At 35.8% G+C, this 144,179-nt stretch overlaps 5 protein-coding genes and 2 long non-coding RNA genes across 9 annotated transcripts; 4 read left to right on the top strand and 3 right to left on the bottom strand.

The window, feature by feature from the left end:
• Window positions 1-11,086: 11,086 nt before the first annotated feature.
• On the bottom strand, window positions 11,087-22,174 carry LOC127879680 (uncharacterized). The gene is made up of 3 exons (XM_052426674.1): window positions 21,854-22,174; window positions 12,149-12,667; window positions 11,087-11,334 (listed from the first exon to the last, which is right to left on the bottom strand). The coding sequence occupies exons 1-3, from the start codon at window positions 22,078-22,080 to the stop codon at window positions 11,130-11,132; spliced, it is 951 nt and encodes a 316-aa protein (XP_052282634.1). The 5' UTR covers window positions 22,081-22,174; the 3' UTR covers window positions 11,087-11,129.
• Window positions 22,175-25,019: 2,845 nt separating this feature from the next.
• LOC127880056 (uncharacterized) lies at window positions 25,020-34,180 on the bottom strand. Its single transcript, XR_008049396.1, has 6 exons — window positions 33,948-34,180; window positions 33,431-33,496; window positions 32,969-33,054; window positions 27,610-27,745; window positions 27,152-27,370; window positions 25,020-26,766 (listed from the first exon to the last, which is right to left on the bottom strand). It is a non-coding gene; the product is annotated as an uncharacterized LOC127880056 (long non-coding RNA).
• Window positions 34,181-65,685: 31,505 nt separating this feature from the next.
• LOC127876624 (uncharacterized) lies at window positions 65,686-123,591 on the top strand. The gene is made up of 13 exons (XM_052421967.1): window positions 65,686-65,815; window positions 106,162-106,266; window positions 107,171-107,287; window positions 108,462-108,582; window positions 112,314-112,440; window positions 114,079-114,207; window positions 117,488-117,626; window positions 118,010-118,117; window positions 119,022-120,338; window positions 120,774-120,866; window positions 121,246-122,721; window positions 122,928-123,013; window positions 123,458-123,591. The coding sequence occupies exons 2-12, from the start codon at window positions 106,200-106,202 to the stop codon at window positions 122,951-122,953; spliced, it is 3,720 nt and encodes a 1,239-aa protein (XP_052277927.1). The 5' UTR covers window positions 65,686-65,815; window positions 106,162-106,199; the 3' UTR covers window positions 122,954-123,013; window positions 123,458-123,591.
• LOC127876627 (uncharacterized) lies at window positions 67,520-70,244 on the bottom strand. 3 transcript variants are annotated; one of them, XR_008047977.1, is made up of 3 exons: window positions 70,207-70,244; window positions 68,058-68,183; window positions 67,520-67,679 (listed from the first exon to the last, which is right to left on the bottom strand). It is a non-coding gene; the product is annotated as an uncharacterized LOC127876627 (long non-coding RNA). The 3 variants fall into 3 exon arrangements; XR_008047978.1 differs by lacking the exon at window positions 70,207-70,244 and adding an exon at window positions 68,625-68,662; XR_008047979.1 differs by lacking the exon at window positions 70,207-70,244 and adding an exon at window positions 68,310-68,347.
• Window positions 77,398-79,209, top strand: LOC127876626 (ATP-dependent DNA helicase RecQ-like). The gene is made up of 2 exons (XM_052421969.1): window positions 77,398-77,626; window positions 78,111-79,209. Exons 1-2 carry the CDS (start codon window positions 77,502-77,504, stop codon window positions 79,015-79,017), a joined length of 1,032 nt encoding a protein of 343 aa, XP_052277929.1. The 5' UTR covers window positions 77,398-77,501; the 3' UTR covers window positions 79,018-79,209.
• Window positions 94,114-95,328, top strand: LOC127878293 (uncharacterized). Its single transcript, XM_052424812.1, has one exon. The coding sequence runs from the start codon at window positions 94,114-94,116 to the stop codon at window positions 95,326-95,328; it is 1,215 nt and encodes a 404-aa protein (XP_052280772.1).
• A 781-nt stretch (window positions 123,592-124,372) lies between the features above and the next one.
• On the top strand, window positions 124,373-143,824 carry LOC127876623 (uncharacterized). The gene is made up of 22 exons (XM_052421966.1): window positions 124,373-124,791; window positions 125,052-125,125; window positions 126,993-127,094; window positions 127,869-128,822; window positions 129,087-129,299; window positions 129,616-129,754; window positions 129,881-130,047; window positions 130,163-130,485; window positions 130,664-130,882; window positions 132,978-133,279; window positions 133,577-133,697; window positions 133,956-134,147; window positions 134,284-135,204; window positions 135,440-135,607; window positions 136,705-136,963; window positions 137,286-137,452; window positions 137,577-137,698; window positions 138,034-138,180; window positions 139,163-139,332; window positions 139,562-139,752; window positions 140,736-140,943; window positions 141,053-143,824. The coding sequence occupies exons 1-22, from the start codon at window positions 124,373-124,375 to the stop codon at window positions 143,065-143,067; spliced, it is 7,593 nt and encodes a 2,530-aa protein (XP_052277926.1). The 3' UTR covers window positions 143,068-143,824.
• The last annotated feature ends 355 nt before the right edge of the window (window positions 143,825-144,179 follow it).

The raw sequence follows: 144,179 nt of genomic DNA, 5'->3' as shown, positions 1-144,179 counted from the left end.
TACAGTTTGATGATCATCCAAATGAAGGTTTTACACGACAAGGCTGGCATATTAATCTTACAATATTATAAAAAAAATCTTTGGCGAGATGATGAAAATATTAGCGTTTAATTGTAACAAGATATTGCTAAAACATATTAAATTGTTTGTGCGTGATTGTGTATGTCGATGTATACGAGGTCCTTCAGAGCCTTGACGCATTATGCTCGGAGTGAGTCCCAGTACTCATACCTACATGCATTTGCTTAGTAGACACACGAAAGTTGGGACACATTTTGAATAAAGCTGTACTTTACAGTTATTTAGTCATAACTGAAAGATCTTCACATTTGAGAGGGTATATTATTGTGGGATGAAACCCAAATTAAACCCGGGTTGCATAGGTTAGAAGCGAGTGTACCAATCACTGCGCTTACCGCAGAGTCGAACAGAACAAAAAAAATCTGAATCGAACCTTAAAATAGTTTTGTGTGATCTGTCGCGCCACGTAAAATAGTCGTCAACAATTCAACGAAAAAGCAGAGTAACAAGACAAAATATCCACATATGCCGCGATTTGAATTAAATCAGCATTCCAAGTGTTACACACTCAAGTAGAACACAGAGAGATTTGTTAACTTACCTTAAATATAACTTAAATTATTGTATCATGATTGAAAACAAAAGACCAATTCAAAAATGGATGCCATTTTAACTTACAAAATGTGTACCCCTACGTCAAACGTGATGCGGTATGTATCCCGTCGATATTGTTGATTTTAGTGTATGTCAACTCTTCGTTTGACTCACCTTTTTACTAACTGGCATACATGTATAATACATGCAAACCTCTTCTGAAGTCGCATTGATGTAGTGGATTTGGTGTCCGCCTAGCAACCGGGAGGTCACGGATTCGATTCCCACTAAGAGCGCTCCTTCGATCTACCCCAAAGAGATCAAGAACTGGTTATGATTCCAGGAAACGGACTCGAGAGCGTTAAAATAAGTATAAGGCTTCCGATGCAATTTAGCTTAAATTAATAGGTTTAATCTAAACTAAACCTCTACTTGGTAATGTAACTCACAAAATGCTTATATGGATACATATCATGTTTATTTTCGTCTAGTTATGTCTGCTTCCATGATGAGTTTAAAATCTACACGCGGTAAACACGATACATTTGTTCATCTTCATATCCCTTTTCCATTTCAAAACAGATGACTTAAGCAGGCAAATCCTTTGCAGATAGACATAATTCGATGAACTAACAAAGGAACGACATATTAATCAAAGAAAATTGCATTTAAATTCTACGGAAATTTCCGTCGAAACTTAAATGCACCAATATGACAAGATTTAACACTCATGTTATTCAAGTACATTCTACATTCTGAATCAAATCGGAAATGCAATCTAACCGGGTTCATTCGATTCATGTATTTTATCACTTTAGTTCACCTGAGCACAATGTGCTCATGGTGAGCTTTTGTGATCGCCTTTTGTCCGCTGTGCGTTGTGAATTGTGCGGCGTCAACAGTTGCCTTGTTAACTCTATAGAGGGCACATTTATTGTCCAATCTTCATGAAATTTGGTCAGAAGATTGGTCTCAATGATATCTTGGATGAGTACGAAAATGGTTACGTTTGCTTGAAAAACATGGCTGCCAAGGGACGAGGCATTTTTCCTTACATGGCTAAAGTAAAATCTTGTTAACACTCAAGAGGCCACATTTATTGTCAGATCTTCATGAAACTTGGTCAGAAGATTCATCCCAATAATATCTTGGATGAATTCGAAAATGATGCTGGTTGGTTGAAAAACATGGCCGCCAGGGGGCGGGGCATTTTTCCTTATATTGCAATAGTAAAACCTTGTTAACACTCTAGAGGCCACATTTATTTTCCGATCTTCATGAAACTTTCTCAGAAGATTTGTCCCAATGATATCTTGGATGAGTTCAAAAATGGTAACCTTTGCTTGAAAACATGGCTGCCAAGGGGCGGGGCATTTTTCCTTATATGGCTATATATGGCTATAGTAAAATCTTGTTAACACTCTAGAGGCCACATTTATTGTCCAATCTGCATGAAACTTGGTCAGAAGAATCATCCCAATAATATCTTGGACGAGTTCGAAAATGATGCCGGTTGGTTAAAAAACATGGCCGCCAGGGAGCGAGGCAGTTTTCCTTATATGGCTATAGTTAAACCTTGTTAACACTCTAGAGGCCACATTTATTGTCCAATCTTCATGATATTTGGTCAGAAGATTTGTCTTATTTATATTTTGGATGAGTTCGAAAATGGGTATGTTTGATTGAAAAACATGGCTGCCAAGGGGCGGGGCATTTTTCCTTATATGGCTATATATGGCTATAGTAAAATCTTGTTAGAGGCCACATTTATAGTCCGATCTTCAAGAAACTCGGTCAGAAGATTCATCCTAATCATATCTTGGACGAGTTCAAAAATGATGCTGGTTGGTTGAAAAACATGGCCACCACGGGGCGGGGCATTTTTCCTTATATGGCTATAGTAAAACCTTGTTAACACTCTAGAGGTCACATTTATTTTCCGATCATCATAAAACTTGGTCAGAAGATTTGTCCCAATGCTATCTTGGATGAGTTCGAAAATGGTTTTGGTTGCTTTAAAAACATGGCCACCAGGGGGCGGGGCATTTTTCTTATATGGCTATAGTAAAACCTTGTTAACACTCTAGAGGCCACATTTATTGTCCAGTCTTTGTGAAATTTGGTCAGAAGATTGGTCTCAATGATATCTTGGATGAGTTTGAAAATAATTATGTTTGCTTGAAAAACATGGCTTCCAAGGGGCGGGTCAATTTTCCTTATATGGCTATAGTCAAACCTTGTTAACACTCTAGAGGCCACATTTATTTTCCAATCTTCATGAAACTTGGTCAGAAGATTTTTCCCAATAATATCTTGTTATCTCAGGTGAGCGACATTGGGCCTTTCAGTCCCTCTTGTTGAAACAATTTATTATAACAGTGCATCATTAACACACAAATACATAATATTTCAATGCAACTGATGGAAGTGATATTCGCCAGTACATGCTTGCTGCTAAGTTACAATTGCATTTTGCTTTGTGGCATCTTTTCCAATCAAAGTACGGAAAGTACTGGTGTGACGATGCTTTTGAGAGGATGGATATAAAAGCATCCAGTTAAGTTTATCTACATCACCACAATCACCACAATTGTGTATGTTGGTACGAAAAAAAAATTTGGTACAAAAAATTTGGAAAAAAAATGTGGGTATGAAAACAAATTTGTGTACGAAAAAATATTTGGGAACAAAAAAATTGGGGCCGAAACAAATTTGGGTATGAACAAAAAATTGGGTACAAAATTTTAAGTTACGGAAAAAAAATTGGGGAACGGGAAAGTAGTACCTGTGGGGACCCACACTCGCACATTTTCGGCCCTTTCCGTCAAACATCAGATAAGTTCCTCGAAGGCAATAGTATGAATACACATTTCGGAAGCGGTAATGCGGTCCTACCTACGCGCGTCAAAATGTAAACGAAATATGTACACAAGTCTGTCAGGAATGATTGTATTAACGAAGAAAATCGTGTATTGATGTAAGTTTTTTTGAAGAAATGTGCAGAAAATATATTAAACAAGAGCTGTGTTTGTGAAACACAATGCCCCCTGCTGCGCAGCTTTGAAGCCATATATTTTACCTTTGACCTTGACCTTTCACCACTCTAAATGGGCAGCTCCATGACATACACATGCATGCCGAATATGGAGTTGCTATCTTCAATATTGCAAAATTTGACCTTTGACCTTGACATTAGAGGATGACCTTGACCTTTCACCAAACAATATGTGCAGCTCTATGAGATACGCATGCACACCAATATTGAAAAAGTTATGGCCAATGTTAAAGTTTTTGGACAGACAGACAGACGCTTTATATTTGACATTTGACCTTGAAGGATGACCTTCACCTTCACCTTTCACAACTGAAAATGTGCAGCTCCATGAGATGCACATGTATGCCAAATATCAAGTTGCTATGTTCAATATTAAAAAAGTTATGGCCATTAAAGTTTTCGGACGGACGGACAGACTGACACACTGACTGACTGACTGACAGTTCAACTGATATAGGCCACCCTACTGGGGGCATAAAAAGCAATGGCGATATTTTTCTCAGCCACATTATTGTTAATAGTTTGATATCACAAAATGAAAGTGAAAGTAGAACTGTCAAAAATGACAACCTGTCAACGTGTTGTTTATGCTGGCACGAGAGGGCGATTACACTCAATGTGTTCACATATTGACCATAGGCTTTGTCAATGACCTTTATAGTATGGGTAGCTTTGATATTATTTATTGCTATCATGTAACTGCATGATTGTGTATATGTTTACAATTCACAAAGCATAAATAATGATATAAATATACTGATTGAGCTTATAATAATCTGAGAACTATAGCCAGGTCAATTAAGGACTTAAAATACAATTTTGTGTCCTGATTTCATGAAGAAATGACCATGCATGTCCTAGATTTCAAATTCAAGGCCCTGGTGTGACACATTGGTAGCATTACCTTTAAACTGTTACCCTGCTTATGAGATTAGTTTTTATTGAACTATCTAAGGAAATTTAAATCAGGCACTGATTTTTCTTGTTTTAATACAGTCATAGATCAGTTGTGGCCTCTGGGTAATGACCAATTTTTGCTTACTTGTCACACCCTTAAAACTTTCCACACGTCTATAATAGCAAATCTGGATTTAGGTGATCTTCAATGGTACATTTAAACTTTAGCTCTGTTACAAGAGTGCTGGTAAAGTCCAGTCACATATTTAAAACTAGGCCATGTCAAAATCAAAGTGTCAAAGACAAATGAAAGATGCGTTCATTAATTATTGTCCAGTTCTTTACTACTGCTGTAAGTTTTTATTCACATTATCATTGAATATCAGGTTTAGCAGCCTTTTAGATAACAAAGTATGCTAGTTTTAATGTTGCTTCTGGGGATCAAACCCGTAGGGCTTTTAGGAAGATTCTGAAATTTCCGATCCCTCCAGAGCAACCAAACCAAAAATTAAGTCAAATATTGCCGACTCGGTTTTTTGAGTCGGTTCATGAGGGATAATGGAGCTCGATTGGACATTGTCGGCTCTGGTACTACTTACATGTACCCCGGGTACTCTTAAGTATACTTACATGTACCCTGGGTACTCTAAGTATACTAACATGTACCCCAGGTATGGTAAATAAACGTAATTGTACTCGGTCCATATTAGACTGTACCCGAGTTGTATTAGCGCCCAAAATCCGATGTCGTAAAACGCGCAACCGATTATCTTAAACACACTTCTCTTCAAAAAACACTGCATCAACATGCTTTTTGAGTATGTGTTCCGATAATATAGAGGCCATTCTACAGAAAATTGACATAAATGTGCAGGGCTTAACACTTAGGCACGTTCGAACGACATTCACTGCCCGTACCTTGGTCCGGGCTAGCCAATGTCCCAGGAACATGCCCGACCGGTCGTGTGTATTTTGGGCGGGATTATATGTTCTATATCAATAAACCGCGTTTTAAATAAGCTTTTCAAAGATGCAAAAATCTTAATACAGTACGATCAGATGACAATTAAATCCCAGAGTGAGTTCAGAGACAACAAACGGATCGTATCTCGAAATAGATTCGGAACCCCCTGATTGCAATCAAAAAGAGGCCGACAATTCAAAAAATCCCCGGCGGTTTAAAACACGTCAGTACCTATTTTTAAACGAAATGCCGCTAGACACGGTTTTTGATTGGTTTCCTCGAAGTGGCGTGTTTTCTCAATAAAAATACGGTTGAAACTAAAAGCCGGGATCGCCCAGGATCGTCCGGAATGATGAAGGTATAAAACTCGACATTAACACAAAGTAACTATAAAATTAATAGTTATTTATCAATTTTAAATAATTTTAATTTGTTGTCATTATGGAAAAGTTATTCCATCCTTTACACGATTAATAAATCCATTTACAGGAAGATAGAGACTTTATTTAGATTAGAAGTGTTTTGACAATATTTTTTACGCAATTCAATTAGCAAAACTAATATTAATGGTCAATCTCGGCTTTTAGTAGAGAGTTAACCCTGTACAATTGTTACAACTACCGTAACACGTTATTTTGCTAAGATTCACATACCATTTCTTGTAAGACGGTAACCCGGCAATCTATGTAAAAAAGGTTTTAACGTTCATGCCGTTGTTAAAGTTTGGCTTTACTGGTGGGGATGGGGGTTCCTCGGATACGAAAAGAAAAGGGAAGGAGGAAAGTAAGAGAAAGTATGAGGAAATAAACAAAAACAAGAAAATTTCTCCAGAAATGGCGTGAAGATTACAAATAGATGTCTTAAATAGATGAATATTGAATTCAATAGCATTAGTAAGGCAAGCTAATAAGAATGATTTAATCATAATTGCGCATCTCCAAGCACAAGAAAATACAAGTTGAATGATAAATATAAAGGTTTTAATAATACTTGGGTCAGGGCACATGAAAGATTGGTCAGGGCTAGTAGGTTCTGCATTTACTAGCCCGAACGGAATAGTTGAAAAAAAGTTAGTGCTAAGCCCTGATGTGTATATATAATTATTACAAAAAAATAGTCGACAACGACGGATTTAGGGCTAAATTTCCCGGGTACATTTTAGTATATTTACCGTACCCGGGATACATGTAAGTACACTTAAGAGTACCCGGGGTACATGTACGTAGTACCCGAGCCGACAATGAACAATCGAGCGATACTGGAAGTTTCAACATCTCTCACGCCCCCTAGCATCGCCTTTAGCAGTATTCAATTCTCAACAGGAAAGTGCTGGAGTCATTGATCCCGAGGGACAAGAAAAACAATTGATTAATGTTTGAAATACATAATTTGATTAATGACAATTCTATTATTTGAGCCAGGTCACAGGAAAAGCGCAGTCAAATCAGTATCCAATTAAATTATTTGTTATTGTCAGAAAAACGCTTTTAAGCAAACAGCTTTCAAGCGACTGCGAGCTGATCTAGATCCAAACTGGCCACACTCGCCTTAATGTCTCTTTTACTGTGACACAGTTCATTTAACTTTAAAATGATAAAAAGTACTAACACTAAGAAAGAGTATACAAACCAGTAAAGAGTTTGAAATCAATGTTGAATTTCAGGACAGCTTGGTGATCTGCAAATCCCCGATGAAATGTTGATATCGGGTATCATAGTCATTCAATAAGTCGCAAAATGCTCGAATACAATTTATAAAGCACAATGTGACTTATATTGATAACTAAAAATACCAGTAATGCAGTATGCCAGTTTTGCCGTGTCAAGCTGTTACGATCTAGAAAGTCCTTCATTCACATCGAGTATATGTCCTTCGAATTCCAACTATTGTTGTCATAAGCGGAGAATTTAGTGAATAAATAATTCATATATCCTAAATGACAGCTTCTAAATAGCGAAACAAGCCAATTTATGCAGTAAGAAAGTTTTGAATCGAGACTCTCATGGTGGCGGCCATTGTTGAATGTTGAAACACGAACGACAACTCTGCTAGGAGATATTATCAATGACGAGCAATCTCCTACGCAGTGGCGAATGCAAAAGGGAAGTAACTGAAAAATCGAGTTATCTCAATCGGACTTGCTCGGTCTTTTACATAGGTCGCCATTGTGAAAAAAATTTCTACGGTTATGATACCTTGGACGATGCTGTTCGCATCGTCAAAAATTGCTTCTTCCTCTCGGATTTAGGTCTTTTTAGCAGTTTGATCAATATTGCTTGAATAGTTCGTTAAGATGATTGATCTATGTATATGGTAATAATATATTCTTGCGAATAAATGACAAATGCATAATTTCTGTTTTTTCTGTTCATATGGCTTTCTTCTTGTTTCTTTATTAATCTTTCTATGCACAAACTGTTTTAGTATATAACAGCTAGGGAACCAATACGACTTTGGCTCTCTAGCGCAAATTACAGGGAGACAACGGTGGTAAGAGAACGATGATTTCCTGGGTGTAGTCTACTTTTGTCGAAACAGTAATATTTGCTTCGAAGCACGTTTTGCTGAGATATAACCCTCCGTTAAGAGATATATTCGTGCAGAATAAATGATACGATTAATTTATTTGCAATTTGCAAAACATTGGGACACTTTGACTACAAACATGTGGTAAGTGCGCGATACTCGCATGTGTACAATTGTGCGTGCGCGTGTATGTCTGCGTTTATATTTGTGTGCGCGAGTGCGCGGTGTTACCGGTAGTTGTTGTGTGTTATGGGCGTTCGTCATGAAAATTTATTGCATCTTGAGAGTCGTTGGTGAGAAAAGCACCAGATCAGAAAGCGAACGGACTTATGTGTTTTTCTAGTTTATGAGGTACTTCAGCGCCCGAGGCTGCATTATGTGAGGATCCGGATTGTATCCCAGCAGGCCGTTTTTTACTAACTAGACTCCTGCAAGTAAAGGACGATATTGAATATAGCTCCTATTTTTATCAAAACATTTTACCGATTTTTTTATGTAGTCATGTTCTGTTTCTGTGTGGGGGGAGGAGTACCCGGAAGAAACCCCACCTTTTCGTGTACAAGCCACTGCGGACTATTAATGTTTCGATGAAAACTGTTTTGAAGAGCATATCCATGTTCATACTGTTGGGATCAAAAAGAGCTCTCTTTTTCGATAACCCCTGGGTTAATGTTTGCGTTGGTAAAGAAAGTTTGTGACTAACGTCCAATCGCATGATTCATTGTCACAGCTGCGGTCCGTTTGATATTCAAACGTTCGCATGCCTGCGGTGATTGAAGGTTATTTTCCAGTTAGTATCTTCAATTAATGCGCACACTGTCACGATGCAGTTATTTTCATTGTTAATAACTCTTAAAAATCATTCAACTGCAAATAGTCAACATAATATCAATTTGCGAGTCCAATGCTCATTTGTGTTAACAATGTACGTGCTTTGTGACTGACAAGTTAAGGCGGACAGACGAAAGTACTGACATATGCATCGATTTGCTTGTGCACACAAAACAATCCTGCTTCTGGCGTTTTACTGACCCGCAAACGTAGGGCCTAACGACAAAAATAGTCAGAGTTTTAATTGTCAAGAAATCACTTGGAGTTTGATAATCCCGACTTTTCTGGTTCCCCGTTTTATGTGAATCGGACATAACAACATGTCATGTCGCATTTTATTAACTTCAAGGTGCGTCATGCCTTTCAACATGCTTATTGCTTATCGCTTACGTTTTGTTGATTTGGTAGTGTAATTACAGTGCAATGCTGAATTATTTTTTATTTTTAAATTGTTATGTAATAACGATCAACCGATGTAAACTCCAATAAAGATGGTACTTAATGATGCATTTGCATTAATACGCAAGATAATATTTTATTTACAAGTTTAAAGAAACGACAGATGCAATGATGTTTCTTGTATATGCCACCAAGTGATGCTAAGAAGCACAAAGCGTACGGAAGTTGCAGTATGTTGGAAACAAGAAATATCTTTAAAAAAGTCATACGGCGTTGATTGTGGTCCGTGTTCATTAACGATCAAACGTTGTATCTATGAGATCAAAATAGCGAATGCCGTTTGTTTCAGCGCAGTTCTTAGCTGCATCACACGCCAATTACGAGGTGTTGCGCCAGATTTCTTGACTTATTTCGCTTTATTAGATATTAAAAATAAATGAAAGCATATAGGTCAGCCGGCAACACTCGAATCTTATTTGATTCCATTATTAATAGTATCGTGAATCATCGTGCTCATGCTTAATACATTAGTCTAAATTGATAAATATTTCTAATTACATTAATTAAAATGGGTCATTTTCATGCAATTAATGAAAACACATTAAAAATCTAGGATTGACATACCATAATATCGCCGTATATCTTTATTTTGTATCTTTCTGATCAAAATAAACTTCAAGTGCACATAGTTTACGCGATAGCGTTTATATAACGATTTCTGTAACTGACCTTGATACCTTGCGGGTTGGAATGCAATGCATTAAAGTGAGGTTACAATTCCACTGCTGAAACGACGGTTTGTTTAAAGCTTTAAACATTTACGGGTGTAACGGTCAATTTCAAAACCAATTTTAAATATTTTCGTCAAAGCGTATATCCGGTAACTGAACAAAATACTTAAATGATCTAAAATGTATGAGTGCACAGAATGCAATATCGTAGTAATTACCAAATACGATAACACAGCCTTTAAGAACAAACGCTCTGGCGCTGACATTCTTCTAAATATAAAGGGGCAACAAAAATGTATTGATGTCGAGAATTGAGTTTGAAACTGCTCTATCTCTCAAACCTTATCATTAGAGATGAAATTGCTCCAGCTGAATACGCAGTTGCTAAACGAACTGTAGTATCCCTTTTCATACCCTATACTTCCTAAAAATAGAAAGTCGATGGAATAACATATTAATGTTAATGTGAAATCTGTATGAAGATAGCACGAAAAGTTTCAGGCCTATCGCGGGAATTGTTATATTCAAATTGATTGGTCGCTTTCAAAGGTTAGGCTAAGGTGAAAAGCTGGGGTAGACAGCCACACCGAAAAAAATAGCAGTATGCAAAAAGCATTTGCCATATATATTAAAATGCAATTGAAATTTGTCAACATTCAGTTGTCATAAGCAATATAAATGGTCATTTAGCAATATGAAATTGTCATTAAGCAATATGAATGGACTGGCTTACATTCCCTTCCGTAGCAGTATGGCGATTTGTTTTGTATTCATTCAAATCAATACATAGAAACGAAAATCGTATATGGTACATTGATTAGAAGTTTATCCTATAGCTAAATGATATTATAGAAAGAAAATATAGGTGTCATTCAAAACTTGCTCTATACATGCAAACCTGCCGTTACATTACTACTTCATGTACATAGCGGGCTACTTTTTGGTCATAAGAGTGTCAACATCGTGAGTCATTTGTTCTTAAATTTTTGGTGCATGTATATGGAAAGACTAATGGATTGACACCTCAGTTGAAGCAAGACCCGAATGAGATAAACTCTGAACACCGCGCATTGTTCAATTTAATGTTTTATTGTAGAAGGACATTTAACAGCTATATGACCGTCTTATAGAGCGTTGCAAGCCATTTTGGAACTTCCAGAGCGCTCAATGCGTGGTCGATGCCACAACCCACGAGACTGTGCGCGTACGGCTTTGGGACATTTTTGCGTTGGCATGTGGTGTACAAGTCCTGGATCCAGTAGACAGATTGGCGGACATATTGCTCGGTGCTGAAACCGAAGTTCCGATTCACGGATCTGTAATGAGACGGACACAGACACAATGAACGTGTGAAGTGCTAATATGAAAATCAAACACTGTGCGATACCAGGGGATGAGTACAAAACAATTATTTTCTGCAGTTTTTGTTGTTTAACTGAAATTATGTTTATATTTATGCATTTTAAGTTTATTCCTCTTTATTGATGGGTCTTGTTAGTGAAGTCTACTTTCAAATGTTAAAGCGAATGAAAATGAATACGATTAAATCACTTTATATATTACAAACATTTAAAATCAAAATAGGAGCATCAGACTGTGCTTCATCTGTTGATGAAAATTGCGATGTACATATTGTACAAGCTTTGCGTTGACCGTTCCATGCGGTGACCACATTTCTAATCATTTTCATGTTTAACGTTGTGTTGTATATAAGAGTCGTGTTCTGAGGAAACTGGGCTTAATGCATGTGCGTAAAGTGTCGTCCCAGATTAGCCTGTGCAGTCCGCACAGGCTAATCAGGGACGAAACTTTCCGCTTTTTTGACATTTTTCGTTTAAATGAAGTCTCTTCTTAGTAAAAATCCAATTTAGGTGGAAAGTGTCGTCCCTGATTAGCCTGTGCGGACTCCACATGCTAATCTGGGACGACACTTTACGCACATGCATTATGCCCAGTTTTCTCAGCAGAACACGACTCGTACTGTCCTGTATTGTGTAGACAATTGGTCACTAACCTTAAATAAATACTAGCGAATGCAAACAATATTTTATCTCCAATAATAATAATAATTGCACTATTATATCATATTGTTTCTGGCAAGTCATAACTGCTAACTGTTAAATTTCTTACCTGCTGAATCGTTTGCACCAGCGCTGTACCGTCATCTCCCTTGGGGTACTGTGTGTGTTTGTGTTTTCTGCCGCTCCGTGCGCCAACATGTGTACACTGCTTTGATTATTATTCATCGTAAGTGTGTTTAAAAGCGACACACCTGAGCCAGGATTTTCGCCGCTGTCGCGTTTACCGGTATAAACTGGAAAGTCGTCGCACATGTCTGGGGTGTGATTGCGTAACAGCCGATCGCTTGACGGTATGACGTCATGACGTTTTCCGACAACTACTGACACAATCGGCCTCATGTGGAGATCGTTAATGTCGCGAGTGAGGTTACACTCGTGTAGTAAATGGTCGTCAACGTTAAATGCGAGGGCGATGTGAGAAGCGCCACAACTGATAACGGCACAACAGAGTTCCGGCGGGATCTGGTTCTGCTCGCAGCGCCGTTCCGCAAACTTTCTGATGTTGCATTTGTCGTGGGTAGCGTTGCTTCCCCCGGAATGTGATCTGAGAAGGTGGCTCTTCACGAATCTGTTAGGCGGAGAATTATTTGGTGATATGTGAAAAATACATGAATCATAACACCAAAAACATACGTGTCGTGCATTTAAAAAAAAACATTATTTGTCGGTTCACTTCTATTAAAATAAAATCATTCACCGATATCAAGAAGTATTGTTTCTTGTATTACATTAAATTAAAAAAAAGTTATTATTTAATATAAATAATGTCAATAGTGGTTAATCATAGGTGTTAAAAATGCGTCATTTCCTACTTACGTGTGCATATATATATATATATATATATATATATATATATATATATATATATATATATATATATATATATATATATATATATATATATATATATATAATATAGATATATATATTTTTTGAGCATCTTTCCCGAAGTTCATTTGTCAACCTAATTAAACATTTATTCATTCTCTTGCAATATCCCCACATTCCATTAAAGAGACCTGACCGTACAATGCCTGTTTGAGTTAGTGCGTCTCATGACAAGGTTAGAAATCAGTTTTCGATGATAAATATTTACGTTGTCTCAGAGTAATCTGATGTGGAACACTTAAGATCACGTACGGTCCATTTTGAACGCCATATAATACGGAAACATGATAAGGTTTTAGCCAATAAAGCATTGAAGTTGACAAAACTAAAAGGCCATATTTAATAAAAGATACAGGCGATACGGTTATTGAACATGACCGTGGGTATATGCCTCCGAAGATTATGCACCGATTTCCTATTTGAGTCTTGTAATGAGTTATGTTATGAACGGAGAGTTGAAAACAAAATCTTATGACGGTAGAAAATACTGTATGTTAAATCTACAACAGTAACCACACACACTCATAAGGGTAGGCAATTCACTGGATGTTCCATTTGCAACAGTAATTACACACATTCTGATAAGGGTAGGCAATTCACTGGATGTCCCATATTCTACAGTAACTACACACATTCTTATAAGGGTAGGCAATTCACTGGATGTTCCATCTACAACAGTAACTACAAACACTCTTATAAGGGTAGGCAATTCACTGGATGTTCCATCTACTTCAGTAACTACCCACAATCTCATAATGGTAGGCAATTCACGACGGGATGTTCCATCTACCGCAGTAACTACCCACACTCTTATAAGGGTAGGCAATTCACTGGATGTTCCATCTACTTCAGTAACTACCCACAGTCTCATAATTGAAGGCTTTTCACTGGATGTTCCATCTACTACAGTAACTACCCACACTCTTATAAGGGTAGGTAATTCACTGGATGTTCCATCTACTACAACAACTACCCACAATATCATAAGGGTAGGTAATTCACTAGATGTTGCATCTTCGGCAGTACTTTCCCACACTCTTATAAGGGTAGGTAATTCACTGGATGTTCCATCTACTACAACAACTACCCACACTCCTATAAGGGTAGGCATATCACTGGATGTTCCATTTTCTTCAGTAACTACCCACACTCTTATAATGGTAGGCAATTCACTGGATGTTCCATCTACTACAGTAACTATCCACACTCTTATAAGGATAGGCAATTCACTGGATGTTCCATTTTCTTCAGTAACTACTCACACTCTTATAATGGTAGGCAATTCACTAGATGTTCCATCTACTTCAGTAACTACCCACAATCTTATAATAGTAGGCAATTCACTAGCTGTTACATCTACTACAGAAACTACACACATCTCTAATAACGGTAGGCAATTCACTGGATGTTCCACCTACTACAGTAACAACCCACACTCTTATAAGGGTAAGCAATTCACTGGATGTTCCACCTACTGCAGTAACTACCCACACTATTATAAGGGTAGGCAATTCACTGGATGTTCCATCTACTACAGTATCTACCCACAATCTTATAAGGGTAGGCAATTCACTCGATGTTCCATCTACAACAGTAACTACCCACACTCTTATAAGGGTAGGCAATTCACCGGATGTTCCGTCTACTACAGTAACTACACACACTATTATAAGGGTAGGCAATTCACTGGATGTTCCACCTACTGCAGTAACTACCCACACTATTATAAGGGTAGGCAATTCACTGGATGTTCCATCTACTACAGTAACTACCCACAATCTTATAAGGGTAGGCAATTCACTCGATGTTCCATCTACAACAGTAACTACCCACACTCTTATAAGGGTAGGCAATTCACTGGATGTTCCGTCTACTACAGTAACTACCCACACTCTTATAAGGGTAGGTAATTCACTGGATGTTCCATCTACTACAGTAACTACACACACTCTTATAAGGGTAGGCAATTCACTGGATGTTCCATATACTACAGTAACTTCCCACAATCTCATAATGGTAGGCAATTCACTGGATGTTCCATCTACTACAGTAACTACCCACAATCTCATAATGGTAGGCAATTCACTGGATGTTCCGTCTACTGCAGTAACTACCCACAATCTCATAATGGTAGACAATTCACTGGATGTTCTATCTACTTCAGTAACTACCCACAATCTCATAATGGTAGGCAATTCACTGGATGTTCCATGTACTACAGTAACTACCCACAATCTCATAATGGTAGGCAATTCACTGGATGTTCCGTCTACTACAGTAACTACCCACACTCTTATAAGGGTAGGCAATTCACTAGATGTTACATCTACTTCAGTAACTACACACTCTCTTATAAGGGTAGGCAATTCACTGGATGTTCCATCTACTGCAGTAACTACCCACAATCTCATAAGGGTAGACAATTCACAGGAAGTTCCATCTACTGCAGTAACTACCCACAGTCTCATAATGGTAGGCAATTCACTGGATGTTCCATCTACCACAGTAACTACCCACACTCTTATAAGGGTAGGCAATTCACTGGATGTTCCATATACTGCAGTAACTACCCACAGTCTCATAATGGTAGGCAATTCACAGGAAGTTCCATCTACTGCAGTAACTACCCACAGTCTCATAATGGTAGGCAATTCACTAGCTGTTACATCTTCTACAGTTACTACCCACACTCTTATAAGGGTAGGTAATTCACTGGATGTTCCATCTACTTCAGTAACTACCCACACTCTTTTAATGGTAGGCAATTCACTGGATGTTCCATATACTACAGTAACTACACACTCTTATAAGGGTAGGCAATTCACTGGAAGTTCCATGTACTACAGTAACTACACACTCTCTAATAAGGGTAGGCAATTTACTGGATGTTCCATCTACTACAGTAACTACCCACAATCGCATAAGGGTAGGCAATTCACTGGATGTTCCATATACTACAGTAACTATCCACACTCTTATAAGGTTAGGTAATTCACTGGATGTTCCATATACTACAGTAACTACACACACTCTTATAAGGGTAGGCAATTTACTGGATGTTCCATCTACTACAGTAACTACACACACTCTTATAAGGGTAGGCAATTCACTGGATGTTCCATATACTACAGTAACTACCCACAATCTCATAAGGGTAGGCAATCCACTGGATGTTCCATATACATGTACTACAGTAACTACCCACACTCTTATAATGGTAGGCAATTCACTGGATGTTCCATCTACTACAGTAACTACCCACAATCTCATAATGGTAGGCAATTCACTGGATGTTCCGTCTACTACAGTAACTACCCACAATCTCATAATGGTAGGCAATTCACTGGATGTTCCATCTACTACAGTAACTACCCACAATCTCATAATGGTAGGCAATTCACTGGATGTTCCATATACTACAGTAACTACCCACAATCTCATAATGGTAGGCAATTCACTGGATGTTCCATATACTACAGTAACTACCCACACTCTTATAATGGTATGCAATTCACTGGATGTACCATATACTACAGTAACTACACACACTCTTATAAGGTTAGGCAATTCACTGGATGTTCCATCTACTTCAGTAACTACCCACAGTCTCATAATTGAAGGCTTTTCACTGGATGTTCCATCTACTACAGTAACTACCCACACTCTTATAAGGGTAGGTAATTCACTGGATGTTCCATCTACTACAACAACTACCCACAATATCATAAGGGTAGGTAATTCACTAGATGTTGCATCTTCGGCAGTACTTTCCCACACTCTTATAAGGGTAGGTAATTCACTGGATGTTCCATCTACTACAACAACTACCCACACTCATATAAGGGTAGGCATATCACTGGATGTTCCATTTTCTTCAGTAACTACCCACACTCTTATAATGGTAGGCAATTCACTGGATGTTCCATCTACTACAGTAACTATCCACACTCTTATATGGATAGGCAATTCACTGGATGTTCCATTTTCTTCAGTAACTACTCACACTCTTATAATGGTAGGCAATTCACTAGATGTTCCATCTACTTCAGTAACTACCCACAATCTTATAATAGTAGGCAATTCACTAGCTGTTACATCTACTACAGAAACTACACACATCTCTAATAACGGTAGGCAATTCACGGCAAGTTCAATTTACTACAGTAACAACCCACACTCTTATAAGGGTAAGCAATTCACTGGATGTTCCACCTACTGCAGTAACTACCCACACTATTATAAGGGTAGGCAATTCACTGGATGTTCCATCTACTACAGTAACTACCCACAATCTTATAAGGGTAGGCAATTCACTCGATGTTCCATCTACAACAGTAACTACCCACACTCTTATAAGGGTAGGCAATTCACTGGATGTTCCGTCTACTACAGTAACTACCCACACTATTATAAGGGTAGGCAATTCACTGGATGTTCCACCTACTGCAGTAACTACCCACACTATTATAAGGGTAGGCAATTCACTGGATGTTCCATCTACTACAGTAACTACCCACAATCTTATAAGGGTAGGCAATTCACTCGATGTTCCATCTACAACAGTAACTACCCACACTCTTATAAGGGTAGGCAATTCACTGGATGTTCCGTCTACTACAGTAACTACCCACACTCTTATAAGGGTAGGTAATTCACTGGATGTTCCATCTACTACAGTAACTACACACACTCTTATAAGGGTAGGCAATTCACTGGATGTTCCATATACTACAGTAACTTCCCACAATCTCATAATGGTAGGCAATTCACTGGATGTTCCATCTACTACAGTAACTACCCACAATCTCATAATGGTAGGCAATTCACTGGATGTTCCGTCTACTGCAGTAACTACCCACAATCTCATAATGGTAGACAATTCACTGGATGTTCTATCTACTTCAGTAACTACCCACAATCTCATAATGGTAGGCAATTCACTGGATGTTCCATGTACTACAGTAACTACCCACAATCTCATAATGGTAGGCAATTCACTGGATGTTCCGTCTACTACAGTAACTACCCACACTCTTATAAGGGTAGGCAATTCACTAGATGTTACATCGACTACAGTAACTACACACTCTCTTATAAGGGTAGGCAATTCACTGGATGTTCCATCTACTGCAGTAACTACCCACAATCTCATAAGGGTAGACAATTCACAGGAAGTTCCATCTACTGCAGTAACTACCCACAGTCTCATAATGGTAGGCAATTCACTGGATGTTCCATCTACCACAGTAACTACCCACACTCTTATAAGGGTAGGCAATTCACTGGATGTTCCATATACTGCAGTAACTACCCACAGTCTCATAATGGTAGGCAATTCACAGGAAGTTCCATCTACTGCAGTAACTACCCACAGTCTCATAATGGTAGGCAATTCACTAGCTGTTACATCTTCTACAGTTACTACCCACACTCTTATAAGGGTAGGTAATTCACTGGATGTTCCATCTACTTCAGTAACTACCCACACTCTTTTAATGGTAGGCAATTCACTGGATGTTCCATATACTACAGTAACTACACACTCTTATAAGGGTAGGCAATTCACTGGAAGTTCCATGTACTACAGTAACTACACACTCTCTAATAAGGGTAGGCAATTTACTGGATGTTCCATCTACTACAGTAACTACCCACAATCTCATAAGGGTAGGCAATTCACTGGATGTTCCATATACTACAGTAACTATCCACACTCTTATAAGGTTAGGTAATTCACTGGATGTTCCATATACTACAGTAACTACACACACTCTTATAAGGGTAGGCAATTTACTGGATGTTCCATCTACTACAGTAACTACACACACTCTTATAAGGGTAGGCAATTCACTGGATGTTCCATATACTACAGTAACTACCCACAATCTCATAAGGGTAGGCAATTCACTGGATGTTCCATATATTACAGTAACTACTCACACTCTTATAATGGTAGGCAATTCACTGGATGTTCCATCTACTACAGTAACTACCCACAATCTCATAATGGTAGGCAATTCACTGGATGTTCCGTCTACTACAGTAACTACCCACAATCTCATAATGGTTTTCAATTCACTGGATGTTCCATCTACTACAGTAACTACCCACAATCTCATAATGGTAGGCAATTCACTGGATGTTCCATATACTACAGTAACTAACCACAATCTCATAAGGGTAGGCAATTCACTGGATGTTCCATATACTACAGTAACTACCCACACTCTTATAATGGTATGCAATTCACTGGATGTACCATATACTACAGTAACTACACACACTCTTATAAGGTTAGGTAATTCACTGGATGTTCCATATACTTCAGTAACTACCCACACTCTCATAATTGTAGGCAATTCACTGGATGTTCCATCTACTTCAGTAACTATCCACACTCTTATAAGGGTAGGCAATTCACTGGATGTTCCATCTACTACAGTAACTACCCACAATCTCATAATGGTAGGCAATTCACTGGATGTTCCATCTACTACAGTAACTACCCACAATCTCATAATGGTAGGCAATTCACTGAATGTTCCATCTACTACAGTAACTACCCACAATCTCATCATGGTAGGCAATTCACTGGATGTTCCATCTACTTCAGTAACTATCCACACTCTTATAAGGGTAGGCAATTCACTGGATGTTCCATCGACTACAGTAACTACCCACACTCTTGTGATGGTAGGCATATCGCTAGATGTTCCATCTACTACAGTAACTACACACACTCTTATAAGGGTAGGCAATTTACCGGATGTTCCATCTACTTCAGTAACTACCCACACTCTTATAAGGGTAGGCAATTCACTGGATGTTCCATCTACTACAGTAACTACCCACAATCTCATAATGGTAGGCAATTCACTTGATGTTCCATCTACTTCAGTAACTATCCACACTCTTATAAGGGTAGGCAATTCACTGGATGTTCCATCTACTACAGTAACTACCCACGATCTCATAATGGTAGGCAATTCACTGGATGTTCCATCTACTTCAGTAACTATCCACACTCTTATAAGGGTAGGCAATTCACTGGATGTTCCATCTACTACAGTAACTACCCACAATCCCATAATGGTAGGCAATTCACTGGATGTTCCATCTACTTCAGTAACTATCCACACTCTAATAATGGTAGGCAATTCCATGGATATTCCATCTACTTCAGTAACTACCCACAATCTCATTATGGTAGGCAATTCACTAGCTGTTACATCTACTACAGTAACTACCCACACTCTTATAATGGTAGGCAATTCACTGGATGTTCCATATACACTCCAACACCGTTATTTCGAACACCGATAATCCGAAGTCACCGTTATTTCGAAGTATTTTTCGGGTCCCGATTTCGGTTCTTCTTTGTTTAATGTAAAATTTCATTGTTAATCCGAACTTCGTTAAACCGAAGAAATCGTTTATTCGAAGTGATTCTGTCGGTCCCAACTTCAATTCGCACCTAATTATCAATCTTTAATCCGAAGTCAAAACACTGAGCGTAATTTCACACCTTTGTCGTCTGAGCGTGGCCCGTCAAAAGCCGATAATTACACCTTTGTCGTATGCACGTAGCGTGTAAATTTGATAAGTTGTGCTATTCTTATATTTTATATGTTCTGTAATTAGAGGACAAAAAAAAGAAGAAAAATAATCGTTTTATTCCTCCGTTTGTTATAAGTAGAAATCTATTGCTATCTGACTAGTTTACGTTTTTAAATAAAACAATTATTCATAGTATCGTGTAACCGAACCATGCGAATTCCACAACGTTTTAGTTTTAAATAATCAATTAAAGAAGACTTCTGTCAAATGTTTATTTCGAATTATCGTTAATCCGAAGTTTTTTTAACGGTCCCGACGACTTCGAAATAACGGTGTTGGAGTGTACTACAGTAACTACACACACTCCTATAAGGGTAGGCGATTGCCATAACGTATGCGTAAATGATGATCTTATATTGTTTCCATTATTGACCTTTAAACATGTTTAAGTATTGAGTTTTACATAACCGTCTTTAAAGCAATACAGTGCAGTCGTGACCATTCTTGAAATATATTACATTCCATCTCGCACCGTATCAAGGTTAGTGTGCGCTCAGTCATTCTAGAAACCGCCATTTAAACGATTAATGAAATAAGATATTAATAATGCGTTCATAACAGATTATAAATGTGTTTAAAACAATAACATGATTGATACATTTTTATACATGTACTTACAATAAATCAACTAAGTTTACCAATATTTTAACATGATTCAAGATTATAAGCGAGTGAAAAAGCTGTCAGGTAAACCACTAAACAGGTATCTTCTAAATTACATAATTTTGCGTGATTTAAATTAACAGGACATTCTCTTTGGCGCATCGGCAGTGAATGCATTGCGTAAGAAACTACAGCAGTGTACTCACGATGTCACGAGTTTCAGCCAACTCAAGTATACATATTATAAATTGCATTCAGTTTGAGCTCGGTTGCCCGTAAAATATAATGGTACGGCCATGATCCTCCAAAACTGTTTATTCTCATTTTACCGCTATGTTTTCATCGATGTTTTCAGTTTATGTATTTTTGTTTACGTCTTAGCTAACATACTGTTTGGACTGTTTGGATGTTGTAACAATCGTTAAATAATGCTTGTTTAGTTGTATTTTTCTTTCTGGCCACCAAGACATGTCATGTATAACTATTCCTGTCATGTTTGTGTGTATTGTTGTTGATATACTTACTACAATAATATATGTTATCGTTTACGGCATTTTAAATAAATGCCAATTTAAACTTTATCTCGTTTCATTTATCATATCCATAATCTGACTCTAACACTCATAAACATACGAAGCCGTCTTACACTGCCGTGTAGTCGCACCCACGCTGTATCACGAATTTCATCATCGCCGACGACATAATTCTTTGGCTCGCAGTTAAATACGCGGGTTCGTTGTCATGAAACTTACTCCCTTGAGAAAAGGCATCGCTATCGTCAGCGTCGTCATTGCGGCCTGCTGCCGAAATGGTCATGTACACTAATACCGTCAAAATAGCATACCCAGTTCTGTAAACACAACGACCAGCCATATCATAATCCGAGTGTTTAACGACTACCAATGATTTCTTGTAGTTATTTACTATGCTTCCATGCTCTGTTTAGGTTTGTTCGACATGCTCCGCGATAAGGCCTGCAGGATTCTATATATGGAATGCCAGATAGGTGCTGTTCGTGATTGGTATCATTATCTCGTGACTACTGTAAAACATTGTTTGTTTAATTAAGTACCGCAATAGTTCGATTTCTTTAGGGAAGCGCACAACGACAACGAGCGAGGCATGGTATTGTAATGCGCATGGGGGGGGGGGTAGAGGGTTAGGGTAAGGGTTAGAGTTTGGGTTGGGGTTAGCCTTAACCCTAACCCTAACCCGACCCTTACCCAGGGTTATCTCCCCGATACCAGGCCTCGCTCGTTGTCGTTGTCCGCTTCTCGAATTTTTATGTGTAGCTGCAGAATAAAAAAGTACCTATTTAAATATATTCAATATTGTCCTATATCAGGCTTCAACGGCTTTTAGCAATAGAGCTATTTTTGTATAAGGGCGAAAGAAATTTACGATCTTTCTTACACCTAGTTTATTTTGGAAATTAATTACATTGCAAACTTGGTAGTTAAATGCTTCTAACAGACTTATCATACTTCTTTGTATATGTACATAAAACCAGCTGCATACACATTTTCGATAACGGGCAAGTGCTCCATTGGTCATTGTCGGCTCGGGTACTTCTTAAATGTACCCCGGGTACTCTTATGTATACTTAAATGTACCCCGGGTACCATAAATATACTGAAACATACCAGGGAATTCTAGCGCTAAATTGGTCGTTGTCGGCTAATTTGTTCAAATTAACGATGTTTATATTTATGTCAAAATTCTGTAAAAACCTCTATATTATTGAAAATCCAACTCAAAAATGCATGTCAAGGCAGTTTTGTTTAAAGAGAATTTTGTTACGTATTCCGTAGCGCGTTTAATGACATCGGATTTCGGGCGGGAATAAAACTCGGGAACAGTCTTAAATGGCCGGGTACGTGTTAATATATTTTCCGTATCAGGAGTTCATATAAGTATACGTAAGAGTACCCGGAGTACATTTAAGTAGTACCCGAGCCGACAATGACCAATCGAGCCGGACTAGTGAAGTAATTTTCCTTCAAAGAAGGTCATGTTTGAAAGCATGTGTTCGACTCCCACCAAAGGTGTGGGTGGATAAAAACATGTTGGCATTTTTATTGAAGATTTCATCAATATAAAATTGTTGATAGATATATATCTTCTTGAAAAGTGGGAATGTGTCATGTTTCAATATATATAAATATATGTTTGGAGATGTACTGTCGATACCCCTCTATAGTTCGATTGATTGTTTATATAATACATGACAATGCATGCATGCAAAACAACGAGTAACACGTTACTGATCAAAACTAGACTACAAAGCATTTTGGTGTTATAAACCGTTTGAAAAACGACCCTACCCCAGTGTTGAGGTTAGGTATGATTAGGATTCATGGGCATTATTTGACCATTGTTCTGAGAAAACTGGGCTTAATGCATGTGCGTAAAGTGTTATCCCAGATTAGCCTGTGCAGACCGCACAGGCTAATCAGGGACGACACTTTCCGCATAAACTTGATTTTCGTTAAGGATGGACTTCCTTGAAACTAAAAATACCATAAAAGCGGAAAGTGTCGTCCCTGATTAGCCTGTGCGGACTGCACAGGCTAATCTGGGACGACACTTTTCGCACATGCATTATGACAAGTTTTCTCAGAACACGACTCTTTTGATAGATACAGATACGATGGAGCGAGCTGCATGGAGGGTATGGATTCAACCTCGTATGAATTCTCCATTTGACTGAAATAAAAGACTTTCGGATACCAATATGTGTTGTCGTTTCTGTTTCTGTTTCCAATATTTCACTTTTTCTACACCAGTAGCACACCGATTGATCAGATATGTAATACTCTTTATTTTAAACCTTTACCACTTAGATACGTATTTTGAAGCATTTGTAGTTCCTTGGAAAGTTAAATTTAATTAAATGCTGCATTTCCAACCTTTAGATACTGGTTAGCAGCAAACAGCATAACACCTGAACAGACAGACTGCGAGTTACTCGCAGGCTGTTCTGGTTTTATGCTGTTTGCACAAATCAATTTTCACTTTGCTTCTAAGTAGGAAAGGGGTAAGACACTAAGACGCCGGTTATTATAATACACGACTCAAGAAGCCCTGTTGGTTGAGCTCGCAAGACTGTGCTAGAATGGAGACTAAGTTGGTTCCCTTTTCCTGGTTCATTTATCCTTATTCGAATAAGCAATACGGAACAGCCACTTATTCCTGATTTAAGCTAAACATATTTGATATAAGCTTTGAAGAAAGATAGTACATACAATTATTAAGTCAATCAAAACAAAATAACTAGAATACTGTTACTTTATCTATTTCGATACATGTCGTGTTTCTTATTTGCGCTTAAATATGATTTCTTTTGTTAAACGAACTGGCATTGCCTACTTTGTATACTGACTTTACAACAACCAAACATAAAACCTACAATTATTTTTGTATATGATATATAAATGCAATCAAGTACAATTCAACTATTTTTTGTGTAGGTTGGCTATTTCACATACATGTGTTTATTGAAATACATTTTGTCTTAGTTTTAGTTAATGATAACCTAGGTCCTTTTTCGCGATTGAATAACGAAATAATAAGGTTCCTTATTCCTTATTCAAACCTTACAATTATTCGTGTTTATCGTTGAACGATAATTTAATATCGAAATTCTTTTACAAAGCGTTTTTTTTTAAAACATTTTATTCGCGAAATAAAGCATTCCCTTCAAGCAAGAAACGGGGAAAAAGCAAAAAAGAAAGAAAGGCAGAAACAAGGAGGAGGAAAGCAGAGGGGAGGAGGGGAACACACACACACACACACACACACACACACACACACACACACACACACACACACACACACACACACACACACACACACACACACACACACACACACACACACACACACACACACACACACACACACACACACACACACACACACACACACACACACACACACACACACACACACACACACACACACACACACACAAACACACACACACACACACACACACACCCGCACACCCCGCACACACACACACACACACACACACACACACACACACACACACACACACACACACACACACACACACACACACACACACACACACACACACACACACACACACACACACACACACACACACACACACACACACACGTTTCATAATGGTATCCACAGAAGTTGCTAACATATTGGCAAAGGTTATTACATGCCATGAACACATGTAGCCGATATAAAGGGTTGCCAATGTGTCAAGTTTCATTTGACAGAATCCGTTCCATGAATAATGTAAATTGATTCTGAAAAATAAGCCGGATCATCCAAAAATGCGTCTTATTCCATATGCGGTCAGCGTTGCTAAAGAACAGTCTGCGCATTTGTGCTGTCTGGTAAGAGGCTTATCTGTCCGTTTATGAGACCACGAAACCTTGCCGACCAGACGGTGCGATTGAACAGGCTGTGCTGCAGTTTTGCAGGCCAAATATGACATATGACCCATGATCGCATGATGCGTGTCATATCAAATGTCATTACCTATACATGTACACTTAATAAATAACGTTGTTCAACTTTACATGTGTCTAATCCTCATAAATTGTCTTATGTTTAGCGTCAATGAAATAATCATGAAAATAACAGCAATACAGGTCTCCATTCATCGTCGGATTTCGAACCTCAATAAAACATTAAAAAAACAAACATGTATCCGTTCATTGTCGAATGTTTACCCTAAATTAAAACATCATAACAAATAACATCATCCATTAAGTGTCAAATGTTTAACCTACACAAAACACCATAAAAATAAAGCGATACATGTATCGAGGAATTGTCGAATGCTAAAACTCAATGAAAAAAATCATAAAACAACAGTAATACATGTATCCATACATGGTTGTTTGTTTAACCTCAATAAAAGTATCATAAAAACAACAGAAATACATCTGTCAATTAATTGTCACATTATTAACCCTTAAAACCATTATAAAATAAGAGTAATACATTTATTTAATTCATTGAATACTATTACCGTATATACATCTTTTTCGGCATTGAAACATCTATTAGAAAGCACAATATATTGAAAAAAGAAACGCTTTTGGTCTTGTGTTGGTTATTGTAAGTCTTTCAAATCAGCCGTTTAAACGGTTTTTGTAAGCCATTTATAGACAATATACAAAACGACCAAAATACCGATGAATACCACACGCTTCAGTTCTACATTCATATTTCTAAGTTCAATTAAAAGCATCCTTTGAGTTGTAAGCACAGGTATTTTATGAGACTCAACCTGATGTTTTCTTCGTCTCGGTTGAATCATCTGCTTCACAAACTTGAAAGCTGTGTTGTCGATGTGCGGATCGTCCAAACATCGGCCGTCCACGTAGCTCTGCCAACGAATGCTGCTGTGTTCCATAGCACCGCCTATTCTAAACTCTTTGGCAACTTCATTCTCCATCGCCTTAAACTTGTCGTGTTTAATCAAGTTCGAACCCGATGTCGTTAGAGACGTGTTGCATCCTTCAATCAGATCACATTTTGTGATGACTACGAACAGGTCAATATCGTCTGAAAAAAGTAATTGATTTTCATATTGTGAAATAAGCACATTTTTATTTCATTATATTTGAAACAGTTCAAAAGGTTGTTATCACATAATTATATAAGGTGCACATATATTCGTGTTTTGTAATTAAATACCTATTGTCAGGCATACCTCACGAGCTTTTATAAACATATCTAAATCAAGCTTGTTTAATATTTCTTTAGTGAGTTAGCTTACTAGATGATTTGTTGTTTTTTTCCTGTTGAATGAGAGAAACTAATCCGGTGTGCATTTAAACGTTGTGAGCGAACCCACGCTATATTGTCCTCTGTAATTTTCTTGATTTAGTTTCCTTGAATATCATGTTACAATTAAATAAACATTATGCTTTTTCTACAAACTACTTACATTTGAAATAACCTGTTGCCTCGTCGTGAGATTCTAATAAATTGTGGACGATATTGACTAATGCGCTCAGCAGAGATTGAGAGGCACTTTCAACAAACACAACTCTTGTTACCGTCCATTCCTTGCTATGTTTCGGGTACATTTTCTTAAGGCAGCCTACACCGTAGTCTTTCTGCAACTTTTGTAAGTACTTAACCGATGTTCCGGGAGGAATGAATCCTGCAAAATAACAGTCTTGTTTATCAAAATGATCACTAACTTAAGTTTCACATGCATTTACAAATCATCCGTGCAAGAAGCTAAACACGTGTTTAGAGTTGAATTAAATTACTTTGCTCATCGTTGTCATCACTTTGACGAATGACAAAAAGCTAGACATTTGGATCAAATGTTAGTCGTACAGACAGCCAATTATATTAATGATTGCTCAATATTGATATATAGATCATGTAGTGTACCTCCAAAAACTGCCTCGAGTAACTCGCCTATGTTCCGGGTACGTCTATAATGTTAGGCAACTTATGCAGAATATTGGAAAATGCTTCTTTCTGTAAACCATGCAGCTCGTACTTCTCAATTCCACAGTTTTCAAACCTATATATATCAATAATTGAATTTAAGTTATTGTACGATTAACCAAAACAATTTGTAAATGGCTTGAATTAATATACATGCTACAATCTATGCGTTTTACTTATGCATCATGAACATTTAATTTCTTATAAACTTAACCACTATAAGCATAAACTGGGTACACTTAAGGAAGATATCACTGATTGAGTTACTTCAATTGACTTGAGTGCATCTGTGGCACGAACTCAATAAACTAAATGTATAGTAAATATGACATTTGCCATTCAAATGCAAGCGTTTTTGATGACACATTCCCTTGGCCAGTTTTAGCTTTGTGGAAATATTTTCCCGTCATGGCTTTGATGATGGTGTTCACCATTGCACTTTTTCCTAAACCGATGCTTCCAAGAAGCAAAAGAACCTCTGGGTCTTTCCTGTCCGGTCTACAATCAGCAAAACTAATAAAGTATCCCTTACTAAACACTTTACAATTTTGTCTAAAATAATATTTTATTGAAATGCATTGTGATAGGAACATCTCTATTTTCCAAAACCATATACTTTTCATTATATATTGCTTACCATGTGATTATCCTCAGATTCAAGTTTCTCAAAAATATCTACAAATCAAAAGTTGCTTGTTTCCATTAATTTACTTGTTTTAAAGGGACCTTTTCACATTTTGGTAAATTGATCAACTTGAAAAACATTTTTCAGGTTTGCATATTTTTGTTGTAATTATGATATTTGCGAGGAAAAGTAACACTAAACATCTACCATGCTCTAAAATATCCAGTATATGCATCTTTTGACGATTTTAAAACTTGAGAATTATTAAGAGTTACAAACGAGAAACAATTGGATAAGCTTTGTTGTTATCGTTATATTGTGACTGATACTACGAGGATTCATACTTTTATAAACTACAAAATATAACACTCACTGTATGCGCATGGATGGCCAAGTGGTTTAAGTGATAGATTTTGTCCCCAATGGTTAGTGGTCCGAGCCCAGATGAGCATTACTTTTTTTTCTTTTTTTATTCTTGTCTTTTTATTTGAGCTATTTAGTTCCAATGTTTACATTTATGAAATTAAAACATTTAATGACAAATGTTAAGACATGCCAAAATCTGTGAAAAGGTCCCTTTAAAAATGTAACCATTTTCAAAATTATAATATCAACTATCAAATATACGTGAAACCAAATTAAAGGGATCATTCAAACGATCAAGAGCAAAATGGATAGATGAAGGTGAAAAACCAATAAAATATTTTTATAATTTTGAAAAACAACATTCATCTAGTAAAACTATACCTTATATTATAAACAATGATGGCAAAAAAGTATATGATCAAAAAGAAATTTTAACTGAAGCTGCTAAATATTACAAGACTTTATATACAGAAACAGTAACAAATGAAACCAATAGTAATTCTGACATATTTGATGAGCTAAAACAATATCAAATAGTCAAACAAAGTAATCATGAATCTTAGACAATAGAAGGCTTGCTGACAATTGAAGAAATCTCTGCTACACTAAAAAAATGAAAAATGAGAAAAGCCCATGCTCAGATGGCTTCACTACAGAGTTTTTTTTCAAAATTGTCTGGAAGGATCTTAAAGTTTTAAGTCTAAGAAGTCTAAGTTATGCCTTCATCTCATGATCTTTGTCAATTACTCAAAAACAGGGAATCATAACATGCATACCAAAATAAAACAAACCAAGACAATTCTTACAAAATCTTAGACCTTTAACACTTTTAAATGTTGTTTATAAGATAGCCTCAGGTATAATTGCAAATAGATTAAAAACTTATTTCTAACGACCAAACTGGCTTTATTAAAGGAAGATATATAGGAGAAAACACACTACTACTATACGATATTTTAAAATACACAGAAGATAACAAAATACCTGGACTTTTAATGACATTGGACTTTGAAAAGGCCTTCGATACACTCTCCTTTAATTTTATTTAAAAAACCTTACTGCATTTTAATTTTGGCACTATGCTCAGAAAATGGATCCGTCTCTTCTTATATAACACCATAACAACTATTCAGATCAATGGGTTTCATAAGAATTGAAAGAGGATGCCGTCAAGGTGACCCAATCAGCTCATATATCTTTATTTTAAGCGAAGAAATTTTGGCCATTCTAATTCGAAACTCAAAAAACATAAAAGGAATAAAGATAGAAAATGTTGAATATAAGATTTCTCAATTTGCAGATGACACCTCTCTTGTTAGATGGTTCTGATATCTCTCTTAATGCTGCTTTGCAGTAATTACATAGATTTGCTTTAGAGTCTGGATTGAAAATAAACTTTGACAAAACAAATCTGATATGGATAGGTACAAAAAAATATAGCACTTACTCAATTAAAACTAAGTACAAACTTCAGTTTGGCACAACAAATTTTAAAGTATAAGGCATCATATTTGATGTAGATTTAGAAAAAATGGCCGAGTTAAATTTTCAAAACAAAATATCAAGTTTACGAAGTGTAATACAATTTTGGAAAAGAAGATATATTACACCATTAGGAAAGATAATCATAGTTAAAACATTGTTACTTCCCCTTTTTACACACTAATTACTCTTCCTAGCCCAGGATACAATATTTTGAAACAAATACAACATTGTTTTAACAACTTCATATAGAATGGACCAATAAAAATTAAGCATAATATACAATCTTATGAAGATGGAGTGCTCAATATGATTGATGTTAACTCATTTGAAAAAAAGTATGAAGCTTAAATGGATAAAGAAATTAGTAACATGTAGAGGAAAATGTTTCCAACTTGTGTATTCACTGTTCAATGTTAAACAAATGATAAATATGGGAAATACGTATATCGACAAAATTGTTAAAATTCTTACTTTTTTTCTGTAAGGATGTGCTGATATATTATAGAATGTACATAAACAAAATCAAAATAATAAAACCTGATGATATACTTGACAATATTTAATAATATTGACTGGAAGTATGTGCACAGCTTTGTTTTTAAAATAACCAGAGATACTTACATACAATAGTTACATACTAGAATAATACATAGAATTTTAGGTACTAAATATCTGCTTTATAAAATGAAAATTGTTGATGATAATAAATGTACTTTTTGTAATAAATATGAGAAAACTTTAACTCTTCTTTTTTTTTTGGGGGGGGGGGGGCTGTGAGCACATCCAAATAATTGTTCAACATGTTTCGAACGTATTGAATATAAATAATGTCAATATGCCTACACTCTCTTGCCAGGACATGATTCTTGGAATTTGCACGGAAAAAAAAAGAATCCTATCAATAAAATGTATTGCTTCTTGAAATTAAAATGTATATCTTTATGTGTAAACAAACAAACAAAATCCCAAATGTTCCAGGACTTAAGAGAAGTCTACTTTTATCATGGGAAATCCAAAAGCAGACAACTCATCAAAATAATGAATTCCCTAATTGGCCAGTTGTAAGAATACTCATAGAATGAACCCAAGCCAATATAATTCAATATATGTATTTAATACATGTTAAAAATATTAACAACTAAACATATTTTAGTACACTGGTAACATGCCTTTTTTTCTTTACACTTTTGTTAAATTTGTGTATTTAATATATATTAATCTTTATTAAACTTCTAGATAGATAAAAATTATATGTGTTATTTGTGCATGTACTTTTATTATAATACTTGTATTATAATACACTGCATTCTTGTTGTATGATTTGTACAATGTTTATATATATATTTATACATATTAATTTTAAGCTACTAACACATACTATTTTGTAAGGTATGGAGCAGGATGGCCTCGACCTGCACATATCTATGGACGAGGTTAAAAAAGACTATATTAAAAAAAAGTAATAAAAAAAATAATATTTTAAAGCAAAAAAAAAATTAAAAAATTATAATATGGGATGCAATTATAAAATGGATATATTGTTTTATTCATTCAGTTGGTATTTCTTCAATATTAGTTGTTATATCCGCGTTAGAACACACATGAAACTTGCTGTCGTGGAGTTAGCAATAATCCGTGCTTAGGGCGGACATACACAAAAATATCCAAATGATAAAAAAGCAAACGAATTTCTTTATTCCTTATTTTTGTCTGTATGTTACTTTACATAAAGTTGCACTCCTTATTATATGTTTAGCTCTGTTAAGTTTAAAAGAATTGTTCACATATTTTGGCGTGTTTGAAATTTTTCACTACATGCTTTAACTTGATATCTGTACACATCGATATATGTTAGCATCGAGCTAAAGATTTCCAGTATAAATCAAGCATAAAATTTAACAAGGAAAAAAAGAAAAATCTTAATCTCACCTGGACTCGAGCCACTGACATATGGAGAAAAAGACTCGCGCCTTTACCCCTCGACCCTTCGTGCTGACATTATATTATCTTTATATTATACTTTATGTGAGCAAGCTATACATTATTACCAAATATAAAAATAAAAACAGAACTCACCAAAGAACAAAATGTTTCTCGTCTGTAACGCTTTATAAATATCAATTTCTGACAATGATTATTCGTAAGCGAAAACGTATTTTCAGTTTGGGCCTCCGTCTTTGGTGTTAGTTGGCTCACATATGAATTTTTTTCAGTTATATTTTGAGTATGTGACCAAAAATTGAAATTTCTCATTTTGAGAAACTGTGAACAAGTCCGTTGAAAAGAACAAATACACTGTAGAAACAAGCAATGTTTTATAGCTAAAGATGTTTTTCGGATTTTAATTGGATGGTTAATATCTGTAATCACCACAAATAACAGTTATGGACAGTAGTTAGCCATGACTAGTACATGGTTGGTGAGGTGAGAAATACACCTATTACAATTGAATTTTCTTTAACATATAATTCCATATTAATATTTATAGACTGTTTATTCCGTGGTGTATTGTAATAAAACCTTAGCAAAATGTAAATCGATAAAACAATTTAATAATCAAATATGAACACTCCTGTCTGTTTTATAAAGAAAAGCGAAATACAAAGCCCCGATGTAGTATCAACTTACCTCTGGTAATACAATATAGACATTCAGTACAATGCATTTTAAAATTCAAAATAACTTACATTTAAGGAATGGTTTCAATCTAAACTATATATATACCAGTAAGTATCTGAACGTTCTAACATAAACTATTAATGTTAATAGTGATAAATTTGTCAAGTTGGTGAACGTCAAGTGCAAGGAAAATATTCACTTTACCGATTACACAACTCGGCAATTTCACAGATCAGTCCAGCGTTTTCTTCCCGTTTGTTCAACTGCCTCTTCTCCTTTTCCCCATGCGCCTAAACACGTATTTATAACATTACGAATGAACGACAGTACAAAGGAATATATGTAAAAAGCATGCATGTTTCATTACCATATTCATATTCGACATATTACTGATTGTTTGATTTTCTCAATTAAGAATCTGCCTTTTACTAAAACATATCTGTAAAGTTAACAGTTTTTAATTGAGGCCTACTTACGGGGAGTTTCTAAAAAATCTAATCGACTGTTTATAAATTTAAATTAACGTAAAAGTCTGAGCGAGACAGGTATGCCTCAAGAAATAGAACTATTAAACCAAACTGGAAGTTAATATAGTGTAAATATGTTCGCCTTGACTGATGATAAATGTTTGGATATGTGCTAAAAGGAAAATAAAACATATTTAACCATGTCTGGTATACATGACATCCCGTATATTTCCGTGTTCTTGTCCATCGCTGCCGCTATTTATATCTGAAATCAACCACAATCGACCAAATACATGGAGGGAACAGCGGACAAGAGCAATTTGATAATGAATCACATATAAGAAAATTAATTCAAACTTAAAACATGCTTAAGTGAAGACTGTTGAAGAGATAGTGAGTAATCGATAATCCCGTCTTTATAGTCTATATACATTAGACTCACCAGTTGAATGTTCTATTTTTTGTGTTTCTCTTCTTAAATTAGGTATATTAAGGCACCCAAGATTAAAGCCTTAATTATCTGATATAATAACATTGAGCTTTTTGTTTACGTGTAACACGAGCCGGCCGACTTTCTGAGGCCGCCACCGAGCGCTATGTGCCAAAGCTCTCGAAAGGCCAATTACAAAATAACAATATAATTCAATCATTTTCTTCCAGCTCCCTGCCATTTGATTAGAAAATAAAAAAGTAATCAAGTCGTAACGAATACTTACAGTGCGACAAACAGGGAACCGTTGCATTCAATGAAGCTTTAGCTATTTGTCACCCCAAGGCCCTAGGTAAAACGTCCACCACCTTACACGACTTCCGTAGACACCAACCCTTTAAGCTTGCAACAGGGACTCTGCAGCCTGGGCAGCACCGTTTGAAGTCAACGTAATTACCCAAATGCTCCAGAGAAATGTTATTAAAAGTACCACGCCCTTTCTTCAGATGTTGTCCTGCTCTCATCCGCAAAAGTGACCAATTTGCATATTTGCGAGCCTTTATATACTGGCGAACCGAGCGCCACCTAGCCGACGGAAAGACACGATCCGGAAACCACCGACGTTACCGTACTTCCTTCGCTTTTGACGAAGCTAACCGATCGCCCTCCGAACTCAACGGAGATTACATACAATCCATTCCTTATCCATTGCCACAGAAACGAGCCGAATATATATGCAGGATTTTATTTACACACACTCTTAAAATATCAAATGCTCTATAAATTCTTAATAAATCATTTCCAATACGAAAACAGAAATTACTGTGTTATTTAAAGTGATATTATGGGCATTTTTCACTGTTGAATTGAGCTGGAAAGAATTAACAGGTCAAAAGAGTTAGTTAAAATGTGGTAACTGACCAATTAGTTGTTTATAAAAATATATATTATATTCGATAACAAATATAAGTGTATATGTAGTGAAAACACCAAAAATAAACGTGTTGCGATTGACACCTATACACATAGCATATACTGTTAGATGCCCATAATATCACTTTAATTAAATTACATCTCCATATTGTTAACTTGGTAATTGTAAAAGTAAGGGAGGTAATTATAATGTAACCGTGAAGACACGTGAATAAACTTATTCGAACCAAAAATCTTTTCGTCACATACGATACATAATTGCCAGGTGAAACACATTTAATTTGAAACGAATAGAATGCTAATTGATATTGCGCTGCGATCACATTTGCTACTGAGTTTAAATAAATGTGCTGAGTATATAACTGCAATTAAACCATATTCAATGGCTACGTGAAACATATTGCATATTTATCTACATCTTTTAACAACCTACAACATACTATTAAAACAAAACAAGACTATATTCAAAATCTGCAGTTTATTGCACTTACCTTGAATTTGAAATGTGTCTATGTAAAATGATTAATTGTAAAATACGGTGTAATGTGTTAGTTGCTTTCTTTATTCTTTGTATTAATCATCCGTTCTGGTGCGATCATTGCGTACAGAAGAATGAATGTAGTATCTCTATGATGTTTACACTGTTTCACAATAACTCAATGCACTGACTATTAAATCATTTGTTTATATGCGTCATTTGACGAAATAGATGTTTACCTTTAAGGTTACTTTAACTAAATGTATCTTTTGAAACGGTCATTACATTAAATACTCATTGCAACATCTTGCAGCTTCAAGCAAATGGAGCATTCGTAAGGAATATTATACCCGCATAACCTTATCCCAACACGTAAATAGGCGAGTCTGGTGGTAAGCCAGAGAATTAGCTTTACATTGCACTTGCCGGTTAAGAGGCATAACTGAATCAGTGTCTGCTGTCTGCTTTGTGAATCAAAGCGCTGAACGCACCGCAGTTGTTCGCTCTTTGAATGTATTTAATATTACAGTCAAAGGACATTAAGTTGGACTTTTTAACGTAGGTCAAACGAACGGCCACGAAAATTGCACACACCGATTGCATTGAATTTTAAATGTATACAGTGGTGAGATTTTGCAAAAACATTAAGGAGGAGAATATTGATATACAATCCCGCGCTGTATACAGGATTCACACAAACTATATTTATGAGATCCATATGTCGACTACGCTTCAAAGATAAAGCTTAGTTTAAACTAAAAATATTTTAGAAAATGATATCCGACGTATAATTTAGATTGGCGCTAAGGAAACAAAAGTCACGGCCGGTCTTAACACAACCAAACTCAAAACACAACTCGTTTTGCATTTGGCAAGACTTGCGATCAGTTTATTGGCACTATACATCCACGAATATGACATTTTCGTAATACAGTCGAAACTGACCTAACGGCCACCTGAAAATAACGGCCACCTGCACACAACGGTCAGTCTAGAATCCCCCCGACGAAAAACACTCTATATTACACTTGAAAATAACGGCCAGCGGCCACTATATTCCACTCCAAAACTGAAATCAACGGTCACGCGTCAGTCGTCTCGAGTCGCGAAAATTAAAAACACAGCACATGATTTGTTCGTCTATTTTGCGGTTAAAGCGTCTGATAGCTGTAATTGCCTTTGATATAATAACAGCGGCCCGCTGCGAGTAAACAAATAATAAGGTGTTGAGAAGGTTTGTTTTCCGGGGATAATTGTCGGGTAATCTTCAAAAGAAAATATGTCAGCGTTTGTGACACGTTCAAAGTATTTATCGCTAATTAAATGACCGCTAATAAGTACTCTGCACTTCCACCATCCAGCACCGTCTGTTCCGTCAGCAAAACGTGCCAGTACATCAATCACTTAAAGAACGTTGCTTTGTCAAAGAATAACCAGGTAATGCTTGACTCCATCATGAAATTTCATGACGAATTCTTTGCGCACCGGGTCAAGTGTTCTAGTATTCAAAAGAAGATAAGCGAGTTTTTTTTTAGCGTGGAGTGAATTGTTTTGCTTGTTGCGAGTGATAATGGTTGTGTGTGTGTTTTGAAGTTTTTTGCGGGATAAGTTATCTTGTTTTTTTGTGCATGATGTGCTATGTTTTTGTTATAAAGAAGGAATGAATGTTTGTATTTTGAATGAGGTTGTTGAATGAAAATGCTGTTTGTGTGATGTTTGCGAACGAATAAATTTTAACAAAATTGTTGCGTCTTTTTCTTTGAATGAGAACGGTATAATTATACCGTACTATCGGTTTATGACAGCGAATCCGCTGTTTAGACTTGGACGGACGTGACGTCAATGGCACGTGACAAGCTTTATTTACTAAATGAACGAGATGCATGAGTAAACAATTATACTAGCGTTGATAAAGTCATTACTCTAGTTTAACACTATTAAATTTAATCAATCTATAAGATATTATTCTGTATTATTCAATGTAAGTAAATTCTATAATTATGCTTAGTTAACGGCAATGAGCATTTGTTTTACACTGTATACAAACGACTGGGTGGGGTAACGACGTAGCAATACTACCAACTGACCAACCATCTTAAAATTGTGGTTCGAATTCAACGGTCACCTGTGGACAACGGTCACTTTGGTCATTTCCCTTGACTGACCGCTGAATTCAGGTTTGACTGTATATAGTAATCAAGTATAATCGTAGAATAACATGACAGTACCACTTTGATCTATAAATTTTATAACACAGTACAACTATGATTTTTATACATCACTTCTTTTCTTTATCCTTAAATGGTGTTTTCAAGGACAGGGTAAAATCCAGAGCTAAACAATTCATCTGAAGCCCACTGTCAACAAGAGCACCGCATTGCGGGTGCAGACCGCTCATCTATATTTCTTTTTAAAGGTGTAGGAACCTATCTCAATTTCAATCACAAAGGAGGGAGGGGTGGAGTGGAGAGGGGTGTATAGTGTTGGGATGTGGTCATTTATTACATTATCTTCCAAAAATGCAAAAAAAAATGCAATTTTTTTAAATATTTTTCTTGGGGGGGGGGGGGATTCTTGGGTGGGATGGTTGGACGGTATTTCAAAAATTAAATAATAAAAATTAATATTTGTGTTTTTTAACCATGTTTGAAAAAAACAAGAGATGTGTTTGTCAGAAACACAATGCCCCCTATTGCGCCGCTTTGAATTTTTTTTTACCTTTGACCTCGAAGGATGACCTTGACCTTGAACTTCCACCACTCAAAATGTGCAGCTTTATGAGAAGGCCGCTTTGCAATATTATTTTTTTACCTTTGACCTTGAAGGATGACCTTGACCTTGAAGAATGACCTTGACCTTGAACTTCCACCACTCGAAATGTGCAGCTTTATGATTACGCCGCTTTGAAGTTTTTTTTTTGACCTGTGACCTTGAAGGATGACCTTGACCTTGAATAATGACCTTGACCTTGAACTTCCACCAATCAAAATGTGCAGCTTCATGAGAACGCCGCTTTAAATTTTTATTTAAAATAATTGACCTTTGACTTTGAAGGATGACCTTGACCTTGAAGGATGACGTTGACCTTGAACTTCAACCTCTCAAAATGTGCAGCTTCATGAGAACGCCGCTTTGAATTAAAAAAAAAAATTTGACCTTGAAGGATGACTTTGATCTTGAACTTCCACCACTCAAAATGTGCAGCTTCATGATAACGCAGCTTTGAATTTTTATTTTATTTTGTTTGACCTTTGACCTTGAAGGATGACATTGACCTTGAAGGATGACCTTGACCTTGAACCTACACCACTCAAAATGTGCAGCTTCATGTTAACGCCGCTTTGAATATTTTTTAACATTTGACCTTGAAGGAAGACCTTGACCTTGAAAATGACCTTGACCTTGAACTTCCACCACTCAAAATGTGCAGCTTCATGATAATGCCGCTTTGAAATTGTTTATTTGTTTTTTTACCTTTGACCTTGAAGGATGGCCTTGACCTTGAAGGATGACCTTGAACTTCCACCACTCAAAATGTGCAGCTTTATGAGAACGCCTCTTTGATTTTTATTTTTTTTTACCTTGAAGGATGACCTTGACCTTGAACTGCCACCACTAAAAATGTGCAGCTTCATGATATACACATGCATGCCAAATATCAAGTTGATATCTTCAATATTAAAACAGTTTTTGCCAATGTTAAAGTTTTCGGACAGACAGACGCCATATATTTGACATTTGACCTTGAATGATGACCTTGATCTTCACCTTTTACCACTCAAAATGTTCAGCTCAATGAGATACACATGCACGCCAAATATCAAGTTGCTATCTTCAATATTGAAAAAGTTATGGCCAATGTAAAAGTTTTCGGACGAACAGACACCATAAATTTGACATTTGACATTGAAGGATGACCTTGACCTTGACCTTTCACCACTCAAAATGTGCAGCTCCATGAGATACACGTGCAAGCCAAATATCAAGTTGCTATCTTAAAAAGTGAAAAAGTTATGGCCAATGTTAATTTTTTTTTCGGACGGACAGACAGACTGATTGACACTGACGGACAATTCAACTGCTATATGCCACCCTATTGGGGAGCATAACAATTTTTGTTTTGGGGTGGGGGTGGGGGGTATAGTGTGAGGGTGTGGTGGTCATTTCTTAGATGATCTTTAATTAAAAAAATGGGAGGGGGGGTTCGGGGAGGGGGGATTCGGGGGGGGGAATTCGGGGGGGGGGATTCGGGGGGGGTGGGGGCGTGGGGAATGGTTTGGACGGAGTCAATTGCGGTATGTCAGGTAAGAGTTGTTTTGTCAAAGTATCAATCGAATCTAATCATAAATAAATAAATTATGGTAATTTTAGCAAAATTTAATAATTTGACCTTGAGAGTCAAGGTCATTCAAAGGTCAAGGTAAAATTCAACTTGCCAGGTACAGTACCCTCATGATAGCATGAAAGTATTTCAAGTTTAAAAGCAATAGCCTTGATACTTAAGAAGTAAAGTGGATCTAAACACAAAATGTAACCATATATTCAAAGGTACTCAGTCAAAAAAGGGCCATAATTCCATAAAAATGACAACCAGAGTTATGCAACTTGTCCTGTACTGTCCCCTTATGATAGTTTGCGAGTGTTCCAAGTATGAAAGCAATATCTATGACACTTTAGGGGTTAAGTGGACCAAAACACAAAACTTAACCAAATTTTCAAGTATAAAGGACACATAATTCCGTCAAAATGCCAGTCAGAGTTACATAACTTTGCCTGCACAGTCCCCTTACGAAAGTTAGTAAGTGTTGCAAGTATGAAAGAAATGGCTTTGATACTTTAGGAAAAAAGTGGACCTTAACACAAAACTTAACCAAATTTTCAATTTTCTGAGTATAAAAAGGGCACATAATTCTGTCAAAATGCCAATCATAGTTACATAACTTTGCCTGCACAGTCCCCTTATGATAGTTCGTAAGTGTTGCAAGTATGAAAGCAATAGCTTTGATACTTTAGGAGAAAAGTGGACCTAAACACAAAACTTAACCAAATTTTCAATTTTCTAAGTATAAAAAGGGCACATAATTCTGTCAAAATGCCAGTCATAGTTACATAAGTTTGCCTGCACAGTCCCCTTATGATAGTTAGTAAGTATTGCAAGTATGAAAGCAATAGCTTTGATACTTAAGGAATAAAATGGACCTAAACACAAAACTTAACCAAAATTTTCAATTTTCTAAGTATAAAAAGGGCACATAATTCTGTCAAAATGCAAGCCAGAGTTATCTGACTTTGCTTGCCCAGGCCCCTCATGATAGTAAGTAAGTGTACCAAGTTTGAATGCAAAAGCATTGATACTTTATGAGAAAAGTGTACCTAAACGCAAAACTTAACCGGACGCCGACACTGACGCCGACGCCAAGGTGATGACAATAGCTCATTTTTTTTTTCAAAAAAATAGATGAGCTAAAAAACTGTCGCCGAAAAGAACCAATATTAACATGTAACTGTGAACATTGTGTAACACAAGCATAACGTGTCATTTTAGCCAACTAATTAATGCGGTTCAAATTTAAAAAAATGAAAGTTTACTGATCGAAGTCTAGCGTAGAACTGACCAAACAATGAACACCCCGTGCACATTCCCGCCTATGTCCGACTGAGTGACCATCACTCACGCGACAACCATACGCATGAACGAACCACACATATACCTGTTTTGTGCGGTGCGTTATGTTTAGACATACGTTCCGTGCTATACTCCGTAACGCACAGAACTGAATATTAATCACGGGCGCCACCTCTTTTTTGAGATGCATTAATAAATGAGCCAATGCTACTTCCGAGGTGGCGCTAAGGACCGGATATTTTAAAATTTTACAGATAATGTTACAGGGTGAGTAGGTTTTATATGTTGTTTTTTTTTTCAACATATTTCGCATTATTTAAAAAATCGGCCAATTTAGTGCACTTCAGAGAAAATCAATGCATCAAAAATACAGAAACATGCAATCGCAGCCCATTTGGAAACGTTAGGACCTTTATAAGTTTTTGGATGGTAGAGTTTGTAAAATCCATGTATTTTGCTCGAGCACATTCCCAGCCGATTAAATAGCTTATTATATAAAACGATGGAGTTGAACGTGTACACATTTATGCATGCACAAACCATCGGCTTCTATCTGATCTAATAGATTATTTATCATTTGTCAAAAAGAGATGGAGAAAATGCCAAGGAGGTGGCGCTAAGAATAGGAGGTTGTGCCAATGTACATTAATAGCTACTTTAAAGTGACGTATTTTATGGTTTCTACAGGACTTATATTTGTATTTGTAAATTGACTGATTCAACACATTTGAGTAGCGTACATTTTTCATTAGAAAAAGAAGTTTTCTAATAATGCCTTGGTGGATTGAAACGTTAGTCTTTGTGAGATAAGACCATATAATTTGTATAAAAAAATCGTTAAAAGAAAAAGAACGAGCTATGTACATATTTTTTTTGATAGTGGGTAAATAAACATATATGTGCCTAATTAAGTTCGTTGACATTGGCTTTTTATTAAATTAAGCATTTGGATTAAGGGACAACAATCAGCGTTTCAAGCAGAAGTATCGTCTTATATTTATTTCGTGAATTAAAATCTATTTTATACAGTATAATTATTTCATTAAAAAAGTTGTAGATGAACTATTTTGAGAATTTTGACAATTAAATTATTGGTTTTATTAAGAAGTACATACTTTTGGTATACATCGTACAACCTGTTTTATTCAGGTTGCTGACCTCTAAATTGAGTTGATACATTATGTATTTAAAAATGTACATCTTATATGTTTCAATAATGTGTATAAATTCTATAACTAGCTGGGCCTACGTATTTACGTTCAAAAATAAAAAAGTAAATATAAAACTGTAATTTCTTCTAAATCTATCTGTGGTCAACGCTTACACCATCGACCGACGTCAATCACAAATGATAGTCGCCAGATAACTCCGCCCTCATATAAGCATTCCCGTACCCGATTGGACGGTGTACACAAAAATCTATAAATAAACATACATTAATATATATTTGGTGTACATCTCAGTTTGGCGACTTGAAATTTAACTGAGAATTTCTTGTGACGCACCTGTGTCGGCACACATATAACCCCATGGGGCGTTTATTGAGATTTTGCGAAGAAGTAGGCACCGAGTGCTCTTTTAAAGTAGGAAATTGATTTTTTTACGATCGCCCTTTTCTTCTACATTTTCAACTTAAATCGCTAGCTGAAAGATTTAATCGCCAATGGCGAGTTTGGCGATCGGAAATAAATCATAATATATCATGAGTTTGAAATAAAGTTAGAACAATTACGTTTATAAATAATTAAATTTAACAAGACTATTGCCAAGCAATAGAAGTACCCTACGGGTAGCTATTTTAGAGAGATTGTCTTAGTTAAATTTATTTGAAAGAATGTAGTTTACCTGTTAATTATTATAATTTCAACTGGACTATGATGGCATGGTGATCAGAGTAACACACTGGGGTATTGACAACTGTGCAAACATTTCTAGGTAGGTTGTGAAAGCAAGGTCTAACACTGCACCAAGTTCATGGGTAGGCTCATGTAAAAGTTGTTCAAGTCCAAATTATTGTGCACAAGAATCTCTGGCGCTTGTTGTTATCAAGGTTACAGTCACACAGAATAACACAATTGTTTTCACTGGATGGTTTTAGTTCTTGGAGAAGAGACTGAAAGTCCTTTTTCACTACTGTTAGTGATGTGGTAGGTGGGAAATAAACATACACAATTGTAACTGATTTCACTTTAAGTGCTATAGCCTCAATGCTTTCCAGTTTGGCTGCTATGATAATGTTTTGCCTCTCAAAAGATGTACTTGTAAATACAACACTTCCATGGCTATTATTCACTGAAATACACACCATTCTCTCAATTTCATACTTGTCGTAATTTGTCAGTTTTGTCTCGCACAGACATATAACTTGAGAATTGTTTACACATGTTTCTCTGAAGAGGTCCTCGTGATGTGCTTTTAATGACCGAATATTTAAGAATTTCGCATTCATGGTGTTTTCATCCTCTTGATCCAAGTCCATGTTGTCATTATTTTAATCCAAGTGAATACTTTCGTCTCATGTAAACATTTTATCACTTCCAAGATGGGGCATCTCTTCAAGAGCAGATTTGTTCACTAGTATCTTCGATATGTGAAATGAATTAAATTTTATTGCATCTATAGATTTTGCTCTACAAAGCATTGTGTATATCTGACCGGGCATTGTGGTTTTTTGTTGTTTGGTAAAAGTCATATCTGCTATCATCTCATGATATGCGCTGCCTTGTGACTTATCGATAGTAATTCCCCAAGCAAGAGTTCCTGGAAATTGGGTACGCTCTTCTTGAACATATGTGGATTTATCAGTAATGCTGAAAACAGCAGAAACAGCAGTGACAGTAACCAGTCCTTTATACTTGCTGGTAAGCGTCAAGTTCTTGCTAGTATTATTGCCATGAAAGTGTATGTACATAGTTCCTTTCAATGGGTATGAGGGTGGTATCTCAATCTGTTTTATGGTACCAGTTGCTCCATTCACAAGCCCTTCCGCAATGTCTGTAATCTTGGTATGCATATGGCTAGCATTTACAGCAACTTCAATTCCCGATGCAAGTCCACCAGTCTCGTGTTTATTAGTGCTTGTAACTCTGACTGGGATTATCCTTGTATTCAGATCTTTCTTGGAATCACCTGTTTTAATTGTACACACCTGTGATGATAGTCTCCTAATTTGCTGGTTGTTGTACTCATCTTTCAGAGCAATTGTAAGGAAAAACAGAAATGCAGCTATCTGTTACGTTAATACGTTGAAGACGTTCCAAGGGCTGGAGGTCTGCAATAGTATACTTGTCTTCTCTAATTCGCAACAGTAATTCTGCAAATTCTGGATCTCCTTTTTGACACAGGACTTCTGTTAGTTCATACAATAAAAATGAATTCCACATTCCTATTTTGTGATAACTTTCAAAATCATCTCGTCCGTAACCATTGGGCCTAGGTCTATCAAATTTGGTATGAAGAGACATCTAATAGTCCATTACCAAATTCTTCAAATTATGCCCCTGGGGTCAAATTTGACCCTGCCCCGGGGTCACAAAAGTGAGCATATGCTTATATAAGGCCTATTTTGTGAAAACTATCAAAATCTTCTCGTCCATAACCACTGGGCCTTGGGCTATCAAATTAGGTATGCAGAGACATCTTATAGTCCTCTACCAAATTTGTTCAAATTATGCCCCTGGGATTAAATTTGACCCTTCCCCGGGGGTCACAAAATTGAACATATGCTTATATAAGGCCTATTTTGTGAAAACTTTCAAAATCTACTCGTCCATAACCATTGGGCCTAGGGCTAATAAATTTAGTATGTAGAGACATCTTATAGTCCTCTACCAAATTTCTTCAAATTATGCCCCTGGGGTCAAATTTGACCCTGCCCCGGGGTCACAAAATTGAACATATGCTTATATAGGGTATATTGTGTGAAAACTTTTCAAATCTTTCTGTCAATAACCATTCAGCCTAGGGCTACCAAATTTGGTATGTAGTGACATCTTATAGTCTTCTACCAAGTTTTTTTCAAATTATGCCCCTGGGGTCAAGTTTGACCCAGCCCCGAGGGTCACAAAATTGAACATATGCTTTTATAAGGTCTATTTTGTGAAAACTTAAAAAATATTCTTGTCAGTAACTGTATGGCATAGGGCTACCAAATTTGGTATGTAGTGACATGTAATAGTTCTCTTCTTAGTTAGTTCAAATTATGTCCCTGGGGTCAAATTTGAAACTGCCATGGGGGTCACAAATTTGAATATACGCTTATAAAGGTCTTATTTTTTGAAAACTTTCAAAATCTTCTTGTCCATAAACATTGGGGGTAGGGCAATCAAAGTTGGTATGTAGTGTCATCTTATAGTCCTCTACCAAGTTTGTTCAAATTTTGCCCCTGGGGTCAAGTTTGACCCTGTCCCGGGGGTCACAAAATTGAACATATGCTTATATAAGGCCTATTGTGGGAAAACTTTCAAAAATCTTCTTGTCCATAGCTGTATGGTATAGGGCTACCAAATGTGGTATGTTGTGACATGTAATAGTTCTCTTCTTAGTTTGTTCAAATTATGCCCCTGGGGTCAAATTTGAAACTGCCCGGGGGTCACAAAATTGAATATATATTATAAAGGGCTTATTTTCTGAAAACTTTAAAAACGTCTTTTCCATAACCATTGGGGGTAGGGCTACCAAATTTGGTATGTAGTGACATCTTATAGTTCTTTACCAAGTTTGTTCAAATTATGCCCCTGGGGTCAAATTTGACCCTGCCCCGAGGGTCACAAAATTGAACATACGCTTATATAAGGCCTTTTTTGTGAAAACTTTAAAAATCTTCTTGTCCATAAACATTGGGCCTAGGGCTACCAAATTTGGTATGTAGTGAAATCTTATAGTTCTCTACCAAGTTTTTTTCAAATTATGCCCCTGGGGTCAAATTTGACCCTGCCTCGGGGGATCACAAAATTGAAATATGCTTATATAAGGCCTATTTTGTGAAAACTTCAAAAATCTTTCTTTCCATAACCATCCAGCCTAGTGCTATCAAATTTGGTATGTAGTGACATCTTATAGTCCTCTACCAAATTTGTTCAAATTTTATCCCTGGGGTCAAATTTGAACCTGCCCCGGAGGTCACAAAATTGAACATATGATTATATATTGCCTATTTTGTGAAAACTTAAAAAAATTCTTGTCCATAACCATTTGGCCTAGAGCTACACAATTTGGTATGTAGTGACATTGTATAGTCCTCCACTTAGTTTGTTCAAATTATGCCCCAGGAGTCAAATTTGACCCTGTCCTGGGGCCACAAAATCGATTATATGCTTATATAGTGCCTATTTTGTGAAAACTTAAAAAAATCTCTTGTCCTTAACCATAAGGCATAGGGCTACCAAATTTGGTATGTAGTGACATCTAACAGTTCTCTACCACGTTTGTTCAAATTATGCCCCTGGGGTCAAATTTGACCATCGCGGGGGGTCACAAAACTTAACATACGCTTATATGGGGCCTATATTGTGAAAACTTTAAAAATCTTCTTGTCCATAACCATTGGTCCTCGGGCTACCAAATTTGGTATGTAGTGACATCTAATAAATCTCTACCAAATTTGTTCAAATAATGAGTCTGAAGTCAACTTTGACCCTGCCCTGGGGGGTTCACTAAATTGAATAAACGCTTATAAAGCGCCTATTTTGTGAAATCATAAAAAAAATCTTCTCGTTGAAAACCATTCAGACTATGGCTACGAAATTTGGTATGCAGTAACATTTTATAGTCCTCTACCAAGTTTGTTCAAATTATGCCCTTTGGGTCAAATTTGACCCTGACCCGCGGGTCACAAAATTGAACATTATATACGATTATATTTTTTCTTATTTTGTGAAAACTTTAAAAATATTCTTGTCCTTAACTCTAGGACCTAGGGCTACCATATTTTGTATGTACATGTAGTGAGATATAGTAGTCCTCTACAAAGTTTGCTCAAATTATGCCCCTGGGGTTAAATTTGACCAAGGCCAGGGGGTAACAAAAGTGTACGTGTGCTTAAATAGGGCCTATATTTAAGTATTTGCACATGCAGAGAATATTTGAATAGCCTTTTTTCAACAGTGGAGCAATACAAGGCCATCATGGCCCTCTTGTTTTAGGTTATTTTACATTTACTTCTTCATTTCTACACTGATTTACTTCAAATTGATACTGAACATCTGTTATGACAATACGGTCAATCTCAACTATGCAACTGTGGGTCAAACATGCGGCGTGGGGATACGCGTCGGCCTCTGCCGCGCCATTTCTAGTTGTTAATTAATTTCAATTAGGTTCTTTATGTGTTTTATGGATATGTATACATGCACATGTGTGTATGTTTATGCAAGTCTGAAGTCATATATGTATAAATAGGTGTTTTGTGTATGTATATATAGAAATATGAACGCATATGTATATGTGTATGTATATAGGTATGCGTGTATGTATGTGTGAATGTGCTTGTATGCGTGTATGTATGTATGTGTGAAAATAGGCATGCATGCAGATAATTATAATGATATTTTAGTGTATGTAAACGAGTATGTGTGTACGATGAAGATCAGTTGTCATGCTTCACAGTTACGTTTGTCAAACTGCTCATTGTAGACCGAGACATCAAGAAGCCTTTCTGCTTTCGTTCTTTTCGTTTTAAGGCTCCTTTTTTCCAATTCAATAAACAGTGGCCTTGATACATCTTTAAACTTATAAAGGTGTATCACACAGGCTGTTCTTACTGTTAATAAATTTCAATTAGTTTCTTTGTGTGATTTATGGATATGTATAAATGCACATGTGTGTATGTGTTTTAAAAATCTGAATTCATGTATGTATATAGCTGTTTTGTATATGTGTATATAGAAATATGAACGCCTATGTGTAAGTGCATGTTGCAGTGCATTAAAAAAATACACCATATAGAGTATTATGGCACACTTTTATTTTTATACTTGCAAAACATGAGCTTCACATTACTTATGTTCGAGTTCTACACTAACGTAGCGATTACTTTAATGTCACTATCAAAATGCACTAAATAATATTAAATTAAATTGACCGTATTTCAAGTAGGCAAACATTAATTATTATTTTCTCATGTTGATTTGTTCATTTTTTTCTTTTCAACTTATTTCTTGGTGTTTAGTAGAAAATATCTTTGTTCATTTTTGTTCTCAACTTATTTCTTGGTGTATTGTAGAAAATATCTTTCATCTAGCATGTTTATTTTTTCACTTTTAGCGAGGCTGTTTTCGGAGAAAACCCGAGCTATTGTCATAACCAGCTCATCCGCCGTCCGCAGTCCGCCGTCCGACGTCCGCCGTCCGCCGTAGGCGTCGTGCTAAAACCTTAACATTGGCTCTAAAATCAAAGTGCTTCCACCTACAACTTTGAACTTCATATGAAGATGCACCTTGATGAGTTCTACACGCCACACCCATTTTTGGGTCACTAGGTCAAAGGTCAAGGTCACTGTGACCTCTAATATCAAACTTTAACATAGGCTCTAAAATCAAAGTGCTTCCACCTACAACTTTGAAACTTCATATTTAGTTGCACCTTGATGAGTTCTACATGCCACACCCATTTTTGGGTCACTAGGTCAAAGGTCTAGTTCACTGTGACCTCTAATATAAAACAAAAACCTCAACATTGCCTCTAAAATCAAAGTGCTTCCACCTTCAACTTTGAAACTTCATATGTAGATGCACCTTGATGAGTTCTACACGCCACACCCATTTTGGGTCACTAGGTCAAAGGTCAAGGTCACTGTGACCTCTAAAAAAAAATATTCTGACAAGCTTTCGCAGCCGATTGTGGCACCCGTTATGCGGTGCTCTTGTTTTTCTTTTCAACTTATTTCGTGGTGTATAGTAGAAAATAACTATACTGTAGATCATTTACAATAAATTTTTGCTTTTGTTTTTTACAAACAGCCAACTGGACTGGCGCACAAAATGATACCATGTACTTAACTATCATTTTGTATAAGTATTAACATATGTACTCTAAGTGTAAAAGGGCTTAATAACAAAGACAAACGCACTAAAATTTTCAAATGGTAAGACGAAAAAAAAAGTCTTTTACAGGAAAGTCACCTAACACTTACCTTAGCACAAACCTTAAAAAACGAATGGGACGGAGATATTTATCTTAGTAGACAACACACAAATAAACAGGGAATCGCTTTTTTATCAAAAATAATACAGGGATAACAGTAGATAACCTTAACGAAATAATAATTGGCAGACAAGCAAGTATAGATATAAAAATAAACGAAACACAATTAACATTAATAAACGTTTACGGCCCTACCATAGATGATACCACATTTTACGAAACACTGCAATCCCATATAATAAGTAACTAAGACAAAAACATTATAATCGGAGGTGATTTCAATATTGTTCTTAACCCATTATTAGATAAAAGAAATGGAAACCTTTATACTCACTCAAACAATACAAACAGTTTGAATAACATAAGTGAAAACTACAATTTAATAGACATCTGGCGTACAGTTAACCCGAATAAGATAAAATTCACCTGGCACCAAACACAAAACCAACAATAGTTTGCAGATTAGACTATTTTTTAATATCTGAGTCACTTTGCATTATCATTGACACATGCAACATAAAACCAGGTTTCATGACTGACCACTCGCTAGTTGAACTTAAACTACATAAAATACAATCTGAAAGAGGCACAGGTTACTTTAAAATTTAATAATAGCCTCCTATTAGATACACAATATCAAACACAAATTAAACAGGAAGTAACCAATACAGTTCAAATAACAAAAGTCCAAACACCTTATGGGAAATAATTCAAGGTAATATACGTAACACAACAATAAGATACACATCATTTAAACAAAAAGAAACACACACACTTGAAATTGAAACCATAAAAGACATTGAAACACTTGAAAAACAGTTGCAACAAACAAACACAAATGATACCACCGCCATTTAAAATGAAATTGCTTCAAAAAACAAATATTAGAAGGAATCTATAATACACACCTTAATGGCATAATACTTCGAGCGCGAGCACAACATGTTGAACATAATGAAAAAAAAATACAAAATACTTTGCAAACATTGAAAAACGTAGAAGCGAACAAAAAACTATACACAAACTAGTAGTCAATGGCAAATACATAACAGACAGAAAACAAATACAAGAAGAATAACGCCTATTTTTCGAAAACTTATACAAACGAAAGAATGTCGAAAATTACACCCTTTTTAAAAAATACACATCATGCTTTAAATGAAGAGGAAAAACAATTATGTAACGGATAACTGACTGAATATGAATGTGGACTAGCTCTTAAAGAACTGCAAAATAACAAAAGCCCGGGATCTGATGGCATCACAATCGAGTTTTATAAAATATTTTGGAACGATATTAAAACACATTTAACTAATTCACTAAATTATTCATTTAACAACGGAAGTTTAACCGCGCTTTAAAAACAAAGTATAATATCACTTATTCCAAAACCCGCAAAAAACTTAGAATCCTTGTCAAACTGGCGCCCGATAAGCTTACTGAACAATGATTATAAAATAGCAACTAAAAAAAGTTTATCAAACAGAATGAAAAAAATTGTACCATCAATCATTTCAAAATCTCAATCTGGTTTCATAAAAGGACGTTACATTGGTGAAAACTTTCGTCTTATACAAGAATGCATAAACTATTTCAACAATTCAAATAATTCTGGTCTAATATTATTTGCAGACTTTAAAAAGACATTCGATTCACTTCATCATTCATCGATGTTCTCTTGCTAAGAAAATATGACCTTTGGTCTCATTCCATGGGTCAAACTATTCTATACCGATATTAACAGCATAATCATTAACAATGGCTTCTTTTCAAACAGTTTTAACATCGAACGAGGGGTTCGACAAGTATGTCTACTCTAATCATCGATCTTTATCGTATGCATCGAGTATCTATTACATGACATCCAATCAAATATACATATAAATGGCATATCGTTAGAACCTGACGACGAAATTAAACAGTCCCTATTTGCTAACGATGCAGCTTATATCTTAAATGACAATAGTGACTCAATTTCATAACCTTATAGAGTCGCTAACCCTTTTCGGAATGACATCGGGTCTTAAACTAAACAAAAATAAATGTACGGTGCTACGAGTAGGTAAATTTAAACAAAGTAATGTCCATCATAAAAAAGAGATGAAATTCATTTGGACATCAGATGAAGCCACCACGTTAGGAATAACATTTACAATAAATGAAAATGAAACAGTTCTAAAAAACATACTGCCTAAAATACAGAAATTTAAAAACTGCTTAAAATCATGGCAACACCGTAAACTGACATTAATCGGAAAAAACACAGTGTTGAAAACGTTTGCACTCCCTAAATTAGTTTATGTACTAACATTTCTCCCAAATCCACCAAATGATATTATTAACGATATAATATCAGCAATATTTAATTTCATATGTGACGGTAAACCTGATAAAATTAAACAAACTCAGTTAATTCAATCTGTAGACAATGGAGGTATCCAATTAACGGACATCGACTCATACTTGAATGCAATCAAGTGCAGCTGGGTTCAAAGATTCCTAGATAATACCAATACGAGTAAATGGAAATTATTCTACCAGAAAATTCTAAAAATATGGTGACTCCTTACTTTTTGAATGTAACATCAGCAAGGAAATTTTGCATGAAATTGCAAACGAAAACATATTTATGCCCCCCTTCGAAGAAGAGGGGGTATATTGCTTTGCACATGTCGGTCGGTCTGTCGGTCTGTCGGTCGGTCTGTCGGTCGGTCCGTCCACCAGGTGGTTTCCGGATGATAACTCAAGAACGCTTGGGCCTAGGATCATGAAACTTCATAGGTACATTGATCATGACTCGCAGATGACTCCTATTGATTTTGAGGTCACTAGGTCAAAGGTCAAGGTCACGGTGACCCGAAATAGTAAAATGGTTTTTGGATGATAAGTCAAGAACGCATACGCGGCCAACAGGGCGAACTCTGAACAATATAACTGAAGCAACTTGTCTGTAATCCTAAATCTATAATTATCAGTCCAATGAAACATCATTATTTGAGTAAAATAAAGTGGATCAGTAAAAATATTATAATAATATGAGATTTTTTTTTGTATATTTTGTATATTTAATATTGTGTTAATGTTAAATTTTGTTGATTAATATAAATATAAGCAGGACAGGGGAGGTAATACACTATTATATGTTTCTTATATACAGGGGAAACAAATGCAATAAGTTTAAATTTCATGTTTAATAAATAGAGTTCATGTCAGTGTGAGATCATTTGTTATTTTTTATGATCACATTTTATTATTACTTTGACAAAACAACACTTACCTGAATACCACAGTGGATTCCATCCAAACAATACCCACGCCCCTACCAGAATCCCTCCCCCCCCCAACCTCATCCCCCCCCCAATTTTTTTTTAAACATCATCTAATTAATAACCCCACCCCACATTATACCCCCCTCTCACCCCCACCCCCTACCCCCCACCCCCCAATTTTTTTTAAACATCTAATAAATTACCAAACCCCACATTATACCCCCTCTCACTCCCCCTACCCCCCCCTACCCCCCACCCCCGATTTTTTTGATTTTTTTAAACATCTAATAAATTACCACACCCCACATTATACCCCCCCTCTCACTCCCCCTACCCCAATCCCCCTCAATTTTTTTAAACATCTAATAATAACCGCACCCCACATTATATCCCCCTCTCACCCCACCACCACCCCTACCCCCCAAACTCTCCCCCCCCAAAAAAAAAAAGATTTTTTTAAACATCTAATAAATTTCCACACCCCACATTATACCCCCTCTCACCCCCACCCCCTACCCCCCTACCCCCCCCACCCCCCATTTTTTTTGTTTAAAACAACTTATAAATTACCACACCCCACATTATACCCCCTCTCACTACCCCCTACCCCCCTACCCCCAACCCCCCCCCCCTAAAAAAAAATAAATAAATTGTTTTTAAACATCTTATAAATTACCACACCCCACATTATACCCCCTCTCACCCCCACGCCCCCCTAACGCCCCACCACCGCCCCCCACCCCAAAAGAAATAATACAATTATTTTTTTAAACATCTTATAAATTACCACTACCCACATTATACCCCCCTCTCACCCCCCTCTCACCCCCTACCCCCCCAACCCCCCCCCCCTTTTTTAAGCATCTTATAAATTACCACACCCCACATTATACCCCCCTCTCACTCCCTCCTACACCCCAACCCCCCCACCCCCCCTCATTTTTTTAAAACATCTAATAAATTACCACAAGCCATATTATACCCCCCTCTCACCCCACCCCCTCTACCCCCCACCCCCATTTTTTTAATTAATTTATTTATTTTAAACATCTAATAAATTACCACACCCCACATCACACAGGTCAAGGTCACAGTGACTCGAAATAGTACAATGGTTTCCGGATGATAACTTACATAAGTTCAAAGGACAAGGTCACAGTGACAAAAAACGTATTCGCACAATGGCTGCCACTACAACTGACAGCCCATATGGGGGGCATGCATGTTTTACAAACAGCCCTTGTTTTTATGCCCCCTTTTGAAGAAAAGGGTCAAGGTCACAGGGGTCAAAATGTGTGTGCGTATGGTAAAGCCTTGTCCATATACACATGCATACCAAATATGAAGGTATATCTCAAGGGACATAGAAGATATGAGCATTTTTCAAAACCTAAACGCAGATTTCGAAACCTAAAGGCGGACCCTAAGTTCAAGGTCAAGGTCACAGGGGTAAAAATTTGTGTGTTTATGGAAAGGCCTTGTCCATATACACATGCATACCAAATATGAAGGTTATATCTCAAGGGACATAGAAGGTTTTGAAACCTTAACGCGGACCCTAAGTTCAAGGTCAAGGTCACAGGGGTAAAAAACTGTGTGCGTATGGAAAGGCCTTGTCCATATACACATGCATACCAAATATGAAGGTTATATCTCAAGGGACATAGAAGTTATGAGCATTTTTCGAAACCTAAACGCAGATTTCGAAACCTAAAAGCTGACCCTAAGTTCAAGGTCACAGGGGTAAAAAAAATTGTGCGTATGGAAAGGCCTTGTCCATATACATGCATTACATCCCCTTATGACACTTTAGGCACATGCATTACATCCCCTTTAGGCATGATGCATTACATCCCCTTTAGGCACATGCATTACATCCCCTTTAGACACATGCATTACATCCCCTTTAGGAACATGCATTACATCCCCTTTAGACACATGCATTACATCCCTTTAGGAACATGCATTACATCCCCTTTAGGCACATGCATTACATCCCTTTTAGGCACATGCATTACATTCCCTATAGGCACATTCATTACATCCCCTTTAGGCACATGCATTACATCCCCTTTAGGCACATGCATTACATCCCCTTTAGGCACGTGCATTACATCCCCTTTAGGCACATGCATTACATCCCCTTTAGGCACATGCATTACATCCCCTTTAGGCACATGCATTACATCCCCTTTAGGCACATGCATTACATCCCTTTTAGGCACATGCATTACATCCCCTGCACACATCACATGCATTACATCCCCTGCACACATCACATGCATTACATCCCCTGCTCACATCACATGCATTACATCCCCTGCACACATCACATGCATTACATCCCCTGCACACATCACATGCATTACATCCCCTGCACACATCACATGCATTACATCCCCTGCACACATCACATGCATTACATCCCCTGCACACATCACATGCATTACATCCCCTGCACACAGAGCACGTTCCGTATATAACTTTATTTTCTCCAAATACATGAAGAGCTGAACAAATTATGAGACAAAAGGTTACAATAGATAACAAAATCATAATCATAATATGTATACGTAGTACAATATCTTACACTGCTTCAGCAATTAACACAGTTGATATACATTGACATTATAAACAGAGTAAATTTATATACACGTATGTTTGAACTATTATATTTAGGCATGGAATTGAATCAAATTAGTATTAATAAGGGAAATTAATCTCCTAGAGGTCAACAAAATAATTAAAACAGTACACACGTGGTACATTTGATATCATAGTGCACCAGCACATATGGGATTGAGTGAACTAACTGTGCACATCAACATGTATTTTCAAACCAATGCTGATCAGAACATCAGTGAACACAGTCTGGCATTCTAGGTATCATAACAAAATTGCAGAAAAATGTACCGGATCATTTAACTATAAGAAGCTACACCACTGTAAAATATGGATGTACTTGTAACTTAAGTGTTTATCATTTTACCTTCTGCATAATTTATGTAAATCCTGTTTTCATTCTGCATTGATTCTGTGTGTGTTAGATTACATTTGTAACTTTTTAACCCTGAATTTTGCATATCAAAGTGAACTTGATTTAAATTACTTTAAATTGTATGTATATGTTATTTGTAAGGGACAAAACTAACACTGTAAATTCAATTTCACTACACTTAAGCAAGAAATGATGTAGCACCTTCTAGATGTTTGTAATTTCACCCTTAGAAATTGGAAAAGGTTTGGAAATTGCCAAAAAATATCTCCTTTCACATTTCAATTTAATGTAATATAAACATGATTTTTATGAGTCTTCTCATTGCGGCCTTGTAATTGTTAAATCTTTCGCAGAACACAGTTTGCATATGAGAAGCATAATGGAAAAAGATCAGCCTGTGAACTCCGCATAGGCTTATCAGGTACAACTCTTACGGGCTAGACTGGATATTTGTTTCAAGAAACAAAAAATTCCATCAAAGTTGTCATCCCTTATTCCCCTGTGAGGACTGCACAAGCTTTTCAGTGGCTCATGACTCATGAATGAAACCTAGCTTTGCTCAGGCAGAAGCTCATAAAAATTAATGTTATTATCCCCCCCCCCCCAGTAGGGTGGCATATAGCAGTTGAACTGTCCGTCAGTCCGTCTGTCTGTCCGTCCATTCGAAAACTTTAACTTTTGCAATATTGAAGATAGAAACTTGATATTTGGCATGCATGTGTATCTCACGAAGCTGCACACATTGAGTTATAAAAGGTCAAGGTCATCCTTCAAGGTCTAAATTCGAAAAAATACAATTCAAGGGACGTAATAAGCTTTAAAAGGAAGATAATTTCTAAACCGGCCAAATGATATATTGAAATTTTATTTCAAAGCGGTACAATAGGGGGCATTGTGTTTCAGACAAACACATCTCTTGTTTTTTTTCTGTTTTGAAGCTGTGTGAAATGACATGTGTTTAGTTGTTAACCCTTTGCATGCTGGGAAATTTGTCGTCTTCTAAAATGTTATTTGCTGAATTTCTAAAATTAGCATTTTCTTCGAATTTTTTTCAAACAATACTATCAGAACAGCAAACAGTTTGGATCCTGATGAGACATCATGTTCTGTGGCGTCTCATCTGGATCCAAACTGTTTGCAAAGGCCTTTAAAATTCGGTTCCAGCGCTGAAATGGTAAACCATAAATTCTTAAGGCATTGTACAAATATAATAAAAGATAAATCTGTAACATAGGAAACACCTGATGCCACATATCACCAGTTGTTGAAAACCTGCATCTTAAATTGTATTGAGCTTTTGTAACGTTAGGTGGTTAATAATGCTCAAAGAAATGTAACAGTTTCCATGGAAATTTGAAAAAATTATGTATGCCGTTGCCAACGGTAGATTGTATTGAACTGTGTAAAATTACTTACCTATTGTTATTGTGGAATGACATATGAAACCGTTTTTTGTGAAACTATTGAAATCAGTATTAAATTGTCATGGTTGCTAAATTTTAGATAACATTAACATGCAGGTATTATACTTTTTTCCATAAAAACTTGTGTAAATGGAACATATTTGAGAAATACAATGCCAACATTTTTTTTCTAAAATGTTACAGTAGGATTTGAACTAACATCTACATGGCCTTATAATATACCATGTTAAATGACATGAACTAACATCTACATGGCCTTATAATATACCATGTTAAATGACATACATTTATCTTTATTTACCTGGACTATTTGTATTTTGGCTTACAGTTAAGAAAACAATAGTTTTATAATAGATATTACAATGAGATTAAACAGTTTGGTAACTTTAAGTGACCTAATCAAGAGTTTAATAAATGTGCATATAATTGACCTAACAGTAGGATCAACTGATTGCTTATAAATGACCTTACAATAGGATCAACTTTGTGCATATTAATGGCATTGCAATAGGATCAACTTTGTGCACATAAATGACATTACAATAGGATCAACTTTGTGCACATAAATGACCTTACAATAGGATCAACTTTGTGCTTATAATTGATCTTACAATAGAATCTACTTTGTGCTTATAAATGGCCTTACAATAGGATCAACTTAGTGCTTATAAATGGCCTTACAATAGGATCAACTTAGTGCTTATAAATGGCCTTACAATAGGATCAACTTTGTGCTTACAATTGATCTTACAATAGAATCTACTTTGTGCTTATAAATGGCCTTACAATAGGATCAATTTTGTGCTTATAAATGGCCTTACAATAGGATCAACTTAGTGCTTATAAATGGCCTTACAATAGGATCAACTTAGTGCTTATAAATGGCCTTACAATAGGATCAACTTAGTGCTTATAAATGGCCTTACAATAGGATCAACTTAGTGCTTATACATGACCTTACAATAGGATCAACTTAGTGCTTATACATGACCTTACAATAGGATCAACTTAGTGCTTATAAATGGCCTTACAATAGGATCAACTTAGTGCTTATAAATGGCCTTACAATAGGATCAACTTTGTGCTTATACATGACCTTACAATAGGATCAATTTTGTGCTTATACATGACCTTACGATGGGAACAACTTCAACCTCAGGTGAAGGGTTATTATAGAGAAAATTTATAAGTCCAAAGCAAATAAATTTGCCAAAACTGAATGGAAGGGACCGAAACTTACACTTTATTTCTAAGTCATGTAGGTAGACTCGCATATCAAAAAACAGCTAAATATCAGAAAAAGGTGCATAAAAATCCTCCAGAAAACAGAGTGCTGGACAGACGGACAGAAAGATGGATGAAAGTCCAACTGCGATATGCCACCCTACTGGGGGTGGGGGGGGATTAAAAACTTAATTTCAGAATCTTACTAACCAGCTTTTGTAACAGCTGACTAACTGCAATATTTACTTAAGCTTGACACACTATTTGCTGTACTTCATGCACAAGCAGGATAGAGAAATTTAGGTCAATAAAAAGTCACACCATCATCAATTTGCCAATAAACAAGAATTGTAGTTTGCACAAGGTATTGATAGTGCATTCACTCCACAGTTCCTAAGCGTATGACGTACCATTTGGGCCAAACGTCAACAAGACCTACAAGGTAAAAAGAGAAATGTACGTCGATGTACAATTTTTATCGACACTTGAGTTTAAGCCAATCAGAAGACCCCTTACAGCTGTTGTTTTAATCCGCATGTTAAACATTCTCGGCACTATTTTCAGCCTCTTTATACGATTTTTATTTCAAAATTTGATTCCATATTATTTGGTCTATGCTTTCTAAACAATCGTGATACCACAATAAAACAGCGGAAGTCTACACTGTGTATTAGCAACCTGCTGTGGTGATCCCTATCCCTTTGAGCGTCAAGTTATGACATAAATATCAGACATCGGCCGGCTGTCTTATAAAGTGTATAATATTTATTACTTAAACTGATTTTATAATAAATACCGTTTTTTTCAATTTTGATATTTTTATTCATTTTGTCCTCAATTAAAAAAGAGATTCTAAACATTTATTGTGAATAAATCTGAAGGAAAAGCGACTCAAGAGACGAGTGTTTTGATTTGCTGTTCAGAAAATTTGTACGTCGACGTACACAAATGTACTTCGACATACAAATATATATACGTCGAAGTGTATTTCATATTTGTACGTCGACGTACAATTTTTGTACGTCGACGTACATATTGTACGTCGACGTACATTTCTCTTTTTAGCTAGTAGGTCTTGTTGAGAATCAATGCCTTTTGCCTGTTCGACTAGCACATTCCTAGAAAATGAAATCGATCGTTACATTAAACGATTGCTTTGAATATGTTCAAGTTAATGAACGCACAAAATCATCAGCTTCTAGCTGATCTAATAGATAAATAAGCATTTTTTTCAAAATGAGATGGAGCCAATGCCAAGGAGGTGGCGCTAAGAATAGGAGGTGGTGCCAATTCACATTTATAGGTATTTTAAATTGACATATTTAATGTCATGGTTTCTATTATGTTTACAAGACTCACATTTATTTTTGTAAGTTGACTTCTTCAGCACATTTGAGTTGCATGCGTTTATAATTAGAAATAGTAGTTTTCTGATGTGTCTTGATGAATTTAAACGTTTGTCATTGTAATATAAGAACATGTAACATGCATTTTACAAAAAAGATAACCAAGAAAGACTGAACTATCTTATATTTATGAGCCTAATTAATGTAAGTTAAAAATTCGGCTAAAGGGACACAAAAAATCGTTTCAAGAAGAATTATCTTATATTTATTTCTTGAATTATCATACTGTATACAAAAGTAAATGTTGATGAACTATTTTGATAATGATTAGAATTTTGTTATTGGTTTTATTGAGTAATGCAATTTTTTTATATATATTACAATATGTTTTATACATGTTGGTGACTTCTTAATTAGGTTGATAACTTATATATTTAAAAAAACTACATCTTATGTATTATAGATGTGTTTATGTTCTGGATTTCGGCCTTCGTGTGTAAGTTGAAAAATAAAGTAAATATAAGAAATATCATTATCTAACATTATCTATCAAATGTACGTCATGTGATGATGTAATTGTGATACAACTGTTAAATTGATACATCCTGTATTGGCGCCACCTTCTTAGCATTGGCTCCACCTCCTTAGCATTGGCTCCATCTCTTTTGGAGTTAATGCAAAACTATCTATTACGTCGACAAGAAGCCAATATTTTTGTGCATGCAGCATTTAATATATGTTTTACGCAATTATTTAATGTCGTAAGCAATTTAATTGGATTGAAATTTGCTTGTCACACACAAAAATGCGTCATGCCGGGTCAAAAACGAGGTCACGAGGTCACAAGTGCATTTCAAGCATTTAGCATGGTGTCAGCTCTCTAATTGAAGTAGTTTTCATCTGATGTGCACCAAATTTAGTCAGATGTTACATCTTAATGATATCTAGGTCAAGTTCAAATATGGGTTATGCCGGGTAAATAACTACGTCTCGAGGTCACTTAGTGCATTTCAACTATTGAGCATGGTGTCTAAAACCTTCAAACGGGCGTATCTTGTGACAGTTTAGCACTCTTGTTTTCATTAATAATTATACCCCCACAAACGAAGTTTAGGGGGTATATAGGAGTGAACTTGTCTGTCGGTCGGTCGGTCTGTCTGTCGGTCCGTATTGAGTGTCCGCTCTCTAATTCAAGTAGTTTTCATCCAATCTTCACCAAACTTGGTCAGAAGTTGTATCTACATGATGTCTAGGCCAAGTTCGAACATGGGCCTTGCCGGGTCAGAAACTAGGTCACCGGGTCACATAGTGCGTTTTAAACATTCAGCATGTTGTCCGCTCTCTATTTCAAGTAGTTTTCATCCGATCTTCACCAAACTTGGTCAGAAGTTTTATCTAGATGATCTGAATGCCAAGTTCGAACATGGGCCATGCCAGATCAAAAACTAGGTCACAGGCTCTCTAATTCAAGTAGTTTCCATCTGATCTTTACCAAACGTGGTCAGAAGTTGTATCTAGATGATCTTAAGGCCAAGTTCGAACATGGGCCTTGCCTGGTCAAAAACTAGGTCATGGGGTCACTTCGTGCATTTTTTAACATTCAGCATGGTGTCCTCTCTCTTATTCAAGTAGTTTTCATCCGATCTTCACCAAACTTGGTCAGAAGTTTTATCTAGATGATCTGAATGCCAAGTTCGAACATGGGCCATGCCAGATCAAAAACTAGGTCACAGGGTCACTTAGAACGTTTTACACATTGAGCATGGTGTCCGCTCTCTTTTTCAAGTAGTTTTCATCCAATCTTCACCGCACTTGGTCAGAAGTTGTGACTAGATGATGTGTAGGTCAAGTTCGAACATGGGCCATGCGGGGTCAAAAACTAGGTCACGGGGTCACTTAGTGTGTTTTAAACCTCACCATGTTGTCCGCTCTCTAATTCAAGTAGTTTTTATCCAATCTTCACCAAAATTGGTCAGAAGTTGTATCTTGATAATGTTTAGGGCAAGTTTGAATATGGGCCATGCCGGGTCAAAATAAAAGGTCACGGGGTCACTTAGTGCGTTTTAAACATCACAATGTTGTCCGCTCTCTGATTCAAGTAGTTTTCATCCAATCTTCAACAAACTTGGTCAGAAGTTGTATCTAGATGATGTCTAGGTCAAGTTTGAATATGGGTCTTGCCGGATAAAAAACTAGGTCACGGGGTATCTTAGTGCGTGTTAAACCTCACCATGTTGTCCGCTCTCTAATTCAAGTAGTTTTCATCCAATCCTCACCAAACTTGGTCACAAGTTTTAGCTAAATGATCGCTAGGACAAGTTTGAACATGTGCCATTCCGGACCTAAAACTAGGTCACGGGGTCACTTAGTGCGTTTTTTAACATTCAGCATGGTGTCCGCTCTTTAATTCAAGTAGTTTACATCCGATCTTCACCAAACTTGGTCAGAAGATTTATGGAGATGATCTTAAGGCCAGGTTAGAACATGGGCCTTTCTGGGTCAAAAACTAGGTCAAGGGGTCACTTAGTGCGTTTTAAAAATTGAGCATGGTGTCCGCTGTTTTTTGTGAAGACGACATGCAAAATATTATGTGTCAATGCGGCATGTGGGGGTATTCGTCACGTTTGTGACAAAGCTCTAGCTACATTCAGAAATCTTATTGCTTACATTTACATGGAACTTACAAGTACAACCCATGTGATCGATCATATGTAATTAAAATAGTACAATGTGTAAAGGTGTCTATTAGAAATAGGTGGAAATGCTTTTTTCAAAGATATTTTAAGTCTTTATTTAAAGAATATTTAAATATGATTTGTTATTTTATCAGTCAAGAGACAGATTATCAATGCTTATAAATACAATTTTGAAAGCATTGTTTTTCTACCGTAACACAAAAAAAACTGGAAATTATAAAATTGCATTCAACAGGGTTTGTTACATAGTTTGTGAAACACTTTACCCAGTAGTAGTCAATTTTCCACAAAAAACACACAAACACCTTTTAAAAACATTTTCTAGTTAACCCATTTATGCCTAGTGTCGAGAAAAAAGGCCTTGGCAAACAGCGTAGACCCAGATGAGACGCCGCATGAAGTGGCGTCTCATCAGGGTCTACGCTGTTTGCTTAAAGGAATTTCTGTAAGAAATATTCTAAATAAAGAAATATATATATACAAGACATCCCTAATTTTGGAAAAAAAATGATTCAATTTAGAAGGATGGGAGAGTCCACTAGGCATAAATGTTAAAAATATGAAACCATGAAAGCCCCTACCTTACTGCAAGATTGTGGCAGAATGGCCAACTCTAATGAATGTTTAACCGGGCCATGCTTATTGGTTTGGATTCATATAGAAATACTTTTAACATTTTCGTGTCTAAAGTAATATTTATATTCAGGCTTACTTGGTCAAACAGCTTGTTTTAATGGCAAAGACAAGAAACAAAAGTATATTTTATTTTGCCTATGCAGGCACTCACATTTCCTGTAGTATGGCCTTTGTTTCTTGTGTGCTGGACCTTATACAGAATTAATCATATTCTCTACCCTTTTATACCTGAGCATGTAGAAACAATGTTAAACATGTCAAACATGTTGTGTGCTGTTGTTTTGCTTTCTCATTGTTGGTCAAGAAGCATATTCTGTGCAAGTTTTATTGTACATAAAATACTTGATGGTTGTTGTTGAAGTTAATTATTGTAAAAGCTTTTGTTAGCACCTTAACATTTGTAAATTAACATAAGGCTACTATTCCATCTGTCCATATCCGCATCCACATCCACATATCTGCATCCGCAAAAAAATAGAATCAGTTGAAATGCACTACGCTTATTCCATTCATCCGCATCCGCATATCCGCATGAGCAAAAGGCGTCCGCAAAAGAACGCTCAAGTGAGCATTCTAATGCAGATGCGGACAAGATACGGACAGCATTTAGCACGATGAGAGTAGCTGTCATCTGAAAAATCAATTGAAAAACTATCGAATTCTTGAAAAATTACCCGGAATTATACAGCAACCGCAGTTCTGCATATCGGGACTCTGATTTTACTTCAAATGTTTGGAAAGGCATAGCCTAGGCAATAAAAGATGTTTCAGGTATTTACCATTTGTATTCTTGTATAGGCAGAATGATGATTTGGACCTTATATCTACTTAAATTCACGCTTGTACTTCATAATAATTATCCCAATTATAATTTTTACTCAGTTTTGTATCCAGTGGGGATAAATATACATTTACACAGAACATAGACGCTATTTAGCGCCAGAAACACATAAATGTAAAATTCACTGTAACAGTAGAATAATGATAATGAAAATATAAATATTCCTATAATGAGATACTTAATCATAAACTTATTATTAAAACACAGATAATAATAGTAATTATAATAATGACCGAAAATAATAATAATACAAATGATAAATATAAATGATAAAAATGAGATCAATTATTGTATTAAAAATGTCATTAATATAGTATAATGACAAGTATCATTATTATAAAAACACATATATTTTACTATTTGCAAAAAAATTCAACAAATGATTACAGTAATTAAATTAATAAAAACTGCATTTATTTTAATAATAAATCAATTATCAAAATAATAACTATACTACTGCTTAAAATGATAATACATAGTTGTGTTATAATACTAATTATAACAGCTATTTCATTAAAAATAATTATAATAAAAATAATAATATACTAGTTATAATAACAATATTACCAAAACGTCATTATCATTAAACTTATCACCAGCATCATCATCAGCAGCAGCAGCAGCAGCAGCAATATAATTTTTAGTTTTATTCCTATACAAAAAAAGATACGTTCGACGTATGCGGATAAATGGAATACAGCGTCCTTATTATGATTTTGCGGATACGGATACGGATGTGGATAGATGAAATACTAGCCTAAGGCAATCATTTATATTGTTTTAATGAAGATAGATTAAAAGACACTTGAAAAAGTAGAAAAGATACATTACACAAATTACACCATTTAAAACAAATATTACGAATGATCATAGCCTCTAAACTAGACCTTTCAATCAACTTTAGAAACCTAATAACCCAGCAAGCCTTGCTCCTGCTCATGCTCTTGTTGGTCCCTATTAGCTCAACAGAAGCATGTAAAAAGTATGTATATAGATTTTAACCCGGTGTGCCCCAGTTAATTTTAATCTCCGGCTTGCATCGCATGTGCAGTTTCGAGTGTTTTAACTTCAATGTTGGCATGATTTCATACAATATTGGATAGCATACACCGCTTTATTGCCGAATGTATGTATTCCCTCTACCTTTTCTGTACTACCGACTGCACAGGCAAGCCTACAGTAGTAGAAGGAGTATAGATTATTCACTCAAGGGAAATATGTGCTGTATGTAAAATATTCGGTTGAAGAAGAAGAAGAAGAACTTTTATTTCGACAAATACATATACATATTTACACAGTTGAAATAGGCCGTTATGGTTTCTTGATCAACATATATCATAACATTCATATATTCATAATGCATGATGTTGCATAAAAAACGTTATGGTTGAATAAACGATAATGTTCTGATACAGATACTAAATATCGCATCCACTCGAGATTCAAAATCAATTTTTTTTAAGAGACATACAGTATTTACACAGCATATATTAATTTGATATTTCAATATTACTATTTGAAAAACATGGTCTATAAAAAGTGTTAATAAAAATAACAGATTCAAAATCAATATTTTTTTCTATTTTTTTTTAACAAACTGTATGTTCTTCACATATAATAATGTAATATTCACATAACATGATGTAATACTCATATCATATTACGTAAACATAAGTACAATAATTCTAATGTGACGAGACTTGACTATTCATATCATATTACGAAAACATAAGTACAATAATTCTTATGTGACGAGATTTGAATAGACATATATTAATGAAATATTCACATAACATGATGTAATATTCATATTATATTACGAAAATATAAGTACAGTAATTCTATGGTGATGAGACTTGAATAAACTATTTCATCAATGACCCCGTTATCATCTAAATATGGTGATTATTAGAAAAAACGAGTGCAGAAAGGAAAGCTAACTCTTCCAATCATTCTCACAAGGAACAGAAGAGTTTTCTCCCTTTACCAAATGATATTTTCAGTATACCTAAAACTGCTTGTCTTAGTTGATATGGTTTAAGATTCGAGATTCAAAATAAAATATTGAAAATCTTAATCACCGATTGTATCATTTTGTTGCAATATACAATATACTTTGCTGAAATAATTGATCTTGTTTCATCACTACATCCAATAATGGATCTGTCTTTTACATGCATACGATCCTACCCCACTAATATTATACAACATGAATACATCACCATGGGTTAAAAACGATTCTTATTTTATAAATCCCTGTGTGCATAGTTTAAAATTTATATGTAGTCATGTAATACACGTATGACGCTTAATACTTTGGCTTTATGATGTCTGATAAGTATTTCTGCATATTTTTGCAACGCAGAGACCCCAGTTACACCCACAACGATTGCAATTTTGATATACGGGCAAGTGAATCAGGTTGCATCTACAACTATGCTGCTCAATAGAAGAGCTAACATTTTGCAACTTGTTGTGTTAAGTGCTTAGTGCTGTTAAGAGAAACTATTTTTAGGAGTGGTTTAAACTGTTCTCTTTCAAGTAAGTGATTGGTAGTGTTTGTAGTGCATTTTATTCTGTTGATTAACATGCTGTGCTGTATTATAGAGTTGGTGTATCGCTATCAAGAATATTAAGATGTGAGTAATATTTCGTAGATCTATTGTAGTGTTGTTAAATTAGTTTTTGTTAAACAAAAGTTGACGAGTAAAAGTTATTAACATAAGTTGTTTATTAATTTTTTGGGATGTTTGATTTAGATCATTATTGTTGTTAACTTGTTTCTATGTATTGTACTGGTATAATTGGACATAACTTTTAGTTTGATATATGAAATTTAAAAAAGTGTGTGTTTGATAGGTACAACCAAAAGGGACTTATGTGTGAGTTTTAAAGGTACAAAGAAAGGGACCTAAGTTCAGTTTTTAAAGGTTTAACCATAAGGGACTTAATTAGTGAAAGTTTTAAAGTTCAAGCATTAGGGACTTAAGTGTTTGTTTTTAAGTTTCAACCATAATGGACTTAAGTGTGAGCTTCAAAGGTACAAAGTCAAGGTAAGGTTTAGTTTTAAAGGCTCAAGCATTAGGGACTTAAGTGTGAGTTTTCAAGGTTTAAACATTATGGACTTAAGTGTGAGGAAAACAGAAAGACATCATTATTACAAGTGTGAATTTGAAAGGTCCAACAATAAGCGAACCAAGTGTGAATATAATATGTACAACAATAAGAAACTTAATTATAAGCTTTAAAGACACACAAAACATCTTATGGCTGAATGCAATTTTAACGGTTAACCTATTAAGAACTTAAGTGTGAGTTTAAAAGGTGCAACAACAAGACAAATTTCAGTTTTTATGGTACAAAATGTGAAACTTAAATTGAGAGTTTTAAAAAGATAACAATAGAACACAAGTGTTAAAACATTGGTTTGAGTACAATGTGAAGCATTGTAAACCTTCAACTTTAACAATTGCTCTGACTTTATGAAAACTTTAAAAGTGCAAAATGATTACATAAGTATTAGTACAAATCATTTGGATCGGTGGAGATCTGTCTTAAGATTTGCAAAACAAGCTTTTGGATGATCCCTTTATCTGCATATAACCTGATATATATTCAGAGTCACATGGTCTTGAGTTTGTTTGTCACAATCTGTTGCGGTAACTCAAATACAACAAACTATTGAACTACATAAAGTACAAAATAATATGAAGCTGCATGTAATTTAATCAAGCAAGATAATTTTAAAACCACTATACGATTGTGCAGGCTGGACCTAGTGTTACTATACAGCATACACTGTACCCCTGACTAGGCTATATGATTGTGCAGGCTGGTCCTAGTGTTACTATACAGCATACACTGTACCCCTGACTAGGCTATACGATTGTGCAGGCTGGACCTAGTGTTACTATTCAGCATCCACTGTACCCCTGACTAGGCTATATGATTGTGCAGGCTGGACCTAGTGTTACTATACAGCATACACTGTACCCCTGACTAGGCTATACGATTGTGCAGGCTGGACCTAGTGTTACTATACAGCATCCACTGTACCCCTGACTAGGCTATACGATTGTGCAGGCTGGACCTAGTGTTACTATACAGCATCCACTGTACCCCTGACTAGGCTATACGATTGTGCAGGCTGGTCCTAGTGTCACTATACAGCATACACTGTACCCCTGACTAGGCTATATGATTGTGCAGGCTGGACCTAGTGTTACTATACAGCATCCACTGTACCCCTGACTAGGCTATATGATTGTGCAGGCTGGACCTAGTGTTACTATACAGCATACACTGTACCCCTGACTAGGCTATATGATTGTGCAGGCTGGACCTAGTGTTACTATACAGCATACACTGTACCCCTGACTAGGCTATATGATTGTGCAGGCTGGACCTAGTGTTACTATACAGCATACACTGTACCCCTGACTAGGCTATACGATTGTGCAGGCTGGTCCTAGTGTTACTATACAGCATACACTGTACCCCTGACTAGGCTATACGATTGTGCAGGCTGGTCCTAGTGTTACTATACAGCATACACTGTACCCCTGACTAGGCTATATAATTGTGCAGGCTGGACCTAGTGTTACTATACAGCATACACTGTACCCCTGACTAGGCTATATGATTGTGCAGGCTGGACCTAGTGTTACTATACAGCATCCACTGTACCCCTGACTAGGCTATACGATTGTGCAGGCTGGACCTAGTGTTACTATACAGCATCCACTGTACCCCTGACTAGGCTATACGATTGTGCAGGCTGGACCTAGTGTTACTATACAGCATCCACTGTACCCCTGACTAGGCTATATGATTGTGCAGGCTGGACCTAGTGTTACTATACAGCATACACTGTACCCCTGACTAGGCTATATGATTGTGCAGGCTGGACCTAGTGTTACTATACAGCATACACTGTACCCCTGACTAGGCTATATGATTGTGCAGGCTGGACCTAGTGTTACTATACAGCATACACTGTACCCCTGACTAGGCTATATGATTGTGCAGGCTGGACCTAGTGTTACTATACAGCATCCACTGTACCCCTGACTAGGCTATATGATTGTGCAGGCTGGACCTAGTGTTACTATACAGCATACACTGTACCCCTGACTAGGCTATACGATTGTGCAGGCTGGACCTAGTGTTACTATACAGCATACACTGTACCCCTGACTAGGCTATACGATTGTGCAGGCTGGTACTAGTGTTACTATACAGCATCCACTGTACCCCTGACTAGGCTATACGATTGTGCAGGCTGGACCTAGTGTTACTATACAGCATACACTGTACCCCTGACTAGGCTATATGATTGTGCAGGCTGGACCTAGTGTTACTATACAGCATCCACTGTACCCCTGACTAGGCTATATGATTGTGCAGGCTGGACCTAGTGTTACTATACAGCATACACTGCAGTGCTCCCGCTAGCAATAAATAGAGGGGCGCTGCGCCCCTCTAAAATTTGCCCACTTAAAAAGCGCCCCTCTATTTTTCTGTCAAATGCCCATTTAATCTAAATTTCGCTTTCAGGCCGTATAAATCGCCAGAAACATCGACAATAAATTCGACATGAATACACAGATAACACCCTTACATGACTGCCTGGGGTGTATTAAGTCAACACATTGTGAACAAACAAGCCCCAAGGCCATGGTTTGTTATCAGATCACTAATTAGCTTTTTGTTGAAGACGATAGTAACATGCTGTGAAAGATTATTTCTGAGGTCACGCTTGGTTAGGCACAATCACACTCGAATGAAATCCTTACTCAGCACTATTGATTTTTTTTAAACTTCTGAATTCTTTGGCCATATCTTTTTTTGTTTGCAAAAATAGTGATTTTTAATTCAAAATACCTATTAACATTTGAAAATTAATCATCTTTTTTTAATGCGCATATGCGGTTAATTTTTAGTCCGAAATTACGGCATGGAAAACCTATTTGTGTTTGGATTTTATTTCTAAACTTTAAAACACTGTCTGCCCTCAATCAGGATGAATTTTAACATGAATATGGGCAGACAGTTGTTATTTCAACAAATAAAGAACTTGTTTGGAAGGAGGATTTATCACTCTGCAAGTAAAATGTTGATATTGTCATATATTTTCGCGATCTAACAAAACTGTCAACTTTGTTGACATTAGTTGAAATAACATGTTGTGAAATAAATATATCCTATTATTAACAATGAGAATGTTTCATTTTAATCTCCAGACTGGATGCTACTTCATGGTGACATTGATCATTGTTTAGACTTTAAATTTGTCAATATATATTTTTGTTTTAATTAATATTATTGTGGACAAACATTGGCTAAAAGTTATTTAAAGCAAGGAATTTAAGTAGTGACAGTCACAACGTTTTTTTGACCTAGTGAAACCCCTGTATTTATTTCATGTTTTCTTCATTTCATTTTCTTCTAAAAGGCCACTGATGCTGAAACTGGAACCTGAAAGATTAACATGCAGTTCAATGATGATAGGTGATAAAAAAACATAAAAATTCCCCCCCCCCCCCCCCACACACACAAGAAAGAAATATGATATCTACATATCTCTAATGCGTGTAGTCGGATGCTAGCCCAAGTCAGTTATGAAATTGGCTACTAAGTTGTTTTCCTTAGCGCCAATGTAGATAGTAATATATTTATTGTAATTTCATTACACAAAATGAGGAACAGCATACAATTGGTGAAGTCATCCAATGCAATAATGTTTACAATTAATAAGTACCGTATATAGGTAACCAAAGTATATACTTAAGTATATTTATAACCAAATGCCCTATTTTCCAAAATTACGCGTGAAATGTGCCCTTTTTGGGGAAGCTCCCCTCTATTTTGAAAAGCTGGCTGGAGCACTGCACTGTACCCCTGACTAGGCTATATGATTGTGCAGGCTGGACCTAGTGTTACTATACAGCATCCACTGTACCCCTGACTAGGCTATATGATTGTGCAGGCTGGACCTAGTGTTACTATACAGCATACACTGTACCCCTGACTAGGCTATATGATTGTGCCGGCTGGTCCTAGTGTCACTATACAGCATACACTGTACCCCTGACTAGGCTATATGATTGTGCAGGCTGGACCTAGTGTTACTATACAGCATACACTGTACCCCTGACTAGGCTATATGATTGTGCAGGCTGGTCCTAGTGTTACTATACAGCATACACTGTACCCCTGACTAGGCTATATAATTGTGCAGGCTGGACCTAGTGTCACTATACAGCATACACTGTACCCCTGACTAGGCTATATGATTGTGTAGGCTGGACCTAGTGTCATTATACAACATACAATGTACCCCTGACTAGGCTATATGATTGTGCAGGCTGGACCTAGTGCATCGTCGGATACCCACGTTCGACCCATTCCGCTACTCTCCATTTATCGACCGTGGGACAATACGAACTGTTTTCACCGTTTTAGGGTGTGTCAAATCCAGTAATTTCATTGGATCCCTCACGGTTTCATGAGGGATCCAATGATATTTTTGACCAATGATACAACTCGTTCTTTAGAGACTTCGGGTTTGTTGTCAAAATGGCGTCGTCCGTAGAAATGGATTTTCGTCGTGCATGCGAATACTTTAAAATTGAGAATTTAAACGACTTTCAGAGTAAAAGTATCTCAAATCTCTTAAATGGGCGCGATGTCTTTTTAAGCACTCGGACAGGTGGAGGGAAAAGCTTGGTGTATCAGATTTATCAATTTATCAAAAGAGAACAGTGCACTGGCTGTCAAGTTGTTGTCGTTACTCCACTTTTGTCAATAATGAAAGAACAATGTGAATACCTGACTTCCCTCGGATTCAAAGCTACGTTTATCGGACGAGATCCTAATGAAGAATCAGATATTTTACTAGACTTGCGACACCTTAAGGGTTTCGCGGGATGGAATGAGTGGGAACTAAAAAAATGTGGGTTCGAAAATTTTGGGTAAGAAAATGTGGGAACACAAATTTTGGGTACGAAAACAAATGTGGGTACGAACATTTTGGTGTCGAAAAAAAATGTGGGTACGAAAATTGTGGGTACAATGGGTCAATGTTAAGGTTTTAGCATGGCGGACGCCGGACGGCGAAAAGACACGACACAACACGATGAGCTGGCTATGACAATACCTCAGGTATTCTCCGAAAACAGCCGATCGCATATGCATAAGTCAGTGAGTAATACTCAACAAGACTATTGTCAAGCAAATTATTTTGTCCCCTACCGGCTACACCATTGTCAGAATTTATTTTATTTTTTTATTTATTGCAATAGAAACCAGAATTTTTGACGTAGGAACAAAATGAAATCACGTGCATAATGTCCTTACTGCCATCTATCCATGTTTCAAGTTTCATGAAAAAATATTAAGAACTTTTAAAGTTATCGCAGGATTCAGAAAAGTGTGACAGACTGACTGACTGACGGACACACAGAGCACAAACCATAAATCCCCTCCGGTGAAACCGGTAGTGGACTAATAAAAGCTAGGCACGGCGTATAAAATCAGAACCACTGGGTCGAATCTGCTGAAACTTGGCCACATTATAGATTATAGTCCAAACAAGCTACAGAATGAGCGTTTTTGGACCTGGCAGCGTAAAACATTAACCAATAATGGACAGCACAAAATGGGTCATTTTGTACAAAAAATGTAAACTTTGAGTGCCATTTAATGACCTTTAGACATCAGAAAGTTGCAAATTTTTAATATTCTGCACACTTCACTTGTTTTTTTTTACAAATTTAGAAGCATTTATGCTTGGGATGTATATAAACCATGTTATTCAGTGTCAAATTTGGCAAAAAATCACAATACAATCCCAAAAATGGCTAAGCAGCAATGCCCCTTTAACATTATTCCTTATATTTAATTGTATTGTTTAAAAAGATAACTGTGTATATTTAATCATAATGGCTCTGTATATCACACATGATAGGGCACTGCTGGGGCTTGAACCCAGAACTCATCTCACATTGTAAGATGCGTTTTTCAATTAAACTACAATGACTGTATCTTGTGAAGTGGAGCCAACATACACCCACATACCGGTAAGTGAAAAAATCATTCTGTCCATATATTTGTACTGGGCGTTAGTGAAAGTGAAAGTCTTTTTCCAGGTTTTCCCTGATTTCCAGGTTGGCTGGGAACCATGTTTAACTATGATAAAAATTTAATGTTCTTTAGATGCCATGTGTATTAATATATAGGTCTATTTTTCTGAGATATTAATGAAAATGCCTTTGGGTATGTGGCGAATATTTAAAAAATCTGCAACTTGATATATGGTGCTAACACGGTAAAATTGTATGAGCCCAAATTATAATAGATGAATGCGTATTATGCTTCTCTGCTTATACTATGACGACATGTTCATACAATGTCATTTTTATTATTATACATGTATATGCCAAATTTAATGAAAAAGACTTGAAAATGTGTGTCGCAAGATACCAAGTACGAAAAAAATCAGCATTTTTATGTAGCGTCATCACACGGTAAAATTATTTGTGCCCAAAATAATAATAGATGAATGCATATAAGGCTTCAATGTTGCTTATACTATGACTACTGGTTCATACGATGCCATTTTTATAAATATCTATGCCAAATTTAATGAAATAGACATGAAAATGTGTGTCGCCAGGTACCAAGTAAGAAAAAAATCAGCATTTTTATCTAGGGTCTTTACACGGTTAAATTATTTGTGCACAAATAATAATAGATGAATGCATATTAGGCTTCAATGTTGCTTATACAATGACTACTGGTTCATACAATGCCATTTTTATAAATATCTATGCCAAATTTAATGAAATAGACTTGAAAATGTGTGTCGCCAGGTACCAAATAAGAAAAAAATCAGCATTTTTATATAGGGTCTTCACACAGTAAAATTATTTGTGCCCAAGTAATAATAGATGAATGCATATTAGGCTTCAATGTTGCTTATACTATGACTACTGGTTCATACGATGCCAATTTTATTAATATCTATGCCAAATTTAATGAAATAGACTTGAAAATGTGTGTCGCCAGGTACCAAGTAAGAAAAAAGTCAGCATTTTTATGTAGGGTCTTCACACAGTAAAATTATTTGTGCCCAAATAAGAATAGATGAATGCATATTAGGCTTCAATGTTGCTTATACTATGACTAATGGTTCATACGATACCATTTTTATAAATATCTATGCCAAATTTAATGAAATAGACTTGAAAATGTGATTCGCCAGTTACCAAGAAAGAAAAAAATCCGCATTTTTATGTAGGGTCTTCACACGGTAAAATTATTTGTTCCCAAATAATAATAGATGAATGCATATTAGGCTTCAATGTTGCTTATACTATGACGATATGTTCATACAATGCCATTTTTAAAAATATCTATGCCAAATTTAATGAAATAGAATTAAAATGTGTGTCGCCAGGTACCAAGTAAGAAAAAAATCAGCATTTTTATGTAGGGTCTTCACATGGTGAAATTATTTGTGCCAAAAATAATAACAGATGAATGCATATTAGGCTTCAATGTTGCTTATACTATGACTACTGGTTCATACAATGCCATTTTTAAAAATATCTATGCCAAATTTAATGAAATAGACTTGAAAATGTGTGTCGCCAGGTACCAAGTAAGAAAAAATCAGCATTTTTATGTAGGGTCTTCACACGGTAAAATTATTTGTGCCCAAATAATAATAGATGAATGCATATTAGGCTTCAATGCTGCTTATACTATGACTACTGGTTCATACGATGCCAGTTTTATAAATATCTATGCCAAATTTAATGAAATAGACTTGAAAATGTGTGTCGCCAGGTACCAAATAAGAAAAAAATCAGCATTTTTATGTAGGATCTTCACACGGTAAAATTGTTTGTGCCCAAATAATAATACATGTAGATGAATGCATATTAGGCTTCAATGTTGCTTATACTATGACTACTGGTTCATACGATGCCATTTTTTAAAATATCTATGCCAAATTTAATGAAAAAGACTTGAAAATGTGTGTCGCCAGGTACCAAGTAAGAAAAAAATCATCATTTTTATGTAGGGTCTTCACACAGTAAAATTATTTGTGCCCAATTAATAATAGATGAATGCATATTAGGCTTCAATGTTGCTTATACTATGACAACTGGTTCATACGATGCCAATTTTATAAATATCTATGCCATATTTAATGAAATAGACTTGAAAATGTGTGTCGCCAGGTACCAAGTAAGAAAAAAATCAGCATTTTTATGTAGGGTCTTCACACAGTAAAATTATTTGTGCCCAAATAATAATAGATAAATGCATATTAGGCTTCAATGCAGGGTTGGCATATTGACCGGTCAATTGAGTATTGACCGGGCCGGCGGTCAATACCTGGTTAAAACCGGTCAATACTGGTCATTACTGGTCGACAGTCTTCACGCTAAATATTTTAGCCAAATAGCCCTTCGGGCTAATACGATGGAATTTTGAATAGCCCGAAGACATGTTCAATAGCCCGAGGAGGTCAATTTAAATTTTATGACTTTTTTGGCCAGGAACACCAAAATAGTTATTAACAATCAGAAAATCTACTTCCATTAGTAAAAACAGATGCATGTGATTACAGTAATAAAGGGTATAATGTTTCCTTTTGAAATGCATTTTATACAAAATGCACCAGATAATTATGCTGTTTATTGTAACTTTATTATTACACATGTTCTCATTCAATGATTCCATTAATCAGTTTGACCGGTGTTTTGTTTTATTTTAAAGCGAATTATTATCATGTTTAAAAAATATCCGAAAAACTTCAAAAATACATCAGCCTATTAAAATAACAGATTATTATCGTATTATTACTAGGACAATCGCCGGTGAATTTCTGAATTGTCGGCATGTGACTTCAGAACAAAAGGCCACTGGGTGTGTTAATTGCCCAATCTACAAGTGACAATGTCTGCTTCTTTAATTTACTCCCGATGTTTTGATAAGCATGTGTCAACCGTGAAAAGTATTGTATATTCGTAAACAGATTATAAGTAGCAAAATAGGTCACGTAGCAGAACGAGATTACAGAATAAACGAAAGTACTACAATTATTAATAATACATTAAAAAAACTTATTCTAATGCGCAAAAATAATTGATTAAAACACATGGAAACCTACCTGTAATAAGTATCAATTTGTTTTAACCCAATGCGTACAATATCCCTTACAGACTCTTTAATTTTTTTTGAAAAAATTACTTGTCCATTTTTCATGAATCAAATTAAATACGCTTCTAGATTGGTCATTATTTTAAAACATTACGAAGTGCCCGATGCGCGAACATCCCGGAACGTGATCTACACATGTTCAGTTTGAATAACCTCATCTTGGTTGGGCGTCAATTGCATCATTACTTTAAATAGCAACATACCCGGATGCTTACACGACAGTTTAGAAAAATGGCGGCCGCATGCTTTTAAAACGTCATTTTAGGCATTTAAATAGCAAATTTAAACGTGCTTCTTAAAAACGCGTATAAATCAGGATATACAACTCGGATACAATCTAATATTTGCGGGTTTGTTTAAGTTTATTTACCGTACCCAGGGTACATGTAAGTAAAATTAAGAGTACCCGGGGTACATGTACCGGTAAGTAGTACCCGAGCCGAGAATGACCAATCGAGCCTTAGTAAGTGAGTGATGGTGTATGGGATAACATGCACTGAGGGTGTATATTTTTCACGAACAAGTCAATTGAAGGTGTTAGAGATGCATTGATCCATAAGATTTAAAAGGGTAATTAACCACGGGCTTATTAAAATTAAAATGATGACATTACATTGTACCGGCTGTTTATTGTTGTATACTGTAAGCTTGCAATATTTTAAATAATGTAAACAACTTACCTTGTATTAAGTTGGCACATTGTTGTCAGGTGTAGAAACTTTTTATACTTATTTCTGTTTAGTTGCACTGGCTGAACCAAAAGAATTATGTAGTCGTTTCTAAATAATCACGAAACAACCTACTAATGCATATATGCTTGCCAGTAACTGAGTTTGTGCATTTCCATTCATTATATTATCGGCCTTGGCAAACAGCGTAGAATCAGATGAGACGCCGTGTGATGTCTGCTATTTCCATATCCACGGGTGTTTTTATGTCAAATGTTACGGTTTTTCAATAGATCGTATACTTATCTACAAAACAGCGAATTAGCGTTCACTTTACATCATTTTTAATTATGTTATTTTGTTAGTACTTTCTCGCGTTTTTTTCGAACCTGTATTGGCAGCCATTGGTCGACGCCGTCTGCTATTTCGAACGATGAAGATTTCCATATCCACTGGCGTTTTTTTATGTCAAATGTTAGTGTTTTCCAATAGATCGTATACTTATCTACAAAACAGCGAATTAGCGTTCACTTTACATCATTTCTGATGATCTTATTTTGTAAATAATTTCTGAGCGTTAATTCCTACGTTGCTATGTCGTCAGCCATTTTGACGGTTGGTTTGTTTACTTTCGGTTTCCACTACAAACGAAATTAATTGATTTGCTGCTTGCGTTTATTTATTGATTAAATAATAAATTATTAAACCCTAATAATGTAATTGTCTGAATATCATTTATATTCAAGATATTATCGGATAAATAGAATACCATTCTAATACCAGTGTGTACTTACATTTATCTCAGAAAGCCTAGCCGTGTAAACCTTTCTTTAACTCGTCGCACTCAATACGTTGAATAACACATAGATTTATGTCATGTTCATTAAAAAACCACAATGTGCACAAAAGACATGCATGTGTACTACCGATTGATATTCAAACACAATTATTACGCCTTTGTTTATCGATTAAACGCCTAACTGAATTAATAACGCGTAACGTCAGTTTCTTTGTTTCGTAGCAAGATGGAAGCTAGCCTAAGCGCTTTTCATGACGTCACGCGCGCGTGCCCTTTCCCATAAAAATATTTAAACGCAAAATACTCGAAAACTTGATTTTTCCCAGGTATAACGCCTACGCCAACAGGTAGATCGCATTCTGGTACATATACATGTCAAATTTCAGCAAACGTGTTCGGCCAGTTTTCAAGGCGCTCAAATCGCAGTGATTTGCACCAACTTAACGAAACTTAGCCCCCTTTATCATTCGTTCGATTGAACGTCATCAATGATGACGTCCAATACATCACTCATTCCATATCTGGGATGCATGACTTTATTTATTCTTCCCCGGAGAGTCTTCTTGGCGTTCAAAAGTGGAGGGACATGATGGCGAACAGTACTTCCATTAAACTTATTGTTGTGGATGAGGCTCATACAATAATACAATGGTAATAAGTAATATTAACCTACCTTATTATTGTGTTACAGTGTGAAAAAACCCGCTTAAGTTTGATAATTGTAATATACTGAACAGCTGTGTAGTAATTGTTTAGCGCTTTCAGCTGTGTAGAATTTGTGTAGCACTTTTAGCTGTGTTGTATTTGTATAAGAGACTGCTGCTAAAATATATAAACCAAAGTTATGTTATTAAAACCTCTAAGTGCAGACAGATGTATTATAAAAGAGTTGCATAGTCATTTTAATGTCATTTTGAATATCAATTCTATATTTGATAGTAAGTCTTCGTGTTAGTCAAACTGCATAGGACATGTGACATATTACCAGTATTTGAGCCGGTCTTAATAAAAAACAAATATTGTTGGCTAGTAAATATGTCATATTATTATTATTTCAAAATGAGTCAGGCATGTGATTGAATAAAATATGCATCACAAATAAAGACTTACAAGTTCATGTACTTCTTATTTTTAGGGGAGAGGCAGACAGTGAGCAGGAGAAGGAGCCATTTCGCGAGTGGTTTGGGAAGTTAGGAGAAGTTCGTTCTTTGGTCGAGTGTCCCATCTTATTAATCACTGCCACGGCAAATAAAGCTGCTCGAACTAAAGTGAAACAACTATTTTGTATGCAAAAATGTTTTGAAATTGTTGACAGTCCAGATCGTCCAAATATCAAATTATTCTGTCATAGGTATACGGGAAGCTTGCCTCTTAGTTTAGTGTTCAAGTATTTGGTAACTTCAATCAAAGACAAGAAAGAAAAAAGTGAAAGATACCTTATATTTTGTACATCCATAAAAAATTGCACTGATGTGTATACAATGTTAAGAATGGAACTGGATAAAGACATAAACTATGTGCATATGTATCATTCCCAGACTGCAGAAAATGTCAAGGAGGTTATAAAAAAAGACATGGGACATGATGATGGCTTGATTAGACTGTTAGTGGCAACTAGTGCTGCTGGCATGGGCGTTAATTTTAAAGGGGTAAATCAAGTAATAAACTATGGGGTTCCGAAGAACATGGATACTTTTGTTCAGCAGTTGGGAAGGGCAGGTAGAGATGGAACTCAGGCTATGGCACTTTTATTATATTGTGGCAGACAGTGTAAAGGTATTGATAGTGATATGAAGAATTACATAAGTGATGATTCAAAATGTCGCAGGAATTTGTTATTGAGTGCATATAATACTGATGTTAATAAGGGCCTGCTAAAGCACTTGTGTTGTGATATTTGTGAACAACAATGTGATTGTGGTAGTCCGGACTGTAAATTGTACGCCCATCCTGTTGTTCAAGCTTTGACAGAGGACATATCTGATGTTGAAACAAGCTCTTCTAGTTCAGAAAGTTCCAACAGCTTTAGTGATTTTAGTTAATGGAATGGATATTATTTGTAGACATTTAGGCATTACATTTGTTCATTTTAATCCGTTTTCGGCAATAATATGTGATTAATCAGGTATGTCACCTGACATATACAATGTACTGTAGCAACCTTAACACATTTTAATTGTTTTGGTACATTTTCATATTATTTTTGTTTGAAAGAATAAAATACTTTTTATCAATACACACTTGTTCATAGAAGCATCCATTTGGAATAACTGTACTGATGATATTTTAAGTGGTTTAATTTAAAATATTCACCCAAGAACTAAAAAAAAAACAATATTTTACATCATGTTGTTTAGGTTTAAAAAAAAAAAATTATTCAAAAAGGTAATTTGCCAATTTTATCTTTAAATTGGTCATAAAATGATGAAAATTCCCTGTAATTATGATATCAAGCTTTCTGAAAGATTTCTTTGTAAGATACCAATTGTGATATTCAGAAGCAGTGAAATAAAATTCCCAAGTGTATGCTGGGATACTTTAATTCATGTAACTTATTATTAAGCTTTATATACACACATACTTCATAGCACATAGTTGTTAATTTGTTTATCAGGTCCAGGGGACGGTTTCAACAAACATTGTACGACAAATTTAGAATACTATTCATAATATAAAAAAAACATTATTGCAAAACACCAAGGCATATTATTATTTTGCTGTCGGAATATGTTTTGTGTGGATATTTATCATCATCTTGTATATTTCACTCTTCAAATTTTAGTCGTAAATTAAGATTGTCGTACGATCTTTGCTGGAACGACCCCCAGTGTTTAATAAGCTCCTTCTGGAATAATTATCAATATGCATTATAAGCTGCCTTATTATTAAGAACAAGTTACTGTATTACTTTTTGTATAACCAACTTTTAAATATTTGCTATTTTCGCACTTTTCAAAGAATTCTGCGTTTACTTGTTTAATTGTGTTTGTTCAACATGTACTTCAAACAATAAAACCCAAAATACAAATATTAACGATTTATTTGTCTGTTACATGTATAAATTAAATGTTTCACTACATACATGTAAACATTTGAATAACGGAGAAAAAGAATGACAATTTTAACATATAACCACACATGCGTCAATGTAATAAACTTCCAAATTACCACAATAAAATAATTATACAATTTGCATCATTTAATATGCTAACCTTGTTAAGAACCCATCATGAACTGATAGGACATGCCAGTAGTATTGAAATGTGAAACTGTTATAGAAGTAAACTAATACCATTTGATATTGGCAAAAAAATCTTTTAAAGTTACAGCACTGAATTCTGCATTAGCACAACGAATGTCAACACTTCCTGATACAGATACATATAATGCACAATAAAATAAAATATGATGCAGCAAGATAATGGATGAAACATCACAGATAAAAAAATTAGAATCAAGAGTTAAATATGCAATCACGTCACATAACCTGTCACAGAAGTACAGACCGGGCAATCATTCTCAACTTTCCGCATAAAAATGCTAGGGGCATAAACATGTTTGAAATACAAGTCTAACAAGTACGTTTCAAAGCCTAAAGGTTACATTAATAGAGAACAAGAGCACCGTCCAGGGAATGCCAACACTCTGCTGTGGGTGCAGTTTTGAATTTAACAAAAAAAAATACTTGACCTTTGACCTTGAAGGATGACCTTGACCTTTTACCACTCAAAATGTGCAGCTCCATGAGATACACATCAGAGTTTTACATATTTTACTGTTTTTAAAACAAATTCAAGGCAACAGATAATTTAATTATGCAATATTTTGTATTTTCTACACTGAATCAGGTTTACTTATTTATTCAAAGGTTTAAAAAAAAAATAAAAAAAAAAAATTTTTTTTAGGGGAAAATCATTTTTTGGGGGAAAAATTTATGTCAGAGGGGAAAAAAATATCTAGGGGAAAGGGCCGAAATTCAGCAGGTCTTTCAGAAGGTAAAAAACCCTGCACATGCATGCCAAATATCAAGTAGCTATCTTCAATATTGCAAAAGTTATTGCGCAATGCACGGTGGACGAGCTGGCTATGACAATACCTCGGGTTTTCTTCGAAAACAGCCGAGCTAATAAAAGACTTGAATTCAGCAAACTCTGCATTGAAATCATACTGTAATAAAACATGCATATGACATGTACATGTACCAGTTAACTTAATACAAATGTTCACCAGAATATTGTCTGACATCAAAATGTTAAGATAAAAGATTTTTCATTATTTGTAACACTGAAAGTCACAATTACTGATTTAGTTAATTTGTCATCACCTAAAAAACTACTAGTGCACAGTGGTTTACTATATGATTTACATAAACATATTTGCAATTCTTTTCTGCTCACCAATCCATGCATGAAGTTCCTCAGCATTAATACCACTCAAAGGTTCTCTAAAATTTTGAAAACTATTCCAGCACACATTTTTTATGGCACCTTTTGTCTGAGAAACTCAACCATTTTCATAATATCACCACTTTTGTCCGCTTCAGGCCTTGTACTCTTTGACTTTGCTGTTCTGGACGTTCTCATGAGATTCTGCTTGATAGCGTGAATAACTTGTGTTGTCATGCATATCTGTTTCGCTGATTCATATGACTTGTTTGCTCCTTGTGTGTTCAGTTCTCTTTTTATGTTATTGACCTGTATTTCTACTGCATTGTCATTAGGAATGTTGTTGCGAATTCCCCCATTCAAATTAACACTGATATTCCATTTGTATTCAAAACTTTCTCGGAAACCCAGAATTGACAGCGTGTATGTTATCATTCGCCATAACCAAATTTTATACTTAGAGTGTTTCAAAGCAGAATCGTAAAGCCACTCAAAATGGGCATTGCATACTGATCTTGCACCGTCACACATTTTGTACGAATCACATGTGTCCCTAAAAAGAAGAGACATGAATAGGAATTGTCCGACTGCATTATTACAATGTTCATTGGTATTTGCTTGATGGAGCTTCCAATGGTGTTTGTTAGTTAAATGTTTCTTAAACCAAACAAGTGAGGTGAAACATTTTCCACACAAAGCACATTGGTAATGGTCATTTACTCTCATTGCAAAGAGCTTCTGTTCATCAGCGTGTATTGCTTCAAGGTCATTACGTATTCTTGAAATACTTGAATTCTCAGTAACACCAAGATTAAAACAGTCCATAACCTTCTGCGATATTTTTTCTACAAACTCGATATTGTTTTTGTTTGAGCAGCCTTCTTCCATAACATCAAGGCAGGCTGGGTATCCGACGATGGACCTAGTGTTACTTTTCAGCATACACTGTACCCCTGACTAGGCTATACGATTGTGCAGACTGGACCTAGTGTTTGTTGGGAATTTAGCACGCCGTCGTGTGACGCCGCCGTTGGCGCGCCGTCGTATGACGCCGCCGAATAACGTCATATACATGCACGTCATCTTGTTAATGTTGTTTCAGTTGATATATAGTTATGATTGAGAAAGGACGACATTGAAACGTAAAACACAACGCTATACTTATTTATTCAATTCAAGTAGACATTTTGGTGCCGTGACGAAAAAACTAAGTATGCCGTCAACAAATACAGATAAGTTAAAGGGGCAGAGAGTAGGAAATCAGAAAGTAATTGAGCGATTAATCGAAAGATTGGAAGAAAATGACAAATTGCAGTTTGAACCAACCATCGTTGCAATAGATAACCAGTTGGAGATAATACGAGGATTAAATGAGAAAATAATCGCACTATCAGACGCGGAATCGACCACAGACGAGCTGTTGGACTCGCAGATGTACGTTTTTGACATGGAAGCGAAGCTTCGGAGATACCGTCAAAATCTGCTTGATCACCCATCTTTGAGTAGTACAGCCGTCCATGATAGTAGTCTGTCGGTGTCTGTTTTGCAGCCACCCGAGTTATCCAATACACGCTATCGAAGCGTAGAGGAAGAACCACGCGCGCCTCTGCAGTTACCTACCCTACCGGCATCATCCGAAAACGTTAATCAGTCGTCGCTTCCGGCCTTTCATCAACCCCGTCAAGTCGCTACGGCCATCGCTGACACCAACATAATGTAACCAGCCGAGCAGAGTATGTATTTTCACCAGCTTCCAAAGCTCAACCTCATAACATTTAACGGCGACATCTTAACGTGGCAATCGTTTTGGGACAGCTATGAATCGGCCATACATAAAAACGGAAGTTTGACAGATGTCCAAAAATTTAATTATTTGAAGACAATGCTGGAGGGCGAGGCGTCCAGAACAATTGAAGGATTTGCTCTTACTAACGCTAACTACGGCCAGGCAATCTCACTTTTGACTGAGAGGTATGGACAAAAACATAAAATCATAACGGCATATATGAATGCGTTATTACAGCTTCCGTCCCCTTACGCCACTGTGCAGAGTCTACGTGGATTTTATGACCAAATGGAGACGAAAATTCGGGGTCTGGAATCGCTAGGAGAATCGCAAGAGAATTACGGCACTCTCCTCGTTCCCGTCATTCTGCAGAGACTTCCGCCAGACACGAAACGGAATTTAGCCAGAGATCACGGGACCGGAAGTTGGAAATTGAGTGATCTTCGACGCGCCATTTATCGGGAGATCGACATTATGGACGCAGGGAACACACACAACGACCAAACAGACTTGCTACTCACTGCAGCGTTTCACACTGGGTCCCGGAAGAAGACCATTTACAACCGGAAGTAAACGAAATGTCAGAAGGAAATCGAGCGACGTATGTGCGTGTTCTGTGAAAGAACCCATCAGGGTGAATGCAAAACAGTAAGTGACATTTTAGTGCACATTTCCATCGTAAAGAAAAAAGGACTTTGTTTAAATTGCCTGAGCAAATTGCATCAAGCTGTAAACTGTCCATCAAGAATTCGCTGTCGCATATGTAAAGGCAATCACCATTCATTCATATGTGAATCGTCACAGGAATCATCGCATTGTGTCACAAATAAAACCTCTGAAACTTCACAGAATCGTTCTAGCAGTCACACTGGTCATACATGGAGTAACAGAGAGGGGGCAGCAATATTACACTCGTCGTCATTGACATCCCACTCAGATGTTCTGTTGAAGACAGCAGTCTCACCGGTGTGCGCCGGCGGACGGTACGCTGAGGCCAATATACTCATGGACGAAGGTGCGCAGAGATCATTCATTACGCAGAAGTTAGCCGACAAGCTGCAGTTGAAACATGACGGAACTGACGTCATCAACTTGTCATCTTTTGGAGATCTCGCACACAGCGTCAGGCGTCTTCATACAGCAACCATCAATATCGTGGCAACAGATGGATGTATGATTCCCATTCGGGTACTTATCGTTCCTGTAATTGCGAAACCATTAATAAACCGCTGTCGACAGTCTATCAAGAGTTTGAAGTATCTACCAGGGCTGCAACTCGCCCATCCGGTGACGATGGAGGATTCATTTGAAATCTCTCTACTCGTCGGTGCAGATTTCTACTGGCAGATCGTGGAAGACCAGGTAGTACGAGGCGATGGTCCTACAGCCGTCAGCTCTCGCATCGGCTATTTCCTGTCAGGGCCACTTCCGGAAAGCGCAAATCATGGAACGAGCGTTATGAATGTTATCACTGCACATGTAGCTACAGATGTATCACGCTTCTGGGATATTGAGACGTTTGGCATCAAACCGGAAGACGCAGAACAGGCATGCGCAGTCGACATTATGAAAAGCTACCAAGATAGGTGTTTAACATTTTCAGACGGTAAATACACAGCAAGATTGCCATGGAAAGAGGAACACGCTACTCTACCTACAAATTACGAACTAGCAAGGAAGAGAACAGAAAGTAGCATAAGAAGACTTAGTAAAGACCCAGCAACACTTGCCTGTTATAGCAAGATCATAAATGACCAAGAGAGATGCGGATTTATTGAACGGGTCGAAAACGATAGCACATCGGCTTGTATTCACTATATTCCACATCATAAGGGTTAAAAAGGACTCTGCTACAACTCCAATGAGAATTGTTTACGATTGTAGTTGTCGACAAGTAACCGGAAGTGCCAGTCTCAATGTTCGTTTAATGTCAACGCCACCGGAACTCAATGATCTGACACTGCTTCTAATGAAGTTTCGAATAGGAAAGTACGGTGTTGTCTCTGACATAGAGAATGTGTAGCGCCGTTAAATGTCGCATCGCCGTTATATGTCGCAGGCTACGAGATTTGTCGCAACGTTGACGATAAATGTCGCAAGGAACGATAAATGTCGCAAATCCTACTAACGATATATGTCGCAACTTTAACGATAAATGTCGCAAAAAAATCAACTGCCGATATATGTCGCAACATTAACGATAAATGTCGCACACCTTTGTAAGTCATGTACAAAAATGAAAAGTCGAAGTAAAATGACTAAAACTTTTAGGTTAGATCTATTATACCCGACAAGGTTCATTGGGCCGACTTCCATCAGAATGGTCAGTTTTTAGTTAGTATTGTCCAAAATGGTCAGTTGCGGTCAGTTTTGTCCGAAATGGTCAGTTGTGGTAAATATTGACCCAATCAATTTTTATAATTCTTGGCTCGAGTGACCAGTTGTTGATTTCCCTGTGCTAAAGGGACTGCTGTTATCAAGATTGGCCAAAGGTTGTAAGATGTGATAAAACTGTAACATTATTACAGTTACACAAATTACGATAAAATTGTATTGAATATTGTATGGTAGTTACATGACTGTAGTACATGTATCATTATCTTTGAATGGCAACTCGTGTCAGATCGTTTTAAGTCGTTCGCTTGCGAACAACTTAGCTTAATAGCAAGCTTTGAAAGCCAGATTTGTTAGAGATCCAAAACCTGATAAATGCCGCATTAGCGCAGAGAAAGAGTTCGCGGCGCGGTTTCAGTCCTTGAACTACAATCATTTTTAAATCGATACATAATATGAATATCGTGTTAAAGGGAATAATTTTGAACGAATCGTATATAGAAAAATAAAAAATAAACATTTTTTAACTTTACGCGTCGCGAAAGAGTAAGTTTATGAATTATTAAAAAAAGTCCACTATGTACTACGTCAGTGAAGTGGTATATTTGCGCAGCACAGGTCGTTCCAAATCTGAGTCTATTAATATATCAGGTAAAAAAAAAACGACTGCTGGTCAACAATGGGATGTGGAGATTACAATACACTATCATGCGTCTTTTGCGTAACCTCGTTGATAGCGGTTAACTGATTATAACAACTTGCTTTCAATATATTTTGCTAAATAAATAAAAGAAACTTACTCCCAATAATGTGCTATATATATATATATAGAGAGAGAGATAGATATAGAGTCTATAATTTTGTGTTCGATTATTTATACGTGAAACAAAAAAAAACGCATGTGTAATAATACACGTATTATAAAATCGCTATAGAAATATTAAGTAAATAATTAAAAAAATCCGAGTTTTTTAGAACGAACAATACTAGTTTTTACAAAGAAATTCAAAAAATAAACACTAAACGTTGGCCTGACTATGTTTTGAATGTATAAGAAATACATACATTTACCATAATAAAGTGTGTACTTGTTAAAGTAATACACGCCTATTCCTGCTGACAGGCAATAATTTTATTTCTGTTCAATCAACATTTTGATCAATTTGAGCCCCTTCGCCAACTTCCTAATTGATATTCGTGTATTATTCATAGAGGCCAAACAAAATACTTATTTCATTATATGAGCGCCATTACATTCAGATTATAACACAACGTGATGAACATTGTATAGCTGTGAATTAAGTTCTAGATTGGCGGCTGTATATATTATTATTATTCTTAATTAAACCCGATTAATCTAAACAATTGTGAAAATTTACTCAATAAAATATTCACCAGTTATTGGTCTCTGCTGTTTAAAATTTCTGTATGTTTTTATTAATAATTTAAAGTGGCCTAAAGGCATTTAACAACATAAACAACAACAATAACAACACAAGACATAAACCAGTTGAACGTTTTAACGTAAAGTAGCATTAGCATTACATTTATTAATATTAGCATTATAAGTACGACAAACATGACATTTTCGGATAGGAGTTGTAATTTTTTTAGCACATATCACACAATTAAAGTAAAACATGAGCTGTGCTCGATAAATATACATGTAATCATGTTTTACTCGAGAAAACTGAGTTCTTTCATAAATTCAATTCGAAAATCAATGGTTATTGTTTCAATATAATTATACTTTCAAATTATTCCCGGTCTGATGCTTCTATATAACATCCGGCTAACAGCGACACATCTTTAAGTGGATGTATGGATTTGATTTACGTGCCTGGTAACGGAAAATTGAAATCATTGAGAATAAACGAATAATTTATGCTTCAATAAACTAGGATGTAAAATATTTGATTAGTTTTTGATGATAGTCATCGCATTTAATTTCCATGCTTTTGATGTTTGGTAATGACGCTTTTTCATCAATATGTGCTTAATAGTTGTTTTCATGTGAACGACTCATCTGAAACGTACGGGGAATGTTCGCATCACACGTTTTATTATGGTGATACATTTTTTTCTATTAATGGTTCAAAGCCTTCAAGTATTTAAAAGAGCAGAGTATTATAAGTTCAGGATATTGCATACAATACGCAATGAACAGTAAGAGCTTGGGCAAACCATTTGTGTCACCTTTAATGGAAAGACTTAACATTGACAGACTCTTTCTGGTTATTTAAGCGACACACATTCTAAAATAGGTTTATATTTACAGCAATTCATTTTGAAATCCGTAATCGCAACGCGAGATTAAGTTCTAGTTCAAGAGTAAGTTCGGAAGCCACCACCAACCGACCTATAGAAAGAACAAGCGAAGGCAAAAAGCATTGTTACATAAAGAAACCGATACCTTTCTGTTATTTGGAGAGAAAGACACCGCCCAACATGTTCTTGATTGATTAAAACAAAACATGATTTCATTGATATGATGTTTCACTTGATTTCCTACAATAATGCAATCATGCACATGTTTTGACTTTATATGATTGTATGATATAATTAGGCATTCAGCTCGACATCAATACAGACGTTAAGCTAACAATGTATACAAGTGCATTATCAGCAAATATTCTGCAAGCATATAAGAAGATTGTTTTGCTTAGCTCGTTCTCCAGTTTAAGGTATCATAGAAAAAGATTTTTTCACTTCTTACTTAAAAAGCATTCTTACTGAAAAATTAAAATAAATATTAAAACGCCAGAAAATGAGGCAATTTAAATTTGATATTAGGATTTCATTGCAGTGTATAATTTGTTTGGCTGCTTGTTTTTTATACAGGATATAGGCGTTGGGGAAAAATGTTTAGGAATTTTTATAACATCCGTTTGTACAGTTGTTTTTAAGCTTTAATATATCAAGCGTGTTTTAAGGGAGTTTTTTGTTGTTGAAACGGTTAAAACGAAATATATGGTGTTGTTGTTTGTTTGTGTTGGTGAACGACATTAACATATTTAAACCAATGAAATACATTAGAATTGTGGTGAGTTATGTTGCGGATGTTTTTTTTCGTAAATGCAATCTGAATTCCACCCATATCTGTACGAAGTGTTTAGCCAGATTTTAATATGTATGTATCAATATAATATATTGATGATAATTTAAGCATAGCTTTAACGCACAAATACTATGTGTAAAATGCAATAAAGGCATTGGGTTACCGCACAATCATGAATCACCAATACAAAATTAAAATATGTATACGCGCGCGTTAACTGTTTGACTGTTTGAGTTCAGGTCATCACCGTCAGCGCTCAGGTCATAACCACCAGCGCTCAGGTCATCACCTCTAGCGTTCAGGTCATCACCGCTAGCTTTCAGGTCATCACCGTCCGCGTTCATGCAATCACTGTCAGCGTTCACGTCATCACCGCCAGCGTTCAGGTCATCACCGCCAGTGTTCAGGTCATCACCGTCAGCGTTCAGGTCATCACCGCCAGCGCTAAGGTCACCACCGCCAGCGTTCAGGTCATAACCGCCAGCGCTCAGGTCATCACCGCCAGCGCTCAGGTCATCAACGCCAGCGTTCAGGTCCTCACCACCAGCGTTTAGTATTATGTCATAGTATTATTCGAGAGTAACGGCTAGACAGACATGAACTCCAATCCGGACTTATCAATGTAGTGGCCCTATTCTTAGACGACACTTTTAAAATCTGCATATAATACAGGTGCGACATCGCTTGCAATGTTATTTGGTCACCGTATTCATATTCTTTAGACATTCGCGACAAATATTTTCGTGGTTGCTCAAGTATTGAGTAACACCAGTTTGCTCCACAAATCCTATTACCAAGTACGGGTGTTTGCCCCAAAAAGGTTACTACGTCTTGTCTAAGCGTTTTATCCGACCTATGTATTCCATATTGGCTTAGGTGATTGCCGTCAAGTTTTCAAGCTGGGACGATTTTGTTGTAGGTATGCAATACTGTTTTCTACGTAACCGTTGCTTGTTGCATGCACCTGTTGATGTACACGAATATTGTGTGAGGTTGTTTACGTGGCACAATTTTTCTTCCGAACGGGCAGATTGTCCTGCTCGAGCAGATTCGAGGACGTGATATTTAATGTGTACATGTTTGTTTTCAAAGATCGCTCCTGTATCACACCATCTACTGCCCATATTCTCCTATTCAATAAACCATTTTTCTCATAGCGAAACAGTCCACAATATTATTAATCTGTGTTTTGTTTGGCATCTTGTAAGCTCTGTCATTTCGGCTATTTCACTTTAGTGTTGCGACTTTGGGGCATCTCATAGTTTCTTTGTTAGCAGTTTGCGATTTTGCTTTGAATTTTCATTATAAGGATCCCTTCCATAGTAAATTTCATGCGGTGACTTCCATGCTCGACATTCTTTTTGGTAATTGTTTTATATACGTTGATACTCTGGTAGCTGTTTTTCCCCAGTTTAAACCAAAGCTATCAGCATGCGTCAAATCGTATGCAATCTTTTGCTTCAATGTTTTATGCATCATTTCAACCTTTCCCTGACTTTGAGGGTGATAAGGGCGAATTTTGCTAATCTTTATATTGAGAACTTTCAACAACCGTTTTACTTCTCCATCGAGTTCACGTCCTCTTTCATGCTGAATTATTTTGGTTGTATCAAATTCTGCAAATATGCGACTGAAATGTTAAGTGATTACATCGGCTGAATTGCTAGGTATAGCTCGTGACCACACAAACCGACTTAATATATCCATTACGCTTAAAATGAATTTACACTTTTCTTTATAGTATATAACTGCATGTCTCTGCATATTGACGAGATAGATTTGAAGTATATCGTGCACAGAACTGCTGCAAACATGCATTATAGGTGCTTTTTAAGAAAACTTTGCATTGCTCATCTGATAATGCGGCAGTTTAGCAATAACTTGCTTTATCTTTGCCTCTGAACCTTCAGTATATCTTCGTTTTAACAGATGATATAACCTTCTCACAACAATGCCTTTACTTTTATGGTAATTATGAGTTATAACTTTGCTGCCTTTTGATTCACACTAAAGCTCTTTTCCCTTTTAGTACATTCGATTATTTTCAATCAAATAAAACCCATTGTATCTGTGAAATCTTCGCAGTGTAGATCGTTCTAAGGTTGTCCTTTCTGCAACCGGTACATGATACGTCCCGCCCGATACCAGTTCGAACATTATCCTATACTCTGTATCGGACATAAGCCCACACGTCCTCCAGCCCTTAGCTAGCGCCATCGCAATCAGCAACAGCGAACATATCAACCTTAAATACAGCATTAATATCATGTTAGTTAACAACAATCAACTAAAACTATGTTAACGGTTCTATTTTATTGCTTTTACTAAAATGTATTACCAACGTTAAACTGTTGTAATATTTTTAGAATACCAGTTTTCGAAAAATCTCAAAATACGGACATTTCATTATCTATTATAAGACCTTAATCAAAAGCACTGTTTACCTAGCTTGACATAAAAGTACACTGTATTATATTATTCCAATTAACTCGTTATTGTTACGTCGTCATTTTCGCTGCACCGTCCGATCATATGAGACCTTTATTGTGCGCTCCCTTATTCCATAGCAAACGACACATATTTTCCCCATGCGGTCGCACATGTAATAAGCATTGGGTAATACGATGGGTGGACACAGTGTTAAGTAAATTTGTCAAGTACTTTGATAATGATTGAAAAACTCTAGATGCTTTGGGGCTGACCCTCGTACCCCGTAATCTCAACATTTTACAGTATTGTTTAAATTAAGGTATCGCGAGCCACGCGCACAGAGTTAAAGGGCGAATACTCTACTGATTGTGTCGGAGCAGTAGTCAAAATCTGCCTCCGGGTTGAATACTATCGATTGTTTCCATTGGCTTATTTAATACAGATCGCGTGATAACGAATTGCGACGGCACGTGCGCTTCATTGAAATAGCCAATGAAAAAACTTTAAAGTATTTTATTCCGGTGGCAGCATTATACTTCTGCACCGACAAATTCATTAGAGTAGTCACGTTTTTACGCTCGCGATACGTTATTTGGCGACGTCGACGGCTTATTATTTGACGTCATGGATGTCGCAACATCTCCGCTAAAAAATTGAATAATAACAATATATGCATTCAGTAAATAAAATATATTTTGCCATATTTAAGCGATATTTTACCGTGGAATAGGAAGGCGATGCAAAGATGATCCTTTTGCATTGAAGATTTCTCATTTTTCGCATATAAACTTTATTACAGTATGCTGAATCCATATAGGAAATAAATAATGAAATCGGTTCTGGTCTCGATGTATTAAGGAAAATACTAGTTGCGACAATCATACGTTTTTTTTCTAAAACTTATACTTTTCATGTTAAATGCATTTTATAATACAGTTAAACCATTGAGTAAATAGACGGTATTTATGTACAAATTAAAATACTTCGTTTAGAGACTATCGGCAACGTCTTAAAAATACAAGAAAATGACCAACCACAAATATTGCACCCTTGTCCTACGTTTTGAAGAAATTAAATGTTCGCCTCGGATAAGAACAAGTCATTTTTATCGTCATTGTTTTTATTTTTGTATCGCCTTTCAAGATTCAAATATCTTTTTTAACATTAAAAAAGTCAAAATTTACCAACAAAGCTCATGCAAATCACGTTAACTTTATGTATATGACTTTGCAAAGCTTTTTATAAAATCAGGGTTTTTATGTAGGTATGCTATAGTTATCATGATTAAATCACACGAGCAATCGTGGTATTTTTATGCCCTACTAAAATCAAACATAGAAAATAATAACCTCAATATCAGCATTGATGTCTTCATGGTTCTTTCTCTAGTAAGTGCGCCAAAATGAAATCAAAGAAAAGGCAACTGTTGGATAAGAAGACTTCATACCATTAAATCATACTCGCGAATCGTGACCTCATCTTGTAGAAACATGTCTAAACTAATTGTCAACCGGATGGACGATCTCTCATTTTGCTGCCATTTTTTAAATACATGGAATTGTCTATAAAAATGATTGTTAGCAATAAGACTTTCGTACTGTGGCTGACATCTGAACATCTGTAAATTCGTGACATCATGTTTGTGACATCAAAGCAGGTGCGGGTCAAGGGTTTTCGAATGGGGGTGGGGTGTACGTCAAGTTTTACAGGTGGCGGATACTTTAGTAAAAATTTGTTAACCCTAAAACGGTTGATAGTAGCAATTCCAATTTCATGCGCCGCAGGTAATTTTTTGGCATTCGATTTAAAGGCCCTAAATATGCACATTTTAATTTTTTTTTTGCTGATTACGGGGAGGGGACGCACGCGGGGAGGGGACGCACGCCATCGCTCTCCTAAAACCGCTCTTGCAAAGATCCCAAATCGTTCAGGGTAGCACCAAAACGACACATTTATTTCACAACAGTTTAACAAATTGTGAAGATTTGAAAATAATCTGGTGAAATTAACATAATAGGAATTTACAAAATGACATAATTATATTCCGATTTCTATGAAGAATTGTCGTTTGTATCTTATTTTTTGTCAATGACAACAGTAATGTATGTGTCGCTTAAGAGACTTTTTCCGCTACTAAACCTATCGCCGTACAAGAATATTGAATTGACACAGACCCTAGTGCACGCCTTTCTTCAAATTTAGGAAGGAAAATCGGATAGCATGTTCAGTTAACTGGTTATAACGACCGACACGGAGTCCTTGTCATTTGAGCCTGATTACTAACGTTGGTGTAAAGCCGTTCACAGAGTAAAGTGAGCTGTATGCAGCGATAACCATATGTGTTTAGTATCTGGTGCATTGCGCAGCTGCACCCGAACGACCTACCGTTTAAGAAATGAACCCGTAAATCCTGGAAGTTTTCATAAAAAGACATTGTCCTTTGCCAGCCCCATAATTAGCCAAAGAGCTGAGCACAGAGGTTGGGACCAGAGGTCCCGGTGCGATCCTGGATCGATTATTCTATCCAAGAATATTCGCCTTCAATCGCTGATGCAAAGATAGCAAAGCTGTCAGTATCCAGCAGAAATACCGAGGAATTAACATTTGTTCTACCCAGACGGTTCCTGTAAGACTGATCTTATATAACCAACCTTGTCGAAACTGCCTTTAACCTAAAACAAAAACTTACGGGCACCTCGCTTTTCCGATTTCCGATCAAGTTGAAACAAGGATTTTTGTCATTTTTGAATACGACTTAACGTGTTTTTTGTCGGGAATGAATAAATATGACACAGCATCCGACAATAATGGACAATACTGACCACAACTGACCAAATCCGACAATACTAGCTAAAAACTGATCATTCTGGTGGAAGTCGACCAAAAGAACCTCGTCGGGTAATCTAGATCTAACCTGAAAGTGTTAGTCATTTTTACTTCAACTTTTCATTTTTTACATGACATACACAGGTATGCGACATTTAACGTTAATGTTGCCACATATATCGTCAGTTGAAATATTTGCGACATTTATCGTTAAAGTTGCGACATATATCGTCAGTAGGATTTTTCGACATTAATCGTTCCTTTCGACATTTATCGTCAACTTTGCGACAAATCTCGTAGCCTGCGACATATAAAGGCAATGCGACATTTAACGGCGCTACAGAAGGCATTCCTCAACGCTATGCTACATAAAGATGATAGTGATGTCACAAGATTCCTTTGGCTGTCGGACCCTACAGACCCATGCAGTTCACTGACGACATACCGTTTCCGAGCTGTTTTATTCGGAGCAACGTGTTCCCCATTTATTCTAAGCGCAACAATTTTGAAGCACTTGACCCTGAACAAAGACAACCCAGCTGCGAGCACAATCAGCAATGACCTATACGTCGACAACGTCGTTTCAAGTTTCACATCAGAGACTGATGTACTGAAGTACTTCCGCCAGGCACGTGAGTTGATGGCAGCCGGCGGCTTTAACCTGAGATCATGGACGTCAAATTCAAGCGAACTGAGGGCTATGGCAGAAGCTGAAGGTGTCGTAGACAGGGATGCTGTGATAAAGGTGTTAGGTTTGCTATGGGAACCGGAAATAGACCAGATGTCATTTGTCATGCGCTCCATAAATTCCAAGGAAAAGGCTACTAAGCGTGGAATTTTACAGCAGACGTCGACGATTTATGACCCGCTTGGCATGTTAGCCCCAGTCACCATTCGTGCAAAGTTGCTGATTCAGGACCTGTGGAAGCGGAAGTATGCGTGGGACACACCAATTCCGGAACGTGAACAAAACACCTGGCTACACATCGCAGAAGACTTAAATGAAGCTATGACGACATCGTTCCCGAGACTGTATTTTCTGGACAGCCCACCGAACATGGTCGATGAAGATTACGTGTTACACGTGTTTGTTGACGCCAGTACACGTGCGTACGGCGCATACCTGAACACATCGTCGAATTCAGCGTTCGTCTTTGTCAAGAACCGAGTTGCTCCAGTAAATGAATTATCTCTACCGAGGCTGGAATTAATGGCGGCGCTCATTGGCGCACGTGTCGCCCAGCACAATATGAAAGCTGTTCTTTGCAAGAGAGTAGTCTGCTGGTCTGACAGTCAGATCACGCTGCAATTGATACATTCTACAAAACAATTAAAACGTTTTGAGAAGAACAGGGTAGAAGAGATCCGGAAGCTCATCTCAGACGCGGACTGGCGGTATTGTCCGACAGTCGACAATCGGGCGGATCTCCAGACACGCGGCATCTTTGCGTCTCTACTCAACATTTACCGAATGACACACAATAGTCAGGCGTGTCTTGCAGCACGGGGCACAAAATGGATGTTCATACCGTAACGCGCACCTCGGTATGGTGGTTGGTGGGAACGGCTAATAGGCATCACGAAGAAGACCATAATGAAAGTACTTGGTAATGCTTCAGTAGACTTACATACACTGCAGACCGTCGTCACTGAAGTAGAGGCAATTATCAATGACAGACCGCTCACATTCGTTTCAACATCACGTGAAGATCCAGAGCCGTTAACACCCGCTCATCTGTTGTACGGCAAGCGGATGACGTCACTGCCTACATACGACACTCCCGATGTAGACGGTATCATTTGGCGCAATCATACCAAAAAGAACGCAATACGGCGTCTTGACCAACACAGACGAGTCATCGACCAATACTGGGCGTGCTGGAAACGTGAATACTTGACGTCACTACGCGAGCACCATAAGACGAAAGTCGGCAACAACCATCAGACGATACGTTTGGGCGACGTTGTTATCGTGCAGGACGACTTCAAACCGCAACTTCAGTAGACCCTGGCTGTGGTAGACGAGCTTTTCACCGGAAATGATGGGTTGACGAGGGCCGCGCGCCTCCGTACATCAGGTGGAATCACCACGAGACCTATCGTCAAATTATACCCGCTAGAAGTACACTGTGACGACAACTGACTTTAATAGTGTGCAATCAAGTGTTAAACTCTGTCTGGTGTTTTTGACATTTGAAGTTTCAAAAACATCAGTAGATTTAATTATTTTATTTAAATAAGCATATTTTGTAAGTGTATATTAACATTTCGCGGTCCGGAGAATGTTGGGAACTTAGCGCGCCGTCGTGTGACGCCGCCGTTGGCGCGCCGTCGTATGACGCCGCCGAATAACGTCATATACATGCACGTCATCTTGTTATTGTTGTTTCAGTTGATATATAGTTATGATTGAGAAAGGACGACCTTAAAACGTAAAACACAACGCTATACTTATTTATTCAATTCAAGTAGACAGTGTTACTATACAACATACACTGTACCCCTGACTAGGCTATATGATTGTGCAGGCTGGACCTAGTGTTACTATACAGCATACATTGTACCCCTGACTAGGCTATATGATTGTGCAGGCTGGTCCTAGTGTTACTATACAGCATACACTGTACCCCTGACTAGGCTATACGATTGTGCAGGCTGGTCCTAGTGTCACTATACAGCATACACTGTACCCCTGACTAGGCTATATGATTGTGCAGGCTGGACCTAGTGTTACTATACAGCATACACTGTACCCCTGACTAGGCTATACGATTGTGCAGGCTGGTCCTAGTGTCACTATACAGCATACACTGTACCCCTGACTAGGCTATATGATTGTGCAGGCTGGACCTAGTGTTACTATACAGCATACACTGTACCCCTGACTAGGCTATACGATTGTGCAGGCTGGTCCTAGTGTTACTATACAGCATACACTGTACCCCTGACTAGGCTATATGATTGTGCAGGCTGGTCCTAGTGTCACTATACAGCATACACTGTACCCCTGACTAGGCTATATGATTGTGCAGGCTGGTCCTAGTGTCACTATACAGCATGCACTGTACCCCTGACTAGGATATATGATTGTGCAGGCTGGTCTGGAGCTAAGCTGGCCGTATATGGCATAAGACTCATTTAAGCGTGCTCAAATGACTTTGATAAACGTACGTTTGCTGACTGCACAAAAGTACAAATCCTTGATCTTAAGATTGACTTCCAACGTGCTAAGATAGATATAGATGTAATATACGTCAATTCAAGTACACTACCGGTCATATAGATGTAAATTGTACGTCAATCCAAGGGCCATTAGTGGTCATTTCACTTCAAATAAAGGATGTCATATTTTTTATCTTGTTGATCAAGGTTATAACTTGGTCAAAAGCACAAATCCTGTATATAAGGATGACTTCCAACCTCCTAAAAAGTATATAGACGTCATGTACTTTAATCCAAGGGTTCTGTTTGTCTTTCTACTTGAAATCAAGTGTTTTCTTTTTTTGTCTTCTAACGTTTTCAAGGCTTATAATGCAGCCAACAAGCTCAAATCCTGTTTATTAAGAGTGACTTTTAACCGATTTTTTAAAAAGATATTGATGAACGTCTATCGTCAGGTTCTACTTGTAATAACACTTCAAATCAAGTATTTCGTATTTCCCTATTTAAAGGGTCATCAGTGTATCAAAGTTCACATACCCTGGTAATATCATGTTCAGTATGAGTTTGGTGTAGTTTTGGTTTAAACATATTAACCCTTTGCATGCTGGGAAATTTGTGGTCTGCTAAAATGCTGTCTGCTTAATTTCTTTAATTAGCATTTTCTTCGATTTTTTTCAAAGAATACTTTAAGAATAGCAAACAGTTTGGATCCTGATGTGACGCCACGTTCTGTGGCGTCTCATCTGGATCCAAACTGTTTGCAAATGCCTCCAAAATTCGGTTCCAGCGCTGAAAGAGTCAAAGCTCCTTAAAGGGAGATCATGAAGCTCTCATGAAAATATTATATGTCACTCTCTCTAGTTCAAAGTTGACACAGCAGATTGCATTAAAAAACAGCAATATAATAATGCCAACATTATTATTAATATTGCTGAAAATAGCCTGACTTATATCAAATACTAATTTACATTAATTTGGAAACATGATTTTATTTTTAGCTCATCTATTTAAAGAACACAAATTTATGAGTTATTGTCATCACCTTGGCGTCGGCGTCCGGTTAAGTTTTGCGTTTAGGTCCACTTTTCTCAGAAAGTATCAATTGCATTCAAACTTTGTACACTTACTAACTATCATGAGGGGACTGGGCAGGCAAAGTTAGATAACTCTGGCTTGCATTTTGACAGAATTATGTGCCCTTTTTATACTTAGAAAATTGAAAAATTTGGTTAAGTTTTGTGTTTAGGTCCATTTTATTCCTTAAGTATCAAAGCTATTGCTTTCATACTTGCAACACTTACTAACTAACATAAGGGGACTGTGGAGGCAAAGTTATGTAACTCTGTCTGGCATTTTGACAGAATTATGTGCCATTTTTATACTTAGAAAATTGAAAATTTGGTTAAGTTTTGTGTTTAGGTCCACTTTTTTCCTAAAGTATCAAAGCTATTGCTTTCATACTTGCAACACTTACAAACTATCGTAAGGGGACTGTGCAGACAAAGTTATGTAACTCTGACTGGCATTTTGATGGAATTATGAGCCCTTTATACTAGAAAATTTGGTTAAGTTGTGTGTTTTGGTCCACTTTACCCCTAAAGTATCATAGATATTGCTTCATACTTGGAACACTTGCAAACTATCATAAGAGGACAGTAAAGGACAAGTTGCATAACTCTGGTTGTCATTTTTACGGAATTATGGCCCTTTTTTGACTGAGTAACTTTGAATATATGGTTACATTTTGTGTTTAGATCCACTTTTTTCTAAAGTATCAAGGCTATTGCTTTTAAACTTTAAATACTTTCATGCTATCATGAGGGTACTGTACCTGGCAAGTTGAATTTTACCTTGACCTTTGAATGACTTTGACTCTCAAGGTCAAATTATTAAATTTTGATAAAATTGCCATAACTTCTTTATTTATGATTCGATTCGATTGATACTTTGACAAAACAACTCTTACCTGACATACCACAATTGACTCCACCCAAACCATCCCCCCACGCCCCCCGAATCCCCCTCAATCCCCTCCCCCATTATTTATTATTTTAATTAAAGATCATCTAATAAATGTACACCACACCCTCACACTATACCCCCCCCACCCCCCACCCCAAAAAAATAATTTGTATGCCCCCGGTAGGGTGGCAAATAGCAGTTGAACTGTCCGTCAGTATGTCAGTCAGTCTGTCTGTCCGTCCGAAAAAAACTTAAACAATGGCCATAACTTTTTCACTTTTTAAGATATCAACTTGATATTTAGCATGCATATGTATCTCATGGAGCTGCACATTTTGAGTGGTGAAAGGTCAAGGTCATCCTTCAGGTTCAAATGTCAAATTTATGGTGTCTGTCCGTCCGAAAACTTTAGCATTGGCCATAACATTTTCAATATTGAAGATAGCAACTTGATATTTGGCATGCATGTGTATCTCATGGAGCTGAATATTTTTAGTGGTGAAAGGTGAAGATGAAGGTCATTCTTCAAGGTAAAATGTCAAATATATGGCGTCTGTCAGTCCGAAAACTTTAACATAGGCCATAACTTTTTTAATATTGAAGATAGCAACTTGATATTTGGCATGCATGTGTATCTCATGAAGCTGCACATTTTCAGTGGTGGAAGTTCAAGGTCAAGGTCATCCTTCAAGATCATCCTTCAAGGTAAAAAAATAAATAAAATTTTTCAAAGCGGCGTTCTCATGAAGCTGCACATTTTGAGTGGTGGAAGTTCAAGGTCATCCTTCAAGGTCAAGGTCATCCTTTAAGGTCAAAGGTAAAAAACAAATAACGAATTTCAAAGCGGCGTTATCATAAAGCTGCACATTCTGAGTGGTGGAAGGTCAATGTCATTCTTCAAGGTCAAGGTCATCCTTCAAGGTCAAATTTAAAAAAAAAAATCAAAGCGGCGTTATCATGAAGCTGCACATTTTGAGTGATGAAGGTTCAAGGTCAAGGTAATCCTTCAAGGTCAAGGTCATCCTTCAAGGTCAAAGGTAAAACAAAATTTAAAAAAATCAAAGCGGCGTTTTCATGAAGCTGCACATTTTGAGTGGTGGAAGTTCAAGGTCAAGATCATCCTTCAAGGTCAAATGTAACAAAAATAAATCAAAGCGGCGCAATAGGGGGCATTGTGTTTCTGACAAACACATCTCTTGTTCTATCTAGTGTTCTATCGGCAGGGAGTAATGTTACTCATAATCTAGAAACCCAAACCAACAGTAAAACTATTTTATGAAACAATAAAGACATAACTTCAAACAATAAGACGTTTTTCTATAAACATAGGTTTGAACAAAATATTAAGTATGTCGACCAATTGTACGATTACAGAATAAAGGACTTCTATTCTTTTGATAATATATGTTACATATACGGAATACCTTCAAGCAATTTCCTAATGTATTACATATTAATTAAAAGCATACCCATACATATTAAATCTACAATTAATACAAATAACACACCATAAGTAATGAACACCATGCTCGTTGTAGTCAGAAACTTGGTACAAGACATTATTTAAAGCGTCATTTACACTCAAAATCAACGAATATTTCGTAAAATATTTCATAAAATAAAGTAAACCCATACAAAATCATTGTTCCTTAAAGCAATAGCCAAAATGTGAACGCTAGATGTGGTCTGGTAACATAGATTTAACAAGATACATTGTTACCAGACCACATCTAGCGTTGAAAGTATGGCTATTATATACGGAACACTGATTGTGTATGGGTTCACTTTATTTTACGAAATAATTAGCGAAATATTTGTTGATTTTGAGTGTTAATGGGGCTTTAAAATGATATGTCTGGTTATGATGTCTACGCATTGAATCGCAAAACTCATTAATTTATCGGGATGATATATCTATTGTGATTAGTCTACATTAGCGACACAGTAATTCACATGGACTGAAGTAGGGTGCAACGAAGCAATACGACGAAACGAACACATAATTTGTATATGTTGTCACAAGATTTATAATCGAATCCCGAGTGAATACAGTTTCATGCTTTTGTACATAATTTCAAGATATTTATTATCGAATCCCGGCTGTATAAAGTTTGAAGCAATACAAGTGTGCGTTTTGCAACACTGCGTTTTGCAAGATAGAATCTATATTTGAAATATGAAATGAGTAAAATAGACATAAAATAATTCTTTGGAACGAAATCACTTGCATTGAGTATCAAATTAATTGCAGTTTGTGTTTAAAAAGCTAATATGTATTTAATGTTCATGCCATTAAGCATTAAATATTGGGGACTTAAAATGATAAAAGCATTCGTTTCAAGTTACCGAATTAATAATTAGTAACATCACTGAAATTATGTTTCAATTAAGCTTTATTTAATTAAATTCTTACATAGTTGATAAGTCTACTTATTGCTTTGTTCTCTTAACTTACTGTACCTTATACATATTGAAGAGTACAGAAGACAGAAAATTGTTTAAGCTTTGAAAATGCTGATTTTTTCTCGCGATTGGTAAACCTTAAATCTTCATGCAGTCATCTACGCCTAACATACCGGTAATGTTGCACTCGAGAAGTAGAAGTTGGTTGTCAATAGGGGGCAATAAAGGGATTAGCGATGGTAACTTTTAGCCAGACAGAGCTTGAATAGTGAATTTTATTGTGAATTTATAGAACGTTTTCACAAATATCGGACAAATTTTCTCATATCGTGACGCAGGAACAATCACCAAACTGGCGGGACTGTCCCATCGAGATCTGGCATGTCTGTTTTAATTCCGTTATCCATATACCAAATCTATGAGTATATAATCAGAATTTTGTTTCTCAAATCTAAACCAATTAAATCGTTCTTAAATGGTTCTTTATTCCAGAAAAAATAGCGAAACCAAAAGCATACATATTATCGATGGAAAGTAATCCAGATCAATTATAAATATTAAAATAAATCAGAATTACGGTAATGTGTTTTCCTGAAATATCTTGCATCTAATGAAACTAAACAGTATTTATTTAAAAAGAGCATAATAATCAATGATCTTTATACAAAATATTACTCTTTTTTCAAAGCCGCACATAAGATACAATTTATAGTGGCATTTGTGGCAATCAGGAATAGTAATTTGCCCCGGACGGTCATAATTTCGGACATTTTAATATAAGGTTTAAACATCGAATATTCGAATATATTCGAATAATGACAAACAAATATTCGAATATCGTTTACAGTATTCGTTCCCATCCCTAATTTAAAGATATCGGTAAAAAGAAAGGTGAGCCAGTACTTGGCCCATATAACGTAGGCATTGTAAAGCGATAATTACTTAATAATAAATGTCAAGAACAAGAAAATTACTATGCGAATCAGCAACAGACTTGCGTTTTTTAGATTTAAAAATAAACACAATACAATGACATTTGGTGATAAGCTTGTTCTTATGACAAGTATTGATATACATAATATCAATTTTAGCTTCCTATACAGGTATGTTTCATTGATAACATTTTACAAAATTGGAGACGCACAATGAAGAGTGTGCAGTCTGTTAAACGCGACTTAACATTGAAGATAATTGACCAGTCGCCAAATTATCGATCGCTCAGCCCACATAGTCACGTGGTCTATTGATTAGACAACTCCGACAAGCAGATCGCAATTATAGCGCATTACGTGAGTGAAATACTATACTTGTAACGATGTATCATGCTCTTTTTATTAAAGCCGCACACTAAACTAAACTGCTTTGTATAACTTTAATACAATCATAAATGCTTTAGAGAGAAATGGCGTAATCAAAATAAATGAGTTAACTATCAGAAACGTTTCTTATACATATTATGGGAAGTTGATGAAAAATCAGTGGTAAAAATGAGCATTTATTTCATATTGATTTTGAACTTGGATCAAACCGTCTTGCAGTGAATCCGGTTGCTATTCATATATAATTTTGAAAATATTTTTATTAAATGCAAATGACACATCCATTTCATGATGGGTTTTTTGTTTATTAAAAATGTTTTGATCTTTGTTTTATTGTGTTATTTTAAAAAAGACACCGATTTTTTAAATTTAGATTTAAGTTAAATTTTGATTGTAACCATAATATAATACAGGCCTAATTTCGTGGTTTCATTAACAGATCTAATATGCATTTTATTTCATTTATGTTTAATGGGAACCTGCTACATTTCACTATCGAAAAATGAAATTTTGGTATTACGGTGCTGTTCACGAACATTCGAACTGAATAAATTTAGCATATTATGCATTTGTTTATTTATAGCAAGATGGCCCTTATATGTTAATTGCAATTTTTACATTTCTCCCCGTATCAATATCTGTTGTATTAGAAATGTTGTTGTTGTTGTATTATAAGCCTTACATTTTACACTTGAAGTCGCTTTAAGCTAGCTAAGCCGCGTTGAAATCACCTTTTTGTTGTTTTAACTTTAATAATAATGATTTCCATTGTTTATGATCCACAGAAAATAAATATATAATTGGAAATCATTTAAGTAATTAAATATTTCTTTTCTTGTGTACAGTACCTAACAATGCCTTAATGTTCATTCATTCTGAGATCCAGGCAACATACTGTCATTTATTAATCATCGACAATTACGCTGAGATTAATAAGCACGCGTGGCAATTATTATGTTGCCCAAATTGCTTAATAATATTGTGCATCAAACGGTATAACACGTTTTATAGAACACACAACTGGTGTGGTTACACTATTTATTGTGTTTGTTTTCTCATTACTCGTACATATGTTCAAGAAAGAAAGATAAAATAATAACCTTTTATAAAGTATGTATAGCACCTACAATTTTGAATAATGATCGAACAGTAATGATCATGCATTTGATATAAAATCTGTGTAAACTCTTAAAAATTACGTCCATTCCATATGTACGATACACTTTGTTTGTCGGACAAAATGGTGGCCAGATAAGCGTTGCTGAGGGGTGTGTGAAAAATCGATATCTGATTGGCTGATCGAAGAATGTGGGCGGAGCGATCGATACTTTGGCGATTGGTCAATTGGCGGTCAGTGACGCGTGAACTGGTTTTATATTATTGTAAACATTAACAGGTTAACAAAGTACTAATCTTGTACCTTGGAGTACATTAAGGATTATTATAACTGCTATCTTGTGTAGCAATTTCCTTATTTTTGTGAAAACTGCTATTTTATATAGCAAATTGCCTTAATTTTATTATTATTGCATTAACTCATGTTAAAATTGCTACTTTTATAGCAAATATCCTAATTTTTATATTAAGTTGCTATTTTATATAGCAAATTGCCTCGGTTTTACTGTCTAATTGTCATTTTGGATACCATATAAGGTACTTTGGTATTATTTTCTCCAATGTTATCATCAGTATACTAATAATATTGGATAGATTAGAGCTTTTAGGGTTTATCTTAACGTATCTAGGTAATATTTGGTCTTTTTACCATTTTACATCTTACCATTATAAATTTTCCTTCAATAGTATACCAACTATTTTTCATTTACCGTGCCCACCCCCACCCACATCGGCCTACACTTCCATAAAATCTCTCCTTCTTTCAACCCTCCAGGGTGGCAACATGTATTTTAAATATATAAATGCATATAGTCCTGTACATATTGTAAATAATGTACATCTTGTACAAATTTAGCTGTCTGTCTTATTTTTAACTGTAAAGTACATTGTCTTACCCTTAATTTTTATGTGGCCCTATGAAGGTGACCGTTTGGAGACACGTAAGTTATTGCCCTTAACATATAAGGGTTTATTACTAAACCCACTTTTAAATATTGTTTTAATGCCACTCTGGGGGGATCTCTCTTTCCCATAGCCCAATCCTCCTTAAGTTCCATACAGACAGGGTCTTATGTTGGAGCATTACGGCTATATTCCCTGTCTGCAAGTGTTCAACATTGAGCCACATACATAAACTTGTACTCATTAATTTTTTATCAACTCAATACTCAATTGCAATATTAATATATAATTGAGAGTTACACACTCTATGTGATATCATATATTGTCTTTTTTTTCTTTTTTTCCTTTCCCTCTCATATAATTGCATTTGCACATGCAACTTCACTCTACATTTGAGAGCTGTTAAATCAGGCTCTGGCATCCCTATTAATAAATGTTCTTAGATATAAACATATCTCTCTTATGATTAGATCTTGTTGTTTGGCGTTTAGTTTAAACTTTAAACATACACATAAAAATGGTACTTGACTATGCATGTAAACATATTGTGGCAATGTTCAACCACTTTGTGATCTGGAAAACCCTCAAATATTATTATTTTGTTACACAAACATATTACACATTTGTGTATTCCTTTTTCTATAATTAATATATTAAAATAGTCCTATTTGGATTCAAATATTTAAACCACAGATCACAAAGTCTAAAGACTCCAACAAACCCATTGCAGTATATACTGAACAGTGGGTCTGGTAATGATGCTGCCACATACAACAGTATGTGTGTTTTCACCATCTTTACTTATAAAAATTGGGCTATTCTTTCTCTCTCTCCTCCTTAAAAAACAATACAAAGAATAACATACAATAACAACATCATATGAATGATATAAATTAATAATAAGTACAGTAACGTAACAAAACATAGTAATCTAATACTATAAAACAACTCCAAGTTCTTTTGGATTAACTCATTCTTTTTTCTTTCATTTATATTTTTGCATATAAACCATTATTGTTTACATTTTTCTTAAAAGTACAAAGTCAGCCGTGGGAAAATCTATTTTAAAACGGATTGACCTACTGGCAATCCTTAATAAGAAATTTCGGCCAATCAGCGCCATCGTTATATAAGCGCATCAACCAATTAAAACGCCGCTTTTTTAACCGCGTTAGGCCTATTCACTGTATAGCACTGCGTCTTTTTAACGCTTCATATAAGGGTTATATATTTTTAAACCAATAGATTTTTATTAAGGCACCGCACCAACACTGCAAAGTTTTATATTTATACCAATGGTACAGCCCAGTAAAATCGGGCTGTCCATTTTATGGCCGTTTTCGGCTTTTTATGCAGAGTTCTATGTTAAGCAGTGTGCTCGGGCAATGGTTTTTAACCGAAGTCCCGAGGGTAAATAACCCCAATAGTCAGTCAGACAGGTTAAACAGACGCGGTGCGAATGAGCTAGTAATTTGAAAGTTTGATATTTCAATCTATTTCAGATACCGTGTACAAATTATGCTGATTGTTTTGATATGAAATGGCACTGGATGCTACAGTAATATTTGCGTGCAGTGTTGTTTTGTACGGGATTTGTGCTCAAACAGGTATGTTTATATACATGCAATACACATTATTTATTAATAGTGTTTAATGTGGTTCTGTATTTGTGATAGTACTGTTTACGCATATTTGCGCTTATTTCTTACGCCGTACTCTTGCTACATGTAAAAAACATATGGACAATACAATCATTTAGGAAGAAAATACAAGAATAGTATTTAAATAAATATTATTGATTTTAATATTGATCAAACAATTATAAATTTTTTGTTTAGCTTATACAGCTTTGTGATCATACGTTATTCAATACATACAATTATACACATCACTAAGCAAAAATGCATTCCAGTTTACACTTTACTATTATTATCGAGTCACGCGGGTCTAGTATGTTCGCTCTCGTCCAAGTTATAGTTGATAAAGGTAACGCGTTAAACAATTTATTCCAGTCGATGAATTCTTGTAAATATTGCATCGCATTTGAAACTCTTGACTTTTTAATGAATACGTGCACAAAAGTTCTTAAAATATACAAACTGGTTAACAGGTAAATACTTAAGTTAATTCCCATTTAAGCTACCCTTTTAAATACACTATATGGGATTTACATCGGAGTATTTATATCAATCGCCTGCTCCGATATTTAATTAAAACAACAGCTGCTCGCGACTTGTCCGAGTCATTGACCAATGCCACTTTTTTACTATATGATAAGCAGTGGGTATCTGGTCGCCGAATGACAAGCCTTAATTTAATAAGGAACATATGCATGTGTGTATAGGTCCCCAATTAAATAAACGTTAAAAATGGGTTGCATTCTCAAATATGTCATACATGAACGTGGTACTATTGAAAACGGCGACAAATACAAAAACAAATAAACCAACAAACAAATAAGGCATGCATGTTCATTAAAATGGCTAAGCCTTCTCCGTTGTTTTTCATCAGAAATACCATCCACGTGCAATGATCCGCTGACGCCTAGCTTACGAGACGACCAATTTACGGCGTCATCGAAGTATGATGAGCAGCACGGAGCAAGCTTCGCAAGATTCAACAGCAGTGGTAAAACAGTATTTCTTTTTAAAAAAAGGAACGAGTTGTAACCTGATTGACCAGTCATGATTTAATCAATCGCCTCACCCAAATAGTCATCTGACAGATTTCGCCATTTCGTTACTTCGCCGCTTTCTTTGGCGGACCATTTGGCGCAGATTAAGCAATGTCGGTTTGATTTATTTGGCAACTGGGTGGTGCTAAATTATCCATCGGTTCATTTTAAAATAGACTTATAACCCTTGCTGAAATACAGATATCCACACAAAGCATTGAATAGTCGTGAAGAATCTATCCTTCTTATCTATGTTTTTATCATTCGAAAAAGAGTGCTGTCAAACCAAAACAGTAACCTTGATTAATTTAATTCCTTAACATAAACTTGTCTGATTGGAACGATGGCTTTGAAAAGTACTCTGGATTTTATAATAACGTTTGTACAAAGATGACCAGGTCCAATGCCTGCTTGGTCTTCTCTGTAACGTCGAGACATACTCAGATAGTCACTTTGGCTTAATACAACTGAGGAGGCCAAAGTCATGTGGATTTAAGAGGTTACCTGGTAACATAGCCATTAAAAATAGAATGTAACGTTTTACAATTAATACTTAACTATTTAATTAGTAATTTTGAGCATTAATGGTATTATAAAAATTTGCTTGTATTTATATTCACTTATTTTCTGAAGATATACTCAACCTCAATGCAAACTAATACAAAATGTATTTAAATAAACAACTAGCCCTTAGTCAGGCTATTGTATTAGGAATTATTTCTCTAATAATTTTAATATGTGATCATTAAGCATTACATACAAATGTGTAACTTTCAATTGTTGTTAACTTCTATAAAATTCTAGAGAACAAGTTTTCGCCAATACCGACAACGTTCATTCGTACGTGTTGCAGAACCAAAAATTCTCTCTGTGTATCGTGTGAATACATCTGTACATACTTATGGGGATTACCTGAAATCGCACAATTATGTCGTCAAATTGTTTCTGACTGAGCGAAACGAAAATTATTTGTACGTGTATTGAACTGTTATTTCATTGATTGCCTGGTCAGTCTTATTCAGAAGTCACATCCAATGCCTATTTGTTATTAAAAAATGAAAATACATAATTTCATTTAAATGAGTTGTACAATATTGCAATTAAACTTCTTGTAAACATATATTCCAGTAGGATGGATTGCTGGTTCGAACAACAATGAATATCTGAAGGTCTCTTTAGACGGTGTGTGGCGAATAACAGCCCTGGACTTTGCCGATTCCAATTTTAGGTGGCCCTTAAACTATCTAAGGTATGAAAGATTCATGATTTGCAACGCGTTTGTTAGATACAATTATAAACATTGTTTGCGTCGCACTTCGACAGTAATACTGAATAAAAACGTGACACTAAAATTTAACTATCGTTCAGAATTGGGTAAAATATACCAAAACATTACGGTTGATTAATTAATCATTGAAAGACTGAGTGTTAAGCTTATCTGAGCAGTATATGCAATAGGTGTGCTTTTGTGATCACCTTTTATGATGTCCAGCGTCCGTCGTCCTGTCCGTCCTGTGTCCCAAAACAAGGTCACCGGTCAAACCTGAGACGAAATCTTGATGTTACTTCGTCCGGATTTTTTTTTTTTTGGGGGGGGCATTATGAAAGCAAATTTAAATCTGTGTTACATGTGTCCAAATATTAGGGCACAAGGTCGTATTTTAGAGAAAAGAAACATTCTTCCGCTCTGGGAACCCCATTTATTACTGAACCTTGATGAACTATGATTATTATGTAAATTTTGAACATACAAAGGTCATGTTTGAATCTGGGTCAAATGGGGTTAAATACTAGGTCACCATGAGAGTCATCGTCGATTGGTGTACGTTTTACTTAGGTGAACGCTTAAATGCCATCAACGTTCTCTTGTAAGTTATTATTAGTATTCCATGTTACATAAAAAGTTTGTATTATTAACATATATGACAATATTTAACTACTTAAAAGCGATATACTCGTTTAATATTATCATGAAAGTATATTTTGACTTAATTAATCAGTTAAAAAAAATCCTACGATCCAAAACTCAAACTTAAACGGTCCATATTACCGGTTCGGTAATCACCATGTGAATATTTATATGCTCGATAGTATTCCATTCTCATTATGTGTCTTCGAACATGAAGTATTGTATTTCTTACAAACACAATTAATTTAGAGAATAAAACATCATAGAGTACCTTAAGCAATGGACACCATTTGAAAACATTAAGTACTAAAATTCGGCGGAAATCCCTTTTGAAATAAATGATTTCATGAAAGTGCACTTTTATTGCGGGTATAAGAAGAAGTCAATGGGTGTTTTACCTTAAAAATACACACGCGTAAGTGCTTTAAATTTATCTGAACATTCATTTACCACGATGTGTTTCGTAAGTTTGACATTAACCAAAGGCGGATGTAAATGAACTGAATCATATGGTGTGATTTTATCACTACAATCCCGCTATTTTGGTTGCTTTCGCGCATGATCAATTCTCTATCACATAGGTCCTGAAGTTATTCGTGTGTGTGTTATTTTTAATAAAACTTTATATTGAAATAACCTAAAACGAATGTTTTCGAAATTAATCATATGCCGTGACTTCATCATTACACTTTTTCTGTTGCTAATGTGCTTGTACAGATCACAATCCACCAGGCCCTGAAGGCATAACAATAAAAAGTGGGTAATTTGACTAGTTGAAATCAAACGCTCACACCTTTTGTTAATTAAGTGTACAGGAACACGTTGATTCATGAATACATACAATTCATACACATGTTTGATGCTAAATTTTGAATAATGAATGTCTAAGTGTAGGTCTTTCATAAACAAATAAGCACACGGACATCAACAAGCACAAAGCATGGTAGTCATAAATAAATAATAAATTACTTTTTTAAATATAAAATGATTAACAAAAACAGTTATTTGCATGATGTAAGATCATTTCATTATGATAAAGAAAAAAATGAATTTCACAATGTGTATAATTAAATTTCTTTATATCGTTGTATTTTGTATGCAATTGTAAATCCTTCAAATGTTGTAAACACCCATACTTAAACTTATTTGGAGATACTTGGGACGTCATTATATAAGAAAAAAATGTCTGTTAGTAAAAATTACGAGTTTGAATTGATATACCAATATAAGGCTAGAATTTGTTTATGGTTAAAACTACCTACTCATGATTTGTATTACACGGCGGTAACCTTAACTTTATTAAATGAAAATATTGTTTTGTGTTTGCTACTTGTTTTAAATAAAGAATAGCTGTTTGCAACAATAAAATATCTCCTATTTTAGAATTCATTATTCTTATATTTAAAGTTTAAGTGTAATTTTTAACATTTCTTCTTTTTACACCAATTACATACTTTTTTATCCCGACCTATACAAGGTTTTTATAACCAATGAATAACACTTTTCAATGAATCAAAAACTACATGATTTCGTAAGTTTTGTTTTCCTTTGCCTTCAACAGGATATAAAGAACGCGATTCACTATATTATTTCAAAATAGACTAATGTTTTATACAGTCATCGACAAAAATATACTATCTGATGTATCACCGATGAAAACACCTCATGTTATTTTGATATTGACTAGGTTTTAAATGTGCTTCCCCGCTCAATGCGCATTAGAGAATATCCAGTGTTTTTTTTTCCATTTAATAACTACACGGTCTTTCAAAATTTACGCTATGGTATATTGCCTCTGGGTAAACATCGATACAAATTAAATCATCAGAAGATGGATACAGGATAGGGCATTTATGTAAATTAAAGGGGCCTTTTCACAGATTTTGGCATTTTTTTTAACTTATTCATTAAATGCTTTATATTGATAAATGTAAACATTGGATCGTAAAAGCTCCAGTAAAAAATCAAGAAAAAAATTAAAAAAAGGAAAAGAACATTGCCCGGAGCAGGTTTTGAACCAGTGACCCCTGGAGTCCTGCCAGAGTCCTGAAGTAAAAACGCTCTAGCCTACTGAGCTATTCCGCCGAGTACACATTCTTGACGTATTTTATACCTTATATAAGCAATCTTCGTAGTTTCACAAAATTTAACGACAAAAACAGAACTCTCCAAATTATTCAATCGTTTCGCGTTGCAACGCTTTATAATTTTTAGGTTTTAAAATCGTCAAAAGATGCATTTAATGGCTATATTAGAGCATGGTTAATGTTCAGTATTACTGTTTCCTCACAAATATCATAACTAAAACGAAAAATTACGAATCTGAAACAACTTTTTTCAATTTTGTCAATTTACCAAAGCGTGAAAAGATCCCTTTAAGACAGCACAAATCAAAAGCAATAACGAAACGATGTCTGATAATGTTATCGGATCAGACCTCGAAGCAGACCTCTACAAAATTACATGTAAGACCACAACTTGTAATGTTTTAAAATGAATTATATTCCAACATCTCAAGCATTAATCAAACTAGAATTTTACATAATACAGCTTTCACGATATAAGTGTATATGCATTAAGTGAAATTCCATATACATAGAATGAATGTCGCCATAACACCCTGGTATGCAACACTGTCAGAATGATAATTGTTTAACCACAGTGATACAAAATACGCAATTAGCTATATAAATATTAAGTAGAAAATAGTAAAAACAATTATTATATTTTACTATGTAAGACGTTCATGGTGCACTGGGCACTACTGTATTCCCGATTTATTTCTATAACCAGGAAAAGCTGTTTATAGTATGATCATTAGTTTTATATATTGTATGAGCTAGTACGGATATATATGATTGTGTCCGTCATAACTATATTAATTCCAGTCATATATTGTATAGCTTATATTTTAATGTTCGTTCGTCTTTGTTGTTTTGTAATCGATAAGTAGTGATGTCGTAGTAATATGCATAAATGCGTCTTTAATGTCTCATATAAATGTAAATGAAGATTCCTGTACTACATATTCATTAGTATATTCTTTTGAATAGTTTAAATGCTGCATTCAGGGTATCATACAGCTTGGATGGATATCAATGGGATGCGTACAACACGCGTCTTTCCCGGGACAGCTTAGGTAAAAAATTCCCAAGACAGGGTTCTGTTACAAAGTTGACCCTGGATCCACCTATAGAGGTAGGATTAACTAGCAATGGAATATATATTTGCCCTTGAACAAGCAACAGTTTACTGTTGCGGGTTTGATTCCATTAATAATGAGAAAAACGCACGAGGGCTCTAAAGAGGGGCATATCGACCCAGGCTTTAATATTTGAACGTATTAAGCAAAACATGTTCGATCTTATCAAGCAAATGCGTATCTATTTATAATGTTATGAAAATGAAATCAAAATGAACACAGGTGATATATATTTTAAAATAATGCACACGCGAGTATTAATCGTTGACTTGCCGTTTATATATTAAGTTCAACTTGAGCTTAGTCTGATAAGTGTGTATGATTTTCTGGAAAAAAACTACATAATTCAAAGAAACAAAATATGTGTGCCTAATACTGAAACTAGACATAAGCATACTTATTGGCGTCGCACTGAAGTGCGGCGACTCGTATGTAATACGTTTTTTTTTTCGCTTATGGGAGGAGAAGTTATTTTACGGATCAATGTATATATTTTTGTTGTCAGAATATCTTGCATAGTGGTGATTTTTTTGTGTAATTAGTGTAAATAAGTACTGCATTTGTGCCTATTACATTTACTACAACATTTATTGCCAATAATGCAAAGCTAATTTTTTTAAATAATAACTGATCACAGGGACTGGGCAATAATAAAAGATCACAGGGACTGGGCAAATACGCGAACCGGTGAAACTTTCTGTTTTTTTTTATTATAAAAAACAAAACATAATCAAAATATATTTATTTTGTGGTTTTTCTAACAATAGCCCAGACTTTTGCTGTTCGAGTTTTGGTTAACGCGTATTTTCTTCAATTTTACAAGACGACAGCGATTACACGGTTTATTGCTTTATTGATAACCGTTACACTACAGTCACTTATTAATATCTAAGTTAGAAGGTAATTTTTCAAGCGGTTCCGTAGTGTAGTGGTTACATGTTCGCTTCACATGTGAGAGGCCCAAGGTTCGAGCCCCAGTAGAATCAAATTATTTTATTTGTGTTCTATGTTAACTTTTTGTTTTGATGTAGACATTTTAGTTTAAATAAATATGCTGTTTTATTGTTTTTATTATGCCCATGAAATATATGTGTGAGAGGGTGGGGGGTGGGTTCGAAAACACATTAAAACTTTTACAGTGTTTTCATATCAATGAGTACTCAACCCCTATCGTAAATGAGCAACGTAAGAATAAGTTCAGAATCATCTCCCCTTGAAGTTGAGAAAAATATGAAATTACGCTTACAAGATAAGCAGAATTTTTAAAACCTACACAGTTCTGTTCCATTAATGAAAACTGCACACGGATGCCAGTTAAAAAGGAAATCAATGTAAATAAAATGAACTATGAAATATTTTGGGGTTACAACACAAAATCATAGATAATGGTTGTTTGGGGGTTATAACACAACATCATAGATAATGGTTATTTGGGGGTTATAACACAAAACCATAGATAATGCTTATACCAGTATCTTTTGCTATTTTGTTTAAAATAATCGGCCAATATATATTAATATTTACAGTAGAAAAAAATCGTTCCATGTAACTTCATTGAGTACCTTTAACACTGAAATTCCCGACGCCCTGCTTTGCATCAATACTTATCTTGTATATTGTTGTAATGACTATAGGTGCGCTATCTAGCTTTCTATGGTGCCTCTGCATACGGATACCCATCCATTCGCCTGGAGCTGTACGGATGTCAGATATCTGCCACGCCGTTTTCCGGGAAAGTAACACAAGTTACCGATGATATACAGGTAATATTGGAGTAAAAGTATGTCTATTTTAACAAGCATGAACGAATAGGTGTCGGTATCCGATTCATCAAAATAATATGTCACGTTAACGCAAAGTTTTGATGTTTTCAAGGTATACGTATTTCCCTTTAGTTTGAGGTTGGCCTTTATAAAAGACAGTTCAAGCCATACAATTTTCACAGCTGATTAAACACTGAAACGAAATTCATCTAGACTAACCTTTTATAACACATGTGTTAACAACAATTGTCATAGTCGTATTGAAATGTTTTCGCAATACAGTAGTAAGGCCAAAACAAATTGATCAGATGGTCATCTAATTTGCCGCACCGCAAAATGGAACATTCTAATTTACAGTTTTGCCTTTGTATTATTTCTCCCGCAGTGTAAATTTGTTTCTCACCAGAGTTTTTGAAAGAACAGGTATTTTTCTTTGTGGTAAAGCCAACAAAGATTTTTTATATTTTTGTTTCAGTTACAGTTTTTGTGATACAAAACGGCAGCTTTGAGCTATTTGATCGTTTCTTTAACTATAAGAAGATGTCATCTTGCCTCATGTTGCTTCAATACAGTTGGTTACACATAGAGTTGCATATTTAAATTAATGTGCATATTTATTACCCCTAGTGACCCTTCTACTGGCTATGAAACGTCGCCTGAGCGGTTAAAATTTTGGCCATTGGGTTGAAGGATAGATGAAATAAAATATGAAGCGCACACAAAACAAGAAACTCAAAATATGATTGTTGCTTCAAAACTCTTCTGTTTTTATTAATTGGCTGACAAGTATTGACTAATATTGTTGAGGAACAATATGTTGTGCTATTATCGGTGTTCAGAGACAGGTCTATCTTAAAATATAAAGTATTAGTACGTCATGATTTAGGGAATAATTGAAGTAGTTCACATGCAGAATATCAGATCAAAGAAGTGTTTGATGAGTTTAATGGCTGGTATTTGAAACGATAGACTCCAAATTATTTGTTATATATAGTATGGTATTAATAATACTTATCATTGGCGGATTGTTTTTAATGTAAGAATCAGTTTCGCCTCAAACAGAGTGCGATTATGGCATTACTATTCAATATTCCTTTTATGATTATTAAGTTAAATAAACTCATTAGCTCATCAATTTTTTTGAAAAAAATGAGCTATTGTCATCACCTGAGCGTCGGCGTCTGCGTCGGCGTCCGGTTAAGTTTTGTGTTAAGTTCCAGTTTTCTCATAAAGTATCAAAGCTATTGCATTCAAACCTGGTACACTTACTTCCTATCATGAGGGGACTGGGCAGGCAAAGTTAGAAAACTCCGGCTGGCATTTTGACAGAATTCAATTATGTGCCCTTTTTATACTTAGAAAATTGAAAATGTGTTTAAGTTTTGTGTTTAGATCCACTTAATTCCTAAAGTACCAAAGCTATTGCTTTCATACTTGCAACACTTACTAACTATCATAAGGGGACTGTGCAGGCAAAGTCATGTAACTCTGACTGGCATTTTCACAGAATTATGGCTCCTTTATACTTAGAAAATTGAAAATTTCGTTAAGTTTTGTGTTTTGGTCCACTTTACTCCTAAAGTATCATAGCTATTGCTTTCAGACTTGGAACACTCGCTAGTTATCATAGGGGGACTGTACATGACATATGCATAACTCTGGTTGGCATTTTGACGGAATAATGGCCCTTTTTTTGACTTAGTAGCTTTGAACATTTGGTTAAATTTTGTGTTGAGATCAACTTTACTTCTAAAGTATCAAGGCTATTGCTTTCAAACTTTAAATACTTTCATACTATCATGAGGGTACTGTACCTGGCAAGTTGAATTTGACCTTGACCTTTGAATTACCTCTCAATGTCAAATGATTACATTTTACTAAAATTGCCATAACTTCTTTATTTATGATAAGATTTGATTCATACTTTGACAAAACAACACTTACCTGACATACCACAATAGACTCAACCCAAACTATCCCACACGCCCCACCCCAGAATCCCCCCCCCCAATTTTTTTATATATGATATATTTTTTCCATTTTTTCTTATTTTTGAAAGATCATCTAATAAATGACCACACCCTCACACTATACCCCCTCTCACCCCCGACCCCACACCGACACCCCCATTTGTTTAACATGGTTAAAAAACCCACAAATATTTATTTGAATTATTTTATTTTTGAAAGACCGTCCAACCATCCCACCCAAAACCCCACCCCACCCCCATTTTATTATATTTTTTAATGTTTTTTCTTATTTTCGGAAGATAATGTAATTTATGACCACACCCCACACTATACACCCCTCTCAGCCTCACACCTCCCGCCTTCTTTGATTGACGTATTGGGATAGGTCCCTTCAGCTTTAAAAGAAAAATAGATGAGCGGTCTGCACCCGCTAGGCGGTGCTCGTGTTTTAAATATTGTCTCCTATAATAATAATTGCAAGATTTATTTCTACAAATTATGAATACAGAGAATACATGCTTACTCCTTTTTGTGTTGTTTATTGGGTAGTATAACGACCACGGATGGCTTAGTTGTCTATTTTTATTTTATTTATTTTTATATGAAAATCAGAAAGTATCATGATATTAGAAATTAAATTAATTCAATATGAATGCGTGCTCCTTACAACGTTTGTAAACCACCTTGAACATATTTATTGTTGTAAACATGCATTTACGAATTGTTTTCATATATATATATATATATATATATATATATATATATATATATATATATATATATATATATATATATATATATATATATATATATATATATATATATAAACATTCCACTTTTCGGAAACTTTCTCGCAACACGGGGGCTTAGGCTAAATGCGAAAGTGAAAACAATTTTTAAACATTGAAACTCTTCACTTGAAAATTAAGTTGCCGATCGATGTCACTTGATATGTTTCAAACCGACTGCTTTAATTGCAAATAAAACCGCTATGGGAGACGTTTTGCTTCGATGAATAGAAGTTAGAAATAAGTATAATCATAAGAGCAGATCTCATTTTGTCATCAATGAGTTACAGTGGAGTGGCCACCACTTAGCCAGAAGATAGTATTAAATGTTCATTATTGACAGTACATATCCTTTGAATATGTTTGGCAGAAACGTTCAACAAAATGGAAAAATATTATTTTATTCTGCGCTCTTCTCTCGCTCGCTCTAAATTGTGTTGGCTCTAATCCGTCGAACAACTGGTCAATTTTATGGCCTAATTGCAAGTAAGAAATACAATAGCTCATGCTTTATTTTTTAAGGCGGACACGACGTGGATTCCAAGTCAAAATCCATTTGTCATTTCTCGTCAAGTGAATGTGAGACCGGAAGTCACACTAACTGTTCAAGCAGGTGTCAACGTCATTTTCACATCGAAAACTGCAAGACTTGATATATTCGGTAGTTCAGTTCTTACTTTAATACATAAACTTGAGGTGTACTTTAAATTTGATGTTCAAACTAAACAATGGGATTATTGATTTTAGGTGATTTTGTAGTACGCAACAATAACCCAGGTATATTACGCATGTTTCATTATTATACTGTTAATAATCTAATAATTATAATCTAATAATCTATAATTATTACTTTGGATGGTTCTTAACAGTCATGAACAATATGCTTATGTCATAAGGTAATTCCTTTATTATTTTAAAATAATAATTTTAAACATGTATTTGTCTTAATATGTCTTATCTCATTTGAACCAAACCGGTTGGAGGTGTTTTGTTGTAAAATAATAACATTATATTTTTTTAAATATAATTTGCCAATTAATTTAGGTACACTAGTTTCCGAAGGATTGCCAGAGATTCGAACCCATTTTAGCTCTGACATACCTATGATGGAAACATCTTCATTGTGGCTTGGAATTAAACAATTCTCAGGAGGTAAGTTGGTCATTAAGGATGTCATAGATCTTCGTCAAATAGTTTTTTTTTCTAATCTTGTCTTTCTTTTAACACATTTAAAAAGACTGGTTCAAACTTTACAAAAATGAAATTTGAAAAACACAATGTCCTAGATTACAAATTAACGAGTATAATATATCCGAACAAGGTAAACGACACTACCGACTAAGAAAACATGTTAAAAATATCGTTTTGTTTACGAATAATCGACATAAATCGTGGATAACGTTTTTTCATCGAAATGTGTTCGTGGTCTATGGAAAACGCGTTATATTTGTCTTGTTAAGGTCTTGGGTTGGAATAGTTCTTATTCAGAACTGGTGTTGTTGTGGCTTTTTCCCGCTAATTTAAAGCAGGTGCAAATAAAAAATACAATAATCCGTGAGGTTTTGTATTGTCAAGTTATACGTATATTCTTCAAACTATATGTGACCTCACATCTTTTGTCAGCTGACAACTGTTCATTCAACTCAAGTAAACAGTTTTTTTGTACCATGGGTTTATTTTAGTTCAGAAAACGGTCTATCGCGGGAAGAAAATAACTTTATTAAACTGTGTTTTCTTCTTTTATAAGTATTTTCACGGACTCTAGATGAGACAATATACGCTCCGTGGTATTTTATACTATTCCATATATGATATATTTGAAAATAAATCCATTAAATGACACGTTTCAACAACAATAAAATCTGATAACAATTCCATTTAACTGACTTAATTGAAACCTAATTCTAACCCATTATTAACATGTTCTAATCGTCTGAAATGTATGTTTGTGATTTTATCTTCAAGTCTTCTTGCTATTCAATTAGTTACACATAATCTTCACAATTTATGCTATTCTTATGGACTTATTTGTTTGCTGCTCTCTTTTTGCGCCAAGGAAATGTTACTCTTCGACATACGACTGTCCGCCAGGCAGTTGTCGGTATCCAAGGCAACGGTAGTAACATTCACATATCAAATAGTGATATCTACTCGTGCGTGCAAGGCCTTCTTTTGTCCGGAGGAATAAGTGCAAATCAACTAGAAAGTGGATGGGGACCGATTCTGTTCAAGACAAAGGTCACCAATAATGAGCAAGGGACGCGTATGCATGGTGTTTTGGGCCAAGAAATCATGCTTTTTGAGGCCACGGATTTTGATTTGAATAACTATGGTATAGAAGTTGAAAACTGGGCAAACATACAAACGCAAATTATTTCAACGATTTTATTGTCGGAAAATGTGTCAATGAGCAACAATAGAAATTACGGCCTTTACATCAAGATTGGATCGCCGACCGTTGTAGATGTACGTGGATCCATGTTTGTTGGGAATCGCAATGGAGGAGTGTATTGGTATCAATACTACACAAACAATCCAAGACAGGCATTCACAATTACAGATACTTTGTTTGAGGATACTAATTTCGGCATAAGCTATACGTGTAACTATTGCCGCACGAGCAATATGACGGTAACTATTGCAAGCAACACATTTAATGACAATAAAAGGGATATCTATATCACTTTTCACAGCTCGGAACAATCCTTTATTGTGCAAAATGTATTTTCGAAATCGCAAGAAGTTTTAGCGATCCAAAGTGACACGTCCATGGAAACTAACATATCTGTAATAATTTCTGAAAATTCTTTTGTCAACCTTTTACGAGGCTATACGGCAGTTTCTGTATCCTTTGTGAAAACAATCATCTCCAAGAACAGTTTTAATAACTGTTCATCGACAACTTTGATAAGTGTTAAAAATGGATTCGATCATTTGATCGCAAATAATACATTTGTGAATTCTACTGATTCCATCTGCTACGTACAAACGAAGCAGCCTTACACCAAGGGCAAGACAATCTCGGCCTCACTCAATTACTGGGATACCAATGACATTTTCGCAGTTAAATCCAAAGTTTGCGACTTTTTCGTGGATTCGTCAACGGCTATAATTGATGTTAAAGGATTCTATGAAGATTTTTCGATGAAGAAGCTTAATTATTCAAAGGCAATCGATATGTTTCGTTCAGCGATAAACGAGACAACCAATATCACATACATTGGCGGTATTGTGGATGATGACATAGACATTTCAACCCTCGGCGTCTCTCGATTTATGCTAAACAGGAGTTTGCTCATCCAAGAAGGCGTAACGGTTCGCATTCAAGGGGTCACACTCAATATTACAGATGTTAAAGGCATCGTCGTTTTAGGTTTGATTGTACTTAATAATAACGTTTTTATGTATCGAATGAAATAGATAAGTCAAAAGAGATAGCAAATGAAATATAAATATAGCTGATGAAGTCATTTTCAGTTAGTATTTTCTTCTCCGTCAATAAATTAAGTCATAAGATTCAATATCGCAAACAATTTTGACATATTTGACAGTATGCGTTCAATGGGCGCGTAAAAAACGGATTGGTTAGTTATACTTATAGCATTTGGTATACATTTAAGTGTACAAGCTTTCAAATGATTATAACTTTTAAAACAGGTTAACATTTAAATGAGTTTATTAATGTAATGTACGTTTAGAATGTTGATTTCCAGTTGTTGATGTATAAATACGCATACATAGATTATGGAAGTCAGCCATTTACGAAATTTGGGTGTGAAGTAACAACATTGTGTGCTTTGTATTAAAGGGACACTTGTCATAGGATCTTCTGACAGCGTTGATAGAACAGTCATTCAAAAGCATTCAGGTGTATGGAATAGCATTGTACTCTACAACACTGGTAAGTAACGATTTGCATGCTGTTGTTGTTTATGGCGATAATTAATATCCTTATTTTATTTGTAGATTCCCTTTTTTGTTTATCGTTCAATTAAAGTACGAAAACCTCAACGAACGGAATGTTCTTAAATCTCTAAGAAATGTCATTACACCTTTTAATATAAAATATTTTTGACGAAATATATTGATGTTGACAGCATAATAAAACGATACAATACTTCGTTTGTCCGTGCAAAATTTATTACACATGACTGCCTTCAATGTATAGTATTATTTTTTTGCAGAGACCATTGCGAGCAATATATAATTTGATTGTATTCACTTTTTTACGAACACTTTAAACAGAGTGTACAATGTATTAATCTGTGTTTATTGTGCAGGTTTGAACGTATTGAACACAAATATATCCGGGGCTGTAGCCGCCATCGATATTAGGAGCTCGTCGTCTGTTTATATACACAACTGTACGGCATATGACGGGGCCATGCAGTCTCTTATAAAAGCTGACAAACCGAAACACAATGTATCTGTCCACATATCGAACTGTATTGTGAGTGTCGATGCAAATGTAATTGAGATAGTCGTCAATGATTCCCAGTCGATTGACGTCAACATTGAAAATAGCACAATGACATCGAACAGGAATTATATTGTCTCAGTCACAGACGGATCATCGAACAGATCTCCTAAGCTGGTCCGAGTGTCTGTTTTAGGTTCTCACTCTTATGGTGGTGTTGGTGTGTTAAATATACGAGGATGCTTCTTTAGGACGGAACTAACGATTGTTGACTCTGAGTTTGCAGCAACTAGGTATGGAACTCTCGTCAGTTTAGCGAATCCGTCAATGAAAACCGAGGCACACAGAAACAAGTTTGGCGATTCACGTCGCGATTTCTATTTAGAATTTTGTAAGCCATTGACTGATGTTATGAATAACTCAACGACATTTAATATGGTCAACAACATATTTAAAAGCCAATCCGACGGTGAAGTATTTTATATGTACGATTATTCCGGAGCAACGGAACACACTTTTAATTTCACGAACAATTCAATGGTTTATATGCAACCCACTGCACGGCAGTTTTTATTTATAACCAGTTATGGAAATTCAGAAAAGCATACTTTGAATTTTATTTCAAATACACTGGTCAACTCTTCGAAGACGCTTTTGGAAATTCATCATCGATTTAGACAGATAACGTTAAAATGGAACAAGTTTATCAACAACTCTGCATGCCTTCTTTATTCTGCACCACCGCATACTGATAAATTTCTTGGATTTGAAATTGACAGAAATGAATTTCAAGGAAACACACATATTGATGGAATTATTGTCATTTCAACGGAACAATTCCAAAACGGAACTGTCAGCTTAACAAATAATGATTTTATTAACAATATGGGAACGTCGTTTAGCTTTAAAACTAGCAACGTCAGTATTAAATATAATTATTTTGAAAACCCAGAGGCATTGTATAATTTGAAGGTAAATAAATTTGTAACTCTAACGAACGTTCGTACGGATATAAACGCATCCTTTAACTACTGGGGGACGACGGATCCCCGGGATATAGAGAATAAACTGTACGACAAAAGCTATGATGAAACACTTCTGGATATCTTGTACCGGCCATACCTAGGTTCAAGAAATATTTCCGACTTTAGAAATGAAGAGATAAATTTCGTTAACGGCAACGAAATTGGAGGTAATGTCAATGGGGATGTTACTCTACATTCTGATAAAGGTCCGTACGTTGTTGTTTCAAATATTGTCGTGGGTGAGAATGATACCTTAACCATCCAAGAAGGCGTTGAAATTCGAGTAATGGCGGATATAGGATTCACAGTATTAGGTAGGTAGATTTAATGATAGTTTTCATCCTGCCAAACTCTTACCATGTTTATCATTTGCAATTGCTTTATTGGTGCATTTTGCCAATACAACATCGCAGCTTGTGGATATTTTGTATATTATCTTTGATAAATATGTGGTAATACATGTAACGCGGTAATCTTACATTAATATGAACGTATATACATCTTTAGGGATACTCATTAGTCAAGGGACATCGCAAAGACCGGTGAGGTTTATATCAGTAGACCACTTGGCTCCTTGGAAAGGAATCGAACTCAATTCAAAACATGGTAATGTTAACTTTTAACTTATTATATGCCTATTTAGACCAAACAAACAACAACAAAATCAACAACATTTTGTTTTAAATTCAGAATAACGTCTTTAACTGTTGAAGTATAAATATCGATATTATGTTAATAAATAGACCTGTAGTTTGAAAGACCAATACGGAGAATCTTTTATGAACATTAATTATGTTGTCATTATAGAAGTATGAAATGCAATATTAAAGTAAAGAAACTAGTTGTTGAAGATATGTTAATTTATATTATATTCCGAATAAATGTTTATGTTTGCGTTATTGGTACAGTAATGTAATCGATATACTTATTGGAATACTGTCCAGTTTTCTACAGAGTGAGTTGGGCAACTGTTACTCACTTATTTGCTATAAACAATTTACGAGTATGCAGATATAACACTACGTATGATGTTGTGTGTTTGTGTTCTAGGAGTTAATATTACGCATTTGCTTGTTAACAATACCAAAGAAGGAATCACACTGAAGACAACTAAGGCGACCCTTCATGACGTAACATCGACGTTTTCAAGGACATCTGGTTTTTACATCTTTGCTACAGACAATAAACAAAATGTTACAGCTGTTTCCGTTTCTAAATTGAACGCTTCGAATAATGCTGATGGAGTAACGATTAATGCCGGTACTGGGTACAATAATTATATATCGATTTTAAATTGCATTGTCGCAGACAACACGGCCGACGGAATAGTTACAATGTCAACTGGAAATGTGACAATTTCCAAGTGTACAATTGAAAGAAATAAGGCAAGGGGAATGAAACTAGACATGCGAACAAATGGTTTCATCAAGGTAGTAAAGAGTTTGATACGCAATAATTCTGAATACGCTTTAGAAGGTGAAGTGACTGCAGGAATTGAAATGGATTCATGTACCATATCTGATCACCGTTTGGGTTATAACAACTGGGGATGGTATCCGAGGGTTCATACACATCTCCGGATTTCTGCGTCGAATTCCAAACTGACAACCGTCGACATTAAAAACTCCATCATCACCAATAACACGGCCGATGGGATATTATTGACACGCTCTTATAACAACAGAGGACCTCTTGCCATTACCGTCGATAACAACACGTTTAATATTGGAAATGTCGCATTTGAGTTTAACGACGAACACAAGTTATGGGTCATCTTTTTTTAATAACATAACTTTTGTGAACAATACAATGTCTAATTACACCGAAAATCATCGACAAAAAGCAGTTGTAAAATTCAGATTGACCACCTATGATAATATCAGTATCAATCAAAACCGTTTTGCCAACAATACCGGTTACTATGGAATAAGAATAGAAGATGTTTACGGAAGAGCGTATGTCAACATGTCTTTCAATACCTTTTTATCAAATATGTTTGCCACGTCAACCATAGATATCCCTTTTGCAACTAAACTTGATATGCAAAATAATGTGTTCGAAGCACTTGCCCATCCCTCTTGTGCACTTCAGGCGCCTGGGTTCGAAATTTCGTATAGTATTAATGCCATTCATAATTACTGGGGAAGTAAGAATCTTTCAGAAATTGTAAACACGATTTGTGGATTCGAAAAAAACATGGGGCTCAGTTACGTTTCATATATACCTTACTATGGGGATAACATGTTGACACAGTTGACATCACCCGAAAACTTCAACAAAAGTAGCGCTCATGGAACATTTGGTGGTGAAATTACCAGGAACACGCAACTGGCGAAATCAGACTTCCCAATACCGATACTAATACAACGTTCAATTGTGATTCGGTAAGTATACAAGTGTTTCTTCTGCTTTTCTTAGTGCAAACTTCGGTTTAAAAAGCCTGAGTGCATAAGCTATCAGCAATCAAAAATATTTATTAAATTGTCAATTGCATGCACCATATAGCAAACAAAAACAATGAGACAAAACTCAGAAATCTAGATTTACTGACGTTGAAAATGGGTAGTGCATGTTGTTTGGTTGTAAGTGGGGTTTGGCATATTAATATAAATGAAAATACACTATTAGCACGTGATGTTTACAGGCCAGGAGTTTCTCTCTACGTTGAGACAGGTGTTGAACTGCGTTTTCTCCCATACCGAGGAATATATGTGCAAGGTTTGTACAAACAATATAATACGCTTGTATAACATAGCCGTGGTAAAACGTCTTTACCTATAGGCCTATCATTCAACATGTTAAAGTATGATATTCGCCTATTTTAATATATGTTTTCTTTTAATGATGTGATTATCGCATTCTAACGGTAACTTTGATAAGTATTATTAATGAACTTTATAATATTAGACGAGAATGTGTTCAATTTGTTCGCCCAATATAAGTTGTGCCTCGCCAATAAATCTCGAAACTCGCCTTATACGAGAAAAAGGCGGCCAATATGGAAAAAAAACACGGCCAATACGGAAAAAGGTCGGCCAATACGAGATTCAGCCAATCAGAAACCAGGAAAAACTCGGCCTTATATGAGAATATAAAATTTCGACAATTTTGGACGCCATTTTGAAGTTATATGCTTAGTTTTGGTGCAAAAGCTTAAATCTTTAAATATATACTTAAAGAAAGTAGCCCTTAATATATTCAGCACCCTTTTTCGACAATAACAAGAGTGCAGTGTAACCATAACAGTAAGGTTCAATATTTGAGCGTACATAAATAACAACTTTGGACATTTTCAAGTTACAAGGTCACAATATACTAAATAGTTTCCCTATATAATTCAATGTAAAAGCGACATCTTTAAGCGAAAATAAACGCAACATTTTGCACATAGAGACCCCCATAACCATACATTTTCTTTAAGGCCATTCTAAGCGGAGTCGATTGTGCAATATAAAAGATATGTCATGTACGAACCAAAAAAGAACTTGTCAAAAGTCAAAATCGACTGTTTTTGCAACTTTTTTTTCCAGCCGTTTTATAGTGGAATGTTACCTTTTTCAGTGCAATGTTTTACTTTAGTCTATTAGTTTATCATATTTCAGGGATTTAGTAGTGAGCACCTATTCATGCCCTACTACTTTCTCCAAAAGATAAAGCAAAAAGAATAGTTTAAAGTGTACAACATGCCTTCGAACAAACTGTGGTATTTTTTTAGAGAGTACAGCACTACATGAAACGGTTATTTAGTAAACTGTAACCTTACAACTACATGAAACGGTTATTTAGTATACTGTAACCTTACAACTACATGAAACGGTTATTTAGTATACTGTAACCTTACAATGAGCACCGAAGCAAAACTTAATTCGAAATCATGGAGGATTTACACATTACAAATGCAATTACTAATGGCAATAAGTAACTTTTCAATCCTTATTGTCTTTCTGAGTTGTATTAAAAACCACGGTAGTGGATCCAGTGTGGCTGGAATGTTATTCGGGTAAATTTTGCAACTATCTCAAACACATACTGTGTATAGGCTATACATTTGCAATATGCTATTTAATGCCGAATAAACGTTATGTTATGTTATGTTATGTTAAAAGACCAGTAATTTTCACTAATTGCTTTTTGTATTAATTAATAACGGTACACACTTGCTTACATGTGTGAAAAATCAACTGTTTATACCCCAAATATGCCACTGAAAGTATAGGGCGAACGAACCCAGGGCGAATGTGTAACTAGGGCGAACGGACCCGATACCATAATTTCGCGACCTGTCACATTGTGTTCCTTTTCTTGCTGAATAATATTATAAAGTTAATTAATAAAATTGTCATTAATTAGCTGAATTCATATGGGCTTTGTTATTGAGCTTCAGACAGCCGTATTGTCCTGCGGCCTCATGCCAATACGGCTGTCTTCAGCTCAATAACAAAGCCAATATGAATTCAGCTAATTAATAACATTAGATTATTCAAGTACTATTTTATATCATTTTAAAATCGATAATACCGGTTTACTAGTATGTCTATGATATTGAAATATATTCTATATTTTTGCAAAATGTGTGTGGATGTAGGTTCACTGAAATCGATTGGTGAGAATAGTTCCGTTCGGCTGACCAATGCCATTGATGGTCACATCTGGTATGGTGTAATCATCAACGGAACCTCGTCTCTAGGTAACTTTAAATTAGTGTTGGAATATAAATAGTTAACGTGACTTAATCTAATATGGCCAGGCCATGCTTTCTTTAAATAAAATCAATGTTAAAAACTGTAGATTTAATTTCGTACAAGAAAATTATAGAGCTTTTATAAAACTATTATACAATGAGCATATATGAAACATTTCTAAGCGATGTTCAACTTAATTGGTACTAAAAACTAGTCTTTATTGCTTATGCATTATAAGTTACGTTCGGTCTATCTTAACTTTATATTAACGTGTTGTGATTTACGTTAGCAGATAATTTTCTTAATAACCTATGGGTTATTTAAAAATGCGGTAGACTTAGGGCTTAAATTAAGTAGACTCCGGAGTTTGTTGTTAATTTTTAAATTGTTAGATAGATAATTTGTGTTCATGAAGCGTTCCTTACGAGAGCAATAGTATTATGTTAAGGGTCGCTTCAGCAAGTGCGAAATACATATGGGCCGTGCTCAGTGAAAAGGGGGTTATATGCATGTGCGTAAAGAGTCTTTCCAGATTAGCCTGTGCAGTCCATACAGGCTAATCAGGGACGACACTTTCCGCTTTAATGATATTTTTCGTTTCAAGAAAGTCTCTTCTTAACATATATTTAAGTGGTTACGGGAATTTAGGCATTGCTAAAGTGTACGGCTGCGGTTCAAAAGAATTCAAAAGAAGTGCGGTTATGCATTTCCTTACAACATACACATTATGAACGTAAATAATTGATGATCTTAAAGCATATGCTTATTTGTTTTTACAGAAAATGACAACACGCTGCTGTTTGATACTCATATATCAGGTACCTTCCATGGGGTCATAACATATGTTCCACACTTCCAAATTAAGAGGATCTTTATATCGAACTCATCAAAAGACTGCTTCACCATCTACCCAACAGTTGAAAAACGATTATATAGTTTTGAGTCTTCTATACTGGCACATTGTCGTAATAATGGACTGTTTGTAAACGGCATCGGAAGTTCGATCATCGAGGGGCTTGAAGTTCGGAACAGCAGCACAGGGGTGAAAGTGTCAAGTTCTTCAGGTCAGATAGAGCTGAGAACTGTACTTATCAGCAACATTTCAGCCGCTGCGGTCTCGATCACATACAACTCGAATTCTGAATCAGGAAACGTATCTATCACTAACTGTGCTATCAATAATTCGTCTCAGGGTGTTATAATTGACATTAGCAATTATGCAACCCCGAACAGAATTTCAATCACTAATAATGTTTTCCAAAATATTTCTTGGGATGTTCTTCATCTGAGGTTCTCTACGTATACGTATTATAATAAAAGGAATCGATCTGTTGAAATAGATCACAACACATTCACAAACTCTTGTGGTATCATCATTAACACTTGGAATGTTGAACAAACTTCTTTCAGCAACAATGTTATGAAGGACTCAATATGTAACAAAAGACCTGAATGCTTTTCGACGATAACAGCGTCTGGATATTCACACACAAGTGACAACCGAAATTATGAGATTTCTACTAATGTTTTTGAAAACATACAAAGTAGTTCATGTATTGTTCATTTACTGGATTCTGACTTGCCGCGTTTTAACGGGGCGTTCATTTACAATCAACTCATCGATAACAAAGCTACTGATGGTGTTGTCCTAGCGAATGCATTTTATGCTGAAATAGTGGAGAACATATTTGACAATCCAGCTTCAACATTTGACGTATTCACAACTCTTAAAGGTGTGGTATTGTTTTCTCATATTATAATCTTTTTAACCAAATGTTATGCTTTTATCCATAATAACACCTCTCAAAGAGTTACTCTAATAGTCTCAGCTAGTGATAACTCGTATTTAGCATTATATATTCTAAGCCACTTTGGTACACACTACAGAATATAAGACTGTTCAAAACAGGAGTTTGTATCATTATTTATTAGTATTTATGAATTAGTTAAATATTTCCACAACGTATCATCGTGTTTTGGTGTGATTTCGTTTACAGCAGACAGAAACTTAAATGTTACAAAGAACTGGTGGGGAAATTCCGATGGAATTAAAGTTTTCAGTAGAATATCCGACCAACGTAGAGACCCTGGCTTAGCACGTTTCAACGTCACGCCCACATTAGCGTCGCGTGAAATGGATTGTAGTGGCGTAAACAACTGCAGCAACCAAGGAGAATGCGTCCGAAAGAACATGTGCCGGTGTACGACGGGTACGAATGGTTTAAATAAGACTCGATTTTGTCTTTTACTTACCATTCAACTAAATGTTCACTTGTATATTCGAATGGCATTTACATAATGCTATGTTACGACTATTTTATATTATTATACTGTTCTTCTGTTTACCAGTAAACTTAATAATAAATTGTATTAGTATTATTACAGTAGTATTTTTTTCATTTGTGTATGTTTGATCACCGACAATTACTTATTTTGTAACGCAAAGCATGATTGATCATAGAAGGATTCCCATCGGCATTAGTATTATTTAAACAGGTTATAATTACACCGTTTTCTATTTAAAAGGTTGGACAGGCCCCATGTGCACCGAATATGATTGTGCGGGGATCAATCGATGCTATGGCAATGGTATATGTGTTGGACCAAACGAATGCGAATGCAATCTTGGTTGGAGCGGAAAACTGTGCATCCGCGCGTCATGCATGTAAGTACCATGATTTTTTCCGCTCGAAACCCTAACTCGTCCATGTGGATCAGGTTCATTTATTTATCATTTATTTATCATAAACGGTTTCATTTTGCTTACGCAAGTGCCGACATTTTGTTTCAGTAATGTGAATGACTGTAGTGGGCATGGGTTTTGCATTCGACCAGACACGTGCACGTGCGCTGTGAGTTTCACCGGAAGTAACTGCAGCAGTTGTGTACCGCTTCACTGGGGACAAGAATGTCGACCTTGTCCAAACTGCAAACATGGACAGTGTGACTTAATGACAGGTAGAACTCATTTTCTGTACACGGTGAGAGCACAACACAAAGACAATATTGATCGCAGTTTGTTCTGTAGCATTGGTCAGTATTATATCTCATAATGTATAAATTATTCAAACAGGATTGTGTGTCTGCAATACTGACAACTGGACGGGCGCCCTCTGCGACAAATGCAGTGAAGCTTTCTATGACCCGGAATGTCTGCCTCTCGTCACTGTTCTTGATGTGGTACCCCGCCAGGGAATTGATAAAGGAGGAAACACAGTACATGTGTGGGGACACAACTTCCAGGAAAGCAGCTCGTACGTCTGTAAATTCGGCAATGTCATTTCCAATGGTACGTGGAAGGCGTGGGATCACGTTGTATGCGTGGCGCCAAAGCATCCTGAAGGCGTGGTGACGGTTGAGATATCTCAAGATGGAGTACATTTCACGAATAATAAGGTTAGGTAGTAATTTTACTAATCCAGATAACAATTTCAATAGTATGAGAATCTATTTAAATGTTTTAGACATTGTGTACACTTAAACAAGAACATAATGTTTTATAAACTAAAAAGATATAGGATTGATAAAAACGGTCAGGTTTCAAAATGTTTCAATGTTTATTAACTACTTCCAGATAATGTACGCTTTTTACGCATCCTGTCCAATAGAAGCGTGTGGCCGAAACCTCAACCCGCCACATGGCCTGTGCATCTTTGGTGTATGTTCCTGCATTTTACCATGGCATGGCGATAACTGCACAATGGAATTACTTCGCCCGGTCATTGCGCGTCCTCCCGTGCCACAGGCAGCTAACGAGTTTGACGACTACATGTTAGAACTGGGTCTGACACAGGTTAAATTGCGGACTTTCAAATATATGTTTACATATACAAGATAAGTATTGATGCAAAGCATCAAAGGGCGTCGGGAATTTCAGTGTAAAAGGCACTCAATGAAGTTACATGGAACGATTTTTTTCTACTGTAAATATTAATATATTGGCCGATTATTTTAAACAAAATAGAAAAAGATACTGGTATAACCATTATCTATGATTTTGTGTTATAACCCCCAAATAACCATTATCTATGATGTTGTGTTATAACCCCAAAATAACCATTATCTATGATTTTGTGTTGTAACCCCCAAATATGTCATGGTTCATTTTATTTACATTGGTTTCCTTTTTTTACTGGCACCCGTGTGCAGTTTTCATTAATGGAACAGAACTGTGTAGGTTTTAAAAAATCTACTTCATCTTGAAAGCGTAATTTAATATTTTTCTCAACTTCAAGGGGAGATGATTCTGAACTTATTCTTACGTTGCTCATTTACGATAGGAGTTGAGTACTCATTGATATGAAAACACTGTAAAAGTTTTAATGTGTTTACGAAACCCCTACCCCACCCTCTCACACATATATTTCATGGGCATAATAAAAACAAAAAAGGTTACAATAAAACGGCATATTTATTTAAACTAAAATGTCTACATCAAAACAAGAAGTTGACATAGAACACAAATAAAATAATTTGATTCTACTGGGGCTCGAACCTTGGGCCTCACACATGTGAAGCAAGCGTGTAACCACTACACTACGGAACCGCTTGAAAAATCACCTTCTAACTAAGATATTAATAAGTGACTGTAGTGTAACGGTTATCAATAAAGCAATAAACCTTGTAATTGCTGTCGTCTTGTAAAATTGAAGAAAATACGCATTAACCAAATCTCGAACAACAAAACTCTGCGCTATTGTTAGAAAAACCACAAAATAAATATATTTTGATTATGTTTTGTTTTTATACAAAACCAGAAAGTTTCACCGGTTCGCGTATTTGCCCAGTTCCTGTGATCTTTTATTATTGCCCAGTCCCTGTGATCAGTTATTAAATAAAAGAATTAGCTTTGCATTATTGGCAATAAATGTAGTAAATATAAGAGGCACAAATGCAGTACTTATTTACACTGATTTACACAAACAATCACCACTATGCAAGATATTCGGACAACAAAAATGTATACATTGATCCGTAAAATAACTTCTCCCATAAGCGAAAAAAAAACATATTGCATACGAGTCGCCGCACTTCAGTGCGACGCCAATAATACTGTTCTGTTAGTGATCAACGTATGGATACAGTATCACTAAGATGAGACACTTTCTGTCTTTAATTTTGGTCCTGATATCAAACCTTGGTGTCACATATTTGAAAAAATGACGTATCCGCTGACAAAAAGTTCCACCCTCTATGAGTCTATCTAAATTCTTTCCCATTCTTCGTTGGTGTCGTTAAGGAGACCCATTATCTTGTTATATCTTTATTCTTTGCGCAGAAATATACTTTTGTACATTCAGAAATTATGCACACACTTAAGGTATAATCATAATAATTAAAATAAACATAATTAGGCACATTTTGCATGTGATACAACACTTCTTTTTCAATGGAACTGGTTAAAGTATTAATGAAACATTACATACATTCTACTATTTCTCATGTATCTCTTTACGGAAAGCTCACTTTGACACAAAAAGATATGTTCCAAAAGGATAAATACTGCATTAAAAATTTCAATTGAACTAAGCAAGTGACACTTGTAATACGTTCATTATCACTTAGATTTACACAATGAATTGGACATAAACTATAAAGACCAAATAGCTCAAATGTAGAAGATACTTTTAATTTGGAAAAAGAAGGCATTTAACGGCAAAAATTACAGAAATAAAAACAATATTAATATCTTTATTTTATTTCTTTTATCACATACGCATTAACCACCTAAACCAAAATCTGATTTTATCCACTCAAAAACCTGAACACAACTTTAGCGCATTTCTGCATTCGTCGAAAACTTACAGTATTAAGTGCTTGCATTAGCGTTACTGTTCTTATTATATAATTATTACTTTAGCTACATACCACTCTTAATATATTATTAGGGTGATCAACCAGTGCGATGGGCGTTATTAGAAGGCTTTAAAGGTTTGAGCTTAGATGAAAGAAGTGGGCGTGTTTCATGGAAGAGTATTCCAGCAAATATCAATCCATACATATTTAGGGTGCAAGCTTCGAACACTATAGGACAGGACACAGTAACCTGGAACTTATCCGTGCCAATCTCGTATGTCCCATTTGTGAATGAAAGCGACTCCAATCGAATTCTTCCGTATCCTCGACCGGTGCAGATATCGGGCTATATAAATTTTACTTCGAAAGTAAAAATGGTGCCTGTGATGATTGTGTAAGTATATTACATCCATTATGTGTCTCTTGCGAGTCGATTTTTTAAACATATTATATAGTTTAAATTTGTTTCTTATACATTATAACATGCGAGTTTATACTGAATTAATATATACTTATACACACTTAAAATTTATCCAAATGCTTTGTTTTCATGTAGCGTAATTTATTTCACGTATGCGAGTTTGTATTTCATTCATTCTGAATAATTAATTTAATGTTTAACTATGTGCTAGTCTATGGCTCACCATCTATAGTAGAAATAATATAATTTTGAAATCTGATTATCATTCAGCGTAATTAATGCTCGAACCGGAGAGCAAACGGTGCTAAACGAATGGTCCAACCCACTGAAGCCTAGCGTCTTCACAACAACATACTACCCAAAAGCTGATGAATCCGGATTATTTAATGTGGTAAGAATTGATATTATGCATCTGTATGCATTGATTTGAATGCAATAAGCAAGTTGCTTTTAATTAAAAAACATGCTTTAAATAATATTTTACGCAATTAAATGAATGTTACGTGTATTTTATTTAAAAGTAATTTAGTCCATTAATTACAAATATATTAAATTACGTTGTTGTTGAAATGTAGTTGTTTCTTTTGCAAATTTTTGCTATTAGTCTGTTTCTCCAGTATTACGTTGATGTTATTTTGTTCCAATAAAGATCGCGCGACACCCAGGTTCGAGGTCTGATTTGGGACCGCAGATATCCTGGTCCGTGCTTGGCATGCAGTGTATACCGCCCTCGGTCAACGTCGATGAAACTATTCTGAGTCCGGATGGAACTGTTACTGTGTACAACATATCAGAACTACTGAATGTTGGAGAGTACAACATTAATAACATTTTAATCAAGGTACGGTGTTTTGTCATAAAATGACAATGTATATTGTATAAAAAATCATATTCAAGATACATATTTCAACAAGTATCTAAATTAGTGTAATACTTATTTTGATGAAACTTATATCATCTTTAATATGTACTTTCAGGTAGATGGAATAGAGGATACATTTATTAAGCGAAATGTGGACAACGTAATCGCTGTTGCAGATATTGCAGTTTTGAAGCCTCGAGACCCATTTCTTTTTGATTTAGTTATACGGAATGCTAGACCGCTTTATGGCACAATTTATATTGTTTTTGCATCTGACCACGGAACTACAACTCGCCTCAGGATAAACATTCGTCTTTCAATTCAAAAACCCGTGTTATCGTTTCTTCCAAATTCCATCAGTGCAAATATTTTACGCGGAACTCAACGATTTTTTAACATTGGCATTAAGAATATTGGTAAGGTTGCTGCAACAAATATTGATATAAGTCTACCGAACGATCCACGAATAACGCTGGTGTCGCTGTCCTTAGTTAATAGCTCAGAGGATGTTGTCACTGGAGATAAACTCGGTATTCCCCCGGATGGTGAAGCACAGATGACCTTTGGTGTAACCATAGGATCGAACGCCGCTTTAGGAGAATTTCACGGAACTATTTATGTTAATTCAAAGCTGACTTCTACTCCTTTACAATACGAGTTCTTTGTCACATCACTGCAGCGGTTTAATCTCACCTTCACGATTAAAGATGAATACACGTACTTTGCGGAAGGTTCTCCATTGGTTTCAGGTGCAAAGGTTTCACTTTCAAATCCTCGAAGACAGTATGCACAAACGTTCTACACAACAAACGAAACGGGTTATGTTGTGTTTGAAAACCTCTACGAAGACCGATATACATTTAGAGCAGAAGCAGATGGCCACGGCAGCTATAGTGCTGTTATTATTGCTGGTGCTAATGAAACACACAGAGATATATTTTTGCAAAGAATTGCTGTAAAATATACTTGGACAGTAACTCCAACCACATTCCAGGATAAATATATCATTCAGCTTGAATCGACATTCGAAACGAACGTAATGCAATTTATGTTCCTTTTTTAAACATATAAAAGCATAACAATAGTTTTCAATTTTATAACTCTATTCTCCTACTAAAACATATATAATTAAATCGTAACCTCAATTATATCTGCTTATAATTGTATTTATAGTATAGTAGCCGCGTCCTTTTTCAGCATAGCACATCGATATTGTTAGGTATAATGTGCTGACTGTCATGTGTTTTCACCAGAAAAAAAACATGTTACAGGTACCTATGCCAGTTGTTACTATAGAGCCTTCCCATATCAACACTATACCATACGAGATCGGAGAGGAAGACACCATCAACTTCAAAATCACTAATCATGGCCTTATAAGAGCGAACAATGTGAGATTTTCTCTTCCGGAGGGCCATCCATACCTGAAATTTAAAACGGTATGTTCGTTATCGGCTTTTTAGAACTTCGATGAAGTTTTTAAAGAAGCAACATTTGCACATGTTTATAATGAAACTACGAACATTAATATTATTATTATTTATTATTAGTAGAAGTAGTAGTAGTAATAGTAGTATTAGTATTAAATAATAATGATAATAACAATAACCCTAATATTAATCGAAATAATATTAATAATGAGAATGATACTACTACTACTACTACGACGACGACGACGATGACTACTACTACTACTACTACTACTACTACTACTACTACTACTACTACTACTACTACTACTACTACACTACTACATCTACTACCACTACTACTACTACTACTACTACATTGTACTACTACTACTACTACTTCTACTACTACTACTACATCTACTACTACTACTACCTACCCACCACTACTACTACTACTACTACTACTACTACTACTACTTCTATAACTACTACTACTACTACTAGTACTACTACTACTTCTACTACTTCTACTACTACTTCTACTATAACTACTACTACTACTACTAGTACTACTACTAGTACATTGTACTACTACTACTACTACTACTACTACTACTATAACTACTACTACTACTACTTCTACTACTACTACTACTACTACTACTACTACTACTACTACTACTACTACTACTACTACTACTACTACTACTACAAGTACATTGTACTACTACTACTACTACTACTACTACTACTACTACTACTACTATAACTACTACTTCTACTACTACTACTACTTCTACTACTACTACTACTACTACTACTACTACTACTACTACTACTCCTACTATAACTGCTACTACTTCTACTGCTGCTACTGTTGCTGCAATAATAATGATAATAATATAATAATAATAATAAATATTATAATAATAAGTATTATTATTATCAGAATAATATTAATTAAAATAACAATAATAATAATTATTATCATCATTATAATCATCATTATACGTTTATGTAATTATTAATATAATTATAATACATGTTAGTTCAATTATTACATAACATACTCTAGATGGGTTATAAATGATACGATAAGTCAGTTAGTTTACCTATGATTTCAGGTCATCGATGACATCGGCAGCGTTGAAGCAAACACATCAATAATTGTTCCGATTGAAGCAACATTAAAAACTAGGCCAAAGCGCAATATTGTTGCGGCTGTTATATGTGGATTGGCAATGCTCTATGATTACGACTGTGGTGCATTGCAAACTCGTGCTATTGACATCAGCTTGGTACGCGAGACCCCCGACGGGCGGCCTATGCCGTGTGGACTATCTAGTGGCGGCGGTGGTCGTGGCGTTGGTGGTGGTATATCTTGTAAGTTAATGCGCAGCAAAACATAAGATTGCCTGTTTGCAAATCGTTATTAATAAGACATTTATCATGTTGCGTATTATGAAAATAAGGTGGATTTAAATATTGTTATGAACGTCTAACAAAACAAGACAAGCAAAGTTCTTACCTGATTCGATAATTACTAAATACAAAACATTTTAGATATGCAGTTGTACACAAGTTGCTTAATACTAATTGCATGTATTTCTTTTTGGAAATAAATAACATGGTAAGAACTAGCTCATCAATTCGTATGGACAAAAGCTAAATATAAGAATTTAATACTTGCTTGCGTTGCTTGCAGTAAGTGGAGGAGGAGCTAATACCGGAAGTGGCAGTTCTGTTGAATACAGTCCAACAACTCCACTATCATGTGATTGTGCAAAAACCCTGATAAAAAGTTGCGCGTTGGCTTACCACCCGATAATTGGTTGTAGCTACGCAATAACGGATTTAGGACTGTCATATGCGGTATGAAACTTACACTGTTTCTATTTCTTCTTTTAAACATTATACTATTTTTTTTGTGTAAAGCTTGTGTTCGGCAGTATGATTGCAGTTTTATAATACAATGTTATTTGTATTTCCTTTGAAGAAAAGCAACGGCGATTTTATTCTCTTCACATTATACGCCATTTTGGCTATAGCGGACACAGCGATGGCATGCGTGTTTGGTGTCATCTGCAGCCTATGTGGAGTGATGTATACCACAGTTAGGTAATCGGGTATTCAGTTGGTCTATATATTGCCTTATTCCGAACTATGCGCCGCTCGACTCGAGCGCCCGTTATCTAAAAATTATTGGGCTTCAATATTCTTAATAAAAAGTAATATCACCAAAAGCAGGTGATCATATTTTCTAAAAGGAATCTGCATATAAGTTATCAAATTGAGTTTGGCGTGTATTCTATATTTCCTGTTGTGGCATTAACAACTTGATTAAGTGTTAATACCTTTTTGTTGATATTTTTTCAATTTCCTTCATTAGAAATAATTTTATATGTTGTAAAATTGTTACTTGGTGATAAAATATGGATTTGAATTAATTTTAGATGCATTGGTGACGTTGTCGATAATTGCGATGTGGGCCGACGGCGCAGAGAGATCAGTTCTGACGTCGTAAATAACATGATGCAGACGTCAAAGCCTATAGGCAACTTTTTGCAGATAATGAGTGAGTTCTTCGGAGACGAAGCAATGTAAGTGCAGTGTGTAAGTGCTTTGACACGCTTTAATGCTTTGTAAAACGGGTTCTTATTTTAAGCAGCATTACAGTTTTTGCGCCATGCTAAGTGAATTCAACGCACTGCAACCATATTCAGAGACCGCTTAGACACGTCACGTTTTACAATGACACATATGTACCTGGGCTTATCAGCATGGGCAGCAGTGGGTTTTTTTCTTTGAAAATCCTATGATTTATTAAGTAGTTTTTAGAAAACGTCAGTATCTCTTATTTTAATATAGGAACAATTCAAGTAACAAATACAAATGTTAATTACGATATACATTTAGCATAGATCTCATACGGAAAACATTGAATATTTTCACGAACAGTTGTACAGTTTAATGATTCGTTAATTGTTCGTTCATATTGGTTTTAAATGTTTATCTTCACGGATTTGTAGAGTAAAATTGTAACTTGTATATGCAACAAATGACGCATTTCTTTTCGTCTGTTTGTACAGCGGCTAGGCGAAATTTATTGAGCGTGCTATAATCTAAGCTTTAAAACACTGCATCGACGCTGATTTAAATAATCACATTAAGAAATTGGAAGTTTTCCGCATTTGCTTAAGCTGTAGTTGTGTAATTGTGTTTAAAAAATATATTATGTGAGCTGCAAATTTTAAATCAACGCAGTCATACCTATAAACTGTTTTTATTTAAACGCTTTGATCTTGTTCAGTGCTTTTCGGCGTACAAGTATGATTTGCAACAATTAAAAAAAATAGTTTTGTCTGATTTAGTCTACTCGTTTAAATTATATATTTAACAGAAAGTGGGTTTAAAAGGCGATTTTATTTACATGGCCGTTGTGTTTGGTGTTTTGCATCCTGATAAAGTTTTTTTTTAAAGTTCAATGTTTTAACTAACGTAAACTTTAATATATTTTACAGCATGCATTTAAGTCACGTTGCATATTAAACGGGGATTATTTCTTATCAATATATATTTAAGGTTCGATGTTGAAACCTCATGGTTCCAAACGTTCAAACAGACTGTAGCGGACGATACTGACTTGGGTCAAATGCTTTCGGAACAAGAACGCACATCTATTATAAACTTCGTAAAAAACGAAACCTCGAAGGCGATTATGAGTAGATTTCTGGAACGGTGGAATAACACAGGTATTCTCACGTACATTTATTTTACAACGTTTGTCATACAAAGTAAACAATCGATACCTATGACATTTAAGCAATGTGTGCCCATGTTTGTACAATGAGCAGGTGAATCCACACCTGTTGTTTAACCCATCATTTGAATTGTACTTTGTAATCAGAAACTATGTAATTGAGTTTAATTGTATAAAGTATTTCTTCTAAAGTGTTAGAGTTGTTTTAATCACTTTCTCAGCATCTGCGTGGAACAACGGCAGTCTTACAGAACTGGAAGACACAGGCGGTGTGATAAGTCTGTCTCGCCTAAAACCCAAAATTCAACAGTATCAAACCGACACAGATGCCGCCTTGGCAAAGGGTTATGCTAACATATTTTTCCAATATGACAATGCATCTTCTGTCTACAAACAAGCAGAGGAAAAAGAGGTTTGTGGCTTATGTAAATCTGTTCTGATAAAAATATAATGGATATTGGTTTGATTTGGTGGAATATAGATTTTAATTCACGAGATATCATAAAAAATATGTTCACGAGTAAAAATAAAATTGTTATATAATCACGAGTGAATAAAAATCAATATTCCACCAAATCCAACCAATTTTATTTTTATTTTTATGCTAACAAATGCAGTATTGTATTTTTGCTGAAATAATGACGTCATAACGTCATGGAAACTACGTCATTCCACTGTATTACATGGAAAATTATCGATAATTTTACGCCTTTTTTACTCTTTTAAACGATGAATTTTCAGTTTTAAATCACTGACATTTTTCTATAAACCACTACAAAACATAAAATAAATATACATATATTACCTTTAAATTACTAATAAAGACATTAGCCAAATAAAGCAAATTAAAATTCCCGGTAAACAAGCAGGAGAAACGTCTTATTATTACCATAGCAAGAAGATTTATTTGTTTATGGTAAATGATAAATTTCCAAACAGTTTCAAACAATATAGATGACTCGACACAGCACAAACGCACTAAATAAAGGCACATAAAACACATTTTCACCGTCAGGGAAAAGCAATGTGTGTTTATAATTCCGAAACCCACACTTTGCCCACACTTATGAACCAAACTTACAATTGTTAATAAAAGTATCTTTTAGCATCACGATTAAAATTCAACAACAAAAGAGGGGATTGCAATTTTATTAAATTAGCAAACCGTTCCTTATTTTAATAATATATGTTGATTTTTATAAGCAATTATTAACTATATGCATTGAATTCTACATTTTCAACTTTGGCGACTAACATTTTAAACTCATTGACACTTACTATGAACTATTTTTGTAAAATTGGTATTAATTTAATATTTTACATACATTTTGGACAGTATTATCAAAAGTTTTGCAGTATGGCCGAGTTCAAGTTATCATAATTATCTGTGTTCAGAGGTCGGAAGGAGGTTCGAAGGAGGACGGTGTTTGTGCAAGAGTTAGAGTTCGCATTCTCCAAGAACTGGTTCTTACTCGCGATGCATTTACTGCTCGCCTGGAGATGGAAAATGGGGAAAACTCTGACCTTCAAAACATCAAAGTTCAGATAGAAATCCGACCGACTTATGGATCTTCAGCGAATTACATCGACAAATTTTCCATTGGTAATGTTTTAGGTTTCTAACAGAAATATGACGTATTTGTGTTCCGTTTGTAAGTGTTAAAATAAGTAGGAAACTTCGCAAATTAAATGTGTGCGTTTTTTTCTGTCAGGAAAGCCAACACTGATTGGACTAAGTGGGGTAGATGGCACTGGCAGTCTTCAAAAGGACACCTCAGGGTCAGCCGAGTGGTTGATAATCCCTTACTCGACCGCTGCACCTCAAGACGACACTCAGTATGACGTTGGCGGGACATTGTCATATAGCGTAGGTGGATCAGAGTTTGCATTGCCTTTGCTTCCGGATACAATAACGGTTAAGCCAAACCCTAGTCTTATTGTTCACTATTTCCATGAAAAATACGTCCAAGGAGACAATCCGATGACACAGACAGTGGAACCAGTTGTTCCATTTAGTCTTGCAGTTATGGTTATGAATAAGGGGTTTGGTATTGCCCGCGCGTTAAAGATAACATCCGGCCAGCCGGAAATAATCGAGAATGATAAAGGATTGTTAGTATCATTCGAAATAATTGGTGCGCAAATGGGATCGAACTCAATTACGCCATCACTGACTGTTGATTTTGGGGATATAACATCCTCTCAAACTAAAACAGCGCGATGGTTAATGACGTCATCGCTCATGGGAAAGTTCTATAACTACAGCGCAACATTCGAGAACATAAATCCACTCGGAGATCCTCAGTTGTCTCTCCTGGACGATTTAGGATACCACGAACTGTTTCATCTTGTTCGCATTGAAAACGCAGATAAGGATGACGGATTAGATGACTTTTTAGTGAACGACTTTATTGATATTGATGACATTCCTGATCGACTTTATAATAGCTATAGCGGGTTGGACGTTATGGCCGTTACACACGCGAATATTACAAACGTTACTGCACCATCGTTTGTCAGATCGATGAACAAAAGCTACACAAATATTACCATAATAATACAAAAACATGTGAGCAACTGGATATATAGCAGATTGGAAAACACATTTAGACCCAATGAAAAACTGATATACGCGGAAGCTGTTGATGGACATCGACCGTTATTGCTCCAAAAGAATGTTTGGCAAACAACATATATCAAAAATAAAACATTAATTCACCTGTTTGACTACGTTTCCAATTCATCGAACATGTCCAGCGACACGACATATCAACTAACATACGGTAGTGAAAACATGTATGCACCTAAATTTAACATGACTTCCTTAGTTCAGGAGGTTCGACGTGTCACACCTGTGGGGTCTACTGTACTAAATGTTGTAACATACGACCTGGATAACGATGAGATAGACATACTCATGATGTCGAACACCACCGTGTTTATGATAAAGAAAACTTCGTCTTCGACCGCATCGCTGACTGTTGTTACGCCACTTAATCCTGGTGTTTTTGTCATTGCACTGTTGGCGAGGGACCATGGTATTCCTCCAAAAACGTCCCTTGCAAATGTTTCATTGACCATCACGGATGATATTAACACCACTACCCCCGTTTTCTCTTCACAATCTGCGACGTCAACTACGGAAACCTCAACTGTATCTTCGAATGCAAGCTCGACAGCTCTTAAAACAGCGACTCCATCCGAAACCATAACGTCAACTGAACCGAGTACAAATGTAACAATACCCACTACGGATTATACCAAAGACGGATCAACCAGGATGTCTACAACTGGCGAAATGTCTACATCAACCAATTCAAACGTATCGTCATCGTCCACAATTGCAAAAACAAACGCGACAGTCTCTACAACGACTACATATCAAACCACAGATACACCAACTTTGTCTCCAACTACACATGATCTGTATACTACAAGAGATCCAACCGGTGGGAATCTTTCTACCTCAACAAAGCCTTCAACCACAAACGCAACCGGTACTTCATCAACTTCCACTGAGTCTACATCAACAAAGTCGGTTTCCACAACTCAAAACATATCAACCACTACGGGAGAATTTACGACATCGAATGTTTTCTCAGTGTCAACTAGGTCGACCAATATCACTAGTACAGTTCCTAACCAAGGAAGTGTTTTCGCATACTCGATTGTGCCTACCGTGATAGGATGCGCGGTAGGGGTCATAGTTTTCTGGCCGTTATTATAATTGTCTACGTATGTGTAAAGAAACCGCACGCGTTTAGAAGACATGGAAGACATTACAGAACATGGAGACAATTTGAAAGTGACGTCTGGTTTATGCAGTGATACATGCTTAGAGGCAATCGCAGTGTTCATGAAAGTGACAAATTGTGCATTCCCTGACATTGTTTGGAAATCTGTCTGCATTTTAACGTATAGTTATCGTTTGTGTCCATGTTAATCATTGTATGTATGTGTTATATAAACTAAATAAGCGATTGTATACGCATGATATGTCTTTTCATTGAGGGTAAGATGATAAAAGGGTAGAAGCGACGTCCATTATGATCAGGGTGATTGCACTACATTAAAGTTAAGGTCATGTTACAAACTGAAACAGTACTTATTATGTATTTTGTATTTTCATAAGGTGTTCTTCTATCAATGTTCATTTAATAATGTAATTTATTGTTCAGGCATTTAGCGTGCGGAAATGTTAGCGAATGGCCCGTATCAAATAGACATAAAAATATTTAAAGTTGTAAAAAATTGCAATTTATTGCTGGTTACATGTACATACAATCCGATTTTGAGTGGTTGTCAGATACTTATCGTTAGTTTAAACGATCGTTAGATTGACGGATTATAAGTGACAACATTTTAACAATGTTAGTGTTGTGAAATATTTGTTTATGTTAAGGATAAATTGATCTTGTTTTATGTAAACTGTTTTACTGCTTTGTGATCACACTAATCTTGTGAAATAAAATGATTTCAGCGTTGTTCGTTCTGTCTTTGTCTTTGTCCAAAAATTGCTGTTTGCTAGTAGTTGTTCAGTTGCATTAACGAAGTCAAGATTGTTGAAGTGGCTTACAGGAAATAGTAGTTCTAAAAGGAGTAAAGAAAATGAATCAAAAAAATGTGGTATTGGATTACCAGCACCATCATTACTACTCGCTGGGACATTAAATTCTGTGGTGGAAAGGGAATACCAAATATCGCCTGTTCTTTCGAGAAAAAAGAGGAGACGCGGGCAGTATACCTGTTATAGTCCAGACTAAAAGGCAAAAATGGCACGTTATGCTATAGAGCATGGGAATACAATGGCTGCCAAACATTTCAGTTCTAAATTGGGAA

Source organism: Dreissena polymorpha, chromosome 4 (assembly GCF_020536995.1).
Source record: "Dreissena polymorpha isolate Duluth1 chromosome 4, UMN_Dpol_1.0, whole genome shotgun sequence".
NCBI lineage: Eukaryota > Metazoa > Mollusca > Bivalvia > Myida > Dreissenidae > Dreissena > Dreissena polymorpha.
This window is presented reverse-complemented; position numbering and strand designations above follow the sequence as displayed.

Coding starts and splice junctions, on each gene's coding strand:
- LOC127876623 (XM_052421966.1), top strand. CDS start 124,373: ATGTCTTTCAATACCTTTTTATCAAATATGTTTGCCACGTCAACCATA. Junction 134,148..134,283: donor TTAATAACATTTTAATCAAG/GTACGGTGTTTT, acceptor ATGTACTTTCAG/GTAGATGGAATAGAGGATAC. Junction 135,205..135,439: donor AATCGACATTCGAAACGAAC/GTAATGCAATTT, acceptor AACATGTTACAG/GTACCTATGCCAGTTGTTAC.
- LOC127876626 (XM_052421969.1), top strand. CDS start 77,502: ATGCATGACTTTATTTATTCTTCCCCGGAGAGTCTTCTTGGCGTTCAA. Junction 77,627..78,110: donor GCTCATACAATAATACAATG/GTAATAAGTAAT, acceptor TCTTATTTTTAG/GGGAGAGGCAGACAGTGAGC.
- LOC127876624 (XM_052421967.1), top strand. CDS start 106,200: ATGGCACTGGATGCTACAGTAATATTTGCGTGCAGTGTTGTTTTGTAC. Junction 114,208..117,487: donor AAGTTACCGATGATATACAG/GTAATATTGGAG, acceptor TTATTTTTTAAG/GCGGACACGACGTGGATTCC. Junction 120,867..121,245: donor CATTGTACTCTACAACACTG/GTAAGTAACGAT, acceptor TTTATTGTGCAG/GTTTGAACGTATTGAACACA.
- LOC127879680 (XM_052426674.1), bottom strand. CDS start 22,080: ATGGCTGGTCGTTGTGTTTACAGAACTGGGTATGCTATTTTGACGGTA. Junction 12,668..21,853: donor GGGTGCGACTACACGGCAGT/GTAAGACGGCTT, acceptor TCCGCCTAACAG/ATTCGTGAAGAGCCACCTTC. Junction 11,335..12,148: donor TGGTGCAAACGATTCAGCAG/GTAAGAAATTTA, acceptor GTCTCATTACAG/ATCCGTGAATCGGAACTTCG.
- LOC127878293 (XM_052424812.1), top strand. CDS start 94,114: ATGCGACATTTAACGGCGCTACAGAAGGCATTCCTCAACGCTATGCTA.